The sequence below is a fragment of the Epinephelus fuscoguttatus genome, linkage group LG21 (assembly GCF_011397635.1).
Source record: "Epinephelus fuscoguttatus linkage group LG21, E.fuscoguttatus.final_Chr_v1".
Lineage (NCBI taxonomy): Eukaryota > Metazoa > Chordata > Actinopteri > Perciformes > Serranidae > Epinephelus > Epinephelus fuscoguttatus.
Window position 1 is genome coordinate 33,269,985 of NC_064772.1, and position 123,116 is coordinate 33,393,100.

General features: G+C 43.1%; 2 protein-coding genes across 9 annotated transcripts; both read right to left on the reverse strand.

The window, feature by feature from the left end:
* Nucleotides 1–3,847: 3,847 nt before the first annotated feature.
* Nucleotides 3,848–87,234, reverse strand: arhgap12b (Rho GTPase activating protein 12b). Of its 7 annotated transcripts, none has more exons than XM_049565092.1 (19): nt 87,075–87,234; nt 82,834–83,600; nt 22,525–22,797; nt 20,251–20,391; nt 18,901–18,981; nt 18,284–18,406; nt 14,495–14,569; nt 13,982–14,056; nt 13,540–13,601; nt 13,359–13,440; nt 11,091–11,192; nt 10,890–10,988; nt 10,667–10,769; nt 10,464–10,583; nt 10,215–10,313; nt 8,192–8,269; nt 7,913–8,047; nt 7,659–7,764; nt 3,848–5,486 (listed from the first exon to the last, which is right to left on the reverse strand). In XM_049565092.1, the coding sequence occupies exons 2-19, from the start codon at nt 83,506–83,508 to the stop codon at nt 5,312–5,314; spliced, it is 2,604 nt and encodes an 867-aa protein (XP_049421049.1). In that variant the 5' UTR covers nt 83,509–83,600; nt 87,075–87,234; the 3' UTR covers nt 3,848–5,311. The 7 variants fall into 7 exon arrangements, with proteins under 7 accessions (XP_049421049.1, XP_049421048.1, XP_049421051.1 ...); XM_049565091.1 differs by having other exon boundaries at nt 11,091–11,195; XM_049565094.1 differs by lacking the exon at nt 13,982–14,056 and having other exon boundaries at nt 11,091–11,195.
* A 3,818-nt stretch (nt 87,235–91,052) lies between these two features.
* Nucleotides 91,053–121,608, reverse strand: LOC125881970 (kinesin-1 heavy chain-like). 2 transcript variants are annotated; one of them, XM_049565500.1, is made up of 26 exons: nt 121,313–121,608; nt 116,410–116,497; nt 116,220–116,293; nt 116,003–116,107; nt 115,856–115,904; nt 115,694–115,749; nt 115,340–115,427; nt 113,195–113,319; nt 112,259–112,363; nt 111,320–111,465; nt 110,301–110,449; nt 109,661–109,860; nt 107,344–107,412; nt 106,826–107,032; nt 106,379–106,522; nt 101,947–102,135; nt 101,610–101,727; nt 99,012–99,067; nt 98,819–98,928; nt 98,638–98,739; nt 98,495–98,555; nt 95,166–95,237; nt 94,421–94,519; nt 94,072–94,279; nt 93,680–93,791; nt 91,053–93,490 (listed from the first exon to the last, which is right to left on the reverse strand). In XM_049565500.1, the coding sequence occupies exons 1-26, from the start codon at nt 121,439–121,441 to the stop codon at nt 93,484–93,486; spliced, it is 2,868 nt and encodes a 955-aa protein (XP_049421457.1). In that variant the 5' UTR covers nt 121,442–121,608; the 3' UTR covers nt 91,053–93,483. The 2 variants fall into 2 exon arrangements, with proteins under 2 accessions (XP_049421457.1, XP_049421456.1); XM_049565499.1 differs by having other exon boundaries at nt 99,012–99,082.
* Between the last annotated feature and the right edge of the window lie 1,508 nt (nt 121,609–123,116).

Here is a 123,116-nt window from a genome sequence, read left to right on the forward strand (position 1 = left end):
GACAAACTGACTTTGAGCTACCTGCTCAGCATCAAACAACAAAGTTAGCTACTAGCTGGTGATTTGGTGAACAAATAGAGCATAATAGTGGCTAAAGAGCAAGATACTTTTCTCAGGAGTTGGTGGAGAGCAAAACAGAGCTACAAGTAGAGTGCATATTGGAGTTATGTTCATCAGGTGGTTAGAAACACGACTCCAAATGAATGCTAATGTTGCTACAGAGCTGCTGGACGTGTGCACTGGAAATCATGCTGACAAATTTGGCAACATAGGATATGATCCCTAAATTCCTTTTATTTTTAAAGTGTCTTTCAAGATGCTGTTTCTGCACTGTAACTGTTCTGAAATGACAAACTAACAGCACCATCTCTGGGATAAGCAGCCATTTGCTCACTGAGCTATGAATAAAAAGCAGTGGGTAAAGTACAGGGGTCTTTACCACAGAGTGGCAAAACCTCCCAACCATTTTGTTCCTCATCCAGCCACTTTGCCGACAGCCCACCTGCAAATGAAGCAGGGGGAAGCACTGAAGACCCATAAATCTTTTATGCTCCATAATGGCTTGTTCACATTACCTGCCCACACCTCAGCCTCCACGGAGCAGGCCGGGCCAGCGCTGAGCAGATCAGACCTGGAAACCACCGTGAACATATGGAGCACTTCAAACACTCAGAGCCTCCCTGGGCCTGAGCTGTGGTCGCACCCATGAATTATAGAAATGATCTAATTGTTTTCTCATTTGGAAATACTGGGGGCCCTCCTCTCTGCGTCTCAGTTTTAACGGCCTGTGGTTTCCAACGGGGCACATGATTCAGTGCTGCCTACCTCCGACACGTTTGTTGAATCCAAGGTGGTCCGTCCTGTCAAAACAGAGCCAGAGCTGAGGTATAAGTCAAACCTGTTGCTGTAAATTAACACGTAGGCGAGAGAGAGGAGGAGGCTCAATGTGACTTCAAAGAAGAATGGTTGTGATCAGAGGAGGGGGGAGGGCACATGTGGTGGTGAGTACACATGAAACAAACCTGGGGATTGGATGAGAACGTCTGGGTCCTCAGAGACTCTTTGGAAGTCCATTATTGCCAAAAAAAGGGGTGAATAAATAGGTATGACCAAAGCAAAAATAATCATGGGAAATGCGCATTAGAAGATACTTCGTCAACATTATGAGTAAATCTCTTAAATCTTGACTTTTAAGTGTAATTATGACAAAAAAAACCAAACAGTAGTCTTGTGTCTACAAATAAAATACATCATTAATAGCTTGTTTACCCTTGACAATCAGGTAAAATACACATATGAACTTTTAAATCAAAATTTTGAAACACAAAGTTCAATTCTGAGATAACAAAACCAACCCTCAACTAACTAATCAAAATTATGAGACATCCAATAAGTCAAAATTTAATGAGGTCTTGCAAGTGCTCGCTCAATGGATATCTCAAAACCTGGACAGACATGAAGTACCAATACCAATTACAATATTAAAATGCACATGGTAAAGGAAGGTTTGTAGCACCACGGAGTCCCACTTGCAATTTAAAGGTGTAGTGTGTAAGATGTATAGGGATTTAGTGGCGTCTACTGGCATTGAGAAATTTCTCTGGGTAAGAATTCCTTCAGTGTAAATTGTATAGGAGGATTTCAGAAGTATGCACAGAGGTCTCTTCCTCTCCAACACAAACACACCTGGTGATTAAAACTGGTAAAAACACTGCATAACGCAGTTTCATGTGACAATCAGTCATCATGTTGGAGACGGGCAGCTCACCCACCACATGCTAATGTGCACTCACCTTTTTTCTCTGTGAACTTCAGATCCAGAGATTGAGAAGATTTTCACTGGGAGTCGAATTATTCGCAGAGAAACAGACCTGGTGATATGAAGCGGTAAAAACACTGAATAAAGCAGTTTCATGTTACAAATCTGTTTCTCCAACACTGCTTCGACGCAAATGGCCCTATCGAGAGCCAGTGTTTGGTTTGTCGGTTCTGGGCTACTGTAGAAACATGGCGGTGCAACATGGTGATCTCCATCAACGAGGACCCGCTCCCTATGAAGATATAAGCAGCTAAATCTCAAGTAACGAAAACACAAGGATTCTTATTTCCAGGTGATTTTACGCTAAAGAAGTTGGACTTATTATATTAATATTCTATTTCTGCCAATATATCCCCATAAATCCTCCACACTGGACCTTTAATGTGTCAGTCCTCACACTTTCACCTGGTATTAATATCACTTTTTATTTCAAAATTTAAATGTATGAGGTGAAGTCAAAATTCTGCGACACTACATCAAAATATGACATTTTAAATAAAAAAAAATAATGCTAAATTAAATTGTGAGTCGAAATTTCAACTTGTCTCAGTTTTGACTGTTCACTTTACTGTTTGCTTTCGAGCAGGGGTGTCAAACATAAGGCCCAAGGGCCAGAACTGGCCCACCAAGGGGCCCAATCCGCCCAAATAGATGAAAATGTCAAGACAGAAAGTAGAACGCTGACTGAATGTGGAAAAACTGAGACATAGTCCACTTTTTTCCTTAAGATATCTCAGGCTTTTCATCATCAGTTATGTAAACAGATAGATGTTTTTGAATGTTTTACTAGTTATTACCACTTGAGATCAGCTGAATAAGGCCCATGAACTAAAATGAGTTTGAGTTTGTTTCTTTTAAGGGCACGCTAAGCACCGTTGGGTGGTGTCACTGTTTACGTTCAACGTTGCTAGCTCCACCCCCCCGATATAAATACGGGACTTCCTTCTCCTGTTCCCTCTTCTTGGCCAGATGATCATCCAAATGTTTCCTTTTTGGTTGCGTGTCAGCCATATCAAATCTCAATAAATCTCAATAAAACACTAATCGATGTGACGCTGTCTCTAGCTAACTTTTTTCTTCGCGGTCCTCTCTACTCTACTCTCCACCCCCCTTCATGTGCATGCGCGTTAACCCCCAAACCCCACCCCACGATCGGTGATTGGCTGATTGGTGCAGCCGGACCAAAATGTTTTTGTTGCCATTTGCGGAGCCTGGGCTGCCTACAGAGACCGGACTTTTTCACAGCATATTCAGAGGACGTGTAGCTAGCAGATTGTGAGGAGATGTTTGCTGTATGTGACAAAAGCTTTTCAAGCTTAGGAAGACTTAGAGAGCCTTTAACTTAACTTAGTGTGAAAATTTTTATTTCTATCAACCCTACCTGTGAATCCATTTTTGGTAGAAATGGGCTTCCATATCGAGCTGCCGTTCTGCAGATGCTATGGGATGCTAAAGCAGCATACATATCCTACAGCCCAACACGCAAACACAACCTGCTGGTAAAACAAAGGGAACTCTACATGGAGGATTTTGCTCAGTGCTGCCTGCAGCAAGCAGCTTTCCTCAGCACTTGCTCCGCCTCGTGCTTCTTAATCAAAACTGGCACCGTGGCAATTACCTAATTAGACATCAATTAATCCACACCCTTCAGGTCTGCAGCCACGTTTGACCTGAGGAGTAATGACAAAAATGCCTTCAAAGAATGCAGAAATCAGATTAATGGAAGCCGCGCAGCAGAGGTTGTGCCGCATTTGAGAAATCTCCAGAAATATACTGCAGTTCATTTCATAATTAACAGGTAGGAATTTAATTGATTGAGACGTGAAAGCTTAATCACTCAATTCAATAACCCGGATATCAGTGTTGAGTAGATTAATTCAATTCAGTAATTAAAGGCGAGGGAAAGGTGAAGCTTTAGCTGATTGAAGGTTAAACAGCAGACTCACCTCTCTTTCTTTATCGTCTCCATCCACCGTGAACATTTAACTCCGCGCTCTGACAGAGAGTACACACTTTACAGTGCGAGCATTTAGTTTGTCTTTTTTATTAGACGTAGCAGTTTCACAAACAGCAGTTAGCCTGAAAATTACATTCAAAATGTGCAGCTGACCATGCGCAAACACTCCAGGTACACCTTCAAAGAAAAGTAACAGTCAATCATGTGTTTGTTTGTTTTCCACAATATGTGTATTGTCATGATTTAATTCAAATTTACAAAATCAAAATCATCTTTCACTAGTTCACCATCAAAGCATACACACCTCAGTCACTATAACACATTTGAACAACTAGTTTCTGTCACTGTACATATGCTCTGAAAGGTTCTTTTAAAGGCTCTTCTTTGCATTTTAACACCCATACGTCAACCTTTAAAATATTCTCAGTACCATTTCCCTTCTCTGTAATACTCTTTAATATTAGCTTAGGTGAAGAGAGGGGTCATCAAGCCGACAGTCAGAGACAAGTCATGTAAAAATCGGTAACATTGCAGTCCCCAGAAATCCACTTTTCCAGTAACGCCAGGGCCTCGTCGACATCTCATGAAGAAACCAACACTGAAGTTCATAAAGGAGCACAGACGATGACCCCCGGCAGCTTAACGGAAACTTTACCAAAGCACGTAAGACTACACGACACACAGTTTGTACAATGTGGCAAGACGAGGATGCTTCTGCTCAGGATTTGCTCCATTTAGGTTAATTCACTCACACACACACAGACGGAGGGTTTGTCCTCCGTCATTCAAGTCACAGGATGCTCATGTCACAGGGTTAATGGTTAACACTGGCTGAAAAAGGGGGAGTGGGTGCGAGGGAGGGGAGGGTGATGGTGTCGCTAAGGTAAGTCGGGGACACGATCTGTAACTCCAGTTCATCCAAGTGCCAAAAGACAGTCTGTTAACATAACACTGATTATTTTTTATCCGCCTGATCCAAAACCACACGGGGCTGATACATCACAGACGAAGCTCCACGACACAGAAAACCTATCCAGTTCAGATTCAGATCATTCCTTCGGCGGGGTGATGAGGTTGCCGGTTTGGCTATGAATGCCGCACGCGCCCACCGCTGCGATCTGCGAAACTCCGGTCCACCAGGAGGCGGAAGGTGCCCCCGGCTCTGCTTTGAAGCTACTGGCCACAGGGATCCAGTGTATGTGAAAACACCTGAATACTCAAATCCACCAAATCACACGGACGTCCACACGTCACCACGGCATCACTCTGAAACACTGTCCATTGTCCAGCCCGCTACTCGCAGCAGGAATGGCAACTGAAGAAGCGGGTGAAATCTGTACACCTTGTTTTTTTTTCCAAACTCTTCTCCAAAACTTCTGTAAGTGCAACACGTTTGTAAACTGTCCTGTCAATGATTTTTTGTTTCTCTCAACTGCTTGGTCCACAGCAATGTTCAGTTCAGTCAAAGAAAAGGGGGGAAAAGGAAAAGAAGTCCGTGTTTGTAAAGCCAGGCGTCCTACTCTGAGTGGGCCCCTCTACCTGCCGAAGACGCTTTCATACTCGAGCAGTATGAGCTCCACTATCTGGTTCTGGTAGACCATGTGGACCGCGATGTTGCCCGTCTCGGTCTCGGGCCGGAGCAGCGTGGGTCCGAACACGATGGCCACGCTCTGGGTGGTCATGCGGTTGGCCTCCCCGTGGTCAATCACCCTGGGGGGGGAGAGGGAAGTAGAACATGAGGGGATTGAAACATGGAGCATGTCACAAATAGCTTTAGGTGAGCCTATATTTGTTTGACAATGCAGTGCAGCTTCAGGGTTTCATCTTGAAAAACAACATCAGGGTCTTTACACACATCTTCAGGGCCTGAGATGGAGCACTGAGGCAAGCCGCGCGACACACACCCTGCAACACTACTCAGCGCTCCGGGCTAGAGCATAATAGCCTTTTTAAATAGAATCTACATCCTTGCATGCAGATGCACAAAACAATAACATATTCATGGAAGGGAGAAAAAAAAGGAAATTAAATCCGCCCGCTGATATACGTAGACCTCCATACACTGAATGTCACGCTATAAATTTCCTCAAGAAACACCACTTCATAGGTACTGAATTACAGCAAACACAGCGCCATATAAATGCAAATTGGAAACCTAGGCAAATGTCATTGTGAACATATGATATTGCCACCGGCTCCAGTGGGCTAAGAATACACGTTAAACCTGGCTGTAGTTTGTGTTTGCCCACGGGCTGATCAGTCTGAGGGAAGGTAAACACGCAGAGTCAGACAGGAGTTGGTAAAATATCCACAGTGACATTTATGATGCGACTGCATGAGACTCACAGAGTCGCTGTGGAGCTCAGGGGTTAATGTGAACAGTCACGTGTCGTCCACGTAGACAGACACTCACAGGCAAATCAAAAATGTGAGCTGACCACATCAGAAGAACAGTCTGATCGTCCAGGGTCGACAAATACAGGAAGCGACATGACATCAGAGGATACGTTTAACTTTTAGCTCTTACATATATATTGATAGTAACTTTACTGATGTTGTCTAACGGTCTCCTTCAGGTTCTACCCACTGAGACGTTTCATACAGTGATGTAATGTGTCATGTTGCTTTACATTGTGAACTACAAATTCAGACTGGACGTGAAACAATTTTTTCCGTTTCCATTGTGAAAAGTTGTGGATGGTACCAATGAACCGTTCTGTACCGTCCCCATGTTTGGTCCCCCCTCTGTTGGGGTACCTAGCACACAGATCTGGTACTAAAAGGTGGAGTTGTGAACACTGCAGTCTGATTGGTCAGTAGAGGACGGTCACTCTACTCAGGGCTGAGTTGTGGCTGGTTTTGAGGCTCATGTAACCACCATAGAAAAGTACTATAAAAGTACCCATAATACTCTTATTGCAGCTTCTTATGTTCAAATATTGTCAGCTTTACACACTCTCCCATGATGGTGAACTAAAACCCTTTGGCGTGCGTACGAAACAAGACATTAGATGACATAATTTTGGGATTTGGGGGAGACAGACCAACATTTTTCTGATTTTTAACACATTTTTCGATAAAATGATTAGTCGACAATGAAAATAATCGTTCGTTGCAGCCCTCGTACACACACATTCATGAGTGCGAGCATGTATGATTAAGCATGTGGGTATCGTGTGTGTTGATATCTGTGTGTACCTAGTTGTTATATAATGTATCCTCTGACTTAAATTTAAATCTATGGGTTTATTTAACTACATCCTCTGAAATAATGTTCAAGTAATTTGTTTTGTTTTTTTTTTTGCGTTTTTTAAATTTAACTTTAGATAAATGTATTATCATTATATTATTGTTGTTTACTTCCTGGTATTTTCTAACGCTTCTGTTTATGTATGTATTTCCCTTTTACCTTATCTTTATCAGTCTCTCCATAAGTTAAATTATCCTCAAAAATGAGTTTAAAAAACATTATAAACCTTTTTTTTGCATCTCACACATTTGTCAAACAACATCAGTGAACTTTGCCCGCACAAAAAATAGTGAAAAGGTAAAATAGAAACAAAAAAAAGTCAATATATGATTTAAATCAGGAAATGAGGACACTAACAAGCCTAAGATTTCGATAAAGCACAAAATGTGATGCTACATTCACATTTCAGTTCTTTAAAAACACATTAAAGAAAACACAGCCTGAAGAAGAAGTCCATGTAAGTACGGTTACAGTTTTAACATTTCAGATCCATCGCTCTGTGAAGCTGTTTCAATGCTTTCATCACTGCCAAAATACGTACGTAACTACGATTTAATAATTTTATTCGTAAGCTGTATTTATTTAATTAAATAATATATAACTCTGACTATCAGTTTATGCACTTTACTTACCTCCGCAGGTGTTTGAAGAGGACTTGCATTGTGTCGTGGTTGGGTTTTGGCAACTTCTTTATTAAATCTTTGATTGAATTCACTCGCTGCTTGTAGTCGGAGCATTCTGAGGCAGAGACACAGACAGCCAGTCAGTGAATGCACAGGCGCACAGCACCATCTTGTGGCCACACTAGGAACACAAAATACTCTCAGCACTCTTAAGTGCCTTGTCATAGTGTAGGTGCTTCGACATGACGAATCATGTTACTCACTGATGGCTTCAACAAAGTCGTCGAAGGATCCGTATGTGAAGAGAGGCTCGGGAAGCTCCCGGAAAAACATCTTGAGAGCTCCAGTGGTGACGTGGATGTCCTCCCACTTGCTGTCATTCAGATCCACCTTCTCGTCTGATGGAGGGAGGGAAGCCAAACAGGATGTTACAAGTGTGTAAGAGGTCAGTATGTGGCGCACAGATAAAACCTATGTCGTCTCTTATAAAGGAGGAAGTGTTTTAGGCATGTCAAAGGTCAACCAGCAGACTGGAGTCCTACCATGATTTACAGCAAAGCGCAGCTTCTGGATCACTGCCAGGTTCCCGCTCACTCTGTACAAGCCGTCAATATTGAGACCTGCAGGAGGAGGATGAGAAGAGGGGCAGAGAGACAAAAGCAGTGAGAACACTGTCGGTCCTGACATGCCGAGCTGACCTCAAACACACAGCACCAACACAGATCGACTGATCAAAGGTTTTGCGTGTCCTTACATCACCTCATGTCCTCTGTAAGTAAAGATGCAGCTGAACACAGCTACAGCTGTCATGGAGAGATGTTCTCAACTAGTTGTTATAACAACCAATGACGGCAGATATCTCCCGTCTTCCATAAATATCAGTCTGGGATAAATACAAAGACTTTGATCATGTTAGTGCAGGGCTGCCAGAGCTTTACATCCGTCCTGTGGACAATATTTTATGGAAATCAAATTCCATACTTTTTCCATACTGCCTAGGAACTGTAAGAGTTGCTGATGCCAGACACACTTCAGAGACAATGGGCATAGATACGTCACAGATGTTGAACTATAACCACCTGCTGAAACTGTCTTATGTGGTTTAAAGCTCTAGAAAAAGGTGCATAGCAGACCTTAAGCTACATTTTTTTGGTCTAACCTCATGAGAGAGGTTTATCCGGAGGTTTCGCACCACAACATTTGAAGTGATTTCTTTGTTCCTTTGATGTGAACTAGAAATGTAGCTGAAAAGATCTGACTGAGCTGAATGGATTCACCTGTGGCCTGTGTGAGATACAGAGGTGTGTGGCACGTCTGAATGAATCACTGTTTCCTGGAGCTGGAGCGGTTGTACTGAATCATCAATGTCACTGAACCAGTTGCAGTAAGTTCCCCTCAGTAGTGACTTCATGTGGCAGTGTTGTCTCAGCTTTGTCACACAGAATGTTAGTAAGTGCTTCAAAGCTAAGTCAAAGAACATCAAGTCCACAGAAATCTACATTTACTGAAATGAACATACAGCTACAGAGTACAACTTTCACTCACTGGCCACTTTATTAGGTACACCTTGCTAGTACCAGGTTGGACTCCGTTTTTAATCCTTGGTGTCATAGATTCAACAAGGTGCTGGAAACATTCCTCAGAGATTTTGGTCCATATTGACATGATGACATCACACAGTTGCTGCAGATTTGTCGGCTGCACATCCATGATGTGAGTCTCCCGTTCCAGCACATCCCAAAGGTGCTCTATTGGACTGAGATCTGGTGACTGTGGAGGCCATTGGAGTACAGTGACCTCATTGTCATGTTTGAGATGATGTGAGCTTTGTGACATGGTGCGTTATCCTGCTGGAAGTAGCCATCAGAAGATGGGTACACTGTGGTCATGAAGGGATGGACACGCTCAGCAACAATACTCAGGTAGGCTGTGGTGTTTAAACCATGCTCAGTTGGTACTAAGAAAATCTCCCCCACACCATTACACCACCAGCAGCAGCCTGAAGCGTTGATACAAGGCAGGATGGATCCATGCTTCCATCTGAATGTGGTTTTTCCAATCTTCTATTGTCCAGTTTTGGTGAGAAAACCCGTGTGAATTGTAGCCTCAGTTTCCTGTTGTTAGCTGACAGGAGTGGCACCTGGTGTGGTCTTCTGCTGCTGTAGCCCATCTGCTTCAAGGTTGGACAAGGTGTTGTTGCTTCAGAGATGCTCTTCTGCACACCTTGGTTGGAACCAGTGCTTATTTGACTTCCTGTTGCCTTTCTATCATCTTGAACCAGTCTGGCCATTCTCCTCTGACCTCTGGCATCAACAAGGCATTTTGGCTCACTGGATATTTTCTCTTTTTGGGACCATCCTCTGTAAACCCTAGAGATGGCTGTGCTGAAAATCCCAGTAAATACTCAGACCAGCCCGTCTGGCACCAACAACCATGCCACGTTCAAAGTCACGTGTCAAAGAACAGGTGTACCTAATAAAGTGGCCGGTGAGTGTATACTGATTCAACCTTTGTAATACTATTTCTTTTGCATGCACACTTTTCCATCCTGGGTGTCGCTCCTACCTGTGTTCTCCACATGCTCGATACACATCGTGACAAAGTTGGGGACTGATGTGTTCTCCCGCTGGCACAGGCTGGTCAGGCTGCAGCCAAACACCTGATCTGTGAATCACCAAACACAAAGTCATTTTTAACCGTCATCTGTCCAGGCAGACACGCCGGCTGCTGTTCCATATTCAAACAGTGGCACATATCCACGTGTGAGAAAAGCTCAGCAGGAGCCGCTGCCTGTGCTGCACTCAGTCTGAATACCTTTGATGTAGCCCTTGTCTCGGACTGCCTGGTAGGTGGGTCGACGTGTCAGGAACTTCTTGAGCTTCAACCTGGTTTTCTTCTGGTCTGACGAGTCCATGCTCACAGAGGTCTTCATCGCTGAGGAAGACAAGCAGGATATGAGTATATTCCTCAGACACTTACATTTACAGTGTGTGTTAGGAGCATTCTGTCAGTCTCACCTCTGTTCTTCTTGGAGTCTCGGTGGTCTTTCTCTTTGTCCTGTTTCTCAGCTCCTGGAGACTCAGGCATGTCCTCCTCAATGGCCTCATCTGACTCCCAGGCCTGGACCGGACGAGATATGCATGGTTAGATACAATCAGATTTACGTCAACTTGGACTAGAAGGCAGGACAAGAAGACATGAAACTGTGGAAGATTTTGCCAGTGACAGATGTCCCCTCACATGGTTGTTGATGGTCTCCGTGAGGGCCCGGTACCAGTCGTTGATGACGCTGTCGATCTCTGACTGGATCAGCAGCTCCGTCCCTTGACGAGTCTTCAGCTGAGGGAGGAAAAGTCACCATTACTTCTGAGCACATTAAACTGCACAAAGCGCAGGTTTATCTGCAGTGGAACCTGACAGCAGATCCACTGTGTTCGATACCTCGATGACGTGTTTCTTGCTCGACTTGTCCTTAGAGGCCCAATCCACCGACCCCCCTCGCAGATCGACGGTGAACTCCGGCTTCGACTGGTTGCTCCCAAACTTCTGGAATCAAGGAAACAGTATGAGAGTCCACGTCTGACACAAAGATGAGACAACAGGGACACGCTGCTGTTTAAGGTGGATTTTTGTGTTCATGTGAAGGGGTATGAATCACTGCCCGACATCCTCAGTGTGTTTAAAAGCACAGAGCATGAATCTGTTAAAATGCTTGGTGGAGCAGGTGTCACATTCTCAAATGCTGTGAATTTAATTTTGAAACTCTTCATGAATATACACACATTTTTAGTAACAGGTTACAAGAAAGGCAAAAAGTTAGTTGTTAATTATATCATGTGCATATTAAAGCTGCTGTATGTAACTCTGGAGACAGACTAGGGCTGGGCGATATAACGATTATGTGCAATATATATTGATATATTTTCAAGCAAGACATACATTTAGACAACACCATTTATATCGATATAGGGTCAAGATAAGCTCTCCAGCAACACTTTTTAGTCTGACGTGCACCTCCCCAGAAATGTAACTACACATCACAGCGACACAGACCTCATGTCTATTTTTGTAAGCTTTTATTTATAAATTGTGAAGACAATGAAGCCTCCACAAAATAGCATTTTAAGTCTTGTGTGTGATTTATCCTGGCCTCATATGAGAAGAGGAAATCTCTGCTTGTCGCTAGGCTAATTTATACAATGTAAAATGGCATAGGCTTGTGCTAACAACGTTAGCATTTTGTATTTGTTTGGAAAACATGTTTAGTATAAGACAGTTGTTTTGTCAGTGAACCTTGTGAGTTGTAATGGAGCTGAATTTTGTAACGTTACCTTTGTTAAATGTTGCTGTTGTCCCTGGTTTTATATGAGTAGAGGAAAAGTTCACTAGCTGCTAGGCTAGTTTACACAATGTAAAATGCCATAGGCTTGTGCTAATAACATTAGCATGTTGTATTTGTGGGGAAAATGTGTCCAGATAAAGACAAGTGTTTGTCTGTGAATGCTGCGAGCTATAGTGAAGCTGATTTGTGTACTTGTGTTTGAAACTGTCTCTATTAAGCCATGTTTAATGTGTGTTTAATGTGTGTTTTGAATCAACTAAACTTTATAGCATTTCACAGAAACCCTGCGGACTAGTGTTTTTTGAGGTGTAACTGTTTAGCAGCTGTGGGGGGAAAAATCCCTGTCTCTGCATTTCATTTTGATCACAGTCTGTTTTTATAAAGCTGCTTGTGATATCTCAAATGTGGCTTTGAACTGCAGCTGAAAACATGCTGCCTGTTTCCTAGAAAATGTCGCCATTCAGCCTGTAAATACCAAGATATCAATTTTTGTCCATATCGCCCAGCCCTAAGACAGACAGTTGAGTGTCGAGCCTCATTTCCAGGTCGTCAAATACCGACCCTTTAGTTTGACAGTCCACCAACTAAAGCCAACATGTCCGTATTTGATCTGAGACTTTTGGTTAAATTCTTAATAATACCAAAAAAATTAAGACATTTATTCACTCTCAAGGTCTCGTGATATTGATCCACTCACTATTTAAATGTCTGTTTTCCTCTGAGACTTTTACAACTGGAAAATGTAAGAATCACTTTAGGCCTGCACCAATCAAAAACATGTGTATAGTTTGCTTATCAGAGCTTTTGGGCTGAAAACAGCTGCCTGCTGCACTGGCTCCATTGTTGTTATGACACTATTGATTAGTGCAGCCTTTTTTTTGACATTAGGATCAGTTAATTCAAGCTGTACACGCACGCACACACACACACACACACACACACACACAGAGACACACACACACACACCAGTGTCCCAGTCAGCAAAAGCAGGAGTGAATGAAAGACTGACAGACAGGCAGGAGCAACACATGCAGAGAGAGGGGACATACAGCGGCAGCCTGCACAGGCCTACAGTTCACATAGGAGACAGCAGGGCGGGGCTTGACTGAGCGCTTCCAGTTGCTAAGGAGAGTGAGGAGCAGCTCAGGGATGGAGCCGCTGCGGTAGTAAGACTTCAGGAAGGAGGAGAGGAGGAGAACAAAAGCAATGAACAGAGGATGACACATTTCAGAGCACAGGTAGCATGAGGACAGGTGACTATGCAGAAATGAGGAAGAGAGAGATAACACAGAGATGAATGGAACACTTAAAAAAAGCTCAGGTACTCTGCAGAAACATGAGCGTGTCGGGGCTGATGGGATACGTACCCAGCTGGTGCTGCCGCCCTGACCCTTTGCAAAGAGCAGGGAGGAACCCTGCAGCACGGTCCACGAGGAGTTCCAGTTCTTCCTGTGCGTCAAAGTAAACCAAAGATAACTCAGACAACTCTTTAAAAAGATCATTGGGATTAGAAAGAGTCCATTTCTTTTTGGGACGTCAGATTCCTACCTGACTTTCTTTCCATTCTCTGTGATCTTGGTGACATTGAGGACTCCGCACTTCTCTGAGGGCTGTGGAGACACAGACGCAGATAAGAACCAGCTAGAACACACGCGTGAAACACACATGCATCCACACACTCACACGCTGAAGCTTGAGAAGCAAATGGAAGTGGCTGTGCTGCTTCATGTTATGTCCAAATATCACCAGCAGAGGGCGCCCTGGCACTGCTGCGGAGGGCGCCAGAACAGCTGCATATTTGGTGGTGGAAAATGTGTTAGATGCGATGCAGTTAGATGTGGCATGCAGCAGATGGGAGAAACTGAATGCAAAGCAGGCTTGGAGAGTTTTTAGAAGATGAGGAGGAAGACGTGTTTGTATCTGCAGGTGAAAGAAGCGTGATGCTGATGATGATTATGTGGTGCGATGCAGTGCAAGCTGGGATACTAACGGTCGAGGGGTGCTTAGGAGATGAGGGGCAGGAGTCAGAGTCTGGAGAGCTCTGCTTGGGCGCCGGAGCACACTCCTACCAACAAGAGGCACAACATGATGAGTCGCTAATAGCTACCGGCTAACTACGAGACACATGGAGAGAGTCAGTCTGAGGTTAGTGAGGAGGAGAAGATGGATCAGGAGCCTGGAGAGGAATCACAAGGTTGCGTTGGATGTTAGGTCATCAGAAGTTAAGGATGAAGGAAAGGACAGTTAGGATTTAGGGTTCAAACAACATGCTAGTTAGAGTTATTTCAGATTTCACTTTAAGGTGCTGCTTCGTACTTCCTGTTCATCTCACCCACGATAACAATGAATCAGACATTTTTGATTGAGTGAGCACATGGCGTTGATTGTCATATTTACACAGCTATATAAGAGGGAATTCTACATGACACTGGCAGTGAATCAAAACGGATCATCTGTTGATTAGAGGAGGCGCCGGAGAGGAGAGGCTACAAGTGGTACCAACTTTATCACGGTAAAGAGAGAGACGAAATCTCCTCTTGTGCGAGTCCGAAGTGAACCGCCAGAGTTTGAAAGAGAACTGCAACAAAACCACCACAGAGTTAGCCTCCGATATATTTCACTCACTTGGTGTCTGGTTTAAAAGTCCCTGATAAACTTGTGTTTTAACATTTACTACTACCAAAATCATCGGGGCAGTAGATACAATCAGCTGATCGGGCTCTTTGACACTTCCCTCAGCTCTGTTTTTGTCTGTCTCCAATTCTAATGTCAGATAGTTTGACCTCAGAGATGCAAGTGACAGCAAAGCTTAGCTCGACCGCAGTCTTTCCCTCAGTCAGCCAGGCTGAATCAAATCCTGTCCTCCTGTGCCTCTCCTGGGTGGCCGAGACACAGCCTTGTTTCTGTATCAGTCTATCTTGATTATATTCACAGGAAGTTATAACATGTTAGCTGCGTCTGTTTGGCTATAAATGAAGAAATCCCACTAAAGTGTAAGGAAAATTATTTTATGTTGATGTTGGGTTGACAGTGAACGTCACTGTTGGACCCTGCAGTCACTAAATAAACTTAGGAATTTGACACTAACAGCCAAATTTAGAGCAGAGCAATATGAAGCTCAGGTGTGAAAAAGTTAATGTTACTTAAGGAAGGAATGTTTTGTTTTATAGCTTTATCTAACCAAAAAAACGGCAATCAAATTCATAAATATATTCATTAAATTCTGTATATTTTCTAATTGAAAAATTCTGGAAAACAAAAACCTGAATCTGGAAAACATAAACAACAGATTTCACAGGGAGCTTGAAAGAAGTGTACATTTAGGAGGCAGTAGGAAAATCTGTGGCAAAACATTAATAAATTGTGCTCCTGAAATTCAAAATTCATAATTCATATCTGAATAAACAGAACAGTATCAAATACACTGTGGACATTTGTGTCTGTGTTTAAAGGGGGACACTTGCTAAATTATTCAGATATGTTATATCCATGGTTTGAAAGTTAAATAAATATTTGTGAACATGAGCGACTCTCTTTCAAAGCCAGAAACCAAAGAAGGAAGTATCAAACCTGTGATGTCATCAAGTATAAAGTCTGGGGCTGCTCCATAGACACTGAATGGGAGACACAGTTGAGTTTTATTGTATTGTAGAGTTCTCAGTTGTGAAACAGAAAATGTTCCCATGTACTCAGAACATTCCCCTGTGTGCTCCCAGTGTCTTCTACAACATCTTTCCTAATTCACTGTCTGTGGAGCAGCTCCAGACTTTATACCCTGACGTCACAAATTTGAGTTGAAGTACAATAGTTTTTGGATTTGGAAGAGAGTTGTTCACTTTTACGAATACTATTGGATTGTCTTGGACCATAGATATAACATGTATGAATTTTGAAAATGGGCGTAGTTCCCCTTTAAGGGTGTAAAAAACACCCTGTTGTTTAGCATCCATTTATTTCCATCCAAAACCAAGCAGCTTTAAATCCAAGCGGCTTACTCTGAGTGTTGTCCTCAGTCAGACACACAAACATCACTGTAATGCCATGCAAAATAAACACAGAGGTGACGAGACAAGCTAACCTAAATAAGACGCTTACATTTTATGCAGTTCATTTTTATACTGATGATACATGAATAAACATACATACACATTGGGTCTCATTCATGAAACGTGAGCAGAAGGAATTTGTGTGTAAACTGTTCGCAGATGGAAATTTACGTGCATGTCCGCATCGCATTCGTCAATATTTTAGTAGCTCCGATCTTTTCGTAGCTACTAACAAAATCTACTCCTGCTCCTGACCACTCGTAGTGCTTGTGTAAATTTAGTAAAGCACATAAATATTGCTTGTCACTATTGGAAATTACAATTTTAACTCGTATTGCGCTCTGTTATGTACACAATACACAGATGCCTTTGAAACACGTAGCCTAATCTAAACATGACAAAATATTAAAAATATAACACATTTAGTTAAATTAGTTGGCAGTTAGCAAGTTTAAGTTCCAGATTAGGTTCATGATTGTGAATTATCTATGTAAATCGACTCAGCAGATTACACTTTCTTTCTACATGTTGAATGATGATAATAAAAATATCCGTAAGGACAGCCGGATCACAGCCTCTTCGGCCTCGGTGCCTGGGTTCAGCAGGAGCAGCTGAAAGAATTATTTGAGACAACACGTGTTTTTTTTGTTTTGTTTAGTTTTTTTGTGGCTTTTTGATCATTTGAATGAATAAATCTGATTTGAAAATGTTTAATTTACGTTGTATAAAACAGAGCTTTAGGCTATTAAGATTTAAATAATTTTAAAGTTTATCCATTACGCACAAAACATCTCTGGTTTCCTGTTCCCACTTCATTCAAAACCCCACAAATGAATCTTCTGTTTGTTTGGTGACCACTACGCTATCAATGATGATTTTCAGAATGTATTAGGCTTGTCGCTGTCTCCCCAGTTATGCCAGCGATGCGCTCGTCTGCAGCAGATAGTTGTGACTGTGAGCCTCCTCCTCCTGTGGCTGCTGTATTTTTTTGTGTGTGTGCTTATGCGTTTCTTTGCCTCCAGTTTCATATCAAACCATTTACGCTTCACCTTCTTTGTACCACGGAGACAACATTAACAGCATCTGTTACCTCCCTCCAGGCCTTCTCTTTGCCTGTCCCTGTCACTCCACTACTAACTGAAGAAAATAAAATGTTTTTTCTTTAGTCCACTTCACCCAAAATTATTTCGATCTCTGTTTCGGAAAAATTCTTTTTTCTCTCTCTCTCTTTCTTTCTTTGCGCCATGACTGACAGGTCGACAGGATGCACCTACACCTCCTTATATGGTGGTCACTGGATATTCATGGGTGGGGATTTATGCTAATTGCTGATTACCGGGAGCGCGCTGTCACTTTACGATGGATTGGCATTCGTGATCACACACACGTGTTTACGATCAAATCTGAGTTTCCCGCGGCGTTCCTGAATCCGGAGTAGGTTTTTAGTAGAGTCGGCTTTTATGTGCAAATCTCCACACAGATTTACTCACTTTTCATGAATGAGACCCATAGTCTGTTGAACAATGTTGTGTTTTCTTTGATATCCTTTAGACACATCTGAAAATGTCAACTATTTGAGGATATTTCACGTTTTAATGCTTCATTTATTCAATATTTAATCGGTTCATATATACATCAAGCAAAAAATATGCCACTGTTTGCATAATGGAAAATGTAGGATCCAGTGTTTCTCGAGTTTGACTCACACCAGGGACAGAGTCGGAATATCTCGACCTGCGTTGCTTCAAATTGAAGCATTCTTTTTATAATTTGTCTCAATACAAACTCACTATAACACTCTTTTAAGACAACATGTGTGCTGTATGGGATTATCTCGCTCTATGGAAGTTAGCTTGCGCCCTGAATCTGTTTAAAAACTAGCTGGAACTGATGTAAAACAGAAACTTAAGGTGGGTTCTTTCTGTCTGATAACATTCACAACATCCTCATTTAAACACATGAAAGTAAACTTGCTTTTAACTTAAATAATTCACCATGCTTTAATAAGACTCCAAAATAAAAGAGGCAGTTTAAGCCGTTGTAAGCCTGTTCGTCTGTGCAGCTGAGAGCGTCATCAGCACTCGGGGATTAAACTCGCTGCCAATAGGACAGAAAGAGCAGACAAAGAACCTGCCAGAAAACCTGCAGCAACAACAGGACCTGTTCCCACACCTATCAGACAACACAGCCTGTGTAACGCCATCACTTGTCATATTTTCAATCCTGCCGTCTTCGCTGAGTCTTACCTTGTCGTTGAGGTCTAAGACGTAGGTGCTGTGTCTCCACTTGGTGAGGACGATGGGATCCTGCTGCTTCCTCTCCAGACTGCGGCTCTTGGGAACCTCACCGGACTGAGGGGAGATGTTGTACTGCGGAGACAGAGAGGAGAGCAGAAGTTAAAAAAATCAGAGTTCTTCTCGCATATCCTTCGATGTCTTCCCTCTCGCCTACCTCTCCTTTTACTGTCCACAGCACCATTGGACAAAGGGACTTCTCTTACAGCGTAGGCATCGTCTTCAACTGTCCCCTGAATGAATCCATGTCCGCGTTCACTGAGAGAATGGACTGCTCTATTCTGATCAGCTCCCCAGATTAGCAGGTCAAGAGCCAGTAATAGTCCTTTACCCAAGGTTCAACTCCCACTTGGCTCCTGCTGAGCTCACAGGGCTCATCCACTTACATTAACAGGACCAGACACCAGGAGGAGTCACACTAAAGTGTGTTACTGGGTACTGGTATTAGGTGATGTAATGTGAGAAGATTTCCCATTTTCAGGAGAAGGAGATTAGTTTAAATGGCGTCTGGTGGACGTGATAGGGAAGACAAAGGCACATGGACACTATTGATCAGAGGATGATCTCACCTTGGGCAGTTCCCATTCTGATCTGGATCCATCAGCGCTGTAGTAGTAGGGCCGGCCCTGTTCATCCACATGCTTTATCCACTGCAAACACAAACACCAGTCAGTGAAAAGGGAAAACAAGGATACGTGATACCTGGGCCGACCCCTGATAGTCGACCAAACGTTAGTCGACCAGAAAGGTCATTAGTCGGCAAGACTTCATTGGTCGTTTAGTCGTAAAAAAAAAAAAACTGTGGACAATAGGGCCGTAACGGTACATGTATTTGTGTCGAACCGTTCGGTACGCGACTTTCGGTTCGGCACGACCCTGTACCGAATTATTGGGCGCAGGATATTATTTTATTTTATTTTGTTTTATTTTAATTCCCTTTTTGCGAGCCGAACCATTTAAAATATCTAGTTCCCCGACGGACATAATTGAGTGACGGACCGAGTCTGACCGTAAATCTCCGCCTTCACTTTGTGCAGCGCATTCTCGCATGTTGACAACATGGCAAGTGAGCCTGACGAACCTGAAGACCCACCCACAAACCTTAAGTCCTCCGTTTGGGAACACTTTGGTTTCAGGGTAAAATACGAAGATGGAAATAAACAAGTGGACAAGACAAAAGCAGTGTGCCGACACTGCAGAACAGATGTCGGGTATGTACTTGGAAACATGTCTAACATGCTAACGCATCTAAAGCGACACCACCCGAGTTTGAACGTTAACCGGCACGACTAGAAAAAGCAATCTGGTGCAAACTACGATATCGTCGTCATTTAAAAAGAAAGAGCGTTTCCCTGACCATCGCGCTAAAGAAATAACCAACGCCATTGGAGTTGAGTAAAATTGTTTAAGCTGCACTTTAGATATAAGCATGTTTTGTTTACTGCACTTTAACAAAGTGGGAAAGCTAAGTAAGTTCCTAGTAAAACTGAATCTGAGCAGGCTTTAAAGCTGACCAGCTGCACTATACTTTTTATTTTAGTTGAGTAAAACTGTTTAAGCAGGAATGTATATTTATATTTTTCATTCAAAAAATGTGTTAAACAGCAGGATTTTATTTTTCACTTTTATATTTCTATTTTCATTCAAACAATGTGAAAAAGCAGGATTTTATATATATTTGTTTCATTCAAAAATTGTGTAAAAAGAGTTAACTGCTGTGGTGGTATGTTTTAATAAGGTTACCAATAAGTAAAAGATATTTAATAGTTGTCTATTTTTTTCATTGCTGTACCGAAAAAAAAACGAACCATGACTTGTGTACCGAGGTACGCACCGAACCGAGATTTTTGTGTACCGTTACACCCCTAGTGGACAACTGTGATCAGTCTATAAGTCGGTTGCTAATCAATAGACTGTACCTTCTCCTGTGTGTATTCAGAGACGTAGAGTGTGTGTCCATGTTCATCCAGCTCCTCAGACCAGCCTCTAGGGGGCGACCCGTACTGGCTGTCAGACTGACTGGAGTGGGTGCTGTGACAGTTTTCCTCTGAGGACAGTGGCTGTGGAGGACAAAGACAAGAAGACACAAAGTTTAATGATCTTACTGATGTGGCCCATTAGCAGACACAAGAAATACACCCATGAAGACATTACAACCCTGTAACTTTACTTGGGTATTTCCATTTTTTGCTCCATTACAGAGACAAAAATTTTACTCTTGTATCACAACATGTGTACATTACAGTACGAGCTACCATATCCAGCAGCCAGTTAGCTTAGCAGTGACTGTTAAGGCATTTTATTTTATAGAACCAGGCTAGCTTTTTCTTCCCATTTTAAGTCTTGCTAAGCTACGCTAACCAGCTGCTTGTTGTAGCTTCATGTTGACCGTAAAGAACATGAGGGTAATCTCAATTTTCTCTTCTCTCCTCAACAAAGCAAATGCCTAGTGTACATCAGAAGACTTCAAAAAGACCTTTAAAAGACTGAAGTGTGACACCCTCTAACATCTTAAGTAAGTTTTTAGTCACACACTATAAGATTTTGCAGAGACTGAGCATCCTGCAGGGTCACTATTTGCAAGACTACAACTAGATTCCTTTTGAGATTATTTCCCATCCTGCTCCTGGTGGAAAATAGTACGGCAAACTCCCTGTAAGAAATATGAAATATTAACAATGCCTGATGTGACTTAAAAAACACTTAACTTTAGAAACACGAGATAAAAGGCGTCCTTTGTTGACAGAATTCTTGACAAGTCGGTATCAATGTAATCTATATAGATAAACTACATTTTGAGCCTCCACTTGTTAGCTGTGCCATTTTATTGGAAGGAGACTGTGGGAACGAGAGATGAAGTGTTTCAAAAATTAAGATTTCTTACTAAATGTAAATGCTGGTTAGTGGATAAAACACACGCTGAATTAAACAGACTCTTTTTCACTCCACAGCTCCACCAGTTTCTCCTCCTTTTCTACAGTGCAAAAGAACCAAGACTTGTTCACTGTCTTGCACCTTCCTACCGTCTACTCACTTTGCTGCTTCCTGTTTGGAGAGAGTGCACCTGTTGGCTGTTGACAATGTTCATTCACTTCAGAATTTGCATGAGCCCAGACTAAAAAGGTACACTAATTTTAAACTTGTCTGATATTTCTTGAATGTCAAGATGAGAAATAGACCGATTTAAGACAGCTGGGATTGAGATTAATGACCATCTTACACCAAACTATTAAGCTTACAGGAGTGTGAACAAACGAAGGTAAAACTCTCGTGATTTTATTCCAACATCAGAAATTTGCCGCGATAGTGAAGTTGCTTGAAAGGTCATCTGGTCTTCAGGGTGTCTACGCGTATCAGACAGTTAAATTAATACTTTTTAAGACCTGTTCACGACACCTTTTAAATAAATCTGGGACCAGTTTTTGGACAAATTACGTTTTACTTACAGGAATATGGTTAAGACCTCACAAATTCAAATTTAAGACTAATGACTTTTAAGGCCTTATTGTCGTAACACTGAATTGAAGACATTTTAAGACTTTTTAAGGCCCTGTAGACGTCAAACTATTCCCTTAAAACTAGTTCCACCTTGGTCAGCTACAGCATTAAAATGCTGCTGACACAATGACGCATCTGTTTTAATTTGGCTGCTACTAATGATTATTACAACTTATTACTGATTAACCTGTAAGTTCACTAAATTGATCAGTTGGTCTGTAACATTTAAATTGCCCATGAAATCTTTTAATGTTAGTTTACAATTAGATAAAAGAGAGAGAAATCCTCACGTAAGTAAATAAGCCATCCTTACTCTCCTTTACAGAAAACTGCAATACACTAAACCGCCACACGAGGGCAGTGTTGGATAGTTGGACAGGAAACTCCAACCTGACAGGAAACCATGACTTCCACATATCAAAGGCACTCCTGTTACCTTCAGTAACCACAACACCATTAAAAGTCCTTTGAGGTCCACCACACTTTGACCGCAGCCTGTTTGTTTAACACCGACTGCCAGAGAGTTTATTTACAGACTGGCGTCAGCGCAGACTTGCACGCATCCAAACTAAATACCTGAATCCTGTGTTTCCTGTGATCACACCTACTGTTAGTTTCCTGTGGTGTGGAAAGGAGTGAGTTCTCAGTTTAGTGTACTTTGTTCATGCCACCTGATTAGTTTAAGCATCCCTCACCTCACTCTCCAGTGTGCCCTGGCTGTCCGCTCGGAAACTGCTGGTGCTGCCGCTGGCGTCCCTGGTGCGCGGTGGCTTCCAGGTCCGCTCTCCGGTGGCACGGTTGTAGTAGAAATGCCTCCCGCTCAGGTCTTTGTGGGTCTCCCAGTCGCCCAGGATGTGGAGGGGGGAGCTGGAGGGGACGGGTGGCAGGCTGGACTGAGAGATCTTCAGCTCCTGGAGGTTGGTGTAGACCGGCGAGTCGGATCGACCCTGACCTGTAGGTGATGTTGTCTGGTGGAGGAAAGGAGACAAGGAGGTCAGATCATTAACATTTTATTTACTCTCTCGTTTTCCAGCTGATATTCCCAAACCTCTCCAGAGACTTTACGAGTGTCCTGACTTTGTTCTGAAAATTCAATAATATTCCAGGAATTCCATAACCAGAAGCAGCCTTGAAATCACTCCAGGGTCTGCTGAGATTTAAGCATCTGTAGGAATGTTGGTCCTGTCCAGCACAGAAACCAGCGGCTATCACATCCTCTACTGGACTGGAATGTAACAAGCTGTTTGTTGCATCAAACTTCAGCGCTCATACATGCGCATGTCGCTGCAGACCTGCTGTACACGACCCTGACTTCTCTTTCTAAGAGCATGAACGTGAGGCGGTGAGTTATGACGCTCTCTGACAGTCTGCACGGCAGGATGCAGCTGCTGATCAGATCACACGCCACATGTGGCTCGCAGATACTTTAAAACTATATCAGTCCGATTCTAATCGGGTCCTCAAAACAGATGGATTCAGTGCGGTTACATAATCTTTTATCTGTCTACCTAGAGACCACGGCCAAATGCTATCAACATAAAGGGCTACTGGTGTTAGCATGCAGGCATTAGGGTACAGTATGTCACACTTTTTAAAAATAGAAGCTACAAAGTGATTTACAGGAAGTGATAGAAGAGACAGCGAAGACAGTACATGACAAGACACAAAAAGGTGTAGAATCAGGAGAGAACAAAGGAAAGCACATGGATTTTTTAAAGATGGTTGCCAATCTGTGATCACCTTTAGTTCACAGTTCAGAAATCTCTGCCTTGATGAAACTAGGCCCTCCCTTAAGTCTCATCGTAACTATAGAATGGTTAGCCCGTGTATGTCAAGGAGTAAAGCTTTGAGTTCAGTCCTATAGGTGACAAGGAACAAGTGGAGAGGAGATAAAACTGGAGTGATGTGAGATCTACACCGAGCTTTAGTAAAAGCCTTTCTGCAGAGCCTGAGTTAGAGAAGATGTACAGACAGAGGCAGGTGGATCAAGGTGTTAGCTGGCATCAGACTGAAAACAGCCCAGTGCTGAAACAGAGCAGGAGGGTTAGGGTTACGACGCAGCAATGTAGGAATGGAAATCACTCCAAAATCATACTACACAAACAAACTACAAACTTTTTATTATATGATTCTAAAAGAGCATTACTAGTGTTCTTTGTCTGAGTAAGACACGTGGGATACGCTGGTGTTATTTGGGTTTTAGGAGCATTCCTTGGACAGGGATAAAGCACATTCAGAACATGCATCTGTGTCATTTAGGGTTTTTATTTTCCCGCAATTTCTGACACTCGTGCCTCTGTGTCTCGTGTCTCTTGCCTGTTTACAATCAGCTCACCAGCAGTTTGCAAAGCTGTGAAGTAGACATGCCTGCCCTAAAACGAAAAGCCCACATTCCTGGTTGAGAGGAGAAACACACCTACTTTCACACATATCTGGATACACAAATATCCCAATGTCGACTTTTCAAGAAGGTGGCTAAAGGAATGAAATTCAAACAACTCCAATGCCTGTAGGAAACTGAACAAAATCTTGTTTTGACACGATGCTGCAAAATGGCACAAGCAGCCCCAACTGTTCCAATATTCTATATTTTGACTAGGGAGGCACCAATCCGTTATCTGGATCGAAAATTGGCCCCGATAGCAACAAAATAGATGGATTGGGTATCGGAATATGTAACCTATACCTGAGGCGATCCTTTCCTTTTAAATCTATTGCGACGTGAGCTACGTCATACGTCATGGAGCAAAGGAGAGAATCTGCTGTGTGGAGGTATTTCACACTATTTCAACTGCTGTTGCACAATTGTTTATTTTTGTTAAGAATAAATAGTTCATCATTGCATTAATCTGTTTCATCTTGTTTCATTTTATCTCAGGAAAGAACTGCATAGTCATCAATGCCTGATGCCTCTAGTCTTTTCTGTTCTACATGTAAAGGTATATAGCTTTTTAGGTCAGCCATGGTATCAGATCAGTATCGGCTGATACTCAAAGCCACAGCATCGGGATCGGTATCGAAACTGAAAAAGCTGGATCGGTGCATTTCTAATTATGACATGATAAACGAAGAGTTTGCACAGCTGCCTGTGAATCGGAATATTACTATATAATGACGAAAACTCTGTGTGTGTGTGTGTGTCTGTTCCATGTTTTCCTCCTCACTGACTTGGTCAATCCATGTGAAATTTGGCACAGTGGTAGAGGGTCATGGGAGGATGCCAATGAAGCAATATTACATCAGTTGACCAAAGGGGGGCGCTATAGCAACCAATTGAAATGTCAAACTTTGAATGGGCATATCTCATGCCCCGTATGTCGTAGAGACAAGAACCCATAACTTCCGCTTATATAGATTGTCCGCCATTTTGAATTTTTTGAAAAACACTTCAAATGGATCTCTTCCTAGGAAGTTTGAGCGATCTGCATGAAACTGGGTGAACATAATCTAGGGACCAATATCTAAAGTTCCCTCTTGGCAAAAGTTGGAAAACTTATTAAAACTGAGCTTCTATAAGGCAGTGACTAACTATCTGCTGTTCAACGTGCTACCTCAACTACTAATGTACAGTTTCAGCCCACTAACTATCCCACTATTGGCAATGGTCTGAGATTTCCTATGACCTGTATCCCAAACACACACCACGTGAAACTGTACGTGGGCAACTGTGCACTCAATGGGTATGAAATAGTAGAATATTCATTTTCATTATCTGAGTCAACAGATTAGTAGGAATTCTCTGTCTTTTTTCACAATAAGGCCAAAAACTGAATATTCTGTGCATGTAAACCTAGTTACTGAAATACAGTCCAGGGATCAAAGTGACAGAATCAGATCCCCAAACCCCGCACAAGACTTTACAACACTCATAGACAAAAACTTAAAAGTTACCACCCTTTGTCGCAACAATTGCGAAGTAAATGAAGTCATCTACCAGAAATGTGTGCCTGGATATATATATATATGAACGGCCAACATAGCACCTGGCCTGATGATGTTGCCCCTGTCTGTGATCCTCTCTAATAGATAGAAATTAATTCTGGTGAAATGTGTCCATCCACCTGACACGTACTGATATGTACACTTGAAATTTTGACAGGGCTCATGTTGCAGAGATTGAACCTGTGACTTTTCTGTGGCGGATCTATGCTGCCATGAATCATGCTTATGATTGCAACACAAAGGTTGGTTAAAGTGAAGATGATAAGTGTGAGGAAGGAAGCAGAATATGCAAAATGAAAAGCTGAGAGGAAGTGAAAGTGGAGATAAGATACAGGCTGCTGTCAAGTGTTGATAAGGTGCATGAAGCAAACTCAATGAGCAGCACTAGACGACTAAAGAAGAGGGTTACTAAATAATAAACACTTTGGGTTGAGACCATGGATCAAAATGTTATTCCACATTATAATTTTTTGAAACACTTGACTGGACTCGCTGCAGTTTTCCTTTCTGACTCAACAACAGCTCTCCACAGTCAACACAATAAACTTAATCACAACCGTGGCCCCGCGGTGTCAGCGCACACACACTTCAAAGACAGTTTCAGAAGTGGTCTTTGAAAACTTGGCAGCATCCGAAGGTCACTCCACAAAAGCCAGAAAGCTACGTTACCATGGCTACGGCTCAAAGCATTTAACACTCTGAAAAATATTTTGGGGTTTGGGAGAAGAGCGGCGTCTCTGAGAGCAGTGCCAGCTTTGTGTGTCTCTGGAGGAGATCCAGCTCCAAACATTCTGTAGAACACAGAGCAGATAAACGGCCAAGCAGAAGAGAGGGAGGTACCAGAGGCTGTGCCAGCACCACACCTCTCCCCTCTGTTTGCCACAGGTGAGGAATGTGGGTGGGGGGGGGCGCACTTCAGTCAGAGGATTTGAACTGTTCTCAGGACACAGATGGGACTTCCTGCCGCTCTTGGAATAACAGGAATATTTTTCACAGAAATTATTATTTAATATCCTGCACACATGCGGCAGCAGAGGAAAGGATTCAGCGGGGTCCTGCTGTTTTCAGTTAGCTTCACCCACTGGTTCTTTGTCTCAGTCCAACACACAGCAAGTGCTCGAGCATGGAGGCAAACCGCTGAGAGATGATGGTTTGGCTGAACTCGACTTCAGACTCATCGGTTACAACCAGAATGGAGCCAGTGTGCTGCAGCTCTAATTGGATTTTTAGGGAATAATGTGGTGTAGATCAAGTCTAAATGCAGATGATTGAGTGTGGCCTGAGTGTGAGGCAGGGGTCACATCCATTTAGATTCCACTCAGGCCAGAATAACTAAACTGCAGCCGCTAGAGAAGTAATTAACAAGCTTCAACGTCCACTTTGACAGAAGTTTAACCAAAACATTTTCCTGACGTCTCCACTTTCCTTCAGACAGTCAGTTAACAAACATTTAGGACAGAGCAGAGTGTGCACACCGCCTGTTACTGTGCAGAGGAACACAGGCCCACTGTTGACATGCATACTGTACATGTCATAGTCATTTTACAATATATTATTTATGCTGTCTTTACAGGGAGTTTGTCTTGAACTGTACTTTAAGAGGGTGTTTAGCTATTTAGTGTTGCACCACCATAAAGTTAGGAGATGGCGAGAGACAGACGTAAAGATGAATGGTTAAAACAAAACTTAACGTTATTCTGACTTATGGATTAAGCTCCAAAAATCTTTAAACATGACATTAAACACTGAAAACTGACAACAGTATCAATATCATGTGCAATATTACTTTTTAAATATCATGTGTCAATATTACTTTTTTGAATATCACATGCAATATTATTTTACGATTACATGTGCAATTTTATTTTTAAATATCATGTGCACTATCATTTTTTACTAGCATGTGCAATACTATTTTTTTTAAATATCTGCAATATTATTTTTTAATATCATGAGCAATATTATTTTTAAAATATCACGTGCAATATTTTTTTTTAAATATCACGTGCAATATTATTTTAAGAATATCTTGTGCAATATTATTTTTTAAATATCACGCGCAATATTATTTTTTAATATCATGTGCAATATTATTTTTTAAATATCACGTGCAATATTATTTTTTAAATACCACTTGCAATATTATTTTAAGAATATCTTGTGCAATATTATTTTTTAAATATCACGCGCAATATTATTTTTTAATATCATGTGCAATATTATTTTTAAATATCACGTGCAATATTATTTTTAAAATATCTTGTGCAATATTATTTTTTAAATATCTTGTGCAATATTATTTTTTAAATATCTTGTGCAATATTATTTTTTAAAATATCTTGTGCAATATTATTTTTTAAATATATTGTGCAATATTATTTTTTAATTATCTTGTGCAATATTATTTTTTAAATATCTTGTGCAATATTATTTTTAAAATATCTTGTGCAATATTATTTTTTAAAATATCTTGTGCAATATTATTTTTTAAATATATTGTGCAATATTATTTTTTAAATATCTTGTGCAATATTATTTTTAAAATATCATGTGCAATATTATTTTTTAAAATATCTTGTGCAATATAATTTTTTGAATATCATGTGCAATATTATTTTTTAATATCATGTACAAAAAATATTTTTTAAATTTCATGTACAATGTTATTTTTCAAATATCATATGCAATATTATTTTTTAAATATCTTGTGCAATATTATTTTTAATATCACGTGCAATATTATTTTTTAAATATCACGTGCAATATTATTTTTTAAATATCTTGTGCAATATTATTTTTTAATACCATGTGCAATATTATTATTTTTTTTATATTTTCAATATTGTTTTTTAAAATATACTGTACAATATTAGTTTTTAAATACCATGTGCAATATTATTTTTTAAATATCACGTGCAGTATTATTTTTTAAATAATATGCGCAATATTATTTTTAAATATCGTACAATATTTCTTTTCAAATATTATGTGCATTTTTTCTTTTTAAATATTATTGTCACTGTCTGATCATATCTTCTGAGAGATAATATACCTCAGCATGGTTTTTCATTCTGGCTGCACTGTTTTTTCCCTCAGACTTGACAAAGCTCCCTCCAGAGCTACACAAGTCATTATACAACTGTTTCCACACAGTCGTACTCCCTGTATCACATAAATGGACTTTAATGTGTCAAACCTGTGGAGCGCCGCTTTAACACACACACACGTACACACAAAGACACAAGGGAAGAAGCTAAATAGAACCTGACCCATATCAACATGATATATGCTAGTGGCATGGCTACAAACAAATACCTGAGACACAGACCTCCAGGGAGGCAATGCCAGAAATCAGATCCAAACATGACACAACAGTCAGACCCAGTCTGAGATGAGCCCTGCTTAAAGGTTCCCTGTGCAGGTTTGGATCTGTGGTGGCACTATGGAGCAGCTTTCATGAGGTGGTCCCTGTTTATTTGTCTTGTCAGCACACGAGGACAATATGTCACACTCTCCCACTATAGGTGGCCAACATGCAGCAGTGCACCAACAATGGTAGAGAAGAAGAAGACTACTCGCAGGTACACATGGATGTAAACGATGTGGGACTTGAAATACTAAATAAGGAAGGAAATGCATTCAACACAAGGATACAGTTGATTTTGTTTACACCGACTGCAAAAGTAGCTTTGTTTGCTTACAAGAAAACACCTTTACACCTTTAATTAGACAGGTAATTAAACTCGGCCAATCTCGGTTTGAAGATCAAGTCTCAGTTTAATGTTACAACATCTAAAATATACAGAAACATTTTGTACAAGGATGTTTTAAACCTGGATTTAAAGATCTAAATTCACAAGAACTGTGACCAAGACTGAGCAACAACAGACACTCTGCTCATAGAGACAGTTTCTGAATGACGTCAAACATTAACAATCAAAAAATACACTGACACAGCTATACAGCACCCAGGCTCCAGCACCATACCTTTAAAAATCTTAGTATAGAGACAAAAAGATGACTAACTGCTCCCTTGAAACTGAGCAAACCCAAAATAGACGTGATGTCAGGAGACAATGGCTGCCCTCTTTTGCAAAAATGCACTGTTCTGTCACAGACAGAGACGCCTTATGCAACGTGCACCATATGCTGCGAGAGAAGTCCAACACATGCCTGGAATAGCAGAGGACAGCAAAGGCACTTTCCTCCATTAAATGTTTAATTGAACTCAACATCAAGTGTTTTACTGGCAGGCTGCGGCCCGTCCGTATCTGCTAGTTTCAGACGGGCAAACTTTTGTTAGCACCTTATTAATGCTACCTGGAATTCAATTTAACGGTTTCAACAGAACAAAGCTGGCAGAGCCCGCCGGCATCTGATGGGAAGTTCTCCAGCTAGAAATGGACACTTCGAAATTAATTGTTACGGGACGTGAAGTCCAGACACAAGAGAGGACGCAGTGCAAAGACGCCTGACACGGTGAAAACATATTTTCAGACAAACAAATTCCACATATCATCATGTCTCTATCAGGTCCCTATCTGATCTGTCACCTTGTATCCAGGGCTGCACACAAACACCTCGTCATCATCCTCCCCGGCTCTCCTGTAACCTCTGAACACACTGAATGCACGACGCATGGTGATGCACGGCGGCCATCAAGTGTGACAGGCTGCCACTGACCCCTGCAGCTTCACCTCCCTCCAATACAGACACAGGCTCCCTTCTCCCTCCGTCCTTCTGGCTGCGTAACGGTCCAGTGGAAGGTACGAGGGAATTTGAGACAGACTGTGACAGAAGCAAAGAAGGAACCAGATCTCTCTAACTCACAAACACGCAGCGCAGCCACACAAACACATCTGACACAACAGGAAATGGCACTGAAAAAGCCAGAGCTTCCTCTATCAGAGCGCGTTTCTGTGTGTTTGAGTCAACTGGGCACTGACAGACGTGTTGACAGACAGACGGGCAGTTCGGAGGGGCTGGGCTCTATATTTAACCTGACTGCTACACTCACCACACCACAGCAGAGACACTCGGCGTGTTCGAGGAAAGATAACACGGCTGATCACTGCTGCGCCTTGGCCTCGTCCTGCTCTCATCTTTCATCTGAACAAACGAGTGCTAAGGAGATGATCGCTTGCGCAACAGTGTGTTAGTGGAGTCGTTGCCTGGTTTGAAAAGCAAAACAAAGATTAAGACAGAGCTGCGGAGGGAGACGGCAAGAGGAAGGAAGAGAGAAAGGGATGTAGCAGAAAAAGATAAGCCACCTGTCAGAGCTGAGATGTGGTTTGTTAGTGGAAATCATACTGTAAAGAGAAGCTGCTGGTGTCTGTTATCAGATTCAATATGTCCCTGAATATGTAGCAACTCATCTTTAATATAACTACGATCTGTTAACAACACAGCGCTTATTATTGTCTTTGAAACATGTTTTACAGACATTACATATGATTTTTGGTTCTATATTTGTCATTTTTAATCATTGATTAGAAGTTTAAGAGGCTTTTATTATGATATCTATACTAAAAATCTAGATATAAAGGGATGGTGTTCACTCAGGTGCTCTGTGTGTTGGGTATACTCAGGATGGCAGCCGATATACAACAGAAGGTTTGTGTATAGAAAGCATTTGTTTATGGGCTTTTATTACAGACTTTTTCAGTAATTACAGAATTGTACTTCTTACCCATGTCTTTATTTTTCCGACCAAAGGCCAACTGCGGACACTTCAGTGAAACGAATCAATCATCCCCCATGTTCTATGATAGTGTGCAAACTATCGAGTCTTTTGGCAACTGCAGACCAGGTTTTAGGTCTGTGTACTTCGCAGCCATTCGTTTTTCGTTTCGAAATAACAGATTGAAACACGGAAAACCAACCATCATCCGTTTTTTTGTTTTGAAATGACCAAACAAAAAAGGAAAAAAACGACCCGTCTCCCGTTTTTTTATTTGATAATAAAGAAAAGAAAAACGGAAAACGAATCGTTATCCATTATCCGATTTAATTAACCCTGTGGGAAACTCCTCTCTTCTATGTGACCAGTAAGTTACATTCATGTGGTGTCGGAATAATCGGAAAAATGACTTTCCGACTGGGAAAATACACATGAACGCCCGCTCATGTCGGGAAAAACAACTCTGAGATAATTTTCGGAACAGGAAACGGGAGACGAATTGTTTTTTACCTTTTTTGTTTGGTCATTTCAAAACAAAAAACGGATAATGGTTGGTTTTCCGTGTTTCATTTTGTTATTTCGAAACGAAAAACGAATGTCCGCGAAGTACACAGACCGTTTGACTTGACATGTGTTGTACCCCAATCATATAAAACTTGTAGAAAGGCCTCCTGCACACTGTCTAACTTGCAAAAATAATGATTTTAATGCTGCTGCAACATTTCGGTGACTACTAGTGATGGCCAAATGAAGCCTCGTGAAGCATTTTCTTTATTTTCTGAGCCCACTAGATGGCGCTTTTTGTTCAACGAAAGGTTGAAAGCTTCACTGAGTTGCCATTCTTTGAGCCTCTCTCTTGAAACCACGAGCGCCATCTAGTGGGCTCAGAAAATAAAGAAAATGCTTCATGAGGCTTCATTTGGCCATCACTAGTGGCTACACCTTCACCAGGAAAACAGTTTTGTAACAAAGAGAAGACATCCTTTGTACAAGTTTTATCCTTCTCATCCCTCTCCTGCGCGCCTGTTTGAAAATAGATCTGCAAAGTATTCCTTCGTTTTGTACCCTAATGATAAGATGTGACATGACGCTGTGACTTCCTATCTTTTTAACATCCTCAGGTGAGCTGTGACGTCAGCTACCTCAGTGGTGAAAGGTGAGCTGTCTGTAGATGCATGCTTCCCTCGTTGTGGTGATACGGTTGACGAGTGTAGTTCAGTTGAAAAAATTATTCCTTCATTAAACTGCTCATGACAAGTTCTGTTGATTATCCTGATTTCTGGAAAGAGACGTTGAGTATTTTTTGGCACTTTGGGCACTTTGGTTTGGACCATTTGTTTTACCATCACGTATGTTTCTTCATACATTCATACGTTTGAATAACACCAGGCAGGTGGGGCAGAAAAAGTTGGGGGTCCTTGAAAAGTCATTGAAAAGTTTTAAAAATTTGTCTGTTAATGGCGTCCTTCAGCTGAGCTGTAACATTAGCTAGCTCAGTGGTGCTAGGTGAGCTAGCAGGAGGAGCGTTTGGCCTTGTCGTCGAGCTAGTTTGCTGTGTCTGTCATGTACTTGTCCATTATTCACTCACTCTACAGCAGGAAACATCACTTCAAATTTAAAAACTCTGTGCTGGAAATTCACTGTACTTCAAAATAACGTGTATTTTTTTTTTTTTTACAAACTTCAGATGTCTTTTTCAAAACGGATCCCTGGCATTCTGTACAGTTCCTCCTAACACTGACTAACACCAGCAGATACAGGTATCTCTACCTTTTCCACCTTTCTATCTGTGGTCAGTGGAGATGAATCCTCCTGTCCGACAGTGAATCTCTCCTCACTTCACTCTCGTAGGCAGATCCCTGGCTAGTCTGAAGTGAATGAGATGTGGCAGAGAGCTGCAAGGCAGGGGATCGAGACCCAGGGTCTGTGACAGGTAATTAAAAAAATAAAGGACCTGAGGGGGCGGGAAGAGGAGAGAGGTGTGTATGAGGGATGGATGGAGTGAGAGATAGAGGGCAGGAGAGAGGGAGGGATGTGCTGCTGAATGCAGAGCAGTCTCCGCAGCAGCAGCAGCAGCAGCAGCAGCAGCAGGCTGTCTGCACGGCCATGATAAATGACTTTCAGACTACAGGCCAGTACAGTATAGAATCCCCACAAACTGCATTAGGATGCATTATGCAGCCTGGAGAGTGTGTAGGCACACCCAGCATGGAAATGTGTGATTAATTCAACTCGGGGGTCTAATGGAGTGTGTGAAGGCAGAGGAGAACAGACGCAAAGGCAAAAGAACTGATTAGAATTGGCTTGCTAATGGAGCCATATAAGATTATGCTCTGCTGCGTGAACACACAGCTCACTGTAGCCGCTGTATTTATAACCATGTTGGGAATACAACGCTTCCCTCCCCCTCCTCCAGTCGATCCAGTCTCCTGTCCCACTGCGCTTGTACAATCACTAGAAAATACCAGTGCCTCACACCATAAATTATTCTGTGTGTAAAGAAGCGCAGGTCGGCGTGAGGGCAGCAGGACTGTGGCGCTGTAGTTGCACCCCGAGTCCACTAGGTGTCTCTCTCGTGTTGGGAGGGAGCACAGGGAGCAGGGGCGCTGGTGAGTGGGTGGGAGTCTCCATCAAATGCATCTGGCCATGAGGAGAGTAGCGTGAGGGGGAGGGCTTTCTCTGGGTGCACACATGGCAGCCCACTCTGCAGCATCTCCACGCTGCACTCTGAGACATTAGTAGTATCTGTGCAGCAGTGTGCACACGCCCGAACACGCAGCACAGAGGCAGCTGTAAGGCTTCATTCTGTTTTGTTATCTTGGACACATTCAGTCATCTTTCTGCAGTTGATTCAGAATCTGCTGCTTATTCACAACGCTGCTGCTGCTGCTGCTGCTGCTGCTGCTGCCAGCATCCTGACAGAGACAAAGAAAGTAGAACACATTACATCAGTTCTCCAGACCTCACGCTGGCTCCTAGTGTGTCACTATACAGAAAATCTTAATGCTTGCACTGTATATAAATCACCCCTGAGATACTTCACTGATCTGCTGGTACAATCTGAAACTGCCGAGCCTCTAACGGCTTCAGTATGCTTGAAATTAAGTCATACGACATATGATCTGACCACAAATAAATGGGCACGATTCACAGTGAAAGCCTGATCCTGGCTGCAACACACCTCTCTCCAAAAACATGTCTTGTGCTTGTCTTTGTAGTCTCTTATGAAATCAACTGTGCAAACTGTTGAGCTGAGATGACAATAACAGCGCACACTTTCAAACAGGCACTCGTGCTGTTGCACTTGGTTGTGTACATAAAGAGAAACAGAGAAAGTGGTGTGAGAAATAAAAATGAGGGCGGGGGAGAGAAGTTTAAACCCTGCTTAGCGCGCATTGACGGTATCTATTTTTCATATCTTTATACCTTCCTGACATTTCACGAGGTATATGGTGTGACGGTATCAGTCCCCCACCATAGTTTCAGCTGGGCGATGTGTTCAGGCATTCTGTACGCTCTCTTAGCTTTTTTAGTCAAATAAATAAGTAAAATAAACTCACAAAATGTCGAGAAAGGAAAATTCTTGCACCTATTTTCCTCATTAAGAAGAAAAACATAACTGTGCACCCTCTGAACGTCACCTGACTGTAACGTGCTTGATTTTCTTGTTAACCCTTTGAAACCTGAGCAAATTGGCTTGATTTATTTTTAAAAACATGGGAAAAAGGCAATGAGCAGTGAAAGAAGAAATGGCCCAAAAAATGAACAAAACAAAAAAAAAGAAAAGAAGAAATTTTGTGGAAAAAATGAAACCTGGAAATAGTGTTTAAAAATTATAATAATTATAACATAATTTAATTATAATAATTTGATTTATAATTTAGAATAATTCATGATTATAATTTTATTTTATTATAACATAAAAATAATAATAATAATAATAATAATTAAAAATATTGTTTTTTTTCTCTAGCTTTCCTATTTTTTTTTTTTTAAATAATTTTCTTTTTTTTTTTGCAATTTGTGACATTTCTTACCAAGTTGCCAATACTTGCGAAAGGTGTCTGAAAGCAGCACCTGTCAGTGATGTCACTCCAGGTCTCAAAGGGTTAACTCATCAAGAAACATTCAAACTCGAAATGTATCTTTTATCTTTTTTTAATTCCTTTTTAAGCTAGTGTGAGTTGTGCTGAATAAATAGCTTGTCAAACACATGCTGAAACATTAGTCGAAGCTGAACACACACAGATTTAATCTAAAGGTGACCACACTTCATGTTAAAGGCTGTAGACATGAATGAATAAAGAAAACCAGGACATGTGTGACTCCCACAGTGACACTATCACAGTAGTGACGCTAAAATCATGATTCTGTGTTTGGTTCAAAAAGGTCTTCCTGTCTCCCGTCACAGATGGCGCCTGCATCAATGTCACACCTCAGAGCGTGTGTGCGTTTCCCCTAACCACGTTACATAATGTGATTGTGTAATTGAATTAGCAGGTTAAAGGAAGTGTGGTGGGCTGGTGGGGGAGAGGTGGCGCAGTGACTGACGGAGCCGTATCCGTGGCCATGGCGACGCTCAGCCAATCAGGTGGTCACGCAGAGGAGTGTTTGAAGATGGACCGCGGGGTTAGAGGGGAGGGTGGCGGGGCACGCCACCTCCGAGCTAACGCATCAATCCACTCTGCTCCCTCTGTTCTTTTGTCCTCGGTCCTCTCATCTTCCTCCGCTGACCTCCTCCCACCTCCTTCATCTCTCACTCCTCTTTTCTCCGCAAACACTCCCTGCCCTTTCCCTCCACTGCATCCTCTCATAATCATGCACCAAACCTCTTCGGCCATTCTTCCTCTCTCTGCCACCTTCAGGGCTCAGCCAACGCCCCGCTGCTCCCCCCACCCTGTATGATGCTGATCATGATGCTCGTGTCCATATGACCAGATTAACCTACATTTCCACCTCGCTGGGTGTCAGACCCCATTCGCCCGCTCCCCCATCATCACATTCGTGGCATTTCACAAGCAAAGACGCCCCCCATCTCTCTTCACAGGCAGGCTGACACAGAAATATATCAACATGAACACAGGAGCAGATGCTTACAATCACACACACACACACACACACACACACACACCGCTCCTTACTTCTCTTAGCAACCACCATCAGCTCTGTACAGTAGTTCAGAAAGGCACGGTGTTTAAAAAAGACCTGATATTCAGCTCGGGTAAAAAAAAGACTGCATAGTGAGTGTGGGCAGAAAAAAAATGTTAATGGAATTGGAATATTGACTTCACTCACGAATGCAACTCACACACACGCTCGTCAGCAAAACACGGCCCGGGTGTGTGAGTGAAAGCACAACATTTTTTTTTAGAGAAACCTTGAGATGAAAGTGAGTCAGCATCTTTCCTCTCATCAGGATGACGACAGCTACTTTCATTTCATGGATCAGAGGATTCGGCGAGGCTCGCAACCTGACAGAGACGCTGGCAATTAACCTTTTGGTCTTGAGCTGATAGTGCTCGGCTAAAATGTCAGTTTGTGTCCGTGGAAATACACCCCGCTTCTGATAAAGCCCTGGTAGCTCGGCGGAGAATAACTGGTCTAATAGACACTGCTGCTGCTGCTGCTTGGATACTGCAGACAAAGAAGCTCCAAGGCTGCAGTAAAGGGCACTTTACTAGATTAGAGAACAAAATGGTTTAATCGTGTAGAAAACAAGCTGCCACTGACAGCTGACGTGGAGCTTTTCTGTCAAAATGATCTGATTTACATAATTTCAGAAACCTTTTCCAAACTCAGAGGCTTGTTCAAACATCTCTGCTGTCTTCATGTCGTGTGTGTGAGGAACAGAAGGGGTGCACTGCCTCTCCAATCAGATTCTCCTCTTGAAATGTTAATGAGCGAGGGAGAGGGCGGATTTTTCGAGGACGGGGGAAGCCTGCAGTCTCATGTGCATATGGGGAGACGCTGTCATTGGCCAAAAACCAGTCTGTCGTACTGGGCCGCAGATTCTGCAGTATGAGTGCCAGTAAGTGAGCTTAACTAGAGCGAGGGAATCAAACAATTCGTATCTGGGACAACACATCCATGGTTATTTTATAGGCACCCAATGGATCACAGGGTTTGGCTTCTATTTGGGGCTAAACTCGACTCGGAGCGTGAAAGCAAACACCCGACGAGCCAGAACCAGCCAGACATCTCCTTTTTAGTCCAGCTCCTCTCTTTAAAGCATATGGAGACATTCCTTAAGCATTTAAGTGTCTGTGTGTCTGTGTGTTAGAAGATGCACACTTGCAAGACACAAAATCAGAGGCCATGTTTCTGCATATGCTGCTTAATGTCAGCGTGCATGATATGATTTGTGTAACAAGCAGCTTGAGGTGCCGCCACCTGCGTCCCTGCAGCACCTGGGCGTGCTTTGTCTCGGTGTCACTGCGTCCCCTCGTGTGCGGTTCTCTCCTTCCTCGGAATAGTCATCAGATCAGTTCAGCCTGGGCACACACAGCTCCTAACGGCCTGCTCACACCACAGAGTGGCACAGAGAAATTAGTCCACGCCTCTGAGAAATTATTTGGTCCTTTAAGCTTGGTGATGTGGTGATTATACACACGAGCTGGCTGGGCTGCCAACAGTAAATCACAGGAGCATCGCTTCTCTCTAATTTCTCTCTACGGTTCTGTTTACTTCCCTCTGGCATGTCCATCATTGAACCAGGGCTGCAGCGGTATCCTGTGAAACCGTCTACTGTGGTTTGAAAATTGATGGTTAATCTCACCTGCACACACATCTCCTTTCACCCTCAACTGCCTGTCAGACTTATCACATATACTTCTGTTAAAAAATGATTTTAAGTTTTAATCATAATGAAGCTTTTGTTCATCCAAAGGAAAACTTCTGTCTTCAGTCTTATAAGGGTTATTGTAACTGATAATAAAAACATATAATAATGATGAAAAAACTGGATACCGTGATATTTTCTGAGCTGGTTATCGTACCATGAAAATCTCATACTTTTGCAGCCCTACCCTGCACACGCTGGGTCTTTAGCAGCAGGTCCGTGACCCCTTGGAGGGCCTCAGAGTTACTGCAGGGGGGCAGCCAAATCTATATATCTATATATTTGATAATTTAATCAAAGTTTTTCAGGGTTGTTTTCTTCAAAAATTAAAATATGTCTGAAAATACACAGTCCATGGATCCATCACATTATTAACAAAGATAATTTTGGTCTATTCATTCATCTACATTCAACATTTAATTTAATTTCCAGTCACAACACTAATGAAAGGCTAAATGTTACCCATAAATCCTTCCCTGCAAACATGTGAAAAATCACTGCGCAGCACCTGTCCATAACGGTGATGTAATCTAGTAAGTTAACATTTACATTTTATTAAAAGATTCACTCTGAGTCACTCTGGCAATCAGTAATGATGCTCATTACCCATGCTGTTGGAGCCGAGCTGCACCAATCACATCGGTGTATCTGATATAGGCAGGCCAGAGGCGAGCTAGACAGATGACGACAGCGCTGTGACAACGAAGTCTGGAATCAGTCAGTAAACATTGCAAGATGGCTACGGATGAACACCAGTTGTTTGAAACAGCTTTGGCCGCTACAATGAACGAGTTAGACTTGGCTTTTTCTCTAAAAGAGGAACAGAAGACGGCGCTCGAGTCTTTCCTTTGCAAGAAGGATGTTTTTGCTGTTTTGCTGACCGGATAAGACAAGAGTCTAATCTACCAGTTAGCTCTGCTGGTAGCTAAGCGTATACACCACCCCGTGTATTGTTCTGATTGGTTGCAGTGTTATCCAATTGCGTGCAGTGATATTTACAAATGCATGTTTGGTGACGCCCCTCAAGTTGGGCCATTTTCATTACTCATGGCCAGACCCTAAATCTGTCTAGATTTGGGTCTGGATTTTCAGGCTACTCAGAAACCACCAGCGTAGGTGCAACAGGTGAAGCTATTGGAACTAGCCATGGGACAACTGCTACTGACTGCAGCTACAGGCAGTTTAAATAAGAGAAGACCAGAAAATAGTCAGAGAGTTATCCCAAATGCAACTTCATTTCACACAATGTATGCAGTAGTGGGTCCCTGCTCTGTCTCTTTGAACCTTGGTCTAAAAGACGTTGAAGCCCCCTGCTGTGCACCATTTTGTTCTCTCCATGCTAACAAGCTTGCTAATAGTCAATTGGCAAACTTGTTAGCTTAGCTCAGTTGCTAACAGGATAACAAGTTCACGATGTTTATTCAAAAGAAGTATCTGTACAATCGCCTTCTGCCTCACAACCGTCTAAAACAATTCTGCATTTGTGGAACAGTTTTTACTCCAACATTAGTAGGTTAACTAAAAGTGAATAGTGCAACCAGGCCCGCAGGAAGTGAGCCGCACTTTGAAGCCAATGTGACATAGTGGCCAGACGTCAACCTCTGGGTCCCTCACGTGAAGCCATGGGGCCCAAAAAACTTTATCCTGTACTTTTAAATTGACAAAGAGACATCTGTGAATCAGTGGATACATTTGTTTGAGCATGAAATGACTCTTTTCACTATACGGATTTGGTCCATTCAGTTTGATGACATTTCAAAAGTCTAGAAGAGACACATGATGAAATCATCTGATCCCCATTTAAGTTAGCAGAGGGCTAAACTGGAAGTAGCTAAACTAACCAGAAGAAGTTAGCCACTCGTCAATGATGCAGAGGATCCAGGTAATCTGACACCTGGGAACATTTTTGGCTTCATGAGCAACTGAGTAACTTTCATATGTATGAGCAGGGTCAATGCTGCATCCAGTTTCCTTTATATATCCATAGCTACCTCCATTTTGAACTCTCTAGCTCTCCATCCCTTCAAAAGTCAGCAGTATGAAGGTGGCTTGCTATTGGTCAGTGGCGCAAATTAGCACATCAAACTCCACCAAAGTTTGATGCAAAACTTTAATGTAGATTTAAGTTAATCCTAAACTAAATTCACCTTCAAACTTTACCATTTCTAATGCTGGTGAGACACTGAGCCTTTCCTCTGAGAAACACTGAGAAAAAGCAGTGTGTGGGTGAAACAGAGACAAAGAGACAGCATGTGCACATGTGCATGCTATGCAGAGACAGACTCCTACGTTCCTCTCCTCGGGGGGGTCAGAGGCCACAGATCCACACAGCAGGAGTGACTCTCAGACCCCCAGCAGTCTGTCCAGGTCTCCCACCCCTCCTCCTCCTCCTGACCTCCTCTTTCTCTTCACATTGCGCAAACGCTGGACTCAGATGCACCACTTCTTTAAAGCTGCACAACGGTCGCGAGCCAGCGTCTGTGCTCTGTGATCAAAGTGTGAGACAGACAGCCAGGCTTGTGGGACGAGATGACAGAGCAGCTCTGCAATCTGTTACCCATACAACCATCCAATAAATAGGAAGAACAGGATGTGATGGATTCTGCGTGCACTCCTGAGAGAGAGGACAGAACGGGAAGGGGCCTGATAAATGAATTCTGGCTGCAGAAGTCAAACGACCTGCCAGCGCCCTGACAGCATCAATTTGTTCTGTTTAGTCGCGAACAGGTTTGGGGGGGAAAAATATCGACGACGCACCGAAGGAAAATTCAATTTCTTTAATGGAAGCGGCACTGCCAAATCTCTCTCTTATTACTCATTTTGAGTGGTCTACGCCGAACAAAGACGCTGTGTTCAAACTCACTGCCATCAGGCTTTCTCCCACTGCAAGGCCAAAACAAACAGAGGGTCCGCTCTGTGCCGACACCACCAAACATTACACATTAGATTCTGACATTTGAGACCAGTAACACTTGGTTAATTGATGCCAATACAGGCTGTGTTCAGGTGCAACAACTACAGCAATGTCATGTTCAGGGCATGAAAAGAGCAGCACCCGGGCTACACATGTGACACAGACATTTCCAGCTGGCGTCTGATCCGTCCACCCGTGGCTCTGGCTATTAACAGAACAGCAGACAGTGCCGCTGTATTTTAAGAACAATTTTGCTTCCAGAATTATTATTTCTTGGTGGCAGGGAGCACATGGCTGAAACAGAGATTTAGCAGCATTCCTGTGTGGCTGACAGCCGACAGCTAAACCCTGGGTTAATGACTAATCCTGCCCTCATGCCTTCAGCGTGATTGGTTCAAGCTAATTACACTAGCTGCCTTTACTGGGTGCTGAATGGCTGGTCGAGGAGGTGGGGCGGAGGTAAAAGCTGTGAGGACCTGTACAGTGGTGGCTGGAGCTGCAATGATTAATCAATAGAAACAACTACTGAATGAATCACCAACTAATTTAATAACTATTGATCAGTTTGGGTAATTTTTTAAGAAATAAAATTGCTGCTTCTTAAGTTTTCTGGTTTCTTTACTGGACATCATCTTTGGAAAACACTGATTGACAATTGTTTTTTAGCATTTTCTGGTATTTTTTTTAGACCAAACAACCGATTGATTAATCAAGAAAATCAACAATGAAAATAACTGAGTTGCGGCTCTAGTGGCGGCCCTTAAGATGCCGCAAACACGTGCTTGATTATTCATTCATTCACTTTCCGTTACCATTTATCCTGTTAGGGGTCACGGGTGAGAGGCAGGGTTCACCCTGGACAGGTCACCAGACTATCACAGGGTGTTAAGCTGCTGGTAAAACAAAACAAGGAATCTGAAGATACCAAATGGCAATCTATGAAATTGTGATGTTATTTTGAACATTTTCTAAACTGCATGGTTAATAAATTAATAAAGGAAATGGCCTGAAGCTTCAAAGATTTATTGGGAATACAATAATTGTCAGTTGCAGCCTTACTTCATGGGTCCACTCAATTCCTACAATCTGAAACCTGACTTGGATCTTGAGCTGGGCTGGGCTGGGCCGGGTCCGATTAGCATGCAGTCTAGTTTGGTTGGGTACGGTCATGGTTATTTTTTATTGCAACAAAATGTCTCTAGTGGACTAAAAAAGTAACTGATGTTATTATTCTAGTAATTTGTATATGTAATAATGTAATTTGTATAATGAAAATTTAGGGGTAGCCTCTCGCTCAGTGCGTAGAGTGTCCGCCCCATGTACGCTGGTCCTCTGCAGCAGTTCAGGTTCAATTCCAACCTGCGGTCCTTTGCTGCGTGTCATTCCTATCCTGCCTCCCACCCTTCCTGTCACTCTCTAGCTGCCCTGTAATATAGGCAATAAAAGCCCCAAAAATAGTCTTAAAAAATCTATACTTGGCATCCGTGTAACGATACCATATTGCCTCACAAAAATATTGCGATACTATGCTGTATCTATTTTACCTTTTAAAGGAGCTATATGTAAGAAATCTAAAGCAAATAGTCCTAAAATCCTCCTAATATATCACAGAGACTAATGAATAATTTTAACATACTGTTCTCACCGACAACAACAGTACAGCCAGAATATTCGCATTTTAAAAAAAATTCCAGTCTACAAATCATGTTTATGTTTTGAATTTGTGTTTTGGCCTGTTGCGCCACCCACCGCCGTCTACCAATCATGCAGTCAGTAGAGTCTCAGTGTCAGTTACAGTTACGACTGAGCTACAGTGGCTGACGGTGCGACTAAACCCAAACGACCTTGTTATGATTCCCAAAACGCCAAGACAAAACTCGAGGCAAAGCGAGGGTCTATATATGAGATGCTTGTGAACGGTGGAGACGGTTGAAAGCAGAGAAGAATTTGAAATCGGATGTCAAAGTGGCTACTCTTCTCCTCGACAGGTAAGCTTTAGCCAAAGTTGGCTAACTAGCATCATAGCTAGATGGGGATGGACATTTCGAATACTTTCAACTGTTATTCATTTTCGATCATACATTGTAGCCCATGTGCAGGTGGGTCATCGACCCGACTGATGTTTTTAAGAAACAAACGTTAGCAGCACGGCAAGCAGCATTAGCAGTGTCCCGGTACATAGCATTAGCATCCGGCTCCTCCTCAGCTGTATCCTGGCAGCAGCGTTAGCAGCAGAGAAGCCAGACTTGTTCAAACGGTCTGCTGGAAAACCGAAGATCAATGACGCAGTGACGCGGCCCTGCCACGGCAGCCGCCCGTGGGTAAACAAATCAGTCTCCAGCGTGCTGCTGTCCAGCAACCTCGAATCTGCAAGGGAGGGGGGGGCGGACATGACTCACGGCGGTATTTTGAATTTGAGTGCAGTAACCATTTTGGCCACATTCTTACATACAGCGCCTTTAACTAGTGAAGCTTTGCGCTGCAACAAGTGTTGGTGGTTCTCCTCAGTTTATATCTGCTACAGGGGATCGCATTTTGATCGGGTTTATTATCCTCGGGTCTATTTGGAGTCTGAATCTGACTGAATTTATGCACATTCAAGTGGGTTTTACTCTGATTTATGCTTCAAGGCATTTCACATTGGACACTAAAAATTAGTGATGGCCAAATGAAGCCTCATGAAGCCTTTTCCTTAATTTCTGAGCCCACTAGATGGCACTGATAGTTTAAAGAGAGAGGCTCAAAGAATGGCAATTCAGTGAAGCTTTCAACCTTTTGTTGAACAAAAAGCGCCATCTAGTGGGCTCAGAAAATAAAGAAAATGCTTCATGAGGCTTCATTTGGCCATCACTACTAAAAATCATGGATGAAGGTGAGGTTGTTCTCTGCCCTGTAAAAAACACAACCTCTCTTATTTCCATGACACCAAAATCTAAAATAACTGGTTGGTTTGAGCCGAGGCAACGCAAATATTATATTAGTTTTACAATTAGGCTATGTGGGCTACAACAGGGACAGCATCACACCAAAGCTAGTTCATGGAGTCATCAAAAGCAGACATGTTTCCACTTGTGGATGAATGACATCATGGTCTGATACAGAGAGGCAACGAGCAGAAAAATTCATCTTTCCCTCATCATGTAGAACAAAGCGTCACTGTGTCTTCACCAGAAGCCTCCACGGGTCCAACCCACATGCAGTGTTTCGCTGGTTATTAATTCAGCGTGAAAGCCTATTAGCTGCACATATCAGTTCTCAGAAGCATCAGCGGAGACAGACAGGTCTCGCTGCACACAGAGGACAAGTCTCAGTCCTGCCCAGAGACACTTCTAAATCTAGTTTTGGTTTGAGCTCAAAACTTACTATTTCCAGTATGACATAATCTGACACTGGATGCAAAGTGCCCAACTGAACACATCACCAGCAGCACAAACTATATCATAAAGGCACATAATCACACTTTGTGACAGCTCATTATAGTCTGGATCCAGTGAATATTGGACAAACCTGCAGCAGCTCCCTCTCTCTGTCTTTAGCTGTGGCCTGGGAGGCAGCTGGCTGTGGTTTAGAGGAGGTTATTAATATTCCCTCAAATCTTGCCGCTAATCTGCTCTGTTTATGTGGAAACAGATAGAGACTCTCAGAGGGTTTCGGAGAGCTGGAGGAGGCCAGAGGAGGAAGACGGGGGTGATTTCCTTCTGCTCACCACAGAATCTCATTTTAATCGTGATGATAACATCTTACATCAACAGATAAGCTAAATATTCAGAGGAAGGGAAGTTACAGAACTTTGTACAGGACGAAAATAAATAGTCACCTGAACATTACAGCCATATTGATGGTAATAGTTGATCATTAATCTGCTGAACAGCCTCCACTTTCTGGTTTACTGGTGTTTCAGACTTTGGAACCTGACTGACAGGAACTGTTCCCATTCAGACACAAGAGCAGAAGTGAGGTCCAACACTCATGTTGGTTCACAAGGCCCAGCTTGAAGCAGGCGTCCCAATTCATCCCAAAGGTGTAAGATGGGGTGCACGCCAGTTTTCTTGCACCAAACGGTGAAACCATTTCCCGGCGACCCTGGCTTTGTACACCAGGGCACTCTCATGTTAAGAGCTGCGATGCAACAACAGTCGATTAATCGATATGTGGGCTGCTCTTGATTTCAGTTATTTAGCTTGTTATATTCTAATCTGTTTAGATTTGTTTAAAGTTTTATTTTTGTTGGGGCGTCAGTAGCTTAGTGGATAGTGCCGGCACCCCATGTATAGAGGTGATGCCTTGCTGTAGCAGTTGTGAGTTCGACTCCGGCTTGCAACCCTTTGCTGCATGTCATCCCCCCACTTCACACTCTTCACTCTGTCCTGTCCATTAAAGCAAAAAAAAAAAGCCCAAAAAATAATCTTTAAAAAAAAAAAGTTTTATTTTCGTTGACTGATTTGATCGAGGTGAGCATGGTGAACAGTGGGAATATTCGTGTTTAATATTAAGTTTATTGATGAAAAAGGGGTTAGGATTTGATATGTATTCATTTCTCCTTACTCCTCTCCTTACTCCTTTTGGGACAAAAAATAATTATGTTGTTTACAGAATATATTTGCAGGGTATTCTTGCTTTGTTTTCTTACTCATATTTTTTTATTTCTAACATTTTTTCCGGGTAAACAACTGGCAGTTAATTACAGTTGATATGAGATATGTGAAATCATCACACTTGTTGATTTTTAAGCAAGTAGCAGTAACGTTGTAAGGTATATAGTTAAAAACTGTGGTCTGACCTATCTGATGTTTCTGCTGAGCTTATTTTCTAATGCATTTATTTATAGGCGCCTTTCAAGACACTCAAGACAGAGAAAATGACAGCAGATTAAAAAGTCAACAGAATAAAGTAACTTTTTATAAAAAAAAATAAAATAAAATAACATGACAACAATGTAGTTTTTATTTACTGTGTTGCTTTGCTAGCATCTGTGATAAACCAAATCCACAAGCTTGGAAACTAAGCAATATGCTGCTGCAGACAGAGACGCAGCTAAATGTATTTTACCCACCTAAAAAACAGTATTAGTGCAGGCTGTATTTGAATATTTGCTCCACTTTACCTTACACAATAAAGAATCAATGCCTCGGTAGTCTGGCGGCTTTGATATAACAGCTTCAAGTATCTGCTAGAAAAAGGCTGTCTGACGGCAAAGTCAAGTGGTGAAAATGTTCTAAATATATTGCACATTTAAGCTGATACTGATTTGTCTTGGTGGGTTTTGTTTTAGGTGGCTAAAAACTAAATAATTGAGGCAGTGTTCGCTCAGCGCCGTTTGATTTTATGTACATGACACAAGGTTTTTCCACCCGGATATTAATGTAAATAAATGCTGTGATTGGTTCTGTAAAAAAATAAATTAAAATAATAATAAAAAACCTTGTTCCAGTTTCTTTGATTTAAATATTTGCCAGCAAAAAACTGTCTATTATTCAAACAAAACAGGGCGAAGACGTCGCCTTTGCCTCTGGACATTAATCACCATTTTATGAAAATTAATCAAGAAACTAACTGGCAGATTAAACTATAATGGAAATAATAGTTGCAGCCATTGTCATGGAAACAGGAAAGGGCCGAGCCCAAACTGTTGGTAAAAACTGAAAGAAGACTATGGTTTGAAACATCATTGCATGCTGTAGCATTAACATTTCCCTTTATGATGAGCATTAGATAATTATCGTCTGTTAACGGTTATATTCCACGTCTGCCTTCTAATATCCACTCTTGTCCAATCAGTAAGACTCAATTTCAATCACTATCTGCTGTGTGTCATTGCTTTCCATACTCCGCTTCATTGTGTTAATATCAGTGTGTCTACCAGTTCGTGTGCACGTGCACCACCAACTGTTTTCTTTTTATAGTGGATCTGACTGGCACATGAACAAGAGGTCACTTCCACTCTGCAGCACAATAAATCTGGAACGTTCACACTCCTGCACATATTCTCCTCAAGCTGCCCAGTTAGCCCAGTCTCTGTTCTCTTCAAACATCAATGAGACTTCTGTGAGCCTTCGGCTTTCAGAGAGGAGGAGAATTTATGCACGGCTACATATTCCTCTTTAAACATGTGCAACACACACACACACACACACACACACACTCTGTGTGTCTAATAAAACCACTAAAAGCACCTAAGGGTCATTAAAGGGAGAATATCACTTATAGCGGGAACTTCCTGTTTTAGTGGACTGGCTTACAGAAGGCACAGATTACATGTATTCTGTGTTGGGCTAATGAATTAATGACTGCTGTAAACACGATGCTAATATCATTACATCTCCTGCAGCACTGCGAGTGTGTGTGCCTCTGTCATCTGCAGCGACTTAAGATCAAATTAGTCACATTTCTGTGAATCCTGAGCAGCTGAGAAGAAAATAACAGGATGTGTCATACGCAGTCAGTGCCAGCCTGATTACATGGCAGTCTGAACTAAAACCAACATCACATTTCAAGCTGGTATCAGCTCCAAAAATGTGAATAAACATGAGAATGAGACTAATAAATCAGTAAATAAAACTGAAACAAGCAGTGTTAGTCTGCTGGTGCCAGGAAAGTGCAAGCATGCTTCCTTCCTCCATCCTGATCTCAGGATCCAGAGACTTCCCCAGTGCAGACACATCAGCACATCACGCTGGGACTGGGACAAAAACAGATCAGGTTACTGTCTCCGCAGTGCAAACGCCACATATATCAAGAGTGGACTGCAGCAGAGCCGAGGTATCAACATGTTAGATAGCAGGGACGTCCCAGTACCCGGTGACATTTCTCCACTGCTGATAACCATTTCACAGATTACTGAACCTGCGTTTGTGCTGATAGCGCTCTGATTACATGTGTTCCTTCTGCAGAACAGAGCAGACTGTGTCAATCAGTTTGGAGACAGTGACGGATTAAAACACTCTTTATTGATTCACACTAGAGAAATGTCTTATTACCCTCTGCAGGGAGGTCAAAGTTCAGAGTTGTGTGGTAGATGCTCCGTCTTACTCAAGGACACTATGAAGGAGTGGGTTCTTGTTGGCGTGAGGGTTTAATTCAGCCTTGCAAAGTCTCCTTCACTGGTCTACGATACTGCTGCCTTAAATCTGAGATTGCATAATATTTACCTATACGCTTTGGTTTGAATGCACACAGTAGCTCAATTTAAATCTATCTAAATATAAGTAAGCTTTGTAGCAAGAATAGCAAAAAGATTACATTCAATTTGAGGCATTAGACGGTAAAGAATACAGTATACTGGGAAAGTCTTAAGCACCTGTTATGAACAAGGATTTGCTACAGTGACCCCCTATAGATAATCACGCCTGAGCCTAACAGCTTATGACAGACACCGTGGTGAAAGGCGTCAAAAATAAAACACAAATGTACATCTAACAAAAAATGTACTGGTGGTGTGTATTCCTGACAGGTTCCACTGCTTGACATGTTGTTGGCAAAGTGAAAACAGAGAGGACACCGACTCTAATTAAGAAAACAATCTTGGGATCTCATTCGTAAAACAACGTGTAGGATCCATTCTAAAAATGCACAAACGGACACAATCCCCCCCCAAAAAATCGACAATTTCTACAATCAGGCTTCCACCTCACCGTCTACAAAATGTTCGTAAGCATGGGTCAAAGTTACTCCCATTAAGTGTGTTTTTAAACATCACAACTTTTGCGTGGGAAGCAGCGTACGCCTCTTTCAGACCTCGATTGGTGCCTGTGTATAAATGAGACCCCAGGTCACAGAGGGTGATGCATACTAGTCATTCATTACAGCCCCTTTTACAGTGAGATATTTGCCGAATGTTGGGCTGATTTGTCGGCAAGCTGCGAGTGTTTACACACACACAGCCGGATTGGCAAGTTGATCTGAGGTGCCCAATTTTCCACCTCGTAGGGAAGTCATATTGGCGGAACCTTTTTGGTTTAAACAGACCAAGGCGGCCTTCCGCCACGAGAGGGGCTGCTGATGACTTGTGGGAGGAGCTGTTGATGACGCCACACGTGCGACCCACTGGCGGTGGATAAACAGGAAACAGCTGATAGCAGGAATTAGCGAGCAGCTAGTAGCAAGAGGGAAACACAAACCTGACAGACACTGTAAAGATGAGCAACTGGGGAGACAAGGAATTGCGTGCCCTCCTTGTTCTCGCAAACGAAGAGGCCATTAACCGTCACATGACGGGGACGGTGAGGGACGGGCCGACTTACAAGAGAATCGCCGCCTGACTAGGCGCAGCTTCCCTCCCACGTCACTGTTTACGTCACACGCTGAGCTACACGTTTTGTTACTTGCTCACGCCCCCCATTGCCCTGAAAAAGGCACATTCTGTATAAACAAAAGTAGGCAGGCGGCATTTTGCTGCACTCCCTGATTTTGTTTTTATACTGCCAATGCTGAAAAAAGACTGATTGGGCTTTCCTGCAAATTTATACAATTCCTGTTTAAAAAGGGCTTATTTCTCTTAGTGCAGTTTGGGGGTTTCATCCTAAATTTTTGCAGGAGAAAAAGCAGATTTACGTGTCATTACTGAAGCCCAAAAATGCTCATGTCTTTGTAGCTAACTAACTAACAAATTGGCTAATATTACATTGTTATTGCGGATTTGTGCATGACACTCAAACAGTTCAAACTGACTGAGTAAGTAGGAGCACAGGTTGCTAACGTTAGCCTACATAGCACCGCTAGTGGCCTGGTAATGCATAGTGTTCTTTTTTATTTGGTGACTTGTTTGATGAACTGAGTGTGAAACTCAAGTTGTGAGCAATCATGAGCGTCCATGCTTTCCTATCTCTGTCAGATAAAAGTCAAATGTCATTGTGATAATATGATTATTGCCATAGTCGTGTGTGTTTACACAGATGACGAATAGCCTACTGATAATGTATCAGGGTCTTGAAGGATTGTCCCATTTCATAGGGGAACATTTCAACAACTACCCTTTGGAACTCTGTTCCGAGGGGCAAATAAGGACACTTGGAAATGAGGGGTCAAAATAAGGAATGGAACTGGGCCTAAGTCAATCTGTTTTGTATTTGACACAGTCTTATTGGTACTAATCAGTGACTGGGGCTGCAACTTCTTTAGGTGCCATTAATTCACCTTCGTTGCCAAGATTCATTTCAGGTGTGGACTACGGTCTTTGGTGGTCGGTATTCACGGGACAAAAGGGACAGATTAAAGTGGGGTCACTGGGACTGCCATATATCTATGCAGATAGCAATTTTGTTTTGCCAATGTGTGTTAGCAGCACATAGAGTACAGCATTGGTTCCCAAACACAAGCTACTCTAGTCACACAGCCTTCACTCTCTGCTGAACAGCCTCATTCTGCATTATAAAGTGCAGAGTTAACCAACAATTGAAGAGCTGATAAAACAATCACCAAGCATCAGGGAGAAGAAAACACTGAATTTGTCAGAAAAGAAGAATATTAAGTTTGTACGATTGTTAAAAACTTTAAAAATATGTAATACAGACAGACAACTGTATAAAAAGTTCCTTCAAATAGCAGCAAAACTCATGTTTGATGCAATATTCACAGAAATTTGCTCAAATTCATCCAAATTAGGGCTGCAACTAACGATTATTTTCATTGTCGACTAATCTGTTGATTATTTCTTCGATTAGTCGACTAATCATTTCATCGAAAAATGTGTTAAAATGTTGAAAAATGTCAGTCTGTCTCGCCCAAACCCCAAAATTACGTCATCTGATGTCTTGTTTCATACTCACGCCGAAGGGTTTTAGTTCACCGTCATGGGAGAGTGTGTAAAGCTGCCAATATTTCAATGTAAGAAGTTGCAATAAGAGTATTTTGGGGTACTTTTATAGTACTTTTCTATGAAAAATGTCTCAAACCGATTAGTCGACTACTAAAATAGTCACCAATTATTTTAATAGTCGATTAGTCGACTAATCGTGGCAGCCCTAATCCAAATCGCTCCTTTTACACAAACTTCCTGCAGCTACTGCTTTCAAACTTTAGGTTAACTGTTCAGTTTATCACTTGTTTTGCACTGTTACTGTTATGCACTGAATATAACATGAAATATCCATAAATATGTCATTTCAATCAGGGGCTGTCAGCTGAAGAATAAAGCTTGGGAACCACTGCAGAACAGTGTTGTACAGTACAATGCAGCCATGGTTTGCTGTAATGGTGGGAACAACAGGGAACTTCATACTACAGCACTATCACAACACACTGCCCACAGTCATTAAGGTGTGTTAAACTTTTCTCAGGATATAAAATCTGACTCCTTGTTAGATTAATTATACCTGCATTATATGTAGGTGTGCCTGTCCCAGACAGGTCTTTCACAGCAGACATTTTGAGTTGTCCAAAACATTAATGATGGGCCTGTTTTATACAGATATATATTTATATATAGTGTCCCATTAAGCCTTGACAGTGTGTCAGTGAGCCAGAATGATCAACAGACCTTTCTGACATGTCATAGCAGGTCTATATAATAACTTTAATGGTGCCTGGATTCTACTTCTCCTGATTTTGTGTATGCTGGCTCACTGGAATAGCCTTCTGGGACACTTAGTGGAGCCGAGCCATCGTTAATGTTATTAATTTCACATGTGCTTTTCCTACTACGACGAGTTGATGTATCCGTGGTGAAAGATGTCTGTAGCAGGACCCTGAGACTGAAGTGCAGTGTATGATGGAAACGATGATACTTTCACCTCTGGGAAATCAAGCTGGGGCTTTTTTTAACTGTTCTATGACACTTTTTAGACAAAATGGTTACGTAATTAAATGAGAAACTAACTGGCGGATTAGTTGCAGCAGCTCTTGTAAAATACCACTAGCATGCATCATGTAGTGTTGCCATGTCGGGTGGGAAAGACGTGGCAACCCTGAGATAACAGCTGTTATTTTACATCAGCTTCCCTGTTGTCACCACTGCATGGCTCTCATCCATCCTTCGACATGACGACACACCATCAGCAGGTGTATTCCACAGGAAATAGTTTGCATAATTACACAGCAGGTGGATGTTTAATTGTATTTGTGTGACGTGAGCCTTTAAACTAGGCTTTGATTTATTTGATTCCCGCCTGCCCCACAGATTGGGGGGGGGGGGGTTGATGGGCATGACAGAGCAGACCCAGGGGGCCTGGTGGCAGCAGCCTGAGGTCTATTGAGGCGGTGCCACATGAAGTGCGGCGATAGCGCGGGACACAAGGGCTCTTGGTACAGAGGACAACAATGGCCAGTGAGCCGTCAGTCACTACAGTCGAGCAGCTGACAATGACAGGAGGAGAAGAGAGGTGGTGGGAGAAAAGAAATCAAGGAGGGGGGGTTAAAGAGAGGTGTATAGAGTCACACGGGTTATTCAGTTCCTACTGGACGGAGGGAGCAGGCAGAAACACTGTGGCACAAAGACACACAGAAAAGACGGGAGCTGTAGAGAAGAATAGAGCCACAGTAGGTATACTTGACAGCTGTGGTTACCATGGTGAGCAGGGGGTGGAGAGGGTTAAGCCAACAAGGCTTTCCTCCATCTTTACGTCCACTGAGGAGGACAGGTGTGTCAGCGCTGCGAAGAAAAGAGCCTTTAACCCATTCTGTGTTGAAGAAAAGCCTCAATCATGAACACAATCACCTGTGTGCTCTGACATGAGCGCGCACACGCAACCTGGAGGCACTGTCACATCCCACAATATCAGCTCTGTTCACTGACAGACTCGATCCTCGTCAGCCAGCCGTTCGAGTTGAACTGCATTTGCCCTGCAGTTAACTGAAGGTCAGATCCTCTTTATACTCGCTCTGTGAATCAGTTATGGACTCCTTTTGATGCTGAAAGAGGACACTGAAAACAACCATCAGCCTCTTTCTCTCTTGTAACCTAAAACCTCAACAATAGGAAGCCGAGGTTTGCTCGTACTCCTCGGAGCGATCTACTCCGTCCCCTTCCCTCATGTCCCTCGAAGAAACTGAAACAACAATGATTCAGCATGACTCAAGAAAAACATCAGATCCTTTACTTGAGTTAAAGAAGCAAAACTACAAAGTAGAGATGTTTAGGAGCAAAATCAGGGCATCAGACAGTTAAATTTAATGCTTTTTTAGACACTTTCAAGACATCTTAAATCAAATTTAGGACAGATTTAAGGAGAAATTATGTTGTACTTATTTAAGCACTGCAGGTAAGAAGTATATATATGTGGTTTTGTGCATAGGTAGGTGTAAGAATATGGTTATTAAAGTGAGTTAAGTTAATCCACATTTTGCCAACAGGTAAGTGCAAATATTAAGTAATATGACAGTATAATAATTTTAAAAGATTTGTAACATTAGAAATGTGGACTTTTATATAAAAAAGCTTCACTCATGTTCACAGAAAGAAATCTAAAAATTGATGAATGAAATGCGATAAAATATCTGTAGCACTTCAGGCCTCACTAATTCAAATTAAAGACTATTTAATGACTTTTTTTATAGTTATAAATTTGAATTTAAGACATTTTAAGACTTTTTAAGGACCTGCAGACGCCCTGAAATTGTACTTGAGGATCAAAAGCAAAAGTCAATATGCCAAATGGCCACTCCCACTCCTCATTGTATGATTATTATTACTATTAATGATGTGTTGCTATCAGGGTGAAGCTAATTTTAAATGCTTTCTGGGTGACATAATTTTGATGTGTGTGGGAAACCAGAATGACTGAGAGCTTATGAGAAGAACAACATGAGGAGTTGTTTTTGCATCACAAACTGTATGAACTGCAAAATGTGTAGTCTCTATATACAGACTCTACATTCAGTGAATGTAGAGTCTGTAGGCAAACCCCGGAGATCTTGCCTCCGGAAGAAGAGCAGAAGAGCCCTGGTTTCAGGTTGTAGGCTGTTTGTAGTCCGCGTGATATTGACCAATCACGTTTGAGCCGGCTGCAGTTGTTGCCAGGTTAAACGGTCCGTGCAGTGAACTAATGAGGTGGAACATAATTGGCGTCACTGCAAACTCTGAATCCATCGCAATGGTTCAGCATATTTACTTACATATAAACGGAAGTCGGAAACGGAAATTCGCCTCCTCCGCCCAAATCAAACCAGAATGCCAAAAAATCGGGGGTCTGCCCCCAGAGGCTGTATCGCCGTCTGCCGGAAGTCAGACGCCGAATACAGCCGATGGGTTCCAAGAATGCAAAATGTGTAACAGGTAACCCTCCCTGTTAGCTCGATTAATTTGCAGATTATATTCGCGATTAATCTTTTGATAAATAGTATAGTATAAAGAGTCCAGGGTGGCAGCTTAAAAGATGCTTGTTTTGTCCGACCAATATGCTCAAAGTCACTTTACAATGAAATAAAACAGAGATGCAACAAATCATCACAATAGAAGAGTCTGAACTAGTGAATATTTGACAAGTTTGCTTAAAAAATGACAAACTTTTAATCATTTATCAGAGTAGTTGTTAAGTAACTTTCTGTGAATCAAAGGGCTGTGCAATATATTGACATTATATTAATATCGTGGCACGAGATAAGATATAGTCTTGGACTTTGGATATCGTAGTATCGTAGTAAGTGTTGTCTTTTCCTGGTTTTAAAGATGAAAGACATAAGATATACTTTTTTTAATCCCTGAAGGGAAATTCAATTTTTTTCCCCATTCTGTTGTCATATACACACAGGCCCGAAACACACACATGCACAAACAGCTTAAATGGAGAGATGTCAGAGCGAGGGGAGCTGCCCGTAGAGGAGTACAGTTGGTGGTTTAGTGCCTCTCTTAATGGCACCTCTGCAGTGCCCAGGAGGCGAACTAGCACCTAACTAGCTACCAGTCCACACTCCATATTTGGTCCTGACAGGGACCCTTGTCCCCAAGGACTGAGCTACTGCCGCCCCAAAGGCTGCATTACAGTAACGTGATGTCATTTACGTCATTTTCTGAACCTACCAGACTGTTATAGCTGGTTTATTATTTGCCTTTACCCACTTCGACCCTGCAATATTGTTGCAATAACAGCATCAAGGTACTTTGTACAAAAATATGTGATATTTAATTTTCTCCATGTCGCCCTGCCCTCGTCATTCAACTAATAAACTAGTCATTTCAGCTCCAAAATGCACGATATTCAAGATAACACACTGTTGCTGTGGATTTGTTACTGTTGAATAAATACAGCAGAAGTCTGTCGGACGCTGATGAATGTTTGGGATCATTTCTTACTATGTGCAAGAGCCTTCTCCCTTGAGTTCAATGTGTCATGTTAGCTAGCTAAAGCCAACAGGTGTCTATCAACATATGACACTTGGTAAAATTGTAAAAATGCAAGAACAAGTACCACATGTACATCTAAAACGTGATTTTACTTCTTTCTAGAAAGCTGTTGGGTTGTTGTTGTTGTAGCAGAGGTGTAAAGCAGCATTAAATGGAAAAACTCTACTTTATACTTAGCACAAGAATCTCAACATTGTACATACAGAACAATACTTTAATAAATATACTTAGCTAATTTCCATCCCTGGCAATAACCACATAAGGATCACATGAAAAACACATGGTTGAATCCGAACCTCAGTTTTCAGTGCAGCTCTGCAGTCATTACCAGAGCCCATGACAGGGACCGAGACCCACTAACACCTGCTCTACTTTTCCCGCAGCCAAGTAGCCTAAGCCTCAACACTGCCAGTCACATCCACTAAGCCTGCTTTTGGACAGCGCGGAACAACAGCTACTCACAATGTAGTGCGGGGTCCTCAGGTATGAAAACATGATCCAAAAAAGACAGAGGAGTCCGGCTGGGGCTGGGGGGTCCCGAGCAGGTATGTAGATGTAGCAGGTGGTGGCTACTGCAACAGCCTCACTGCATCCCAACTGTCGTCACACGGAGCAGAACGGGCCTCAGCGGCCGATTAAAGGATCTTAAGATCTATTTAGGGCCGCGGTGCTCGCCTTAAATAGGAGCGCTCATTAGCTGAATGACCTGAGCCTCTCAGAGACAGAGCGAGGGAGAAAGATGGAATGAGGAAGCGTGGAAAAGAAAATACAGAGCAGATGAGGAAGAGAAAGGAGAGAAAGAGACTGAGTGGATTGCTTGACGGGTGGCCGTGCTCAAAGTTCACCCAACAGGCCATTAAAGGTCAGGGTTCGCGATCCAGGGGTCATAAAGTCTGTGGTTCACACGCTCCAGTCACACAGACAGACGCTGCATTGCAAACTGCTCTGAATGTGGCCGAGAAACAAGCCAACAACAACTCGGAGGGCCCTAATCTCAGCCAACACAAAAACAGCCCCACAAAAGCCATTTCAAACCCAATTTTACACAGCAAATAACATCCAACAAGCCGCAATCATCAAATTGCCGAAACCCGCTGTGTTTTCTCTCCTTTTATCGAGTGTTGGAAGAAGATTATCGAGATTAGATTTTGGAGTTGTGGGTAAGTCTGCCACCAGCTGTGTGTGATAACAAAGTGATCACAGCTGATCCCGACGCCCCTTTCGCTGCTTCCTCCCGGTCTGTCAATGGAAAGGTCAGCCAAAATAGATGAGGATGATGACAGATTAGAGCCATTATCTACCTCGTTAGTGGAGTGCCAGATTGGTGGGAGGAGCTGTCCGTCATGGGACGGTCACGATTTTGTTGTGATGAGCCAGCTGAGAGACAGACTCGGATAGAGTGTTTGTACCCGATGCTCAGACACTACTGCGACAGAGACATACACAAATGTGTACACTGTGCAGGACAACAGGTGGCCAAAACGCCAATCATGTAGCACTCGGCACAAAATATATGTTTAGCACCTCATCATGCTACTGGCATTTGTAGCATAGCATAAATACACAGTGCTCCCATTGCAAAGAATTAACAAAATACTGGAATCAGGAAATAACATTTTTCTATTCGACGAGTCAAGATGGTGCTGACGTTGAAGCTGCACCTGTCGCCATCTTCCTTTGTGCCGATAGGCGTTCTTTTTCTGCCTTCGACATTCATGCTGCCCCATTAGGCCCGGAAGAACTGCATCCCCATACGATACTAGAGAAAAACAAGTGCCATCATATTCTCAGAATTTCGGTGTCGACTTCTCGTGACATCCCTCGTCAATATATCGTCAAAGTTTAAATGGAAGATCACATCATGCAGTGCTAATCCCAGATGGACCAATTCTGTCATGTAAACCAGTGTTTCTTTGTGGACATGTGCGGTAACACTAACATGCAGTCAAATGCTGAGATCCTCCCTGATCCCCCGGACATGCTCACAAAAACAAAAAGCGAAATCAATGATGGACCAAATATTGGCAGAACAAGTATACGACCGAAACAGGCTTCCCTCAGCGTGCTGATGCATCAGTGCACCTCCATTTCAAATCAATAATGAATGCCTAATTATAGTTTCAGGATGCTTACAAGAGCGAGCAAATAATGAAGGGATACAGTGCGGCAATTATGAATGAGTCACACTGTAAACCTCTGAGCCTGAAAGATATAATTTCTGCTGTTAAACTGGGCCACGCCCACAAGGGAGTCCTCTGGACTGGCTATCTCTGTACACCAGAACACCAACCTGATGATAGAGTCCACTTTGAGTTTTCATTATGTTCATGCACATTAGTTCCTGCTTTTTTCCTTCACAGAGTGCCCATGGCAGAGACAAAGACGAGTGTGTCTTTATGAGCTCAAACAGATGATGATTCATTACGGGTAAGAACAGAGTGGGAGCGCCTTGGTGCTGCCGAGCACGCCGGTTGTGGCACATCGGGGTATTAACCCCAGTGAATCAGGTTAATTGAAAATCAAACACACAGCGAGGAGTGCTTTTATCTCACAATGCCATTTCAGCTTTAGGTGCAGCAGCAAAATAAAGACCATGATGGTGAGCTCAGTCAGCGTGCGGCTCATACTTTGTGTCAATGTGTGAACGCCTTGAAACCATGCATATGCATTAGTGTGTGTTTGCTCTCATGTAGCTCATTTCTAATGCTCCAAATTTAATGATCCTCCTCTCCAGAATGTGACCCAGATAAGCGCCATCCTGCCGCCCTGGAGGTTCAAGTGGCACAGTTCCACACATCTCTCCCGCTTTCCTCCTCTGCTGCCACACTCGAACATAACCCTTTAACCCTCTGTGGAGTGCTATAGGGTGCGTTATAGAGATTTAAGAGTGTTTGTGCAGGCGTGTATGTTAGCTCGGGAACACAGGCTGAAATATTCAGGCCACCACTTGATATCATGCTCTGTGCAACGCTGATTGAATCCATGCTGAGCGCTGAGGGGGCTGCATGTACCACTTCAACAGGCGATAGCCACCCACAAGGGAAATGGAGACTTCCTCCCAGACGAAACCCTCTAACCAGCAGGCTGTGGTAAACACACATACACAGACACACAACAGAACACAGACAGACACAGGAAGTGGTGTGTTTCAGCTAGAGGTGACAGACAGGTTTCTTGGAACATACTCTGCAAGGTGTTGAATTTTTAACAACAATCTGAGCGAGCGACGAAGGTTGAAATATATTCCAGCAAACATCAGCAGAATGAAAATGCATAGTTGCTATTTAAAGACAACACAGGGTCTGATCCAGGTTTAACTCATCACCGTACTCCAAGAGCGGAAACTACGGATGTCTTTTTTAACATCAGGCAAGATGATGACAGATAAGAGTGACTGCAGAGGTGGCATTTACAGAGTAGTGAGAGATCGGCACTGAATGAAACAGAAAGCCTGAGGAAGGAGAGGGTGAGGACTAGAGAGAGAAGGGAGGGAGGTAATGGAGGGAGTGGGTTTGTTCTGGGGGCAAGCAGACAGTGAAAGCACATCTGGGCTGAGAGAGCCTGATAGCGGGGGCCTCCCACAGAGGGGACGCCTGCATTCACGTCCACAATGAGGAAATGGAATTACCTGAGCGGAGAGAGTGAACCAAAAGCACAGCGGGTGGTTTGGACGGCTCACTCTCCTCCTCCACCTCAGGCACAGCACAGGAGGAGACTTCAAGGAACAACAAAACTGCATATTTACTACAACACAGATTTATGTCCTGGCAGTGAAAAATTATCTAACACTTGAACATATGGAGAAAACACAAATTATTGCTGATTAAGGTCTAACAGAGTACACAAGGTGGATGGGATGCAGTTGGTGTTTTTAGATGGTTTGCAATGATTAAATAACTGTTAGGAATAGAGTGGTGTCAGAAAATGGGGTCAGGGCTGTTTTTAGGATCAATGTGTCGCTCTACGTTCCAATATAAATCTGACTGACTGTTTCAGCCCCAGCAACTGCAAATCAATGGCAAAACACCGTGATACATCACTACACAGAGACTGTGGGCATTTTGTTAACATCATACTGGTGCCTAGTGTACAGAGGAAGTGTTCATGGAAGACATACATGATAAGCAGACAAAAGCAGCCATGGTTGTGTGTAGGGCCGCTCCCTATTAGTCGACAAAACGGCAAAAATTCGTTGGCAAGATTTAATCGCTCGCTTATGGCTTGTTCACGCTACATGATTTTCACCCTGATTTTGACGTCGCAGAGGATCTTGAGAGCCACCTTGGGTCGGAGATGAGTCGGCAGATAGTCTGCCACGACGAGTCCTTGTGTGTGAACAAGCCTACGAGCAAGTCGCCCTCTCGTCTGAGACTGGGACTGGATATCTGGCATGCTAGAAAACTGGAGAAGTGTGACACGGCTGACAAAGAGCATCAGCCAATGAGAGGCGGGATACCTCCCATGTCAGCACACAGGAGGACAAACGAAATGTGAGGAGGACAAGCTGCAGGGTTGCCAGGTCCGCTTATTAGCCGCGACTTTGGGCTTGTTTCTAAAGTGGAGTTGCTTATTTGGGCTTGCTCTCTAAACGTCACCTTTCTCTATATATATCCGTCTAATAAGTTATTTGAATGCATGATAGTCGCTTCTTTTGGGCTTGTTTCCATAGCCCTGGTTACTTCTTTCTCTCCCAAGATCTGGCAACACTGAGCCGGCAAGCAACAACAACAATGGCGGTGTCCACGGGATCACGGGGAGCGTGTTGTGTTTGGACCCAGGCCCTGGAGACAGATCTGATTCAACACTGGGAAGAATATCTATGCCTTTACGATGTGTCGTCTCCAAGTTAAAAAACGTAGTTTGGTGACGTCACCGCGTTATCTGGGGCTCTGTAGGCGAGGGCTCGGTGGATAAATCTTGTGGTGTGCACACACAGCTCGTAGCGCAGATGGCAAGACTCCCACTGACAGAGACATGTCGCCAGGTATGAACACTCAGAAGATTACGATAGTCTCTGCGAGGCAAAATCAGGGTGAAAATTGTGTAATGTGAACTAGGCTTAAGTTGCGGGAAAAAAACAACAACTTGAAACTCTATTAGAAGCACCTTGTCAAAATAAATCCAAACCTATATGACTGGGCCATGTGGGGACTTTAATCTGAAAGGACAGACACAGGAAGTGTCCACGCTCAGCAGTCAGACAGGAGTCAGGTTAATCTCCAGGGCTGGTACCTGCGGTTATTCCACAGGCTAGTTAATAACATGTCGGGCAGGAAATCCAAAGTGTGGGATCATTTTGAGAAGGTGAAGGACGAACCCAAGGTGATATGTAAACTCATCTTCATTGGTCGACTACAAACATGACGTATCATCTGAAACATGGAAGTAGCTACATGCCCATTAGCCCACAGCGTCATTAACAGGCGGCTCGCTCAGACTACTGGTTGACTAGGAATATTCTTAGTCGGGGGCAGCCCTAGTCGTATGATCACAAGGCAATGGAATAAGAAACTGGCAAAGACATGGCTTTGGGCCCTGGCTACTTGTGATGGACGTTTGTCATTGTAGATTAATGAATAATAATGACTGCAGCCTTGTGGTGACAGGGCCCAGAAACATGGGAAAGTGGGCTACTGGGCTACACACAATTAAAAGGGCACATTTAAATCTCCAGCCCATCTACCCATTGGCCCACATACCATGACTCAGGGTGTTTGAGTTTCAGTGTGCGTGTGTGTGTGCGTGCATGATGGGGGTGGACATGCAGTGACAGAACAGTGCATTGTGTCCCGTTCGTATGGGTCATGGGTCACTCAGCCCACCACCCAGAGACTGCCAAGCCAGCCAGCCAGCCAGCCCTCCCCTCTCCGAGCCCCCCCATCCCTCTCTACATCCATCCAGAGAAAAGTTCCAGTAGCGGAGCAGCCACTGTAAAGCCATTGTTGTGCACTGTCCCTGTCAGAGAGAGGGCTGCCTTGTCATCTATACTGCCCAGTCACATGCTTGGGGTCTTTAGAAAAATGAACTGCATCATCAGCTGGCCACCGGTCTGCATGTCACACTGAAAACATGACCACATACTGAACTCTGGATGGCCTGCCGCCCCCGATTTACATGTCAACGTACTTGGCGATCCGACACCCACCTGCTGCAAGAAGCACCTGATCTCAGATTTGACACAATCTCACTGCCGACATTTGGGTCAGGAAAAAAATAAAATGCATTGCATTGCATGCTTTTATTTTTCTGGAAAAACACACAAAAGATCCAGGTAAATAACCACACTGCTCCGAAGTGCCCCCACAGATCCAACTGTCACATACAGCCACACTTTCCCAGGCTCTAATATATCCAATGGAGCAGCCCTGCTCCCTTTCGTCCTCCGAGTGACCCATAAAAGGCTCTTGGTTGGGTAATTGATCGTCACAGAGCTGCTTCTGTGGAAAGCAATTCAATTTCCACTGGGCATGTCTTGCCACATTAGCGAGAATGGTGCTATTGTTTTGTCGAACCGGCAATGGCACGTAAAGGCAACTCTGTCCGCCAAATTGTCCACAGTCCATTGACAGAATGAGCACCGGGCAGGGCAGGAACTGAGGCACTCGGTAACCTTGAGCCACAAGGTGGTCCTCTCCTGCTGTGTGGTGCTGACAGGGATCTGGAGCAATGGTACCGCTGGGGTGGATGGGAGCAGCAAACAGGGTCAGTGGGTTTGTTTCAGGGTAACAAAGGGACACTGGATGAGACCCAAATGGGCCCAGAGATGGTTTAGAGGAGCTGGGATGAGACCAGTTCACATTTCCTGGTCAGGACAGGAGCTGGACGTGGGGTCACTTATGAGCTCAAGATCTCAAAATTTAAGTTTGGCAAAAGGTGAAACAAGATTTTTTTCAGGCATCCAGGGAACGTGAAGTAAAAGTCAAATTTGTTTTCTGCCTAAACAATGTCAGGTGACTGACAGGTAATCACTGCCGAGGCTTGTATCGACGTCAGTCTCTCTTGTTTGATTTAATAAGACTAAAGTCAAGATGACCAACTGTGTCAAGACAATATCTGGTACTTATACTAAAGCTCAAAAGTTACGGACATTTTAGAGTCACCAGTTAATCTGCATGTCTTTGGACTGTGGGAGGAAACTGGAGCACCTGGAGGAAACCCACACTGACACAGGGAGAACATGCAAACTCTGCACAGAAGGGCTCCCTCACCCTGGATTTGAACCAGGGACCCTCTTGCTAAGGCATTATGGTCTAATTAGTGATTAATCACATTATTTACAGGCCTAAAGTAGGTCTCTTTGTGCAAGCGCATATTTTATGTTGCAGATTGTGTCCTGAGCAGATTGTGTCCTGAGGAGTTCATGACGTGGTTTAAGAACACGTCATGAATTCACATTCATGACGTGTTCTTAAACCACAGAATTGTAGTGGAAGTAGACTTTTTTAGGAACTCTCTGATTAAAGAAAACACTTCGGAGGATATTTATGAATGAGGCCCAATGAGCCGAACCTAATGTCTGTGCTTTTTAACCAAGCCGATGAGATCACGTCCAGATTCTGGGTCAGTTTTGGACTGATCTGGCAACTATGCCTACCTCTGGATTCTCCTCCACAGCAACAGAATCAAGGGTATCGTAGAATTTACAGTGACAGCCATGACAAATTGATGTATAAAACTTGATTTTTAAAGTTAAGTGGTTACAAGAGAGTCCTAGAAAACACTTATAGTATTGTTACTCTATCTAAAAGATGAGTGTTTCTATGTTCAGACACATTGAGAAACTGGAATTTACAATGAGGAAATAATTCTGGAACAAGCTGTTCCCAACCTCACAACTCTCATTTACCAAGAAAAAACACTGCAAATGACAGCTTTTACCTACATTTACCTGATCACTTATCAAGAAACATTCTTCACATTTAGCACACATGCTAATCTTTTCTTCCCTGAGTGCTACTACTTTGATAAACAAAAACAACGCATCCTCTTTATTTCCCTTTTAATTACTGACATATTTCAAGGCTCTCTGTGTGAAGTAGCTGTTTTCTCTTTGACATCATCTCAAACAGAGCATGCTAAACATCTCCAAAGCAGCGCACCCCAACAGGCGCTGGAGTGGCTGCCGTCTGATCTGAATATGTCACCATGGCTGCAAACACCCACTCACTTCAGATCAATAGGGGCTCAAGAGCCTGGGGATTGGCTGGCAGATCAACAACAAGCCTCTCTACTGGCCACCAGGAGGAGGTCCTGGCCCGGGCCATGGAGCAGCCGCGTAACCCCAAACTCTAAGAAAGACAGATTACCCGCCTTTCAATTAACACCGGGGGCGTCAAGCGAGAGACACAAGAACGGAGAATGAGTTTGTGAATTAGGCAACAACGAAGACATTGAGCTAAGCGGCAAATACCCTCTCAACCCCCCCAACATTCTTAGGGAATCAACACTACGGCACACTTGGTGCTGGACAGGAAGGGTTTCGCGCTCCGCCCCCCCAACCCCTTTCCAATAACAGGACCAACAGCACAGAGCAGATAAGCACATTGTTCAACAAGATGAGGAACGTTGGAACATGTTGGTGTGGGATGAACAGGAGTTTGGGGGGGACGGAGGGGGTTTAACGCAGGAATGTACTGTACACAACCTCTTAATCCAGATATGTAAGAAGATTGCATTCTACTGTGTGTATGTGTGCAGAGGCGGGGGCGGTCTGTCCAGGCTCGGGCTGACCTGTAAGCCCCTCCGTCCCACAGTTGCTGGTGCATGAAGCTTACCCAGTGAAGCCTATAACACTTTTTAGATGATTATGGCACTCGGGCCTGGTCCGTCTCAGGAGTTTAATCCATACATAACAATGTTCTGTGGCGGTCATTTCACTGGAGAAATAAACAGCCGCACACATCAGTGTACCATACATATGCATGGGCTTAATCACAGAGGCACCCAAACAACAGACTCACACAGAAAGTGCAACAGAGGAAGTAAAATCTACTGTTCTAGACGACTGACCTTTGTCATAAATGTGGCTGCAGCTAAGATTCTCAGCCAGACAAGATATCTATACGCCAACCTTTAAGGTAATGTTTCTTACCTGCGAGTCACACACTGAATTAATCTTAAAGTGTCTACACATTATAATACACACAGTACTATTTATGCACACACAACAAGGAAGTGCAAAGATGTAAACACGCATTAATGAGGTACGTTCGTCTGAGCAGATGGTGAGCAGTACTGGGGTCAAACGAGTTCAACTATCTGGTGTCTCTTTACTGTGGAAACATTAGCAGAATGGATTAAGTCTATGTAACCTCCATCGGTGGTAAACAATCACTGTGTGGTCCCCAACGGAGACAAAACAAAGAGAAACTGCAGGAGAAGTGGAAACAGGCTCAGCCAATTATATCATAATCACGGTGTTAATTAATTGTGTTTCACTGGTGCTTTTTCCATGTTCATGTCGACTGAATCACAACGTTCGTCTTCCTGTAAGCAGGTTGTGTAAAAATTGGTGTGTTAGTCTGAGACCACGCCTGAGGATATAATTTCAAGGATCTTCTCATTAACAGATCTGTGGAACTGACACAATTTATTCTATGTCAAAATATGTGTCCCTTGAAACTCCAAAGATATCTATTAAAAGGTGGGGCCCTGACAAGGCTGTATTAATACAATAAAGAGATGTGATTCCAAACACGTTTTGAATCATGCGTGTATCTTTGTCTTCCCAACTCATCTTATCTACATATGCATTCACACACAACTCCCCATCCTGACCCCTACAACCCCATCCACCCTTTTTTCTTATGCAGAGGGACTTAAAGTTGCACTCTTTGGTTCGTCTTGACCATTTCAAAGCTCTGTTGAAGGATTTTTGTGCACAATCTTCTATATGCCAATGTCACGGTGTATCTTAGCCGGTCTTCTTAACCATGTGTAGTTGCTGTTGTTGCATTTTTATGGTTGACTTCTAGCAAACATCATCATACTTTTTGGCTTTTCTATGTAGTAGTCTTACTTTGTGTTTTATATTGCTTGTTTTAGACATTTCTATTCTGCACTGTCTGTCTCTAACTACTGTTGCTGCCTGTCTTGGCCAGGACACTCCTGAAGAATTCAATTCAATTTCATTTATAAAGCCCAACATCACAAATCACAATTTGCCTCAGAGGGCTTTACAGCATACAACATCCCTCTGTCCTTTGGACCCTCACAGCAGACAAGAAAAAAACTCCCCCTAAAAAGCCCTTTAATGGGAAAAAAAATAGATTTTTAACCTCAAATCTCTAAAATCAAAGGATTTTCTGGTTATATAACAGTTAAATAAAAAAGATACAGCTAAAAAAAATAGAAAAATCTGTAGGTAAAGTTTTGAAAATGAATGAAACAGACATAAAAATTAAGTAAAAAAAAAGAAAAACAATCTATTTGATTTTCATTTTTTTATAAATTGGTCCAACATCCAAAATCATGGTTTGAAGAACTGGTGTGTTATTGACTCAAAACGGGTGGCAGTGGCTCAGTCCAAAGGGACTTGGCTAAGGATCCAGAGGGTCGCCGATTCAACTCAACGTATGGACCAAGTATGGAGCTTGGACTGGTAGCTGGAGAGGTGCCAGTTCACCTCCTGGGCACTGCCAAAGTGTCCTTGAGCCTTGCCCTGTCCAAGGGTAGCCCCCTCGCTCTGACATCTCTCCATTTAATGCATGTAAAGGTCCTGTTTGTGTATGGGTGTATTACGGGCCTACGCGTATATGACAACAGAGTGAAAATACTGAATTTCTCCTCAGGGACTTATAGAGTATATCTTCTTCAAAAGAAGGGGAAAGGGTAACTAGGACATTAAGTCAACAGGTGCCCAGACTGGACGCCGGCGTTGGCTCTCACACTCCCAAACACACGTTTGTTTTGCTTCCATTCAGGCTAGATAACACTGACCTGACCAAAGTCCATCACAAATGAGAGGAAAAATAGATAGCGTACTTTAAAAGGCAATGGTGGAGTCAGAAACACGAGACCAGGCAGTTCTCTGCTTTCACACTTCTTAATATTGTAAGGTTGCAGATGTTCATCCTCTCTCCTCCACATTAGATACTCGCTGTTCTGTACGTTTATGCCTGAAAGTCTTAAATCCCTCGCTGACAGAATAATCAACACACTGTCAATCAACTATACAAAGAGGTGATCAGACCAGCCAATGGTGTTGGAGCCAACGGAGCATGACGGGAGCACTGACACATCCGTTACTGCCGGCATATCCATTTCATTAATGGACACTGGGAGTGCTCCTCTGCCAATGAAATACAAGGGCACTGAAAGGCTGCTGGCCTTGGAGGACTCTCCTGTGTACTAAGAGAACACTGATCAGCCTCCTCGTGTCTCTGTTTTATCTGCGAGCTATTTCTGGCCGGCTCTGAGGAAATGTACACAGACGTGTGCTGTATCCCCAAAACGCAGAGCTTGGTCAGCCCACTCCCTGCTGAGCTGAGAGCCCGTCTGAGTGCAATTACAGGACGTGTGTTGATGCTGTGTTAAAATTGGATCTGCTGTTTGAAATGACTGTTTGGGTACAGAGCTGTCAAGCTGGCAGAAGGATCCAGACTGATCCACAGTGGTATAGAGCGCACTCTCTCTGTATCCCCTTTGTTTCTCACTGTAGTATCTCTGTTCAGTGACAGCTGCTAGTGGAAAGTTCTGAGGACAAAAACACGGAGTTTCTGGAAAGTCAATTCAGCGGGAAAGTGACTGTTACAGGACTGTGGGAGCAGCACGTCCTCGACTACTAGCAAACAAATGACGCACAAAACCCGAAGTGATGACAAAACACAACAATAAAACAAACTCCACTGACAGGAGATCAATAAACTGAGCAGCGTACTGTCATCAACAGCATGCAGGGGTTAAACACACATCACATCATGTCTCAGTAACTCCTCCACGCTGCACAACAACAGCTACAGCTGCTGGTTGATGGTGACAGACCAATTCGAATCTCGCTTTCACAGTAAATGACCTCTGGCGAGACAGCGGCTAGCGGAACTATTTCAGCGCTCATCGATTCCCAGCTCATCCTTTGTCTCCTTGGCAGCCACGCCGAGCAATTAACGATAGCGATGGCACATGACAGAAACAATACGTGCCCCCTGACGCTCGAAGACGCCCACGCTCCGATGCTTCAGCCAGTCCTCGCATGCGCTGGCAACCAGCAGCAGCTGCACCTCTCCTGAGGACAGCAGTGAGAGCAGACAAATACTGGATGGCTCACAAATAATGTCTTTGATCTGCAGTGATGTGCTGTGCTGTTACACTAAATCAGAGAGATACAAGCTGAGTGCAACAAGTCAAAGAGCAGGAAGACACTAGAAAAGACTCAGTTACAGTTTGATTTCTGCAGCAAAGAGACTCATTTTATAGAGAACAAGCTGCACAGGATCCCCTCTGATGTCACACGCAGCATCCTCAGTCACATCTTTTGTATTTTGTATTTCAGAAAAGCTCTGAAACAAAAAACAACAGCACCATTTTCTGCAACTTTCAAATTTCAGTCAGTCCCTATGCAGGCAAAACACCAGTGTGGGCGAAAACAAGGAGAGGGAGATAAACACAAAGCCCAGCGCTGTGGGGAGCGACGGCGCTCCACTTCAGCTCTCTGCTGACTCCGATCCCTGAGGTGGATTCGGAGGTAATAGGAGAAATCAGAAACACGGCACTCCACACAAAAAAAACACCGCACAACGCAGCCGGGGCCAAAAACGCTTTTATACCCTGAAAGCGATATCTAAATGACTTCACAGACATCGAGCTAATAGCCACATACATCTCACACAGACAGCTTTGTAAAGAGATACTAAAGGGAAATAGTTCCCCAGACCGTGATCGCTGTCCTCAGAGGGTTGAGTGTAAGCATAGCTAGACCTGTCCGCTCGTCCAAGGCAGGAGACCGCTGAGGGGAAATGACTAGCAGCTGTTTAAAAGGCTCTGGACACAGCCAGCATCAGTTACGTAACCGCGCTCTGAGAGCCCAGTGCACGGAGCAGCATCACTTGTATGCAAACACAGACCTCTGTGGATAACACAGCGGGGGGCGGTCAAGTTACTCGCTAAATAAATCCCACACAAGAACGCCCACACGTGCCCGACGCCATATCAAACACACAACAGTGCACACAGCAGTTGGTGCTGTCAGTCTGAGGAGTGTTTCGAGTGGAAATGTCACAGGAGGAAGGGGCTCTGATGGGTAGGAATCACACCGGTACCAGAACTGTCCCAAACAGCCGGGGCAGGGAAGATGCAGGGAGGGTGCTGGCTGAGAGATAAAGAGGGAAGCAGAAGGAGGAAGCGGAGGGAAATAAATGACTGTGCTATCAAAAGCAGGCCAGCTAGAGGTTCTTACCTTCTCTGGGTACATGCTGTCCCAGTGCAGCAAGCTACAGTAGTGATGCAGGCCCAGAGAGAGGGACAGTGAGCGACAGGGGAGGGGACTGAGTAAACCACAGCGAGCGACCGAGTGAGGAGACGAAGAGGGGGAGAATGAGAGTGAGCAAATTAAATAGGTGATGTGGCCCCGTCATCCGCTCTGTGAGTAAACGCCACGCTGCATCACAGGCTGACAGGCAGAGCGCCTTTGTGGACAGTGGAGCGGAGAGAAGTACCGTGAGAGGAAGCTCTGAATCAAAAAAGTGTCTCCACTGTCAGCTGTGTTCTTTGGTTACATGAAAGCTCCTGCAGTTCGGTCTACATCAGTTGGTTAATACTCATTCATGTGACATCGTTTTCCACCTTAAATGTGTGTTTGTGTTCTAGATGTTGGTGTATTTAGGTGGAGATGTGTGAGTTGGTGTCCAGATATGCCAGGAAGTGAAAGTTCAAAACTCTTTTGCACACCTTCACCTAATGAACGCTGCCAGAAGCTCGGTGACGTAGTGACTGCTTTCAGCTATCTGGCCCGACTACCTTTTCGTTTCCCTTCCTTCATTCAGCCTGATTCGTGTTCATGTTAGCCACTCTATCTTGTCATACAAAACCGGATGTTGCAACAGTTAATATGATCGCTATCCCTATTTTAGACTCTGTGGTTCTCTTGGAGAGGTAATTGTGCACAACTGTTTAGGTTTAAAGCTGACTACATATATAGGGCTCTATGATTTCAACTTTAGCAACAGCAGGCGAATGACAGCTAGGCTTGGCCGGTATCATAGTATTACAGTATACCAAGGTTTTAAGAAATCCCGACAGTTTGACTTTCAATACCATCAAAAATGCGGAGAATCTACTCTATAGCTCTTTTTAAATAGGAGTTATGCAAATTTGCAGGAAAGCCCAATCAGTCTTTTTTCAGCATTGGCAGTATAAAAACAAAATCAGGGAGTGCAGCAAAATGCCGCCTGCCTACTTTTGTTTATACAGAATGCGCCTTTTTCGGGGCAATGGGGGGCGTGAGCAAGTAACAAAACCTGTAGCTCAGCGTGTGATATAACCAGTGACGTGGGAGGGAAGCCGTGGCTGGTCAGTCCTTCGGCGATTCTCTCCTAAGTCGGCCCGTTCTTCACCGTCCCCGTCATCTGACGGTTAATGGCCTCTTCGTTTGCGAGGACAACCAGGGCGCACAATTCCTTGTCTCCCCAGTTGCTCATCTTCACAGTGTCTGTCAGGTTTGTGTTTCCCTCTTGCTACTAGCTGCTCGCTAATTCCTGCTATCAGCTGTTTCCTGTATGTCCACCGCCAGTGGGTCGCACGTGCGGCATCATCAACAGCTCCTCCCACAAGTCATCAGCAGCCCCTCCCGTTGCGGAAGGCCGCCTCGGTCTGTTTAAACTATACTTGTGTCAGTTCCACAGATGTATATTATACGAGGTGGAAAATTGGGCACCTCAGATCAACTCACCAATCCGGCTCTGTGTGTCTAAACGCTCGCAGCTTGCCGGCAAAATGGCCCAACGTTCGCCGAAAACCTGGCAGTGTAAAAGGGGCTTCTATTACTTTGTATCTAGTGCACATCGCGCATCACCAGAGGCCGGTCTCCGCTTTTTACTACTGGAACAGTCAGCTGAGCGAAAATTTAGGGATAACGTTACACAACTGTCAACAGTCGCAACAACAGAGAAGCAGACACAAGGGAAAACATCACATTTTCACCACTAACTCAGAAAATTAAGATTTTAGTGTGTTTAAGGATGACTAAAAGAGACAATTAAGCTAACGTTCAGTGACATGTAACTCAACAGCCTCTAGAACATTAAACAAACATTAACAGTGGCACAACACTGATGTCCACTGTTCTTTTTTGAATTAGCCACTAACTGCTAACAGCTACTTTTTAAATCTGCGGTGGGTTTCATGCATAACACACAGCCAAAACGTCACCCCCGTCCTGCCAGCTGTCCTGTTTATACAGACATCATTTCAGCACTGTTACTACTTCCCATAGCACATTAAAGGTGAGACCACTCAATCGCCCCATTCCTTGATCGAACAGTGAGGCGGCATAATGGCGCAATGTCCCCGCCCTGAACAGGCAGTGTGTCCTTTTGTGCTTCTTGGGTCGTCCGGAGGCAGCATCTGATGTTTCTGCATCAAGCTAGCTATCACTCGTATCTCTGTGGTCAAACCAGCTGCCACTAAAATTGGAATATTCTGATCTGTCAATGCACTGAAACAACCCAGGACACACATATGACTATGTTTACTTTCAAAATAAGGTATTAAAACGGAGTAAATATATATGTGAATAAGATTAATTGGATTATAGTCACGGGAGGTTAAAACATGTAACCTACATCCTTTAAAAATTAAGAAATCCCACTAAATTGTGAGGGAAATGACTTCAGTCTTTGATGTTGGGTCGCTGGAAAAAATCCTGACAATGAGTGTTATTGTTGAACCCTGCAGTCATGTGGAAGAGGCGCTCTGAGCAGCTAAGTCATCCAAAAAATTGAGGAATTTTACACTAACAGCTAAATTTAGAGCAGAGCAATATGAAGCTCAGATGTGAAGCTCTTTATTATACAGGAGGATAGAACATTTTGTTTCATAACTGCATTGAAGCACTTCCTTTGATAAAAATAGTGCATGTTGTGTTACATCAAATTCATTGATATTCATTAAAGTCAGAGTAAAGCAAAAATAAATGTGTAATGAGTTTGTCACCACAGGAAATATTGTTATTAAGCACCCAGCCAGATTTAAACAATTAAAAAAGTCACCATGTATATAAAATTAGGTTTTAAAAATCATAAAATAATAGGCAGTGTTTTCAGCTCTGAGACGCTGGGGGTGTGTCTGCTGCATGTGCTGAAGCCTCACTCACTATCAGGAGTGTTTCATCGAGCAGCTTTACTGTACCTGTACAGTCAGACATGTTTGAGCCACCAGAGCCAGGATCAAATTCGGAGCCAGGGGACACGAACCTGTGCAAAACTCAACCTAATTTTTCTCAGCCTGTAACTGAATGGTCATTTGTTTTTTTTTTAAGCAAAAACAAAACTCAACTGCTCTAGTTCATGTATATTGTAGGGACGGGGCTTTGCTAAGGCAGCGGCTCCCAACTGGTGAGTCCCAAGTCCATTGTGATTTGGACCCCAAGTGACTTGCAAACGTGTCAAGTTTGTAAAAAACACACTTTATATGGAAGTACAGTGAATTTCTGGCACAGAGCTTTTAATTTGAAGTGCCGTTTCCTGCTGTAGAGTTGAGTGACTATTGGACAGCTGCTCGACAGAGACAGAAACTAGCTCGACGACATGGTTAAACGCGAGTATGACACTGAATGTATTAAACTCTGTGGACCTTGAACTGATGACTAAGGATCATTTTGCACCCCGTGGTTGGCCCAGTTTGGAACCACTGTGCTAAGGGTTGCTCCACTGTGTCATCAAGCAGGCTTTTAGCTCCGCCCAAAAAAATCCAGGACACAGAAATGGTGGAAAACTGTTTAGCCATCTAACGCCACAATTACTATACTATATGGTTCCCATTCTTTTGCCATGTTTTCGACAAATGTGTTCTAACGTGTTTAGATGTGAGTCCAAAGATTTTACTTTACTCTGACTTTAAATTTTGGATAATTTCTTATTGAATTGTTAAGTTTAATTCATCCACTACATAATTAAACACTCTTTCTCATGACAAGATGTTCTTAAATCATAAAAATCACTAAAAATTGAAACGGAAAACACAATATCTAGAGAAGAAATCGGATGTCATAGGGCCCTACGACTATGTGAAAGCATTTACTTAAACATTACTTGTGTAGTTTCAGACTTCTTTTAGCGCTACTGAGCTTATTTTTTCGTGAACAAGTGTGTCCATCTTGTCGATCATGTGTGTGCACTTGTGAGTGACTGAATGCTCATTCCAATCAATGGTGTGAAATATTCCACTGATAAACAGGTGGCAGTAGGAGAAGACCTCAAACATGAATGTAAACATGCTGGTTTGAGGGAGGAAATGCTCTGAACACATTTGTTAGAGATTAAGGATTCACACAACATGTTTTGGCTTAAAATCGCGTGAGACACCTCGGGGCTGGCTTCCAAAGATGGCGCGAACTACGAGCACGCACAGAGGCATTTATGCTGACACCTTCGTCGTTGCAATATGCTCCAAAGCGCCAGGCAGCCTACAAACACCATATTCTCTGGATAAGAAAGAAGTGTTATCAGAGCGTTACTAGAAAGTAGGCTGCTTGGCAACAGTTGTAACCACCGACATACAGTATAGGCCAAAAGTTTGGACACACCTTCTCATTCAATGTGTTTTCTTTATTTTCATGACTATTTACATTGTAGATTCTCACTGAAGGCATCAAAACTATGAATGAACACGTGTGGAGTTATGTACTTAACAAAAAAAGGTGAAATAACTGAAAACATGTTTTATATTCTAGTTTCTTCAAAATAGCCACCCTTTGCTCTGATTACTGCTTTGCACACTCTTGGCATTCTCTCCATGAGCTTCAAGAGGTAGTCACCTGAAATGGTTTTCCAACAGTCTTGAAGGAGTTCCCAGAGGTGTTTAGCACTTGTTGGCCCCTTTGCCTTCACTCTGCGGTCCAGCTCACCCCAAACCATCTCGATTGGGTTCAGGTCCGGTGACTGTGGAGGCCAGGTCATCTGCTGCAGCACTCCATCACTCTCCTTCTTGGTCAAATAGCCCTTACACAGCCTGGAGGTGTGTTTGGGGTCATTGTCCTGTTGAAAAATAAATGATCGTCCAACTAAACGCAAACCGGATAGGATGGCATGTTGCTGCAGGATGCTGTGGTAGCCATGCTGGTTCAGTGTGCCTTCAATTTTGAATAAATCCCCAACAGTGTCACCAGCAAAACACCCCCACACCATCACACCTCCTCCTCCATGCTTCACAGTGGGAACCAGGCATGTGGAATCCATCCGTTCACCTTTTCTGCGTCTCACAACGACACGGCGGTTGGAACCAAAGATCTCAAATTTGGACTCATCAGACCAAAGCACAGATTTCCACTGGTCTAATGTCCATTCCTTGTGTTTCTTGGCCCAAACAAATCTCTTCTGCTTGTTGCCTCTCCTTAGCAGTGGTTTCCTAGCAGCTATTTGACCATGAAGGCCTGATTCGCGCAGTCTCCTCTTAACAGTTGTTCTAGAAATGGGTCTGCTGCTAGAACTCTGTGTGGCATTCATCTGGTCTCTGATCTGAGCTGCTGTTAACTTGCGATTTCTGAGGCTGGTGACTCGGATGAACTTATCCTCAGAAGCAGAGGTGACTCTTGGTCTTCCTTTCCTGGGTCGGTCCTCATGTGTGCCAGTTTCATGTAGCGCTTGATGGTTTTTATGACTCGGGGGACACATTTAAAGTTTTTGCAATTTTCCGGACTGACTGACCTTCATTTCTTAAAGTAATGATGGCCACTCATTTTTCTTTAGTTAGCTGATTGGTTCTTGCCATAATATGAATTTTAACAGTTGTCCAATAGGGCTGTCGGCTGTGTATTAACCTGACTTCTGCACAACACAACTGATGGTCCCAACCCCATTGATAAAGCAAGAAATTCCACTAATTAACCCTGATAAGGCACACCTGTGAAGTGGAAACCATTTCAGGTGACTACCTCTTGAAGCTCATGGAGAGAATGCCAAGAGTGTGCAAAGCAGTAATCAGAGCAAAGGGTGGCTATTTTGAAGAAACTAGAATATAAAACATGTTTTCAGTTATTTCACCTTTTTTGTTAAGTACATAACTCCACATGTGTTCATTCATAATTTTGATGCCTTCAGTGAGAATCTACAATGTAAATAGTCATGAAAATGAAGAAAACGCATTGAATGAGAAGGTGTATCCAAACTTTTGGCCTGTACTGTACATTGCATTTGTGTACTATAATTATTACTGTAGTTTACCTCCGAGTTGAAATTATTCTATACCGCTTTGTTTCCCACCCCCGGGTTGCCACTCTGTCCATGACTCTTTTAGCTTTTACAGCCAGCTCTCATGGTCTTCCACACCCTGCAGCAAAAGGCCTCTTCTTTCCCCAGTGTAGTGGGCTATACCTTCCTGGACTTGAAGGCCATTCGACTGTCCCGTGGTCCCTCAATAAAGAGTTATAGTCTGTATAGGCGAACCTGCTTGGACAGTCTTCTCTCCCTGTGCAGTGGGAACCACGTTAGAAGAATTCAGAGCTGCACCACGACAACTTTCGGATCCTTCAAGCTGTATGCGAAAGGGGTGATTGCGTTGTTTTCTTGCAAGCGAAGTTCACGCCAGGGACTCTGCAGCGAGTTTAACATTTGCTTTCGAGAATTCTCGACAAACTGATCCACTCATCACAACGATTACAGCAAAATGAAATTATTTTGGTCCGATATCTCCTGAATAAATACCCTTAAACAGATATATCTGGCAGATAATAGCCGTTTATCTCAAGTTAAGACAATGGTGTCATCCACAACTAATATGCGTTTCATTTAAGAAAGAGTGAGTGTAGCAGTTCGGAGGGGATTTAATCAGCAGTGACAGTGTGCAATGTGACCTGCCTGATGCAGCATTAAGTAGCTGCCACCTCAGCTTCAACAGTTTTACTAGCAGAGGAGTATCAGATGATGATCTGTTTCAAAAGGGCTTTCCACTGTGTGCCAAGAATAAAATACAGAGGTACACACTGAATATTTCATCACATTTTGTTGGCATCACTGCCTGCTTGAATCCAAATTTCCTGGCCCTAGAAATCTACGCCTTACACCTTAACATGGACAATGAGAAAAGTGTGATGTAAGTAAACCATTTCATCCGGCTCACCTTTAGAGAGCACGTCTAGGAAAGCATTAAAAGGTTAAATCCTGCACCTTACACATCAGACATGATTCTCAGTAATGCTGAGCCTGATTTGTCAACATCAGCTCTTGTGGTTGACTTGAAGGCTCAGTCCCCGGGGGCTTGTGGGTTTAATCCTCTTGTTGTGTCACAGAGGCACAGATCAGGATGTATGTGGGGGAAGACAAAAAAAAAAAAAAAAACGGTGGTCACAGGTTGGACCAGGAGCTCTGGGTTTCCTCGCTGTTGTCTTGCCCTTCACTGAGACCACATCTGACAACACGATTCAAAGGAAAGGTTGAAGGGAGAGACAGGTGAGCGGAGGGGGATACGAGGCTGACAGCAGAACAGGAAGCAACAGAGACAGAGCAAGCGGGAAAAGTAGAAGAGAAACTAAAAGGCCCAGACAGAGGAAAGAGACGAGAAGTAGAAAGAACGCCAGCAGGCAGAGGAGCAGAGAGGGGCCGACTCTCACATGAACACAGTGGATGCACAATTTGCTCAAGTTTAATATTAAATTACTGAAAGGTCCAGTGATTTGCTTTTGAGGGGAAAGCAGAGCTTCATTGACTTAGCTTGCCTGTTGCCTCACTGTGTGTGAGTGTGTGTGTAGGCACTGAGGCAGGAATGTCAAGTATGCACTGGAAAACAAGCAGGGGCCTCCTTTTCAGCCGGTCCGGGAGTAAGACTCTCGGCGCAGCTCCAGACTACGGGGCACAACAGACAGGAGACGGCCGCACTTTACAGCACCGCTTCATATATGGTGGTTCTTTACTGGGTCATCATGTAATAGGAGCACGGACGTCTTGTTACTTCAAAAGATTTCAGCTCATTTTGAAATTGGCTGTAAAGAGCGCTCTGCAGCAAATTTTAGACTCCGCGGGGAAAGAGTCCGTTTAGCACAACATGTAATTAGCAGGTTATTGTGGTGCTGGGATGTTTGAGAACAGGTCGTTTCTGTACAGTAAAGTGGAGAGCTTCCCAAGACCCTCAAGTGCGAGAGAAAGGCACTCTCATCAGCCACCATTATGTCCTTTATATGAACAATGTGCACATTCTGCTTCACATGGGAGCAAACTCACGTCACTGGACAATAATGATCCAATTCACTGCGCCAACATTGTAGCAGTAAGTTGGTCAAACCTTTCCAGGAGTGAATACACTTTCAAAGTGCCCCTAGGAGCCTCAACCGCCCCCACATAGCAGTCTATTTCAATGCTAAGCCCCTGGTACACACTCTCGGCCTTTGCTCTGTTGCACAAGTCGGTAAACATACAACTTAGCAGAAGCCAAAGGGTGCATGTTGAGAGAAACAATCCATCTACATTCAAGAATATCTCAGCAGACATTCAAACATTCATGACATCCACTTTTAATGCTCTCCTCCATCTTTAATGGTGGCCTTGTAATGTTGCTGAGGTTTACGGCTCGCAGGCTGCAACTAATCTCCACATTCACCCAAACATGAAAACATATCTGTCTGGCCTCGTGTCCCCAGGTCTCTGCCATCCCACGGGGGCTGAAGCAGCTCCGTCAGGGCCCAAGGCCTAAGCACTTTGTCCCTGTCTTGCTACGCCCACAACCCCCCTCCTCCTCCTCCTCCTTCAGGCACTGCCAGCTAGCAAGAGACCACACAGCAGGTTGAAGGCAGACAGACTCAGCTGTTTCCTTTTGTTTTTAAATCCTTTGAGAATGCATCCGGATACATTTACGAGTCAGTTATGTCACTGCGACTGTCGGCATCCTTAAACCTTCTAGGACGTTTCTGTGGAAGAAATGTCATACAGGAAGGCGGCTTATTTTAGGGGAGTGACTGATCCAGCTTGTAATCTCTGGGAATTACTGGTTTTATTATTAACATAGAGCGTTACTTAACAGAGCAATGTGTCAGGGTTGTGAAAGAAAGAGAGGAAGGGAGGGAGGGAGGGCCCCTCAGAGGCTGATACCTTGTTTGGAGTGTGACTGTGTGACACGGCGTAAAGGCAGAGGTGTGGGGGGATCTCAAGGTCTTCCTAATCAGACAGTGAATGAGCACAGGGCAGCCCACTGGCTCCACGGTGCAAAGCCACAGACACAAACACATCCAGGGCCACCACATCTTCCCCTCGGTGACACATTTCAGAGAAGGAAAACAACAATCTGGCCTCTCACACGATCCCACACAGCAGCCTTCATCCATTCATTAAGTCACTGTGCTCTGGAACGAAAAGGAGCCGTTTCCCATCAAATGGACGAGTCTTGACTTTCCCCACTCTCAAGAAGATATGAGTAAAAGTACTCCGAAATAACCCGACTCAAAATAACTTTCTTTGTGGGGACTGAGGAACTGTGTGGTCATGTTTTTCTGGTGAATTTTAAATTTGGCACCACGGCAGAGTCTTACAAACAAAACAGCCATAGAGAAACCAAATATGTTAAAGCGAAAAACAAGCTTTTAAATCATATGGTTTGCCACATTCTTTTAAGAAAATAAATACTCCATGCCATCGCCGGGCTGTTGAGAAGTGAAGAAAAGAGGTTTATTTTGCCAATCCTTTAAGAGCATAGGAGCTGTGCTTTTAGAGAGAGGAGGGGGAGGGCTTGATAACTAAGTAGGATTCAGGAGGATGGCTGTGTGACCACAACCCCAAGCAAACCTCTGAAGGTGCAGAGGAGGCGGGGGAGCGGACCATCGCGCTCTGCTGCCGCCGGAGCCCCAGAGATAAGCAAATTACATACGGAAAGCATGGAGAGACACAGAGGCGTTAATCGTCACCCCCGAGATCAAATCTAATCAATTAGAGGTGGCCAGCTGGCACTCGAGCGGAGGCATGTCAGCGACAAATCCTTCTAACAGATCCATCCATCTAGACATCCGCCCATTCACCCAGCAGCTCCTTCACTCCTTTACAGGGTGAGGGTGTGAGGAGGGAAGGAGCTGTGTTTGTGAAGGGGAGGCTGAAGGTGAACTGTTTGGTGGATGAATCAAAAAAAGCAAGTGGGCACCAGAGCAACATGAAATATATTATATTTAGTTACGGGGCAAGATTTTATGCATCAAGTCAAGTTTATTGTCACAAGGAGTACTAGTTGTTTTCAGTGGGGAGCTGTCTGTAGTCTGAAAAAATAACCCTGCTGACATTCTGCTTTTTTCTTCTCAATAAATCAGTCCCTCCAGGATGTTGTGGGCTTTTTTGGGGGACGGTTGTGGCTTTGTTGCAGCTTTTCTAACAAATTGTAGGGGAGTTTTTTAGCGATGAAAGTGCAGGAGCATCTGAAAACTGCAAAAATGAGTTGCATTTTCTTTTAATAACTAATTTACAACCGAAGGTAACCTGCTCCATTGATAACAAAACTAAACTATTCTGAGTCTGTGATTACTACTAAGCGTGCATACTTAATCTAATTCAGCTCAATTCTTTCAGCACGTGCATGAGATGTGAATGTACAGCCTTCGTCATGGGAATTCATCTTGTCTGTTGTCCACGCGTTAGCTGCAAGCGGTGCAAAACATTTAACCTCTGATTTCACACACAACATCAGGAAATTGCCTTGTCTTTAGCCGTAATGTTTGGTACACATAAAACATTTGTGTTGAGTTAATGTTCCGTGAAGTAGCTCGACTAAACCCTGGCATCTTCTGGTGCTCAGACGACCAACAGCTAGAATGGTTGTTTAATTTTGAAGAGTTTAACTTTGCCAATTTAGTTGCAAAAGCCTGGACGAGAGGGCGAGTTAGTTTGTTTGTTAGTACTTTAGTACTTTATTCTTTCAGTGCTACACAGTAAATGCTTGTCAGTGATGTTCTGATTATGTATGATGCTTTTGTCGCTTTATGCAAGTTTCTGAAAATAAGTGCGCTGGACTTTGGTCTTGGCTTATATTGATTTTATGGTGTCTTATGAGCCTATGCAGGCTGTGCATAACTGTCTGTATGACTCAATAATGAAAAACTCATTCAGTCATTCTGCATCTTCACAACCAGGAATAAAGAAGTTTGGTGACATTGTGCATTTTCATCGATGCATCTTACCTCAAATTATGAGACGTACAGTAATTATTGTTTATGGCCTAATGGCTTCGCAGTCGAATGCATAGTTAAATTATAAAACCCCAGCACAATGAAGAGTATCTCTCCTGCATAGCTCCTGCTTTGTGGTGATCAGACTGGGCGGTGTTAGAGGAAGCGAGGCCGGGGTCTAGTCTGGCTAAGATTTACTTCACTTGTCAGAGTTGAGGGCGCTATAGTGGCGAGCAGAAATGAGGGTGCAACTGTGCATTACGCAGCTATGTTTTGTTTGGCTTTGCCTTTCTTTTCTTCTCCCTGGGTACCTTAGTTTGCTTTTACAGCCAGTAGGCGATTTGAGGAGGTACAAGGGGGGACGCCATCTCTCTTAATAGCAAAATGACCACACACCAGACACTGTTTGAAATGGGAGATTCTTAGATTTCAAATAATACCAGTATTGTTCCTGTTCTCGAAATATTAACCAAAATATGCCACATTACATAACGAATGTCCCCAAAACCAGTATTTGGAGAAAGAGGCCTTCAAAGGTTGCAGAACGGTGACCGCAAAGATACGTGACAGAGCCTATTCCTTTTCTAAACCTGGAGCGAATGTTGTACTCTGAGGATGTCCATGGGTAAAGATAAAATAGAAAAGCTCTGGGACACTTTTATTTTGTAGCCAATGAGGTACCAGAAACAAGCATACCCAACAACAATGCAAGAAGATGAGAAAGTATGTCAAATGAACTGCACCTGTTGGACAAAGCTAGCATCCACAGTTAGCAATGGACTTCACAAAACAATAAATACAACTTGATTTAATTTTCTATGATTCTTTTGATCCATGGACCCTTTGGAGTGAAGGTATAGAAACTATCGAGGAACAGACACATATTTGGACTACTGTAAAAGCAGGTGGTCTGCACTTACTTGTGTTTGATGAAATGAATGGTCCCCCCTGTTAAAAATTAACAAATGGCCGAGTGCTAACAGCAAATGTTTGAATTAAAAGTTTTGTACATAGCGAAATGTCCAACTTAGTGCAAACAAGATCGTGTTGACAATTCCTTAATAACTTAATTTAGGGGATCCTTATCAATTATTTTGTTTATACAGTTCTGATTTTTTAAAACTCTTATATATTGGCATTTGCCCCAAGAAATCTAATAACTCTCCAAAATCAAAATGATCCTCTCTCCTTCTCTCTTATAGGCCCAGTTTTCTGCGCCCGAGCACTGACAGGAAGCAGTGGAAGTGGGAGAGTTAGAAGAATTTGGTTTTTGCAGGGTCATTCACTCGCCTGGCAACAGGCCAAACAGGACAAACTAACACAACATCACAAAAGGCACAAAGAGCGAGGGAGTGGGTTCCACCTGCCCCAGCGACCACAGACAGCTTCGAGCTTCATGGGGAGCTTCGTCTGAACCCTGTCTGCTGTCTGTTTCTTATCCGCCCCTCCGGCACTACTGTAGCCCAACAAAAAACACTCCTTAGAGCTGCCCATGCAAATGTAAATGGCCGAGAGTGAAATGTGTGTTTATTTTGGCCCGTGTGATTTGACAAGCGTGAAATTAATTCAAAAAGGTTGGTGAAGGCGGGCAGCAACACAGAAAACAACCCCCTTTTCTCGCCTTGATGGGGGCTTTTGAGGGATGTCAATTGCAACCCACAAACCATTTAACTGTCCTGCATGTGGGGCTCTGAAGTTGTAAACCGTGTTAGTGTGCCTCCATTCTCACTCGCTTTTCCTTCACACGGCGCATCACACATGGCACTCACACTCACACAGTGGTCCCCACGGCGGGGCGACTGGGGGCTACAGACTGATCCTCCGCTGATATGACCTAGTTTCTATTCAAGCCTGTCTCTCTTTGTTCACTCCATGGTGGAGGAGGCTGCTGCAGCCTGTGGAACAAAGGACACAAGCAGCACTTGGAGCCTTCAAACAAGCTGACCCTGCCTAGATACAGCCACCCCGAAAATGGCTCACCAAGAGCAGTGCCGCTTGGACTCCCACTGTCTGGAAATCTCCTTTTTTTTCTACTTTGATCTACCTCCGCTGCAGACGAGGGAGGATAAGCCCCAGTTCCTGCAGCCTTCCACCCATTCTCCTATTCTCCCGGCGCAGAGTGATGAGACAGAGATCATGGAGGTGGGAGGAGGCCTGAATTATCAATCTGGGGACTGTGGGGACAAGGGGGGAGGGAGAGAACTTATTTTATGTTTTCATTGGGCGGCATCAAGAAGTTTGGATCTCTGCACCAGGAGAGGATCCCTACATAGGGCTTAGTCACTTCATACAGACACCAGACACCTTGTGGAGATTATCTGCTTCAAAGAATAAGTTGTGGGTCTAATAATACCTCTGCACACATTCCTGTAGCACAGGGACATTAGCAAGTTTAAAAAGCACACACATCCAAGCAGTTGTGTTTGGCATTTCCTTGTATTAAATGTACCTGAAGACTCAATTACAGAACCCTCCATTTAACAGTGAAGCTGTGAACAGACCATTTAGTCTTTAATGACCTAAATGCTGCAGCCCCTCACCCCAAAAAGGCACATCTGCACAAGCCAGACAAATTATGCTTCAAGGGCAACAGCAGCATTTTAATAAGGACCTGCAACTGTTGCTGTTTTCGTCAAATCTGCCAAATGAGGCACAAAATTGTTTGAGGTGGAGCGGTGTAGGGGCCTGATGAATGAATGCAGCTCTGCAAGAGACGGCGAGTGAGGAACATGCAATCTCTGCACAGCCAATATGACAATCTGATGGGGACAAGGGTTGTTATCTGCAGCCAGCCCAGGAGGGAAAAAATGAGCACACGGTGAGAAATAAACCAGGGAGAACAGAGGAAAAGGAGAGGACGGAAAGGTATAATTCAGAGTACAAAGAAGGACAAAAGCAACAGTTCTAAGGCAGCAGAGACAGAACTAAAGAAGCTACCATGCGTTGGGTTCAGTGCCTCTACAAACCGTGAAACAGTGACTAATTTTTGTTCAAATAAATGCACAAAAACAAACCCCCCCAATGCAGATCCTGGAGGGACGCCATTTTTAGAAAGAGTAAATAGCAACGTACCTGCATGTGTTCTGTTGAGCTGCTGCTCAGCTCGTCTCCAGACTCCGAGTCGTTGTGGAGCTTGTTCAGGCGATCTCCCGGTAGCTCGCTCGGCGGGGACGCCTTGTCACTGTCTGGACTTTTTTTGTGGTTGTTCCCCACTTTAAGCGGAGGCGAGTCTGCCCGTGTCCTTGGCAACGTGGAATTGTTGGCGTGGTGATGGTTGTTGTTGTTGTGAAGAAGTACCAGTTCGGCTACCACCTTGCAGTGATGGGGGCTCATGTTCTGGTTAGCATCCTTGGACAGAGCTGGCGGTGTGACGCGATCAGAGGATGGCGACGGGGTGGAGGAAGGCGATGGACGCCCGAAGCTGGACATTTCCGGCTGGGCTCTGTTCAGGTTTTCATTGGATGCCCGGCAGATATCCAAAACAGTGGGCTTGGCCCTCAATGCTGGCTTCTGGGGGGGCATGAGCGCCCGGCGCACCTCCCTGACATACTGCGCCGGCACGTAAAAAGCCTTTGTGCCCTCCTCCTTCCTCACCTGCCACCAGTCCTCATTGGTCTTCTTCACCAGCATGTAGCACTCTCCCTGGCGGATGGTCACCATCTTGTCTTTGGCCTTGTACTCGTAGTCGTACTCCACTTCAATGTAGATCTGGCCCGGGGCGATGGGCAGCCCCTCCCTGTCAGCCATGACTGCCGGAACAAGCACTTGAACTTTGATCTCAGCTGCTCAGCGACCCAGGCCTGGGGGGCTCCTCATGTCTGACTGGGGGAACTGCTGGACTGCAGGAGATAACACAGACAGGGAACAGAGTGGTTTTTTTCCAGTTAAATGTCACAAGCTATATTTTTAAAGGCACAAGACCTTTAGCAAGCTCAGAGACATGAATGTACACCCACCAAACCACACAAACACGCTCGGGTTTCATTGTACAAACTTTCCAGCCTGTCACAGCTCGCCTTATTACTCACCTGATTACCACAACCACAAAGTGCTACTGCTGCAACACACTCACATGATGACATGATCTACTACCAGACGGACATACTCCATTGGTGAGTCGAATAAGGAGCACCACATGACCACCCCCCCTCTGATCATCAAAAACCACAACAGACAGCCAACACTGATTACTCTGGTAACCAATACCACTGCTAAGGATATCCAGTGCTGTAACCTGATCACCCTCTGCGGTACTAAAGGTGATGACAACATGACCCCAAAGATCCTGCCTGCGATCCAGTGACTACAATGACTCCCTGGAGCTTACCCTCCCTCAGAGACTGCCTTCAAAAATAAAGTGTTGTTTCATAGAATTCTGCTCTGCTGTTTGACTTCATTACTCATTAATGCAGCTACAAGACAGCCAGAAACCTTTAAAAAGCTTTGGGTGATCTTCTCCATATATTATACACAGTGTGTGAGTCAGAGGACAGCTGGGCTGTCGCCATTCCTGCAGGGTTTGTTTTGGGATGAGGCCTGTCATTGATCCGTCTGTCAGAGAGTCTCCCTTCGTCGGTTAACCTAAATAAATTCCGGGGTGCTCCCATAGCAGAGGAGCTGCTACCGAGCCGCGACTCCCCTCATATCAAATTCTCCCTCATCCTCCCTGAAATAGCAGCCGCCGTGGACCGACATCCTGGAAGTGCAGGCGGTAAAAGCAGGTGCTTTTAGTGAGGCGTGAGAACACGCCGCTGAATCTATAAGAGGCCCATCCTTATGTAAAGGAATATCTACACACACACACACACTGAAGCTCAGACTTACAGATACACACCCAGAATAGATTTAGGGTGGTGAGAGCCGTCTGGGCCAGAGTGGGAGTCCTGAGACATGGGCCGCGTGTTTGTAACGGGCTTAAATTGGTTCTGTTTTATCTGTTTCAACACCGTGAAGCACACACACACACTCAGTGTTACATCATGCCAGTGTTTCTGGTGTGTGTGTGCCTGACAGCAGTCCAGTCCGGTCCTGTCCCAGTAGGAGCCATGATGTCAACACACACGTGTCCAGGATGACTGTCTCTCTTATGAATGACTGTCTCTCAAGGAACAGTCACTGTCTGTTTCGATTTGTGTGTGTATTAGAACGAATGTTGGGAATCAGCCACAAATCCTGGTGTGACCCGACCTCTTCAGAAGCCATCTACGCTTCACACCATCACCAGAGGTGCCAGAGATGTAGTCAGGAGTCTGTCAGGGCTTCAAGTCACGCACATGATAACAGCAGTACTATCACTGCTGCATGACAGCCACTGTCCTGTCCTCCTCACAGTGAAGTCACTGTGCTACACTGAAGTAAATATGGACTGCGTTTCTACTGCGTGTGTGTGAGGGTGTGTGCTGCACTCTGAGATAAAGGATGAAACCTGCAGCAAGCAACATGACAGCGCCCGAGGCTGAGAACGTCATGCTGTTAGTTTGTCCAAAGATAACTCTATCTGCTGGATTACCGCAACTGTCCTCTTCACACCATTAGCATCTGAAGCTGGAGACACGTATCCAAAAGATTAAGGATCCCAAATATACACCAGCGCGACCGAACCCTTCAGATGCAACGATCAGATGACTTTAATCAGAGTAACTTTAATTGTCTCTTCGGAGGCTCATCAAAACCCTGAGAGACCTTAAAGCTGGCCGGAGATCAAGCATGACATCAGTCACCTTCACAGGGGCCCACAGCTGAGTCACTCCAACAAAAACTTACTGTTAACCATAAATTGAAACCGACTCCTCGGGCACAATACGACACAAATTTACAACTCAACCCCCCTCCTCTCTCTCTCTCTCTTTCTTAACTACTGCGGTGTCTCAGAGTCCTGGCACTGGACCCAGGAGTAAATTTTGCTGCAACAGAATCGGCGTCAGAGGAAAGTGAAGTCTCGGAGAAGTGCGGCAGCCAACTTGTTGCTGTGTGGTGAGTCAAAGGACGCCGCTCATGTTTGGAAGCAGGTTGGCACGGCTCGGCTCAGCAGCGAGGGAGCAACTATTGTCCGTGTGTCTTTATGCAACGGAGCCCCACTGTCCTTTTTGACAATTTGGGAATCTGAAAGTGGTTTTAAAAATGAGGCCTTTTCCTGGATGTACACACCTCACTTGTACGTTATCTCACCCTCTGACTCAACTACTGGATCGCCTTAAAGTAAAGGAAACACTTTTTAAAACTGCAGTGCTTCACCTGATCTGTCATGGCTACGATTTTGGTCCTGATGTTGCTCATCTATAGACAAATATGTCCTCTATAGATGACCTCAACCTAAAAACACACTGGTGGCAGATAATGGTGGTGAAATGTCGCTATGTGTGTGTGACATACATATGCAGACATCATAGTAATATAGTAAGAAACTGCGTAATGGCAACACACTGTCACTTAGCGCTCCATCAGAGGAGTAGCTGGCAGAGATTGGAGGTATGCATGCATTAACACAGAGATCACGACCTGTGCTTTTGTCTGCAACCATCTGCAGCCCAGCAGCCACTGTAGCAGCAAACACCCTGAGACTCGGACTGCCTTTGTCCCTGTGCTTCATTCAAAACAGATGTGGCCGAGCAGCATCCACTCCAGCATGTGCTGCTGCTGCTGCTGCTGCTGCATTTCACTCCTATGCGGGCTCTTTGCAGCATAATGTGGACACGCACTGCATGAAAACACTGCTCCTTTGTAACCGTGCACGGTAGAAGTCCTGCAAACAAGCAGCTTGGGTCTGTGAATGGTTGAGGGCTGAGCGGCCAGAGCCATGCCCGGGGCCGGGTGGCGGTGGCGGTGGTGAAGAGGGGGCATAGGTGGGGGGCAGGGTCCCTTGCAGCCTCACAGGCTGCAGAAATACAACACAAAGGGAGTTTAATCCGTGTGCATTCACAACAAAGGACCAAGACTCGACATCACGGAGGAGCCCCAGGAGCGAGGGAAGGGCAGGGACGTGGCTGCCGGAGAAAGCCCCCCCTCGAGCGGGGACAAATTGCCAAACACACCGCGAGGAAATCAGCTCCGCAAATCTGTAGGTGCCGCACAGGCTGATGTCATCACGTGGGGTGTTAAATTACCCAAACACGAGCCAACACACTGGTTATTTGTGACACTTGCGTGACCGTTTCCACGCACTCGCTGCCCGCTGGACAAAAGCACTGCAGGTTCACTCGGATACAACCCCTCGGCTCTGCAACAGCGTGCATAGCAACAAAGTAACTCCGACACACGGGAGCCAATAGCCGCTCTGTGACCAGGCGACACACACCACACTGACACACACTCACCTGTGGGAACTCCACGGGTGTCTCCCGGTGCTCCGTGGACGGAGTTAGCAGCAACTTTTCCCACCTATTTCACTGTCGGCCGCTCCGACTCTCAGTCCGCTGCAGACCTCCAGTCAGTCGGTCTGTTCGCAATCCCCCGCCTCTCTGCGCGCTGTCAAGTGGACTGCGGCGACACACGACACATCCGGTCACTGCCTTCAAACTAAAAGCTTTAAATGGGGGACCCTAGCTCAGCATGTTTTGGTTTTTAGGGTCAGAGCGGCTAGAAATAATTAATAAAATATAAAAATTTGCTGTGAAGCATATTTAAATGTATTTATTTTCAATTATCTTCCCTTTGGTCATAATTTTCTGTATGTATTTTTTTTAATTCCTGTATATTTCTCTTGTATATTTTAAATTTTAGTACTTTTTATTTTTGTATATATTTTATATTTCTATTTTCTCATATATTTTATTTTGATTTTTATATTTTATTTTTTATTTCTTCTTGTATTTACATGTATATTACTGTTGCTGCTGTAACACAAGAATTTCCCAGTTTGGGATCAATAAAGTACTATCTACCTATCTAGTGGGGTCTGTTCCTGTAATGATTATACTTTTTTTAATTCAATTAAAGCATGAAGAAGTCTGATTATGTTTATGTGCATAGGTGTAGATTTCGGGGGGGGGTGGCCATCAATATTTACAACATGTGCGTTTGTCCCCTCTCACAACAAACATGAAAGTAGCAAAGGACTTTTATTTTTGACACAATCAATGACATTTACTCCATGAATTGATTCAGTTTCAGTTTATTTAAGAAGAGATAGTGCAAATTAATAGATACATATGGTATAAAAAAATGTCAAAAAAAAAAATAAAAATGGGCACACAGTTTAAAAGACTTATTCTAACACATCAATGAGATAAAGAAAAAAACAAGAACAGGACATGCAGTTTAAAGACTGGAAAAGGACATATAAATTTTAAAAGCACTTGTGGCAGAAGTGACATATAAACAACTAGAGCAACATGTCAAAACAAGCAGGACACATAATTAGCAGCAGCAAAAAAGACTTTAGTGCTCATAAAAATTCTCTTGAATGCAGGAAATTAAGTGTTGGACCCCAAACCCTCCAATGTCGAAACAAAGATGTAGGTTTTGTTTCATTTTGTGTTATTTTATACATTATGTGTGATTATATGGACATGAACTACCCATTTTCAAGGGCTATCCCACACTCATTGAAATCTTATAAATGATCCATTCATGCTGGCTGGAGCTTGCTGAAATGATCAAAATCACTATAATAATTGTAGTTATATCCCAGATACATGAGTCATGCATGGTGATTCAAAAAGTGTCTACAACTTCGTAATATTTTTTTAAATACAATTTTAAAGCTATAAAGTGCAAAGAATTACCTCAGAAGGTTGAATGCATCCTTAAAGTGTGATGTCATCCGCCATTAAGTTACTGTTTCCATGTGTGAGCAAATGTTGCCATTGTTACATAGATTATGTTGCCGTAATCATATTTTGGCAACAGATTGTTTTATTTTGAAGGGGAGTTCCGCCACCATCCGGTTCTTGTCAGTGTGTTTCCGTTCCCCTTGACGCACTTGTGGTCCTTCACCCAGCAGACGCTGGTCTGTCGCTCCCACCCCACCCGTCTGTCAGCGCTGATAGACGGCGTCCACATCCCCGCGGCCGGCCTGCCCCCTCCAGGTCCAACACCTCACTGTCCGGTGCTTCCCAACATAGGGTCCGCGGACACTCAGGGGACGTTGACCGAGCTCCAGGGGATCCCGGTTAAAAACTGGAATAGTTTAGATTTCACTTTTGCTTAAAACCAGAATAAATTCCATTGCAAGTCTAATTAATGTAATTAATTAGTTGCATTATTTGATGGGATTATCATTGCCCTATTTTTAAAACAACATAGCATAATTAAACTTCTTAGGATAAACATGTAAATTCAACCCCCCCCCCCCCTCCCTCAGCTGAGCTGTAGCCTATCTGGCAATCACAGCAGGGAGTTTCACCATCCAGGCAGGATCATGAATGATTTAGTGCTCGGATGATCCAGGAACTCAGCAAGTCTTCAATGGAGAGCCGTCACTAACACTATAGAGGGACTGAAATTAGCCTCAGGCAACAATACTCCACGTTTACATTATTGCAGAATAATATATGAACAGCTGCACAGTAATTTAATCTCATCACTTCTCAGTGTGTATTGGTGTACACTGTGTGTGTGAAAGCGCACCCTGTTGGTGTAAGGAGGGAAGTGACGGGCATGATTAGCATTGTTGGTGTCAGTGTTGTTTTGAGACTGAAGGACTGATAATGTGACTGTTCTGGGAACACAGCATAGTATGGCAATATTGTATCAATTAGGGCTGCAACTAGCGATTATTTTCATTGTCGACTAATCTGTCAATGATTTCTTCGATTAGTCGACTAATCATTTTATCGAAAAATGTGTTAAAATGTTGAAAAATGTCGGTCTGTTTCTCCCAAACCTCAAAATTGTGTCATCTGATGTCTTGTTTCATACTCACGCCAAAGGGTTTTAGTTCACCATCATGGGAGAGTGTGTAAAGCTGCCAATATTTCAACATAAGAAGCTGCAATAAGAGTATTATGGGTACTTTTATAGTACTTTTCTATGAAAAATGACTCAAACCGATTAGTCGACTACTAAAATAGTCACCGATTATTTTAATAGTTGATTAGTCATCGATTAGTCGATTAATCGTTGCAGCCCTAGTATCAATACACAGACACCAATAACAATATCAATTTATTTTTATCATATCATCCTGAGACCCGGCGTTCTCATATGAGGACATCACATTCTGGGTTTACTTGAACTGATACTTCATTTTACTTAACTTCAACTTGATGTCCTCATCTGTGGACACTTTTTTGTGCCATCTAGTGGTGGTAAGAGCACAATACACTAATCCATCTAAAAACAAAATGGCAGCCATCTCTGCCAAGTCATTCTGCAGCTAATACCGTAACAAAAGTGGACAAGGGCCAAAACCTGATCACATTTTATGGCTGAAACTTGTTTATTAATTCAACCAATTTAAGCAACAGTAACAAACTAAGAAGCTGTTAATTAGGAAGTACTCGTTTGCAGACGATGGGAAGTTTTCATCAGCTCATCGAAGGACGTTGGGACTTTATCATCGTCTCCATTGAGGAGCTTTATTGTTCTCTCGTTTGAGGATATTGGGACTTTATTTATTTATTTATTATCGTTGACGATGTTTAGTTGTTTATACTTATCAGGTCCTACTGAAAAATCAAAGATGCATACCAAACAAAAGTTCAGGTCTCAGTAGTGCAACTATACATCCTAATACAACTTTTGGTACTAGAATAATAAAATCAGTTGCTTATTCAGTCCACTAGATGGTGCTGATGTGTCTCAGTCAGCGGCATTTGGCAGGAAGTTTGTCAAACATCAATTAAAGATGGAGGCACCAGGTAAAATCAGAAATGTGCCGTCAGCGTTTAAATCAAACTTCTCGACTTATTTTGGATTTTTTAACACAGAAGGAAAGGAGGACTTGGAAATGACACATGAGATTTGCAAGCAGTGTCATATGAGAATAAAATTCTCTGGGAAAACTACGAACATGACGGCTCACCTCACACACCACCATCCAGAGATAGCGTTAGCACTGTGCACACTTTGCTCGACACAACTACTAGTGATGACCAAATGAAGCTTCATGAAGCGTTGTCTTTATTTTCTGAGCCCACTAGATGGTGCTTTTTGTTCAAGAAAAGGTCGAAAGCACACTGAATTGCCATTCTTTGAGCCTCTCTCTTTAAACCATGAGCGCCATCTAGTGGGCTCAGAAAATAAAGAAAATGCTTCATGAAGCTTCATTTGGCCATCACTACCAACTACCATCCAACTCTGAGAGAGTGAAGAAAATAACAATTTCATTACAGTCAAACACATGAACCACATTGAGGTTTCCAATTTAAATTTATTATTTCTAGGGGGGAAACATGACGTGATGGTCAGGGTCAACAGAAAACTTGTGAAAAAGGTCGTACAGTGTTTGTAAGGCACTTAATCTGGACACACTGCACAGGCACGTACACAATCATTTCAATGACTTGTCAAAATTCAATTAACGATGACTAACAGTATGGTGTTTTGTAAATGAACAGCATAATAAGCATTTAAAAATGCTGTGAAAACATTTAGTGTGTGTTAACGACAATTTTTCTTTGGAATTTTCAAATTTAGAGTCTGTTCAGTAACACAGTATCAGTGCATTTGTTTCGTCAGGAGTGCTAACAAGGCTACAGAGCTGACAGAGTGTTACAGTGTAAGTATCAGTCATCCATTTTCCTACTGTAAATTCAAGCGTTTCTAGCTCAGTCCGGACACATCAGCAACATTAAAACAAAACATAATTAAAGGTTTTACCAAACAAACATAACTCTTGGCTTAACTCTTGCCTGCAGCTATCAGGCATAAATTACATTCGTATCCACCCACTCCAAGTGCCCTTCCTGCACCTGACCCAAAAGGCAACACTGCTGTAGACACTAATGGGAATGATGGTGGAGAGACATTTTGTCAAAGAATAAGCTTGTGCATGCATCCACTTGCTGTACAGGTGTGTTCAACTGAAACACTGTCCACCATCTGTCTACCAATTTGTGTTTAAATACACAAATGGATGGTTAAAGGGACAGTTCACCCCAGAATCAAAAATACATATTTTTCCTCCTACCTGGGGTGCTATTTATCAGTCTAGATTATTTTGGTGTGAGCTGCCAAGTGTTGGAGATATCAGCTGTAGAGAAGTCTGCCTTCTCTCAAACATAACAGAACTTGATGGCACTCGGTTTGTGGTACTCAAAGCACCAAAAAGAAACGTCTCTTCCGGAAATCATGACCTGGTTACTCAAGATACTCCACAGACCTTGTTGTGGGCAGTTTCATGTAGGAACTATTTTCTTTCTGCTGAACCACACCTGCCAACAGTATCACTGTGCAGAAGGAAAGGTGCATCTACTGAAAGCTCACCTAGCAACACTGAGCTAGCTTAAGTTACAGCTCAGCCGAGGAGGACGCCATCAACAGGTTTTACACATTTTTCATGGACAAAATTTCCAAACTTTTCCCTGACTTTTCAAGCACACATAATTAGATGGGTTTTTTTGCCGCACTTGCCTGGTGTTTGTCAAACATATCAGATTCAAACTCTATCTTACTATATAATGCTGAAAACTCTGTCTGTTCCACGTTTTTCTCCTCACTGACTTGGTCAATCCATGTGAAATTTGGCACAGTGGTAGAGGGTCATGGGAGGATGCCAATGAAGCAATATTACATCAATTGACCAAAGGGGGGCGCTATATATATTGAAATTGCAAACTTTGAATGGGCATATCTCATGCCCCGTATGTCGTAGAGACATGAAACTTTGCACAGAGATGCCTCTCCTCATGAGGAACACATTTGCCTCAAGAACCCATAACTTCCACTTATATGGATTTTCCGCCATTTTGAATTTTTTGAAAAACACTTCAAATGGATCTCTTCCTCGGAAGTTTGAGCGATCTGCATGAAACTGGGTGAACATAATCTAGGGACCAATATCTAAAGTTCCCTCTTGGCAAAAGTTGGAAAACTTACTAAAACTGAGCTTCTATAAGGCAATGAATATTGCGGAGGGCGTGGCTCATCACATAAAGGTGTATAACATCTCAAGGGTTTCACCCATCACCACGCAACTTTGTAGGCATATGACCACACATAATCTGAGGGGACCCCTCCATTATTGACCCCATCAAACAAAATGGGGGCGCTAGAGAGCTCATTTCTTATCTAGGCCTAACCGCCATATGGATTTTTACTAAACTTGGTAGATATGTAGAACAGGACGCCTCAAGGTGACTGGAACTCACACTGAAACTATCTAGATTGATAAATAGCAATACAGGTAAGAGTACAAATATGTATTTTTGATTCTGCGGTGAACTGTCCCTTGAAGACGTTCATTGGCACATAACAATGACAAATAGGCAGAAAAGAGGAATCCCCTGAGAAATGTTCAAAGCAAAGCATTGAGAAATAAAGCCAGTGCCCTCTAGTGTCTTCTTATGTTCGGGGGTCCACCGAGATCTAAGACTAATACCTGTTAAGATGCTGTCAACGGAGCAACTCGTGGCATTATGTGTTGTTTTCATAAGGCACTAATGTGGTTTCTTGTAGAGCCAGAGGCGCGAAGTGCTGCACAGTACGGCCATCGTTATATACAGTATATACACACTTTGACGTTGGGTGAATGGTGCGGTGGTTTTTGGTAAAAGTTCAATATTTGGGGCTGAAGACTTCTCTGGGGCTTTGGCTTGTTGTGTGGGTGACTGTGCTCCATCCTCAACAGCTGTAGGGGAAACCAGAAGAATACAGGAATGAAACCGAATCTCCTCTTGAATTTACATTTTATCTTTTTGACTGATTACCTGGATAAGGAATAAATATGAGAGAGTATTAAGTATACTACTTATTCAGCTACTGTCAAGCAGCCACTGGACACAGTATAGACTCTTAAGAGTGTGTATTCTCCTCTCACCTGCTGTCACCTCCTTCGTCGATGCTGTCAGGCTTGCTGTTGTTCATGAGGTTGGACCTGTTGACGCTAAGGCTAATAAGGCCTTGCAGCTGGCCTGGTCTGATGGGCTTGGCTGGGTTGGACACAGAGAGATAACGCAGGTCACATACAGAAAGCAGGTTGAGCCATCATGATAGTTAAGGTGTACAGATATTTCTCATTTCTTTAGTTGAATTTAAAGGACTAGTTTGGCATTTCAGGAAATACGCTTACTTGCCTTCTTTTTAAAGGCCAAAACACACCGTCAACAAATGGTAACACACCCAGTAAAGGCGGCTAGTTTGTGTGTTGGCTCCGAATCCCCTACGGCTGTGACACATTTGTAGGACATTTAGTTCTGTGTGTGCACCTACCTATCGAGGCTCTCCTGCCCATGTTTTTGGGCTTGACAGTGTCCTTAATGCGCTCCATCTCCTCCTGGTGGCGCTTTCGCTCGCGGGCTGCGTTCTCCTGGGCCTCCTTTAGTGCAGTCTCCAGGGCCTTGATCCGCTCAGCGGTGGCCCGCAGGCGCTTCTCCATTTTAGGCAGCTCACTGCGGAGGTCGGCGTTGTCCCGCAGCAGCTACAGAGGGGAAAACAGATAACACAAAGAGTGAGAGGAGACGAAGCAGAGCCGATAGACACAAAATCTGTTAAAAGCCACTGCTATGATTAGTTCAGGGAGGAAGCACGGTGGTTATTGTGTGTTTGGATGTATTTATACCTGCTTGTGAACTTTGGTGAGCTGCTCGAGGTTGTTCTCCAGGAAGGAGATCTTCTGTTTCTGGGCAGCGCTGTTTTCTGCGTCATCCATCTGACCGTTCTAATGAGGCACAACACACAGCTTTATCTGTACACTGATTTCCATCCATGTTTTAGCTCTGCGTTCATTTATCCATTTACCTGTGTACAACCGATTTGTTGTGTTCAGTTGCTGCAACCCAGCATCTGAAAAAGGTCTGTTATCACAACCCCTGAATCCAAAGCATCCCATTTGTGGCTAAATGAGATGATAAGCAGCAGATTTGGGACGGGTAAAACATCATTGCATATTCCGTGTCCTGCAGGAAAGCCTGCTTTGCCTTTGTTTATCTCATCAAGCCGCAGCCTGAGGGCTGGAGATGAGCACCACGCCGAGAGCCTGGGTCCCTAATTTACAGCTGCTACCTTTGAAGAATCAGATGGCCTACTTATTGCAGACACTTTCTGTTGTGTTCCCCGGATTCATTAAAATTTCATCATGGTGCAAATTAAATGGAGTGCAGCCGGTGCACGAGCCAAGTACGGCTGTGTTTGTCTCATTCCAGGTGAACGTCGTGGTCGGGGCTACAAGAGCTCATGTGATATTACACTGGATGTGAGATTTAATCACACACTAAACCACATGACAGCAGGATGATTACAGTGATAATGTACCATGAGCTGCTTCCAGAGATGGGAGGGTGTGTACATACTGTCAGGGCTTTTACCTTTTTGACTCGTGTGGCCAAGTCTTGGACAAAAAGCCTCCTGAGGTTGTGGAGTGTCTGCAGCTCTCGGGCCTGTGTGACAGCACAAGGAAACACACTTAGGAGAAAGGAAGTGTTTGGAGACGTTTAAGGGTTGGTTCAGTCAAATAAAATGCAACCCAGATTTTTTCTGTGTTTGAAGATATTCTTACCTGCATCCACCCTGGTGCAAGTGCAGCAAATAAAATGCAAATCCAAACAGCGTATTGGTATCGAAAATCTCATCCAATCACATACAGGAAGTACTGCTGCTTAAAGTGGCGCTTTTTGGTCGTTCCAATTATTGTAAATGAAGAATTCTGCTTAACTAATGTGATTTTTATGATTATTCTACAACGAGTCATGATGGTTGCTTGGGTGCTGCTTTTTAATCATCATTTTAGAATAGGTCTGGAATTGTCCATTTAAAGAAATACACCTGCAAAGTTTCAGTTTGTATATCAGTTTCTTGCCACGTTACCTTGAATTTGTGAAGAAAGATGTGTTTTTCTTGCTTGCCTTCATGGTGAATGGAGAATCCAAAAAAGGTGCACATCCTTTATGAATTGAAGTCAGTGGGGACCATGTTTAACAACAGCAAAACTACCATAAAACTTCAATTATAATCGTTTTACTAGCCGGGTGTAGCCACACATTTTCACACTAAACGCTGGTCTCAATTAGATGTCAGGTCTGGTTACCAAGCAATTCATTTTTACAGAAGTTCTTTGGATGTATAAAACTCTTTTGAAGCCCACTGAGTTGTTGGCTATGTTTGAGCCATTCAAATTTTAAATGTTTAAACTTTTGTCAGGATGGACATGCTACACATCGTTAGCTCGGCTAGATTCTCCACAATAAATTTCAAAAGAATCATTCAGATTTAACAGCACGGTAAACAAGAGAGACAAAAAAAAATGTGGTGACTCCCGACCTCTGAATTGGTCATAAAGCCCAAATGTGTCCAATCATTGATTATCTCATAAGTTATTCATGTCCCTTTAGTCCATAAGGCTTGTTAGAGCCATTTCTGGCAAGTCCTATGCTGTGTCTCAAATCGTGTACTTCTGTACTTACACTTAATATTTTGAGTGTATACTGATTGATTGATTGATTGATTGATTTGTTTATTTAAGTGTCATGCACGTTAAAGTGCCCAGCCTACAGGGGCTTACAAGACACTACACAATATATGTACAAACAATTCAAAGATGGCAAAAACAAGAATCTTATGTATCCATTGTCATCGACAACAAAAAAGTCAAAGTATTGTACTCTTATGTAGGATACAGTGTTTTCTGTCTTAATGTCCATGCTTTTTCAATAAATCTAGCTAAGACATAGATCTCTTCCTTGAAGAACCAACTCAACATATCAAATTCAGACATCCAAAATAAGTCGGGATTCTTCCCCTGAACTTTTTCAAACAAAGATTTCCTCAAGTCATTGTACAAAGGGCAATGAAACGAGAAATGAAATTCATCCTCAACAATATCAAGATCACACAAAACACAAATACGCTGCTCTTCAGGGATACCCTTATACCTGCCCACTTCAATCGCCAGGGGCAAGGTACCCGATCTTAATTGTGCACACAAGGACCTCTGACCTCTCCCTAAGTTTAAGATTAAGTATGGTTCTGTATAGTAATCCTCTTTAATTTGAACATAGCTTCTAAGTTTGGGTTTCCTCCAAATCTCCTCCTTCCATTGTTTCTTATGGAGATTAAATAGTTTTTGTTTAACTGTATCTATCTTACACTGCAGGTTATTACTAAAAATATAATATAAATCAGAGTGAGAGAATACTGCAGAAACATCTCTTGACCAAGGGAAATTATGGGCTCGATCCCATTTAAAAATCTTTTTGGTTAGCCTTTCGTCTGGCAGCCGAAGAAGTCGGTTCCAGAGCTGAACCATTTCGCATCTTTGCTTAACAAGACAGGATTCCCAACCCGTGTCCCCATCAACAACACCCTTTGCAGTGAATTTATGAACTCCAAGATAGCACCTCTGAATTGAATTAAAGAGCTTAGAAAATGTTAAAAACCCAAGGTCAGGACACCTTTTAATTTTATTCATTACTGACCCTAAAGCCCTTCCTGCTGACTCTGCCAGTGCTTTCCTTCCTTCGTAGAAATTCATATTTTCTGTAAAAACAAAACCAAGATACTTATAATAAGAGGTATATATAAGAGGTCTCTCTTTCTCTCTCTATATATATATACATATATATATATAAGTGCGTTTACACTGAGAAGAAAAACACAGTGCACTATGAGGGTCAAGAAGTTGAGTGTGGAACTATGGACACTTCTCGGCCTCAATGGTCGCCATCTTGGCTACGTAGCAGAAGGGGAGGGACCACTTTTCAAACTGGAATGGCGGCCGAGGACTGTGCGACCATGAACATCGCTGCATTGTACAAATACATGTGTTTTTTGCACTAAGCACCACTATACTGTTGTCAGGTATAAGCCAGCAGTATGTTTATTGGGTTAATTTAGCAGTCTGTAATGATTTGGTACCGCGAACGATAACGCAAATGCTAGCTTGCTAACTAGCTAATTTGCGGTCGTCATTTCCGGTAAGTGCACAATGGCCATGTTTGGTTTGAGACAACACTACACTGTCGAAATTTGCGCACTATGCCAATAAGTACATAGTGCACATAGTATACTACATAGAAGTGTACTAACCGAAGTATGTGATTTTTGACACAGCTCTAGTTTCCTATTATTTTTTGAGTCACTCTAATGCGCCACCTGACCGAGCATCTCGAGAACCTCTAATTAAATGCAGGTGTGCTGAAGTGAGTGGAGCGTGAAAGATGTCACGGGGCTACACACTTAACCGACATGTTTTTGGGTGATCTTAGTTTTTTTGCTTAATGAAGTTGTTTAATACCCCATTGATTAGAACTTTGTTTTTATAAAGGCTTGTTTATTCGGGAATGTTTGTTTGGGGATTTTGTTTTCATTTTTGAGCGCAACAGTCAAGACAGTCTGTTAGCGTCGTATTGCAGCTCTCCACACACCCTGCAAATCAGTCAACTCTAAACCAACCAAAATATCTGGATCATCAAACAGTGGGTAAAATTAAAGCAAAGACAGTGAGTTGATCATATCTCCCGTTATGGGCGGCTATTTTGAACTTATCTGGAGGCCACAGTAAGTCTCATCAGATCAAACGAATCAAAAAGGTGTTACTGCATCTGCTGATATTAATACAGCACTTAAAATAACATCAAAACTTTCTCTGAACTAACCCTTTAATTGTATACAGATTTAAATGGACATGCCAATAACTGACCACAGTCTCCTCCAGTCCCTTCAGATCCTGTTTGGCCTGCTCCCGTCTGTCCTGCATCACCCTGCACAGCGTTAAATAGATGTTACTTAATGCATGTACTATAATGAGAAACAATGCAGACTAACTATACATAGAGGCATTACGTGAGCTCCTGCAGCTGGCGGCTCTTCTCCTGGTCGGCAGCCTTGAGCTTCTCATGCTCCACCCTCAGCCTCTCCTGCTCCAGCATGATCTTCTGGTTCAGACTGCACAGATGTGGGTAACAGTATCAGTACGGAGCTACTGGGCACATTCAAAGAGAGAGGTGTGTGGTGATGATCTTACTCCTGCAGCTCTGTCATGAGTTTCTCCTTCTGGTCCAGCTCGTCTCTCAGGCTGCTGATCTGTTTCTGATGGGTCTCTCTGTGAAACTGGATCTGCTTCTCCACAGCTTCCTGAACACACACAAACACAGAGCTGAAGTCACAGTTTCTAGTTGGAGAGCATACGTGTAATAGACAGTTTAGTGATACAGCACCTTGACTTCATTGGCAGACTGGATCTCACTGTCCTTCTCCATGGTGTTGACTTTTTCTGGGTGGAGAAAAACTAATCAGGTATCACTATCATTCTGCAATTCATCTCATCAGTGTCTATTTTCATTTTAAACATATTGCAAAGCAAAACTAGAAAAGTGCACTCAGGGCAGTGAGTGCAGGTCTCCACTGGGTGTATCTGTAGCTATGTGGGGGAACAGTTAGTGCAGGGCAGTGTATGGGAGTAGCTGAATGAAGGGGATGCAGATGCAGGAATGGCCGACATAAAGGAAGGTGAAATATCTGAGTCAACAGATAGTGAAGCACCTACTGCACTGCATTGCATAGTATAGTATAGTATAGCATAGCATAGCGTAGCATAGTCTAGTATAGTATAGTATAGTATAGCATAGCATAGCATAGTCTAGTATAGTATAGTCTAGCACAGCATAGCATAGCATAGTGTAGTCTACTATAGTATAGCATAGCACAGCATAGTATAGTATAGTATGGCATAGCATAGCGTAGGATAATCTAGTATAGTCTAGTATAGTCTAGCACAGCATAGCATAGCATAGCATAGCATAGTATAGTATGGCATAGCATAGTGTAGCATAATCTAGTATAGTCTAGTATAGTCTAGCACAGCATAGCATAGCATAGCATAGTATAGTATGGCATAGCATAGTGTAGCATAATCTAGTATAGTCTAGTATAGTCTAGCACAGCATAGCATAGCATAGCATAGTATAGTATGGCATAGCATAGTGTAGCATAGTATAGTATAGTATAGCATAGCGTAGCATAATCTAGTATAGTATAGTATAGTATAGTCTAGCACAGCATAGCATAGCATAGTATAGTATAGTATAGTATGGCATAGCATAGTGTATCTTAGTATAGTATAGTATAGCATAGCATAGCATAATCTAGTATAGTATAGTATAGTCTAGCACAGCATAGCATAGCATAGCATAGTATAGTATAGTATGGCATAACATAGTGTATCTTAGTATAGTATAGTATAGTATAGTATAGCATAGCGTAGCATAATCTAGTATAGTATAGTATAGTATAGTCTAGCACAGCATAGCATAGCATAGCATAGCATAGTATAATATAGTATGGCATAGCATAGTGTATCTTAGTATAGTATAGTATAGCATAGCGTAGCATAATCTAGTATAGTATAGTATAGTCTAGCACAGCATAGCATAGCATAGCATAGTATAATATAGTATGGCATAGCATAGTGTAGCTTAGTATAGTATAGCATAGCGTAGCATAATCTAGTATAGTATAGTATAGTATAGCACAGCATAGTGTAGCTTAGTATAGTATAGCATAGCATAGCATAGTATAGGATAGTTTAGCATAGCATAGTGAAGTATAGTATAGTATAACATAGCATAGTGAAATATAGTATATATATACTATATATAGTATATATACTATATTTCCAGCCCTGCAATCTGATTGGTCGAGAGACAGTAAAACCGTGATGATATTGGAGTACAACATCACGGTTATTTCACTGTGTATGTATCACTCCGCCTCACAGCTGATTGCAATCAACAATCAAATCAAAACTGACGGTCAGTGTCAGTTAGGTCAGCAGTTGCGCTGTAGGCTAATTAATTCATCCACTGTCAAACAGCCAAAAATATGGATTTATTTCCTAAAATAAGTTTTGAATTGAACTACGAATGGTCGTCAGAGGAAGATGAGGGAGAGGAGAAGCTGAATCCATCTGAGCACACATCCAGGTTTGTCAGTGTTTCATCAGCGGAGCTCAATGACTTGGAGAAAAGCAACATAATGTCAGATCAGAAGGCAGAGTCGGCTGTGCCTGTGAAGCCACAGTCCACCATGCAGTCACCAGAGACTTATTTCACCGGCTGCACAATTAATGGAAATGTGCAGATAAATGTGTATAAAGAGTAAGTGCCTGGCGCACCATGTCTGCGTTACATAGCAACGGTGACAGCGGAGTCCTGAGGGAATTATTTTTGTTGGCGGAAGACAAATAAAATGCTTAAATTATCTATTTTGTCCTCATTTTTCAACATTTCTTAATCAGCCTTGCTTATTTAACTGTTGAACTGTTGTATAAAAGCAATATCACACTCGAGCTCGTGATGTTGTACTGTGATATCGTCACGGCTGTAATTGTCTTCGGCACGAGGCCGTAGGCCGAGTGCCTATGACCGAATCACAGCCGTGACGATATCACAGTACAACATCACTCCCTCTCGTGTGATATTGCTTAAGTATAGCATAGCATAGCATAGCATAGCATAGTGAAGTATAGTATAGTATAGTATAGCATAGCATAGCATAGTGTAGGCTAGGAAAGTGTTTTTTAAGCCTAGCTGATTGTTGGAAGTGTCTCCAGCTATGTGATTTTGCGGCTTAGGTTTGGGATTATTGGTCCAGTTACACCTGGTGTAGATAAATATGAATAATGAAAGGTGCTTGTTTTGAAAACCGTAGTGCACCCTGGGGATTTTTTGGGCTCAGGCCACTGAGTTCAGCACAAAAAATGTTTCAATGTAGTATCACAACTTATAATGCCCTGTCTAGAAGTGAGTAATGCTCACCTTGGGCTTTGATCCTGACGATCTCCTCATTGAGAGAGTCAACCGTTTCCTCCAGCTGTCTCTTCTTGTGCTCCACATTCTGAAGGCTTTCTGTCAGGGACTTGATTTTAGCTTCATGCTGGACACCAACAGGAAAATGAAAAAGACATTAAAAAACCATTATAAACCGTCACGTGTGATTAAAACTCACACTAACTCCAAAGCAGCTCTTTTTAAACCCACAACAAAGACATGCATAGATATGCAAAAACCCATCAACCTCTTAAGCTGCTGTTTTCCCGTCACTATGGTGACAGTATCCATGATGGCAGAGGCAGCGGTGGTAAGCAGCGGTTACCTGGGAGACGCGGAGTTGGCAGGCAACCAGCTCAATCTCTGTCTGCTCCATCTTCTGGGTGCTCTCGGCCTGGGAGCTCTCCAGCTGTTTGCTGCGCTTCACCATCGTCTTCACCTCTGACTTCATCTTACTGATGTAGAGACGGGCCACAGTAAATTCTTCATCGATGAGACCACTGCTCTCTTGTTGCTGAGAGGTCAGAAAACAGACAATAGGCCTCAGAAGATGTACTTTATGTTTTGTTTGTCATTTTGTCTCATAAGTAACAGTAAATACCATTTTCTTTTTGCATATTTCTATCAGTTATTAAACAACTTGAATCACCGCCTGGTGCTAGTCTGAATTTTTGTCATAATCAGCACATGAATTCTTCATTTACAGCCAAGTACAGTGCCCTTGACCTTTGACCACGAAATTCTAATCAGTTCATTTTAAACTCCAGGTGAATTCATTCATTCATGGAGCCTATTCCAGCTGACACTGGGCAACAAGGCGGGATACACCCTGAACAGGTCACCAGACTATCCCCACCCTAGGTTCGAACCAGGAACCCCCTTGCTGTTAGACGACAATGCTAACAACTGTACCAGGTGAACATTTGTGTTAAATTTGAAGAAATTCTCTCGAGGTGTATCGTGGTTATCGAGGCATAGTGTTTACAAGAATGCAACAAGGTCACAAGGTCACAGTGACCCTGACCTGTGACTACCAAAATCAAATCACTTCATCATTGAGTCCAAGTGAACGTTTGAGCCTAATTTCAAAAAAATCCCTCAAGGTGTTCTTGAGATACTGCATTCACAAGACTAAGACAGACGAGGTCACAGTAACTTTGATCTTTGACCTATGTCCACAAAAATCTAATCAGTTTATTTTTGAGTGTGAGTGGATGTTGGTGTCAAATATGTAGAAATTCCCTCGAGGCACTCTCAAGATATTGCATTCACAAGAATGGGATGGATGGATGGATAAACGGACAACCCAAAAACACAGGCGTAGAGGCATAAAAACCAGTGACTAACCATTATAGCTATGTCACAATGACCCTGACCTTTGACAACCAAATTCTAATCAGTTCCGCAGAACCGGAAATAAAACAAGTCTCGCATTCTTCATCTTCTACATTTTCTGGCGGTTGGCAACCACCTTGTTAATGCCTTACTGCCTTCCCGACCCCGAGTGTGGATATCACCATGGAGAGAGGTGCGCTACGACAGACTTAATCCGAACATAACTGTTTCCGTCCCCCGTTTTGCAAATCAACATTTTTTCGAATCAACCAAAACCCGGCTAAAGTGAGCGTATTTTAGTTTGTGCAAATCAGGGGATTTTAATTCGAATTTTGGCGTTTCCATCATAATATTCCAATGTGATACTTCTAGATGCGCATCTAAACAGGCTGATGGAAACATGGCTAGTGACCTCGATCTTTGACCTATGACCACAAAAATCGATTGAGTTCATTGTTGAGTGTGAGTGGACATTCGTGCCGAACTTGAAGGAATTCCCTTAGGACTTCTCGAGATATCACATTCACAAAAATGGGACGGATGGATGGATGAACGGACAACCCAAAAACATGACGCCTCCAGCAACGCTTAACGTTAAAACCACTGACTAACCACTGAAACTAAATACACAGAGAGCCCCATCTACAGAGATTGAATCGACAGGAAATTAAAAGGAATAGACATCAGAGTAGTGACAAATAGGTCTGCAACTTAGTTGCTTTTCAATGCTGATTAATCTGAAGATACTTTTTTCAATTACTGATAAATTGTTTGGTCTGTAAACTGTGAGAAAACACTTACAATGCCCTGGATGACATCTTTAAATCGTTTGTTTTGTTTGACCAAAAGATTTTTAAATGACACTGAATCAGAGCAAAGCAGCAAATCCTCACACTGGAGAAAATGGATCCATCTGAAGAGATGGACTAACTCATTAACTGACTTTTAGCGCCCATGGCAACACAGTTTGGCCAACAGGTGATCTCTGACATGAGCAGTGCACGAAATCAAAACATAAGAGACATTAAAGAACTGCCATCCTAATGGGCAGAGTGTAGCTCCAGCGTAGGGTGAGGTTAAATTCCCACTTGGAGCTTCAGCACTGTAAGGCAATTTGCAAACTAGCGGTATTGTATGTTTCTACAAGAGACACTTGACCTAACCCTTCTGGTGAGGCGTGCAGTTTAAAATAGATTCTGCTGAAAACCCCACAGCTGAGAATACACTAGAAACCTGTGCAAAATGAAACTCTAGTCAAATTGTTGTTGAACACAGCAAACAAGTGTCAGTGTACGCACTTGTACTTGAAGTGTTTTTATAACAACACTCTACAGCAGATGGGTTTACTATCGAATAAAAGGGTACACTTACTCTATAGCTGCATGATCATACTTCATATCTTTGTCAACTAAATCTGTCTGTAATATCATAAATATATTTGGGTACAAACCAATAGCCAGAATAAATGTTGGTATTGTACGTTTCTGAAAACCCCAGATATGTAACATTTGTACTTTATTATGTGGCGGATACGCTGAAATAAGGAAACCACAGCTTTTGATTTACTGGTCCATCAACATCCCAACCCTCACCTATGGTCATGAGCTCTGGGTAGTGACTGAAAGAATAAGATCGCGGATACAAATGAGTTTCCTCTGTGGGGTGCCTGGACCCAGGGTGAGGAGCTCGGACATACGGAGGGAGCTCGGAGTAGAGCCACTGCTCCTTCGTGTTGAAAGGAGTCAGTTGAGGTGGTTTGGGCATCTGATCAGGATCCTCCTGGGTACCTTCCCTTAAAGGTGTCCCGGGCACGTCCCACTGGTAGGAGGCCCCAGGGCAGACCCAGAACACACTGGAGGGATTATATATCTCATCTGGCCTGGGAACGCCTTGGGGTCCCCCAGGAGGAGCTGGAAAGTGTTGCTGGGGAGAGGGACGTCTGGGGTGCTTTGCTTGGCCTGCTCCCCCTGCGACCCAGCCTCGGGTACGCGTGGCTATGTTTCGGCACAAATATCTTGGTTATGGTTCAGAAAAGATTACGCTTTGGCTTTAAATACCAGCTTTGGGGGCAAAATCACGACTGGAAATGCTGCTGACTTGTCGCCAAAAAACTACTCCTACTAACCTACTTTGGTTGTTTGTTGGTCTTGAACAGTGGTCTGCAACTTGGCAGTCGTCTCGTCTTGGCATCATTCCATTCACCATCCTCTCCGCGTCCCATGACAATTAATATACACATAAGCAGAACTGTGCCACGTAGGAAACATTGATATGCTACGTATGAAACATACAAATGTGACATATCTTTGGACTGCAGAAATGTAAACTGCAAACATTTCTCCTGACAACTGAGCTGTTGGGTTTCAGACTGCTCGTTGGACGAAACAAGATATCTGAAGATGTAACCTTAGACTGTCAAGGAATGTGGCAGGCACTGTTCACAAGTTATTGACAACGTAATCTCTCAAGACAGATTCTGCAATTTACATTGTAGAATCTGTCGGCAGCCCTGTGTGAAAGACAACTACAGAGGGGGGAGAGGGCGGGGCTTTGAGGTTGAACAATGCTGCGCTTTAGCCAATCACAATGGAGGGGGCGGGGCCGACCGCTCCACCCAAAACGCCATCTCGTCAACGTGAAAAACATGGACAACAGCACAACTTACAAGCGTTGTGCAACCACCAGCACACCTTCCATTCCCTACGAAAGGGAAAAAAAGGGCATTAGCGGCAGCGGTTTTACCGCCTGTTTGGTTCGAGTTGCAGGTAGGAGTGTAACACTGGGGGCACCGCCGGAAGTGAAGGGGGTGAGCGATCCCCAAGGCCCCTGCACTTCCGTTAGTTGAAAAACTACCGGGCAGTGCCTCCAGAGGTAAAGGAAGAAAAACTTTTTTTTTTAAACTGATGGATTTCCAGACTGCTGACAACGAAATAATGAATCATGGTGCTGAAATCAATTCATTAATCAGTCTCTTGATAGAAATTTCATTGGCAACTACTTTGTCATTCCTGGTAAAAATTCAGCGTTTTAATCGTGAGGATTTGCTGCTTAAAACTGAATCATTTTTGGTCTGACAAAAACTTTAACAAAAGGCACTGATGGTTAATAAGATGTGCCAGTTTTGTGGAATTTCTGACATCTTGTATGCTGCGTAAATGAATACACTAAATGACAACAGAAATAAATGTTTGCTGCAGCTCTACATTAATCCATCCTTAATTTGAGCAAGTGTTGCCTGGATACTTGGTGCTGATGAATGGATTGATAATGAGCAGAGCAGAGGGCGTACGATTTCACATTGGAGGAGGAACACAGGCTGCGAAATCAGCACGTCATTTTTGCTCCGCCAACATGTCAAAGTATTCTTAGTTTGTAGCACATTTCTGAATTTAACACAGTGTGTCATCACCACGGCTGGTCACCTTAATGTCGTTGCTTCCCACGGCGATGCCTATCTCAGCCAGGTCTTTGAGTAATGATGACATCATCTCAGTGACCCTCTTCTTCTGGTGGTTGGTCATCTCCTTCAGCTTCTGGAGTTCAGAGTCGATGGAGGCCAAGGAGCTCTGGTGGTGGATGAGAACATCAGTAAATACTCACCTTACGAGGTGATCACTAGTGATGGCCAAATGAAGCCTCATGAAGCATTTTCTTTATTTTCTGAGCCCATTAGATGGCGCTCATGGTTTAAAGAGAGAGGCTCAAAGAATGGCAATTCAGTGTGCTTTAAACCTTTTGTTGAACAAAAAGCGCCATCTAGTGGGCTCAGAAAATAAAGAAAATGCTTCATGAGGCTTCATTTGGCCATCACTAGTAATCACATGTAATCAGTGTTCTCCAATGGATTCAGATCAGATTAACAAAAGTACCGATTTCTCTTCCAGCTCTTCACTGAGCGCTTCAAACTCTAGCGCTTTGTCTTCAACTTCCTGACTCTTCTGGTCGTAGTTGACAGCCAGTTCCTCCAGAGCCTGCAGCACCTCCTTCACCTCCTCCTTGGAGGCTTCGTTCTCCGCCAGCAGCCGGTTCAGTTCTGTCTGCAGGGTGTCATGATCGCGGCTGGAGGAGGCTAGGAGCTACAGGTGGGCACAGGAAGTGAAGATTACACAGTGATGCTCAGCTGAGGAAGGGCAGGGGGTGGAAAGGGAGTAAAAGTCATAACAAAATCTACAAATTACATTTCTGTACAACTAAAAAAACTTCATGTGTTTAATCTGTAAGACTCCACTGTGTCTTTCAGGGTGAGTTACAGTCTGACCTCTCCTGCAGGGCTACTAATGGTCTGCTATCAGCTGTCAGACTGGGTTTATGCTAACATGAACGGCTGGAGGGCTGAGACGCAGTCTGGAGGGGAAGGGAGAGGAGAGGAAGGGGGGAGTTGTGTCACCTCCTCCTGGTCCAACATCTGTTGCTTGAGCTCCTCTATAGACTGAGACAGCTGGTTGATCTCATCGTCCTGACAGAGGGTAAGGATGGTGGAGAGGAGAGAGGAAAAAGGAAATATAACACATCACTCATTGATTTCCAATAGAACCACAGGCAACACCGAACAGCAGCCAATTACGCCATCTGCTGACCAACAGAAATATTGCAGGCCACAAGGACTAAATTCAGTTGGGCAACTTAAAACTAAACTTAAACTAAATAAATTATGTTCCTCCTCCTCCTTGTAGTGCCTCTAATGACATTTGTAAGAATCCTCTGCACAAAATCAGAGCCAAAGAGTTTCTAATACAGCTGTTAATCGTGCCGATAACTGCTCGCAGACTGCTGTCAAACTGTTAAACTAAGCACAGAAATAAAATATAAATCAAGATTCTGTTACTGCATTGCCTGTTTCTCTCATCAAATGTTCTCAGAAACATATTTTAGTGCACTGTTTAGCTGTAAAACGAGTATCAGAATATTGATTCATGTTTGATCAGCGCTGCCTAGTTTGACAGTTTGACTGCAGTTCACAAACAGTTACTGACAGCGGCATCAGAGAGTCCTCAGCTCTGATTGGTTGTTGCTCACCATGCCACAGTCTGATTCTAGGAAATGCCATTAGAGGCAGCAGGAAGAAGAGAAGGGACATGGTTTTTTTTTTCAGAAAAAAATCTGTCTCATGTAGGACTGGTACGAAGTTGCAGGCAGTTCAGAGTAAAGAGTCGTTATGGTCACAATGTGAGTCGTTGACCCACCTGGCCACCATGTGAGTCGTTAGGGTCAGGTGGGACCAGAGGTGAATGGGTGTGAAGTCGTCATGGGGGCCAGGTGGGTCAACGACTCACATTGTGACCTTAACGACTCTGAAACTAAGAGCTCACGCGACCCCTAGGACTCTGCAAGAGTTCCCACCCACACAGGGGTTATAGCCTGAAACTTCGTACCAGTCATTTAGAACTGAAGAAACTTCTTGGATGAGAGGTGAAACGTCTTCAAGAAACTCAAGCAAGTCCAGTTGCCTACGATATAGCACTTACAATTACCATGACCTGGATGACTGAGAATCTTCACCTACCTTCAGTACAAAAGAATCTGTATCCAAATTCTGTCTTAAAACAATATTGGTGGAACCCTATGGCTAAAAAATTGAAATGTATTGATGAAAAGACATATTATTGAAACCACTTATTATTCTGTTCTAAGACATCTCAGGTTGTTCGTATGTTTTATAAAAGGACGGCTATTGCAGAATGTACTTATACTTGTTTACATGGAAAGAAAGGAAAACAATTGGAGCTGTTATTATTTATAGGTTAGTTTGCCATGATTTTATTGGTCCAGCCCAGTTGAGATCAAATTTGGTTGTTTGTGGCTCTCAAACTAAAATGAGTTTGACGCCCCTGATCTAGAAGGAGGCGTGCATCTACTCATGAGCGAGAGGCTTGTGCTCATGAGCGTAGATGCAAACATTAATGCCGTCCTCAGCTGAGCTGTAACATTAGCTAGCTAGCAGTAGATGCACACTTCCTTCTGCTCGGTGATACACTTGGCAGTAGTAATGGCCAAATGAAGCCTCATGAAGCATTTTCTTTATTTTCTGAGCCCACTAGATGGCGCTTTTTGCTCAACAAAAGGTTGAAAGCTTCACTGAATTGCCATTCTTTGAGCCTCTCTCTTTAAACCATGAGCGTCATCTAGTGGGCTCAGGAAATAAAGAAAATGCTTCATGAGGCTTCATTTGGCCATCACTACTTGGCAGGTGTAATACGCATTTTTAATTGAGGGGGGGACTGTCCCTTTAAGTCCATGTGGGCTTGGCTTTTGCATGTCCACGACACCAACTCATATATCTAATAAAAAAGTAAATATAATACAGTAAAATGATTTATATCATTGTTACTAAACAATATTAGCACATCCTGTTGAAAGGGATGTGCAGTAAAGTGCATTAGTAAGCCATTAATACATTAACATCCCACTGAGAACCATTTGTTGAGAAATCAGCACATACACAGTGGATGGCTGTATGTGATGCATTATCATACTTGACATTGATGTATCGTCCGATTCAAAAACACTCCCTTTCACATTGTCAGGTGGTCTCAGTGTGATTAGTTGTTACCTCCTGAGATCAATAACATTTTTCTGACTTGATCGATGAAACCACACTCCAGGCGCAAACACTGCAGCGTGTCAATACACCGCTACAAGCATGCTCAGTGTGTGCACCAAAGAGTTCACGAAAGTGGGAACACTTCCTGCAACTCTCTCCTCACCTTGTCATCCATCTCTTTGTAAAGTTTGGCCATTTCTGCTCCGTACTTCTCTTTCTCTGCCTCAGTGAGTTGGACCCCGGGGAGGGCGCTGAGGGTCGGTGTGGGCGCTGTCTTATCACTGTTGAGCGTGCTGTCCAGAACCAGGACCTCTGCTGTGGCCTTTTCTTTATCAAACTGATCCTCCACTGGCACAGTCTCTCCTGCAGGGGGCAGAAGAGAACAGATATCAGTTCAAAGCTCTTCATCCTCTGTCAGTCAATCAAACTGTTGTGTTAAGAGGGATACCTGTGACAACTCTGGATGTGTCATGTCTTTAGATTAGTATAAGGCAGACACAATCACACACATTTCAGAAGAGAACAACAAACGGACATTGCTCATATGAGAACAAAGGATTCTTTCATTAGGAGTGTCCTTTAAAGCTCAAAATAGACCAGTGTGTGATCCAGCTATAAATAAAATGTGACAATGATACTTTGGAGCATGACTGAGTGATAAAACTTTTCCTCTCATCCAAACCTTTATAAACCAAAGTTAAAACCATCTTTCATTTAGCATACATGCTATGAACACATAGGACAAATTGTAATTGCAGCACATGTAGCAGATAAAAATGTAAGACGTTATTAGCAGTCCTCACCGCTCCTCCAGCGGTTGAGCTCGGCCTCCAGCCAGGTGACGGTGCTTCTCAGCGTCTTGTTCTTCTCCTTCTCTTTCTCCCACTTCTTCTTCCACTGCTCTGCTGTCAGCTCCACGTTCAGGGACACTTGGTTCTTGATGGTCTTTGCCCTGGTGAGACAGGAAGGTAATATCACCAGCCCAGACACTGCAGAGCACACTGATAGGCCGCACTTTCCTCAGGCTCTGTTTTCGCTAACTGGCTCATTCAGATCAGTGAGAGACGTTGCAGGTAAGATATCCGACCCCTGTGGCCCTCAAATATGAAAATGTAAATCAGCTCCTATGAGATGTGAGCAAGCTATTCCAGTAAGGTGTTAAAAGAATGTTGATACCACTCTCATGTCTGGGTGCTAAATACAATGCTACAGCCAGCAGGCTGTTAGCTTAGCTTAGCAAAATAAGACTGGAAGCTGGGAGAAACAGCATGCCTGGCTAGTTTTTGTAAAGCACAGTGGTTCATCGTCCTCTGTGAAGGCACTGTGACCAATCACTGGGACTCACTGGTGTAGCAACAGGAACACGATCCCTCACTGGCTTCCCACCTGAACAGGCCAATTGTGAGAACATTTGCGGTGGTGGGCCAGTTTTTTTTTGGCCTTTGTTTGTAGCCTGATAATTTCAGGAAATGCTACTGTTATGAAAACTTTAAATTCTACCTTCAACATTTTGTAGAGCTGCTACAATTCTTATCGTGTATTTGTCACGATTGCAATAAAAATATAATGTCGGACATGCATTATAATAACACTTGTATTTTACAGTGTGTGGAATCATTTTTCAGTGTCATCCCTGGCTCGGCAAAACACAAATGTGCTGTTGGATACGGCAGATTCTTTACTAGTTTTGCCAAGAAGTAGCATTGAACCATTCCTATACGCTGGATCGGCCTCATGTTACCTTACATGAAAATGATCCCCATGACTCCCATGCAGTGTAGTTCACAGATGTTATTGGTACCCGGTATGCGTGTGTGTGTACCTCTGTCCAAACAGCAGTGTGGACCTGGTCTCAGCGTCATTGAAAGCAGAGGGTGAGCAGCAGATGACCATGGTGGTGCGACAGTTCCCTCCCAGGGAGTCCTGCAGGATCCTGGTCATCTTACTGTCTCTGTACGGCACGTAGCTCTGACAGAGGACACAAGTTAAATTCCACAGGGAACACACAGAGTTCCTACAGAGATCATTTATTAAAGGCCAAGAATATCTTCATGCTTATGCTTAGGTATACTGTAGGGGTGGAGGTAAACTCAATTAGATGTATCACAGTTTTCTCTTGAAAGATTATGTGTCAATCCAGAAAAGTTAATCGTAAAAAAAAAACAACCTAATTTTCGGTACTGCTGCTAGCATCCTCGCCACTGTCACCAGATTCAGGCTGGAAAAAATGCAGATATTTTAGCTTGGTTTTTAGACACTTGGGGCGGTCAACGAATGTCCATCTTTGTTTTTTGAGAACTTATTTATTGCACAGAACATAAAGAGTTGTCATCAACGAGTAACCTTCACTTCTCCGTCTCTCAGGTTCCCCCCCTCAAGCTAGAGTGAAAAAAATTCAAGTATAGAAATCTAAAAGTTTGATGCATCAAGATGTAGAGATAATCGAGTCATACTTGTATCATTGCCCTGTGAATTGGAATCGAATCGTGAAGTGCCAAGAGATTCCCATCCCTAGTATACTGTGTTTGTCAGAGTATACTAGGGGTGTCATTATGTCGAAATTTCCAAAACATATGCAAGAACATCAGGTGATGGCCAAATGAAACATTTCAAAATACTTTTAGACACTATTTAAATCATTCTCCTCTCTATGAATCCTAATCATAAACTCTATCCCTCTTATTAGTGACAGTCATGATGGGTGTACAGGTGCAATCCCTCTGAAAACCAAACGTCATCCAGGAAGTGCCGACTGCCTCACCGAGCCCTCTGCCAGAGCTGAAATGACATTTCCCAGCGAAGACAGGGACTTGTTGATCATCTTGGCTTCATCCAGCACTGTGCCCTCTGCTCCCGTTTTACCCACCTGTCAAACAAACACACACAGAAGAGTTCTTATAATGGCAGGGAGCTGGAGCCTCCTGCAAGAGGCTGGAACTAGACTGCATCATCAGAAACACTGTTGATATTTGACAGTGTTACTCTGCAGTCTACATGTGTGGTCACAATGTGGTCATGAGTCTCCAAACAGTCAAAAAGTACGATAACAAAGATGACATGAAAGAGTGTTGTTCATTGAGTACCAAGGAGATACAACAGATTATTAAAAGACGGTTGACAGAGCATGTTCATGGATTTACTGGAGCTTAGTGCTATCCTCGGCTTGTTAACATGTCATAGTGATGGACAGATTACTGTAGTGTCCCCTGCTGAAAGGAAGCAGCAGCAGCAGTGTGTCATTAAAGTTTCATTATATAAATCCAGTCAATACTGGCGAGCAAACTGATCCTCCAGGTACAGTAGTGATGGCCAAATGAAGCCTCATGAATCATCTTCTTTATTTTCTGAGCCCACTAGATGGCGCTCATGGTTTAAAGAGAGAGGCTCAAAGAATGGCAATTCAGTGAAGCTTTCAACCTTTTGTTGAACAAAAAGCGCCATCTAGTGGGCTCAGAAAATAAAGAAAATGCTTCATGAGGCTTCATTTGGCCATCACTACCTCCAGGAGCAACAGAAACAAGAGTAAAAGGCCTGTCCACATCTAGAAAGTCAACTTTAAAACAAGAAATGTCAATGTCTGTACAAGTACACTTTAACCATGTTACTGTTTAACGGTTTAAAAGCAAATGCTTTTTGAAACTGTAAGAGCAACGGAGGCAAAGACAGGGAGACACAGAGGTGCAGGATGGAGACATACTTTCTCACTCCCGGCCAGATCGACCAGGTACAGCTTGCCGGTGAGTTTCTGTCCAGTCTGAGAGTTTTCCTGCTTGATGTTGATGAGGAAGATGCTGTGACTCCTGGAACTGTGCTCGTTCATGTCTGACACACAGATGTGCACACACACCAACAAACACACACACAGAAACACAATTAGCATCGTGCTAACTATACGCTAAACACACTGACACATGGTTGTTAATGGTTCTACTTAATAAAACTGTCCGAGCCACATTAATTTGCAGTCTGATTTTTGAACTTCAAAAATCCCCAGCTAATCGAATCATTTCTAAAATCGTATCTTCTTACAACATGAGAAGAATCCTGCCATCACAGTAAGAATGTTTTAAGATGTTTTTAATAGAATCATGAATTTTCTAGAAATGAGTGTCTGCAGATAGAAAAGAAGGAACAAGATGGGTCACTGCACTCGGATCAATATTAAATATTGAATATTCCTTCCTCACAGTGTGGGTTTGCTTTTTAACTAAATCAAATATTGAAGACTGAATTAAAAATCACATGATGATAATTTTTGCAGCGTAAAAACAGATATTATCACGAAGCATCTGTGGTGCTAATGACTCTTCAAAATGATACAGATGTGGAGGCACTGGTGTCACATGCAGCATGTTGAGAGCTCAGTGTGAACTGCCGGGGGGGCGGAGAATTCCCCTTTCTGTGCTTATTCTTTTTTTTAAATCCCTAGTGGGAATACATGTTAATTATCCCTGCTTCTGGACAGACTAAACATATGAAATGCATCTCATATTCCCACCAGTACATGGTGCAAGTTGATAAGCAATGCAAGCTAGTTTGAGAAGACATGGGAAATGTAGGATTCACTGTTTTTGGAGCTTTAAAGTCAGGATGTCTGGACCTCTGCTGCCTCAGTTGTGACTTTGCTTTTTTAAAATCTGTCTCTCAAAACACTAACAACTTTATGGAGGTGAAATGCACAGGCTTCATGTGCAGAATGTAGGGTAATTAACCTATTTGAGAGCATTTGAGTCACTAATTTCCTGGTTTCAAAGAGCCAATATTGCTCAAGATCTGGATTTAAACTGAATATGGGCAGAGAAAAGACACTGTCTAGTGCTCTCACAAATTATTTACTGGCGTGGGAACACATAACTCATGAAAATTATTGATACTAGTCCATACTCATTGGTAGCTTTGTCACTTTCTACCTATGCCGATCCTCAATGCCTATGTGCAGTTTCACATAGATTGACCACATCAGTGAGTAGAAAAATGTGGGACAGACAGAATGACTGACTGACAGAATGACACACTGACAGTTTCCGTGATTATGTACAGCATACCATACCATGACTTAGTCATACCAAACATTAGAAAAAACCCCAACAACATTGGTCCACAGGGGGAGCCACAGCGATCGGTCGGATTTTAGCCATTTTGAAGCATTTTTCTGTTGTTATAGCGCCACCCAGTTGCCAATTAGAGTTAAATTTCTCCAGTCACCTTGAGGCGTCCTGTTCTACATATCTACCAAGTTTAGTAAAAATCAATATGGTGGCTAGGCCTAGATAAGAAATGAGCTCTCTAGCGCCCCCATTTTGTTTGATGGGCTCAATAATGGAGGGGTCCCCTCAGATTATGTGTGCTCATATGCCTACAAAGTTGCGTGGTGATGGGTGAAACCCTTGAGATGTTATACACCTTTATGTGATGAGCCACGCCCTCCGCAATATTCATTGCCTTATAGAAGCTCAGTTTTAGTAAGTTTTCCAACTTTTGCCAAGAGGGAACTTTAGATATTGGTCCCTTTGTAATACAGAGAGACAGACGTGTTTAGTGATTAGATAATGACGAATTTTATAAAAATATGAGATGCAAAAAAGAATCAGTGGATGCACCTAAGACTACAATAAAGCTCAGTTTAGCTACAGTTTAAGATAAATGTCCAGAGTTAGAAACACTTGACACCACACAGGAAGTTAATCGAACCATGCTTATTCTAACTTTACCTCTCTGTCTTATTATGTGTGCAGCACAGAAAGCATCTTGGCTGATGAGAGTCTCACTGCAGTCAGCAGACTCAGTGAGGGTGAACCCATGAGAGGCCGCAGCCCCAAAGGCGCTCAGTGTATTAACTCACTTGTGACAGCCACATGTCTGTTGTTTTTGCCTTCATCTATGGCGTCCATGACCTCGTCGGGACTGCTCACAAAACGCTCTGTACACCCCTGGAGACACATGGAATCACAAGGAAATGCTGTGCTCAACAGCCCTGCAGCAGGCCGGCTTTACAGAGGCACAATTATTAGCAGAGGAGACCGTGACATACTGTATCGGCTGATGCTCTCAGCGGAAGCTATTTGGAAAGAGTTATCTTATTATCTTGTTTTCTTAGTATTTTTTCTCTTCATTTTCCCATCCAATTAAATTAACTTTACACTTTAGATGTGACTTAATCAGAGACAATCAATGTTCAAATCCTGGTGTGTCTCACCTTGACGTACGGCACTCTGTTTTTATCTTCATGGACAGAAAGGTTGACCTTTGACACTGCGGAGGCAATAGAAAGTAGAAGACATCAGGTTTGAATCTATGTTGTTTGCATCAGGGTCTGAATGATGACCATAAGAGACGCCACAAGATGCTCAAAACATACCATCCAACAAGTCCTTGATTTTGTCCAGGTAGATTTCAAAATATGAAACCTGCAAAGAGACGCTTCCCGTCAGATTTAACCAACATTGCGTCGTGTTCTTGCTGATGTTTTAAAGGATCTGAGCACCTGACTGAGAGGTTAACATACTTTGATGTGAAACTCCAGGTTCTCATCCATGGAATAAATGTAGTTAAAGATGTCTTGGACGATTCTGGGGATGATTCCCATCATGTCTGGGTCATGGAGTTTCCCCTTTAGGAGACATTTATACATATATAAAAGCATAAACAAGACAGCACAGAACTTCAGGCTCTTTAGTCACTATTATTAGTATTGTTGTTCAGCACAACAGTTAAATTATTACCTCCATTGTGTGTGTTTTACCCGAGGATGTCTGCCCATAGGCAAATATTGTCCCATTGTAGCCCTCCAGCACATCTGCACACATCAAGACAAAGATATAACACATTTAGTGTTGCAGTTTGAACTGGTATTTGCCGGGCTTTAGTGTGTCAGCCTCTGAGACGACATCTACACCCTTCTGTACATCTTACCTCTGACAATCTTCTGAGCCACGGCATTGTAGAACTGCACCTGCGTTGTATCAGACCGGAACACACGGTCAAAGTAGTAAGGTTTGCCCTGTGAAGAAGAGGGGAAGTGATGATGAGAAACAGTGACATGAACTTCCATAATGCAATACAGCAAAAGGCCTACATAACTCAAAATAAGTCCACTGCATGTTAACAATTTCACCGCCTGTCTCTTTAAGACCCCCCTCCCGAAAAAGCCCAGTCAGCTCTGATTGGTTAGCATTTCCGGGTCTTCCCTATCTACCCTCTTGAATTCTGTGCATCTGCAGCAACACCTGCACCATCACTGCAGCCAGGGAATGACTGTCACGAGGTATAGCAGCGCTTTATAGGCTGTAAAATTACCAATAAAAGTTTCTAAACCAAAAATTTCACAACATGTTTAAGCAGCAATATGATCTGAAAAACTAAATGCACATAGTTCAAATACCACCGGTAATGTTTAGAAACATTTTGTTCATGTTTCGACATTTAGAATTTTTTGTTCGTCTCAATCAGGCTTCGGTTTCCCATAGAATCTGCTTCTTGGCTCTGCTACAACCTGCAGTCCCTGCTGCCAGCCACACAGACTAAATGTTGATGCCATTAACTGAGCAGCAGTCGCCTGCAGGTTGCCGTTAATGAGATAAACTCTTTAGTCTGTCTCCGTACAGTCGAATCATGAAGCTACTACCTGTTGGCACTGAGTTGGAACAGCAGGAAATGTCACATTATGGGGAACCAATGACTCTCTAGTCTGGAAGACAATACCTTTCATGCTCTGGCTGTGAGTTTTCTTTCCCACCCGGCCATTCACTCCGTGCATGCATGCTCACTCATTATCTCTAGGTGTGATTGTCTGGGTCGGTCAATTAAGTCATCAGCTGATTCACAATCAACCAATAGCACAGCGACACACCTTCTCTGTCAGCCTATCATCTTACTGCTCTCCATTTTAAATATGGTTCTTTCTCTCTCTCATACATGCCCTCCACCTCCGCTTCACCACCTCGTCTTTACGGATTCATCATCCTCATGCCTCATCAGTCATCAGCCTCAGAGTCATCATCCTCATGCCTCATCAGCCATCAGCCTCAGAGTCATCATCCTCATGCCTCATCAGTCATCAGCCTCAGAGTCATCATCCTCATGCCTCATCAGTAGGGTTGGGTCAGTTCTCGATAATACCATTTCGGTTCGCTACTCCAACTTGGACCAGGTTTTCTTTTTTTTTTGAGTCCGCCCAGACTAAAAGCGGACGTCCACAAGCCCTGTGCGTGCAAAGCTCAGATTTTACGACCGCGCGGACTCCGCTCCGCGCACCAGTGTCGCACAAAAGACTGCTCGACATGCATTTTTCACATTGCAGGGATTTTTCACAGACATTTTTACAGGAAACTACAACGCGGAAGTGCGCTCGACTATGGAAGCCCGAATGACTGCGGACATTCCTCGCAGAGTCCGCTCTGCTTATATTACGCCTGAGTCTGTGAGCACCTGTGTCTGCCGCTTCGCCAAGCACACAGTGAGCAGGAGAGAGAGGGGGCTGGGGGTGGGGCGGGGACTGAACCAGGGGGTGCGAGTGCGCATGCACCGAGGCCTCTACTGTAGCCTGGAGTTTGTTTAACAGTGACAGGGAGTCGATAATGGCGGACAATTTAGTCTTGAAGAAATCAAAGAATGCGCCAATATGGCAACACTTTGGCTTTGAGCCAGACAAAGGAGGCAACCCTTGCTTGCACTGATTGAGTAAGCTAAACCTGCAAATTTATTTGTAAGGAATAAAAGAAACAAAGTGTTACTGTCACTCTGTTGTCCTATGGTTGTTTTTTATTTTAAATGAGTCAATTGCGCCCCCAAGTGGCGAAAATCTGGTATTACCAACTTGATGCGGTTTTTCACAAAAACCAGACCGTTTTTTTTCTCATACCGACCCAACCCTACTCATCAGCCATCAGCCTCAGATTCATCAGCCTCATGCCTCATCAGCCATCAGCCTCAGATTCCTGTCTCATGCCTCATCAGCCATCAGCCTCAGATTCCTGTCTCATGCCTCATCAGCCATCATCCTCAGATTCATCAGCCTCATGCCTCATCAGCCATCAGCCTCAGAATCATCAGCCTCATGCCTCATCAGCCATCAGCCTCAGAGTCATCAGCCTCATGCCTCATCATCCTCAAATTCATCAGCCTCATGCCTCATCATCCATCAGCCTCAGAGTCATCAGAGCCATCACTCATATTCTGTATTAAATATTATCTTATCTTCATTCTTCTGGCTCTCCTGATTGAACAACAAATACAAGCACAAACGTCCCTACATCTCCAGAGCTCGTCTGTCCATCAGGGATCATGTGCAATAATACGCAATAATTTCTAATAATTAGTAGGTGGTGGTGATGAGGAGATTTAAAGATTTCAAACAGCACTGTGTGGTTAATGTTGCCATGTCTGAGTTGTGAAGAGAAAATAAACTTGATATCTTTGGCATGGCAAATGAACAAGGCTCAAATATTTCATAAGCTACTTTTATGAGATTCCAGTTATGTTATTAGAATAATGAATATTTAAATGTGAAATTTCCTCCTGGACTTTGGAGAAAATCTGATCTGAATCTGATGACAACTGAGCAAAATCCACCAGCTGAGCTCTGCAAAAGCAACTACCTGGACCTCGAGTTAAATTTCTTTAACCTTTCTCAAATTAAAAAAGATTACTAGCCAATAAACAACATTTATACGCTTGTCCCATTTGCAGTGAGGTGCACTAAACTGTCCACAACGTGGGTGATATTTTGAATCTTTCAGCATAGATATTCATTGTCTTAGTGGAGAAAAACACCATTTATCTGAGGCCTCACGCTGACTTAAATATGATCTGCTTTGAACGAAGCAGTAAAACAGCACATCAACACTTTCCCACATGACATAACTGGTTATCAGTTGGTCTATTACTGGGAGTCATTACCTCTGAACAAAGCAGCCATTCTTATTTCTTTCTCATTTATAGTGCACATCAGGGGTTATGGTTTGCCGAGGATATTTATTTTTTCCTGCTGATTATCATGTATACAGTCATAACTATTACCAGTAAAAGGCTGTTGGAACAACTGCATTACGTCTAATAAAAGAGCTAACCTGGTCTATATTTACGCCGTGATGTCACAGCTATACCGCAGGGATTAAACTTTATGGTGACAAATAAAACGTTAAGTATGTTAGTGAGGAGTTGTTCCATCACAAGCCTCTGGCACAGCTTCAGTGTCACAGACTGTGTGGGTGTGGGGGACTGTAGTGGAGGGATGAGCTCCAATCTCACATAAAATATATTCACTCATTTATTGTTCAGTCAGGTTGGGATGTGGTGACTGTGCAGACCAAAGAGTATGATTCACATCACTTTCATTTGAGCCCTGAATGGAAGTCTCTGCATGTGTTATGTTTCTCTACACATTTAAGTTTTGCCTTTAATTTGTCACCAACATCTGGCCTCACCAGCAAGCTCATTCATTCAGTCTTTCAGTCACATGACTGTATGACGGTCATTTGGGGAGTTTTCAAACTCATCTTATCAGATTCACATCGGAAGTTTCAGGTTCCTTCAGCCTGAGCTTCACTGTCTTAAGGCTCAGTTCAACATCCAGCCTTAGCTGTGTTTTGTCTGATTCAGCTATGCTAAGACAGCATGCTAACACATCAGCATGCTAGCATTAGCATCCATGGAAAGCACCATGGATGGATTACTGCACCGGCGGCGTACCAGGCACAGACCCAGGGACCCTAAGTGTCTTTACCTGCAAAATGTTACTCAAATTAACACATACTGACCACAAAGAGACACTAAATGACCTGAGACACTCAAAACCACCACAGAGAAACACAATAAGAGTAAAAAAAGACACCAAATTTCTTCAAAGAGACACAAAATGACCTTAAAGAGACATTAAAGACAACCAAAAAACACACAAAATTACCCCAAATAGACACAAAATGACTTAAAGCAACATAAAATGATTACAAAGAAACACAAAGACACCACAAACAGACACAAAATGACCTCAAAGACACACAAAACAACTACAAATAAACACAAAATAACCAGAAAAGACACAAAATGACCTCGAAGAGACACAATATGATTACAAAGAAACACACAGACACCACAAAAAGTCACAAAATGACTACTGAGAGACACAAAATGATCAAAAAACACACAAAATGACCCCAAAGACACACAAAACCACTACAAATACACACAAAATGACTGAAAGTGACTTCTAACAGACACAAAATTATCTTAAAGTGACATAACACCATGAAAAAATACACAAAATGACTTCAAAGAGACTCAAAATGACTACTGAGGGACCCAAAATGGCCTCAAAGACACACAAAATGACCCAAAAAAACACACAGTGTGACTTCTAAGAGACACAAAATTACCCTAAAGACACACACCATGGAAATATACACAAAATGTCTTCAAACAGACACAAAATGATTACAAAGAAAGACAAAATTACCAAAAAAAAAAAAAGACACAAAATGACTTCTAATAGACCACCACCACAAAGTCTGTGTGTTGCTCCTGTTAATGGATGTGGTGGGGCCTTCTGCATGTCTATGCCCAGGGGCCCATTGTTGTATAATCCCCTCATGGGAAGTATAGACTGCAGAGTCACAGTCATGACACAGTGACAGGTCTTTACATTGACGCCACACTGCTGCACAGTGTGAGCACAGCTCCTGCTAATGACACTGAGTTAACTAAAATATTTAAAACCTGTTTGAAGAGACATTTTAAAACCAGAGGTAATGATCTATCATCGTTTTTACTTCTCTGGAAGAAGTGGAGCACAGAGTTAAGTTGATCTTCTCTCACTCACCGCGATCTGCACGCAGTCCTCCCCCTGAAACTTGGGGATGTACTGGTCCCCACGGGCCACCTCCGAGCTGTTGAGCGGCCTGAACCGGCACACCACCTTGATGGTGGTCTCCGCTGCGGGGTCCCCCATCTCGGCCGCTGTGGCTGCGTCCTCCCGGTGCGTTACAGTGAGACAGCTGCAGATCCAGCAGCAGCAGCAGGAGCCACAGAGGAGGCCGCGCCCCTCAGAGAGATGCTGCACAGCTCCTGCTCCTGCTGACTGGGACACTGTGCTGGAGCAGTCCTCACGTGTGTTTACTGACAGAAGGTTCACAATGACTTTAACTAAAACTGATGGTGCATGTGAACCTGACAGTTACATCACAGCACATTTATATCCAGTTGTTGTCATATTTGCTTTTGTAAATAAATTTATCATTACAGTTTAGGAGTCAAAGGTGGTGCAGTGCAGTGTAGTCACCACTGGGGGGAGCACTATGACCAGGCATTTCAATGACAGACCAATAAAGATAAAGAAGCAGTTTACTGCATATAATGGGTTCAGGGTCTGGAGGGAAGGATGAAGGGATGAGGATCATGGGATGGGGGATGAAGAGATGAGGGGATGAGGGTAGAGAGATAGGGGGATGAAGGGTGAGGGAGGAAGTGAAGAGGAACAAGGAATGAAGGGTGAGGGATGGAAGGATGAGGGTTGAACAGATAAGGGTCGAGTGGTGAATGAATGATGGGTGAGGGGTAAAAGGATAAGGGGATGAAGGGATGGGGATTGAGGGATGAAAGGATGAGGGTCAAGGTATAATAGGATGCGGGTTGAAGGATGAAGGGTGGGGGATGAAAGGATGAAGGTATGAGGGTTGAGGGAAGATGGGATGAAATGATGAGAGTCAAGGTATAAAATGATGAGGGATGAGGGATGAGGGGTAAGGGATGAAAGGATGAAGGTTGAGGGATGCAGGAATTAAGGGATGGGAACAAGAGATGAAGGGTGAGGGATGGAAGGATGAGGGCTGAACAGATAAGGAATGAAGTGATAAGGATCGAGTGATGAATGAATGATGGGTGAGGGGTAAAAGGATAAGGGATGAGGGGATGAAGGGATGGGGTTGAGGGATGAAAGGATGAGAGTCAAGGTATTAAAAGGATGAGGAACGGGGAAGAAGGGTGAGGGATGGAAGGATGAGGGCTGAACAGATAAGGAATGAAGTGATAAGGGTCAAGGGATGAATGAATGAAGGGTGAGGGCTAAAAGGATAAGGGATGAAGGGATGGGGTTGAGGGATGAAAGGATGAGGGTCAAGGTATTAAAAGGATGAGGAATGAGGGATGAAGAGTGAGGGATGAAAGGATGAAGGTACGAGGGTTGAGGGATGAAGGGAAGAAAGGTAAGGGATGAAAGGATTAAGGTTGAGGGATGCAGGAATTAAGGGATGAGGAACAAGAGATGAAGGGTGAGGGATGACAGGATAAGGGTTGAAGGTCAAAAGGATGAGGGATGAAGGGATGAGGAACAAGGAAGAAGGGTGAGGGATGGAAGGATGAGGGCTGAACAGATAAGGGATGAAGTGATAAGGGTCAAGGGATGAATGAATGAAGGGTGAGGGGTAAAAGGACAAGGGTCAAGGGATGAGGGGGTGAAGGGATGGGGGTTGAGGGATGAAAGGATGAAGGTATGAGGGTGAAGAGATGTAAGGATGAAGGTTGAGGGATGGAGGAATTAAGGGATGAGGAACAAGAGATGAAGGGTGAGGGATGACAGGATAAGGGCTGAAGGTCAAAAGGAAGAGGGATGAAGGGATGAGGAATGG

What these genes read in the sequence shown, in the direction of transcription:
- LOC125881970 (XM_049565499.1), bottom strand. Translation starts at nt 121,441, where the DNA reads ATGGGGGACCCCGCAGCGGAGACCACCATCAAGGTGGTGTGCCGGTTC. An exon ending in AGGACTGCGTGCAGATCGCG is followed by an intron (nt 116,498 to 121,312) that starts GTGAGTGAGAGA and finishes TCTTCTTCACAG; the next exon opens with GGCAAACCTTACTACTTTGA. An exon ending in GCCAACTCCGCGTCTCCCAG is followed by an intron (nt 101,728 to 101,946) that starts GTAACCGCTGCT and finishes GTTGGTGTCCAG; the next exon opens with CATGAAGCTAAAATCAAGTC.
- arhgap12b (XM_049565091.1), bottom strand. Translation starts at nt 83,508, where the DNA reads ATGGCTGACAGGGAGGGGCTGCCCATCGCCCCGGGCCAGATCTACATT. An exon ending in AGGGCACACTGGAGAGTGAG is followed by an intron (nt 20,392 to 22,524) that starts GTGAGGGATGCT and finishes TGTCCTCCACAG; the next exon opens with CCACTGTCCTCAGAGGAAAA. An exon ending in GAGAATGGAAAGAAAGTCAG is followed by an intron (nt 13,441 to 13,539) that starts GTAGGAATCTGA and finishes TTTGACGCACAG; the next exon opens with GAAGAACTGGAACTCCTCGT.